General features: G+C 43.5%; 2 protein-coding genes and 1 long non-coding RNA gene across 5 annotated transcripts; 1 reads left to right on the top strand and 2 right to left on the bottom strand.

Annotated features, from left to right (window-relative positions):
• Positions 1–11,458: 11,458 nt before the first annotated feature.
• Positions 11,459–46,565, bottom strand: ift52 (intraflagellar transport 52 homolog (Chlamydomonas)). 2 transcript variants are annotated; one of them, XM_070896368.1, is made up of 14 exons: positions 46,481–46,565; positions 37,445–37,569; positions 35,713–35,800; positions 31,949–32,078; positions 31,778–31,853; positions 29,935–30,006; positions 28,832–28,958; positions 23,079–23,165; positions 20,448–20,516; positions 19,126–19,280; positions 18,048–18,135; positions 17,449–17,557; positions 12,160–12,299; positions 11,459–11,985 (listed from the first exon to the last, which is right to left on the bottom strand). In XM_070896368.1, the coding sequence occupies exons 1-14, from the start codon at positions 46,511–46,513 to the stop codon at positions 11,932–11,934; spliced, it is 1,353 nt and encodes a 450-aa protein (XP_070752469.1). In that variant the 5' UTR covers positions 46,514–46,565; the 3' UTR covers positions 11,459–11,931. The 2 variants fall into 2 exon arrangements, with proteins under 2 accessions (XP_070752469.1, XP_070752470.1); XM_070896369.1 differs by having other exon boundaries at positions 28,832–28,859.
• Positions 46,566–46,596: 31 nt separating this feature from the next.
• LOC139277632 (uncharacterized) lies at positions 46,597–62,579 on the top strand. Of its 2 annotated transcripts, XR_011596123.1 has the most exons (3): positions 46,597–46,707; positions 57,054–57,269; positions 59,914–62,579. It is a non-coding gene; the product is annotated as an uncharacterized lncRNA (long non-coding RNA). The 2 variants fall into 2 exon arrangements; XR_011596122.1 differs by lacking the exon at positions 59,914–62,579 and having other exon boundaries at positions 57,054–58,408.
• Positions 49,408–82,811, bottom strand: LOC139277630 (serine/threonine-protein kinase Sgk2-like). Its single transcript, XM_070896367.1, has 13 exons — positions 82,791–82,811; positions 73,347–73,419; positions 73,171–73,220; positions 73,035–73,092; positions 72,573–72,656; positions 68,575–68,706; positions 60,282–60,394; positions 60,152–60,188; positions 59,979–60,065; positions 58,286–58,381; positions 57,009–57,164; positions 50,730–50,819; positions 49,408–49,611 (listed from the first exon to the last, which is right to left on the bottom strand). Exons 2-13 carry the CDS (start codon positions 73,398–73,400, stop codon positions 49,450–49,452), a joined length of 1,119 nt encoding a protein of 372 aa, XP_070752468.1. The 5' UTR covers positions 73,401–73,419; positions 82,791–82,811; the 3' UTR covers positions 49,408–49,449.
• Between the last annotated feature and the right edge of the window lie 22,379 nt (positions 82,812–105,190).

Below are 105,190 nucleotides of genomic sequence, written 5' to 3'. Positions count from 1 at the left end.
TCACAGGGTTGTAAATCTGTGGAATTCGCTGCCTCAGAGCTGTGGAAGCTGGGACATTGAATAAATTTAAGACAGAAATAGACAGTTTCTTAAACGATAAGGGGATAAGGGGAGTGGGCAGGGAAGTGGAGCGGAGTCCATGATCAGATCAGTCCCTCGAGGGGCCATATGGCCTACTCCTGTTCCTATTTCTGATGTTCTTATGATACTAAATCACTTCCCGGCCCACCCACCCACCCACCAGTACTACAAACAGTACCTGCAACATCTTCCCTACCATCTATATTGAGTCTTAGTTCAAGATTTGCAATAGGCTGTTTTAGTGCTGTTGTTTCATTAATGGATAATTAGAGCACCAAGATCTGTTAATTTGTATATCTTAAATTACTCATACTAATAGCATATAGATTTTAGCTTTAAAAGGTGATTCCCCATGGTACACACTACCATAAAGACAAAAGGTTTCCATAACAAATGAGATGAGTGACTGTCTTAGTAAATGATAGTTTGGTAATGAGGTAATGGTGGGTAAAGACCACAGGTACTACAATAATTCAATCATTCTGCACTTTGGATAATTTAAGGGGAAACCTTAGCTTTATAAAGTCTCCTGTAAATTAGCCTATGTGAAGTACCTGTGTAAAATTCTAAAAAAAGCTCACAAAAGTGAAAGTGAAGTTCATTCAAAGCTCTGATGCCCAAATCCTATCCTGCACCAAGTCTGGCTTGTTCAGCAACCCCAATCCTCATTGACATACATTCACTCCCCATCTCTCAATGGCTCAAATTTAAAATTCTCCCTCTTCCAATCTCTAACCTCCTCCAGCCATTCCTCCAAATTCTTCATCCCTTTGTGACAAAAGGTTATCAATTTGAAACGTTAACTCAGTTTCTCTCTCCACTGCCTGACCTGGTGAGTATTTCCAGCATTTTATGTTTTTATTTCAAATTTCCAACATCCGCAGTATTTCGTTTGTGTTTCACAAATGTATATGGTCTTCACTGGATCTATATAACCTTTTAAAAAGTTGGCCAGATCTGTTTCTCATAACCAGCAAACAGATCATTTGTGATTAAATCACCTAAGAGTTAGATAGAATTATACGCTCCCTTGCCAGTGACTCCATCTCCTCTATGGCCACTGCCTGATACTGAATTAGACTTTTTGTAAGCTCATTCAACTCCTCAGCTGAGTTTCCAAACCCCATATCCTCCATCACAGACTGCCTCCTTCCACCTCCATAACATCACTCACCTTCAACCCTACTCAGCTCTTCTGCTAGGGAAACCCCTCTTACACACTTCCATCTCTTCCAAATTCAGTTACTCCAATGCTTTCTTCACTGGCTCACAGATGTGGCTCAGTTGGTAGCACTCTTGCCTGAGTCAGAAGTTTGTGGGTTTGAGCACAAACATCTAGGCTGACATTCCAGTGCAGTACTGAGGAAATGCTGCAATGTTGGAGGAGTCATCTTTCGGATGAGAAGTTAAACCGAGGACCTGTCTGCTTTCAAGTGGACGTAAAAGATCCCATGGTATTATTTTGAACAGCAGGGGAGTAAAATATCCCATGGCATTATTTTGAACAGCAGGGGACTTATCCCCAGTGTCCTTGTCAATATTTATCACTCAATCATCATTAAAAAATAGATTGTCTGGTCATTATCACATTGCTGTTTGTGGGAACTTGCTGTGCACAAATTGGCTGCCGCATTTCCTACATTACTACAGTGACTGAACTTCAAAAAGCACTCAACTGGCTGCAAAGTGCTTTGGGAAGTCCGGAGATCATGAAAGGCACGAAATAAATGCAAGTTTTTCTTTTATACGCCAGCCACTATAAAACTCAAGTTCATCCAAAACTCTGATGCCCAAAATCATATCCTGCACCATCTGGCTTGCTCAGCAACCCCCACTCCCAAATGCCTCAAATTTAAAATGCTTATTCTTGTCTTTAATGCTGTCCCTCCCTCCAAACTCCATTCCTTTGACTCTTGCCTCTTGGCATCTCCTTCACTCCTTGCTTCATCATTGATGGTAATACCTTCAGCCACCTAGGTCCCATTCTTCCAGATGAGAGAGAGAGAGATGAGGTCATGCATTTGTGCCAATAGTGTCTCTCCACCATACTTTAGTGCCTCAGCGGGGATCCCATCCGCTCCAGATACCTTGTTCTTGAGCTAACGGATGGCCTCATCTACCTCGTGCAGGGCTGAGGTTTTGCTGAGGTGGTGGCGGGTAACATGCTGCAGGATGGAGTCGAGGACACTCGTGTCAAAGGCAGAGTCTCGATTAAGGAGATCTTCAAAGTGCTCCTTCCAGCGGGTCCTGACTGCCTCCCCGTTCTTGGCCAGCAGTGGGGTGGGGCTTTGGGTGCTTGGACATTAGTGTTCTCAATCAGGCCAACATCCACAGCATCAAAGCACTGACCACACTCGATCAGCTCCGTTGGGCGGGCCACATTGTTCGCATGCCCGACAAGACTCCCAAAGCAAGCGCTCTACTCGGAACTCCTATATGGCAGGTGAGCCGCAAGTGGGCAGAGGAAACATTTCAAGGACACCCTCAAAGCCTCCTTGATAAAGTGCAACATCCCAACCGACATCTGGGAGTCTCTGGCCAAAGACCACCTTAAGTGGAGGAAAAGCATCCGGGAGGGCGCAGAGCGCCAAGTCTCGTCGCCAAGAGCATGCAGAAAACCAGCGCAGGCAGCGGAAGGAGCGTGCGGCAAACCAGTCCCACCCAACCTTTCCTTCAACCACTGTCTGTCCCAGCTGTGACAGAGACTGTAATTCCCATATTGGACTGTACAGTCACCTGAGAACTCAGAGTGGAAGCAAGTCTTCATAGGCAGTCCCTCAAAATCAAGGGTGAGGTCCCACGCTCTGGAATTCCCTTCTAAATCACCTTTTCAATTCAAAGTTTTGGTCATCCTCCTAATATCTCTTGCATTTGGGCCAGTATCATTTTTGTTGCCTTTTTGAAATGCCTGGAGATGTTTTACTATGTTAAAGATGCTATAATAAATGCAAATTGTTTTGTTGCTTTTTTGGATTGGTTGGACAGTGTTATTTCCATCTCTTTTTCTCTCCACTTTATGCTCTTCCCCCTTAGCAGCAGGTTTCTCTCGCTCTCCCTATCCACTTAGAAGTCCTTTCCCTCTCCCTCCATGCTGGACTTCTATTTCCTCAACCTTAATTTTTCCTCTCGTCCTCTCACTTCAGCCTCTCCCACTTGCTTCTTTGTTTACCTTTCTCTTTCCGTTGCTTACTTTCTGCAACATTATTGGGACTCAGTCAGTCAATCAGACCAGTTAGAAGCATTGGGACACAGGCAAGCAAGATGCAACAGTATTGGTGGCCACCAATTTGTGGGAAGGGATTCTAAAAAAAAGACATTTGACCCATCTTTGAGGTGCCTGCGTGGTTCTTGAATGGCATGGTTATGCTCCGGGGCCTATCTGAACCTTTTAAAGCATTGCTTAGAATCACTATCAAGATGGTCTGACTGAGCCCCAACAGCCCTATATCTTGCTACAGGACCACATGAGTGACTACTATGAATGAAAATCACTCACCTCCTGGCAGGTAGAAACAAATTTACTAGTGAAGAATGAAAATAGCAACCAGAAAGGGCTTGTCCAGCAAGAGCCCATATAGCCTACACATACTGCAGGCTATTCTACCAGAGGGAAAAACAGATTCTCATTTATAGAGCACCTTTCACAACCATCAGACATCCCAAAGCACTTTACAGCCAATAAAGCATTTTTTGCAGTGTAGTCACTGTTGCAATGTAGGAAATGCCACAGCCAATTTGTGCACAGCAAGCTCCCACAAACAGCACGGAGAATGATCAGATAATCTGTTCAGATACTGACCAATAAAATATTGGCCAGGACGCCAAGGATAACTCCCCTGCTCTTCTTTGAAAGAGTGCCATGGGATCTTTTGCATCCTGCTAAGACAGCAGACATGGACTCAGATTAACATCTCATCCAAAAGACAGCACCTACAACACTCCCTCAGTACTGCACTGGCATGTCAGCCTAAATTTTTGACTCAAATCTCTGAAACACACAACCTTCTGACTCCAGCCCTACTTTAATACTCCAACACACACCACATAACAGCTGATTCTTCTTCTTACTGCCAATTGCCTCATTATAGTATAGCACGTGCCCCCTTTTTAAAGGGGAACAACCAATAAAAACTGTAACTTAACAACTCTTTTTAAGTACCAGCAATTAGGCCAACAGCCAATAAACCTGTAAATTAAAAAACATCTAATGGAAACTTAATAAATCAAATTAAAATGTTGATCCTGGTTGTAATGATTCACTCCAACCAAATTTTAATTTGAACCATTATTGTTAAAAGTTAATTTGTTTAAATTGTCGGTTTTAATGCCCCTTTAATAAGGGAACATTTGATTTTCAGGTACAACCAAAATAGTTGTGATGATGTACTTCAGTCCCCACCAGCCAAGAGAGGCAGGCAGTCGGGCCGAACAACTCTTTTGGGGGGGGGAACAAAATAAACATTAGATCAAGTGCCCCCGATCTGGGGGACACTCCAGACACTTAACTGCCCCTTTTTCTAATAAATGTTTTTTTTTGTGTGGGGTTTTTTTGTGATTTTTTGGGGGCATTAAAACCATATATTACAAGTACCCCCTATAAAAGGGAAGGGGGTCACTAAAAATCCGGCAATTAAAGCAAATTAAACTTTAAAACATATAAAATCAAATTAAAATTTGGTTGCCGGGGGTAACTATGCACTCCAGTCCCTCCGGCGCCCACCTCTTGCGGAAGGCCGCGAGCGTACCGGTGGACACCGCGTGCCCCAGTTCCAAGGACACCCTGGCACGGATGTACGCGCGGAAGAGAGGCAGGCAGTCGGGCCGAACAACCCCCTCAATCGCCCGCTGCCTGGATCGGTTAATGGCCACCTTGGCCAGGCCCAGGAGCAGCTCTAGGAGGAGGTCCTCCGACTTGCCCGCCCCCAGCACCGGGTGCCCAAAGACCAGGAGCGTGGGACTGAAGTGAAACCAAAAATCGAGGAGCAGCCCCTTCCAGTAGTGACAATTAGATGTTGATTGACATTAATAGTTTATACAAATGATCAATCTCGGAACATGAACAAATCAAGTAAATACGTGGGTTTCAGTTAATTGCACAAGGATGCAATAAACAGCAACAGTATAAAAATACAAACAAAATTATCAGATTTAACTTTGATTCAGATAGTATGAGTTCAGCATTAGATCGAGGTTTTATGAATGATGGCTTTGAAACGAATGCCCGGTCTCCGTCCAGTTCTGAGCAGCGAGACAATATCTCGGCTGGATCTGATGACCAGCACCTCCCAAATGTAGAGCGAAGTCTGAACTCCTCAACGTGGGAGTGCGGAGTAACTGGCCATGATGACAATTGCCCGAAAGGTGACGAGCTCTTTGCTAAACCCAAGGCCTCCGCTGTACTGTTTAGAACCCGGTTCCCCACTGTTAATCCAGAAAAGATGAACTGGCTCCAGTGTCCTTTTGATTCAATGGCAGACTCCATTTTACTGAGTCGATCACCTGGCAGTCCTCCTCCTCCGAATGCTGACTTCCTCCTCCACATCCAAGAGCAGCGTCCTTCTCCTTCTGCATCGAGCAGCTTCTCTTTGGATCTAGAGGGGACTGCATCTTCCACCCCGCTCTGGGATGAAGAGACCAAGGCGATTGTGAATTTCCACCAGACTGCAGAAATCCCAAATGATCTTTCCAGCATACTTAAGGTCGCTTCCACTTTGGAGGATGTATTTGAAGCTGCGGTATCGGGCAACACTGAGCTCTCTCTGGATCTGAAGTCTCCCACCCCTGCCCCTCTCGTCCCTCTCCATTAGCACACGGGGAGAGCAGGAACGGACAAGACGCCTGCAAATAAGTCTCCCGGCCCAGCCAGCACAAAGTGTCGGGACACATACGGGATAAACGGACGTTAGATTTGATGCTGGTCGTGCCTTGTAATTGAGTTTTGTGGTGTCAATTTTAGGTGGATAAATAAAGTTGAAGTTTAGTCTGGTGCTTGATTTATCAAAAACTGCTGTCATTGACTTCTCTATCGGGCGATTCATCAATTTATTTTCCCACCTCATCCCAGACAATAATTCTCTTGGTGTGTCTCTTTCGTTCCTTCTTTCTCTTCCCACCCCAGTCTCTCCATCGTCCCTCCCCCCTCCCCCCAGTCTCTCCCTCCCCCCCCTCCCCCAGTCTCTCCCTCCCCCCCCTCCCCCAGTCTCTCCCTCCCCCCCTCCCCCAGTCTCTCCCTCCCCCCCCTCCCCCAGTCTCTCCATCGTCCCTCCTCCCCCCCCCCCAGTCTCTCCATCGTCCCTCCTCCCCCCCCCCTCCCCCAGTCTCTCCATCGTCCCTCCTCCCCCCCCCTCCCCCAGTCTCTCCATCGTCCCTCCCCCAGTCTCTCCATCGTCCCTCCCCCAGTCTCTCCATCGTCCCTCCCCCAGTCTCTCCATCGTCCCTCCCCCAGTCTCTCCATCGTCCTTCCCCCCCTTCCCCCCCTTCCCCCAGTCTCTCCATCGTCCCCCCCCTCCCCCAGTCTCTCCATCGTCCCCCCCCTCCCCCAGTCTCTCCATCGTCCCCCCCCCCCCAGTCTCTCCATCGTCCCCCCCCCCCCCAGTCTCTCCATCGTTCCCCCCCCCCCCAGTCTCTCCATCGTTCCCCCCCCCAGTCGCTCCATCGTTCCTCCCCCCCCCCCCCAGTCTCTCCATCGTTCCCCCCCCAGTCTCTAAATCTCCCCCCCCCCCAGTCTCTCCATCGTCCCCCCCCCAGTCTCTCCATCGTCCCCCCCCCAGTCTCTCCATCGTCCCCCCCCCCAGTCTCTCCATCGTCCCCCCCAAGTCTCTCCATCATTCCCCCCCCCAGTCTCTCCATCGTCTTCCCCCCCCCCCCCAGTCTCTCCATCGTCCGTCCCCCCACAGTCTCTCCATCGTCCCCCCCCCCACAAGTCTCTCCATCGTTCCCCTCCCCCCAGTCTCTCCATCGTTCCCCTCCCCCCAGTCTCTCCATCGTTCCCCTCCCCCCAGTCTCTCCATCGTTCCCCTCCCCCCAGTCTCTCCATCGTCCCTCCCCCCAGTCTCTCATCTTCCCTCCCCCCAGTCTCTCCATCTTCCCCCCCACCCCATCTCTCCATCTTCCCCCCCACCCCGTCTCTCCATCTTCCACCCCACCCCGTCTCTCCATCTTTCCCCCCCCCCCGTCTCTCCATCTTCCCCCCCCCCCCCGTCTCTCCATCTTTCCCCCCTCCGTCTCTCCATCTTCCCCCCCCGTCTCTCCATCTCCACACCCCCCCAGTCTCTCCATCTCCCCCCCTCCGCCAGTCTCTCCATCGTCCCCCCCCAGTCTCTCCATCGTCCCCCCCCAGTCTCTCCATCGTCCCCCCCCAGTCTCTCCATCGTCTCCCCCCCCCAGTCTCTCCATCGTTCCCCCCCAGTCTCTCCATCGTCCCCTCCCCCAGTCTCTCCATCGTCTCTCTCCATCGTCTCTCTCCATCATCCCTCCCCCCCCCCCAGTCTCTCCATCGTCCCCCCCCCAGTCTCTCCATCGTCCCCCCCCAGTCTCTCCATCGTCCCCCCCGTCTCTCCATCTCCCCCCCCCCCGAGTCTCTCCATCTCCCCCCCCCCCAGTCTCTCCATCTTCCCCCCCAGTCTCTCCATCTTCTTCCCCCCCCCAGTCTCTCCATCTTCCTCCCCCCCCAGTCTCTCCATCTTCCCCCCCTCCCCCAGTCTCTCCATCTCCCCTCCCCTCCCCCAGTCTCTCCATCGTCCCCCCCCCAGTCTCTCCATCGTCCCCCCCCCAGTCTCTCCATCGTCTTCCCCCCCAGTCTCTCCATCGTTCCCCCCCCCCCAGTCTCTCCATCGTCCCCCCCCCGTCTCTCCATCGTCCCCTCCCCCAGTCTCTCCATCGTCCCTCCCCCCCCCCTAGTCTCTCCATCGTCCCTCCCCCCCCTAGTCTCTCCATCGTCCCCCCCCCCAGTCTCTCCATCGTCCCTCCCAGTCTCTCCATCGTTTCCCCCCCCGTCTCTCCATCTCCCCCCCCCCAGACTCTCCATCTCCCCCCCCCAGTCTCTCCATCTCCCCCCCCCCCAGTCTCTCCATCTTCTCCCCCCCCCAGTCTCTCCATCTTCCTCCCCCCTCCCCCAGTCTCTCCATCTCCCCCCTCCCCCAGTCTCTCCATCTTCCCCCCGCCCTCCCCCAGTCTCTCCATCTTCTCCCCCCTCCCCCAGTCTCTCCATCTTCCCCCCCCTCCCCCAGTCTCTCCATCTCCCCCCCCCCCACTCCAGTCTCTCCATCTTCTCCCACCCCTCCCCCAGTCTCTCCATCTTCTCCCCCCCCAGTCTCTCCATCTCCTCCCCCCCCCCAGTGTCTCCTTCTTCTGCCCCCCCCCCTAGTCTCTCCTTCCTCCTCCTCTCTCCCCCCCCAGCCTCTCCTTCCTCTCCGCCCCCCCTCCTCTCCAGGTCTCTCCTTCCTCCCTCCCCCCAATCTTTCCTTCCTCCCCGCCCCCCCTTTCTCCCCGCACCCTGTCACACCTTCCTCTGCCCCTTCCCCCCCCCAGTCTCTCCTTCCCCCCCAGTCTCTCCTTCCCCCCCAGTCTCTCCTTCACCCCCCCCCATCTCTCCTTCCTCCCCCACCAGTCTCTCCTTCCTTCCTCCCCCCCCCCCCAGTCTCTCCTTCCTCCCCCCCCCCCACAGTCTCTCCTCCCTCCCCCTCCCCCAGTCTCTCCTTCCTCTCTTCCCCCCACCCCAGTCTCTCCTTCCTCTCTTCCCCCCCAGTCTCTCCTTTCTCTCTTCCACCCACCCAAGTCTCTCCTTCCTCTCTTCCACCCACCCCAGTCTCTCTTTCTCTCTCCCCCCCCCCCAAACAAATCTCTCCCTACTCCCCTCGCCCCCCCAAAAAAAAAATCCCCCATCCCATCCTGTTTTGTTAATGGTTTTAAAAAGTTCAGCCTTTTCATTGCCATTGCTATTCCTGAATCTCACACCCTGGCCCTTTTTCTCGGTCAAGTGTAAATTGCATTTTAAGTTCTAACTTAGCTTCTGTTTGTACTCTTTCGATTCTGTATGTCCACCTCGAGGATTTTCAGTTGATAGTCACATGTGCTTTCATCAGTTGTAACTTCCATGTGTGCATACTGCCTTTACTTCTCTACATGAGCGTGGTGACCAGATTTGTTTGAATTTATTTTCCCCGCCTTGTATCCTATGCCTATAAATCCAGATCTCTCATTACTACTGAAGTCAATTGTAGATTGGAAAGAACTTTTTAAACTTGAAACTTCAAATTTCTTCGTGTGACAGATGCAGGCTACACTATTTACTTTTTACAAGTTGGAGGGGTGAATGGCCTATTCTCGTTTTTGTTCCGAAATAGCAAATGGGGTTAAAACTCCTCTAGTGCCCACTTGTGTGGTCAGGTGTGCTTTTAAATCAATACAACTTGTCTAATCCATGCCCCACTTGACCAGAGCTTAATTTTGATAATGGCTACTGAAAAGTTATCCACTGCCAACACAAATTGAATTTTTATTTCCCCCTATTAGATTGTAAATTGGGCAAGCCAATATCTTAATTTATCAACCTTATTCCAAGATCCCTTTCTGCCATAAGTAAAATGCTCCAAATATAGAGCATAACTAATGTACTAATGAGGATGGAAATCAATTTTACAATCATAGAATCAGACAGCTCAGAAAGAGGCCATTTGGCCCATTCTGCCTTTCAATCAGGCCAACTCCTGCTTTCTCCAATAACCCTGCATTTTTTTTCTCTTGTATATATCCAATTACCTTTTGAAAGATACAATTGGGCCCTTTTTTCTGTGGGTAATAACGGTGAACTGTCAGCGTTTGCATTTATTGCCCTTTTGCAACTGACCACAACTTCAGGATGTAATGCACATGCATCTAAACGTGGAAATCTTGTATTTGTGATCAGTCATTCACTGCTCCGGACACTGGCTGCGCTGAGTGTATGTATAAAACTCTCCTAACCTTCCCGCTGGTTCTTTTGCCAAGTAATAAAAGCTTAGGCTACAATGTTAATTTGGGCATTTTTTTTTTTAGTTGTAGCTTTGATTTTTTTAAAATAGGTTAAGATGCTTAACATTAAATCAAGACCTTCCTTCCATCATAAGGTCTGAACTGGGAGCTGATGACTAGTGTTCAGTTCCATTCGCAATTCCTCAGATAGTGAAGCAGTCCATGTAGCAATACCTGGAGGATATTCAGGCTTGGGCTGTTAAATGGCAAGTAACATTCTTGCCAGGCAATGACCGTCTCCAACTAGTCAACAGCATAAGCATTGCTGAATCCCCCACCAACATCCTGGGGGTCACTATTGACAAGAATCTTAGCTGGACCTGCCAGATAAATACTGTGGCTACAAGAGATCAGATCAGAGTCACCTGCTGACTCCCTAAAGCCTTTCCACTATCTATAAAGGCACAAGTCACGAGTGTGATGTAATACTCTAAACTTGCCTCAAGAAGCTAGACACCATCCAGGCTTGATTGGCACTCCCTCCACCACCAGTGCACCGTGGCTGCAGTGTGTACCATCTACTAGATGCAGCAACTTGCAAACCTGTGATGTTTACCACCTATAAGGACAAGGGCACCAGGTGCTTAGGGACACCATCACCTCCAAGTCACAGACCACCCTGACTTGGAAACCACTGCTATTGTTCATCGTCACTGGGTCAAAATCCTGGAACTCCCTCCCTAACAGCACTAAGGGAGTACCTTCACCACACTGAATGCAGCGGCCAAGATGGCTCACCACCACCTTCTCAAGGGCAATTAGGGATGGGCAATAAATGCTGGCCTTGCCAGCGACTTCCGCATCCCAAGAACGAATACAAAAATATTTTAAGGGAACTGATGGAACAGCTGGCTAATGATTAAAGTTCAGTACCTAGACATCAGTCCTGGTTTTCTCAGCAGCTCAAGAAGCAGCCCAGATTTAACTGCTGGAATATGTTGTTTTAACCGATCTCACCCAGGGTAATTGTAATGGCCACAGTAGGGAAGGGAAAATCGGCAAACTGTCATTGGGCTCTGGGTTTAAGATTGGAATGGGAAAATTGGGCAGGTCTCCTATGTGGCTCAGATAAAGGATGATTCCTCCCATGCTTGAATAACCATTGCATAGGAATAATGATTTGAGGGACTCCAGTTCCTATGGAATTTCAGGATGCTGCCACTTCGAGAAGACAAAATTGGCAAGAAAAATTGCAGCCACTTTTTCACAAAACTTGTATGGAAGTCAGTGTCCTGAAATATTGAGATTACTGAATTTCCAGTGTCCCACATTTTACGTAATTGCAGAAGTTAGCAGAACTCCTGGCCAATTCTGCCCTTGTAGATATCCATATTTAATGCAATCATTTAAATATCTTCAACATATGTGTAATATTAAAAAAACTTTTATTTACAAATTGAAGTACAAACGGGAAACACAACGGGAATAGATAAACAGTAATGCTTAAGTACAAGACAAATTATATGCAATTTGAAAATAAAAATTCTCACCTAGGCACTAGTCACTTATTCTAAATCAAATACTATGCAGAGATGGGCTTTAAGCCGAGACCTAAAGTTAAGTGCAAATTTGTAACTGGAGGTATTTACATGCATGAGATTGTTTTATAATAGGATAAATTCACCATAATCTTAAATGCAACAATACACAGTGTATAAAATGCCTTGAAGTTGTATACAGACAAATAATGATTAACCCTTTCAATACAAAAATATACATTTTTGAATAAGGAATTTAACATTCTGTAAGTTACAAGTTGTCGAAGAACCAAGTGCTGCTGAAATCTCCATCACTAGGAGATGGTGTGCTGAATATCAGTGGTAGTGCAGCTGCTCAATTTCAGTTATTCTGCGAAGTAATTATGCCAGTATCGTGTGTGTCTAGGTCATGTTCCTGTAGAGAAAACACAATGCAATCACTAGAGCACTGCAATGCATTTGACAGGATTTCAATAGGACACAAGGCATATATTTCATTAATGGTTCACAATTTTAAAAGGGCTCTGATAGCAAGACTAAGTTTTTTTTACAGCTTCTTCACTGCAAGTTTTAAATATTTAAATTTTACCTGATTCAGCTTCTTAAATTCCACCACCTGGAAAAAGATGTGCTCTAAAATGTCTTTTGCATCTCGACTATCTTGTCTATTTGATACACCAAGAATGTCACCACACTTTCGAACATAGAATTCGAGATCATCATCAGTACCTGAAAACAACAATCAGTACAGATACAGTGTCGATTTGATTAACATACTGTAAGCTGTTACTGTGCAGTTTTAATATAGCAACATCTCACTTTTACACTCACAGGAGTGAAGAATAGTATATGTTGAAGAGGATAATCTTCCTCGGTGGAAGATAAGCAAGGTCAAATTTGCTCCAAACTATCATGCCTGGCAATGGAAGATCAGAACCCTCAGACAGACTTTGTAACCTAATGGCTGAGTCAAGCAAGTCCTCTATACGCAAGGGCATTGTTCATTAACCAGTTAGCCTGGCTCATTAATGGGAACTGCAGGGGTTAACCTGTTGTTGGGATTCTCCCTACTTGACTGCAGTTAATCTGTAAACAAAAGCCGCAAGGTTTACTTTGTATTTGTTTTTGGGATATGGATAATATTGCCAAATTCATATTTGTTTCCAGAGTCAACCACAAGGGACTTGAGACACATGTAGGCCAAACCAGGTTCACTCCTTAAAAGGACATTAGTAAGCCAGTTATGTTTTTATGACAATCCAGCAGCTTGCATTGTCATTTTGTTTTTCTGGTGGCAGCTCATAAATGAGCAGATTTATGGATTCAATTTCACAACTTGATATTACATAGGATATACTGCACAGAAACAGGCCATTCAGCCCAACCTGTTTAAGCGCCACTCGAGCCACCTCCCGTCTTTCCTCATCTAACTCTATGAGCATAACCCTTCATTCCCTTCTCCCTCATATGCTTAACGAGCCTCCCCTTAAATGCTATGTTGAGTTTGAATTCATAAATTTGGATTCTCTGCTGGTAAACTTAATTACTGTAACTGGTTAAACTCTAGTGGCACTGCTGTAAACCCTTGTGGGGAGGAGGGAGATACCAAAGATGTGGCTGTCATCAATCTTCTGTCTGAACTTGGCTAAGTGGGATGTGCACTCAATAGTGCCTCTAGATTTCTAAGTAACTTGGTTTGGAAACTGCTGATGGCTTTCCAAAATATCTGACCAATAGCTGATATAATCCTGAGAGGATATTATATCTAGACATATTAATTCACACAAAGAGGAATTCAATTTAGATTAGACAACAAAACAATTTCATCCATAAATTTGAACATTGATATAGCTAAATAAAAGAAAATCGAAGTTAATAGCTCAAACAGGCCTGTATTGACAGAATTGTGAAATCATATTACAAACAATAGTTAATCAAGGAAATTCGACACAGTAAAAAGACAAAAAAAAACTTGTCACGCTAGATATTTCATAATCATACAGCACAGAAGGCCATTCGGCCTACAGTGCCTGTGCTAGCTCTTTGAAAGATCTATCTGATTTGTTTCACTCCCCTGTGTATTTTTCCTTTATGCCTTGTATTTGTCCCTCTGGAGGAACAAGGTGTTGGTGATGACAAATTCATGCTTTAGACATTTTGTCAGGAGTAGGGTACCGCTGGAGTTGGCTTTCCCTACCCCCTTCTCTGCTAATCACGCCTCCCCAGAGGTCTGTGTCCCTGCCGATCCTGGCATTGAAGTCGCCGAGGAGGATCAATCTGTCGCCCGCGGGGACGCAGGTCAAGGATTTTGAGAGGTTGGAGTAAAAGCCCTCTTTGGCCTCATTTGTTGCATCGAGTGTTGGGGCGTAAGCACTGATGACTGCGGCGCACTGGTTCCAGGATAGGGTGAGTCGAAGCGTCATGAGGCATTCGTTAGTCCCGCAGGGGAAGTCTTTGAGGCGGTCGACCAGCTCGTTTTTGATGGCGAAGCCGACTCCGTGGAGGCGGCATTCAGCCTCTGGTTTCCCTTTCCAGAAGGTGATGTAACCTCCACCTTGTTCCTTGAGCAGGCCTTCCCCTGCCCGCCGGGTCTCGCTTAGGGCTGCGACGTCGATATCAAAGCGTCTAAGTTCCCGGGCAACTATGGCGGTGCGGCGTTCCGGTCTGTCGCCGTTGGGGTTGTCCATGAGGGTTCTGACATTCCAGGTCCCGAACTTCATGTTAGGGGAGTGGAAGATGTCGGTGCGTGATTTCTTTTAACGCGGGGTGATCGTTGTGCGCCGGCTACCACACGGGCTTAACTGAGCGAGGTCTTGGTCCAGTGGCAAGGGGGTCCAGGACAACTAGAGACCAGGCACTGCTATATGGGCCTAGCCTTTATGTATAGAGGTATATCCAATTCCCCTTTTTAAAAAAAAAAATGGCGTACAATTATATAACAGTTTATCATACTTCTCACAGACCCAAAAGCACCTCAGTGGATTACACTGTGCAGTTAGTTGGGTGGCCATGAAAACCAGAGCAAGATGCCAAATTGAATCCAGGAAGTTCCCCCAAAGAGGAAGGGAGGAGGAAACATTTAAAGAAAAATGAGGACTAGTCACCTCAGACTATTATTGTGCATCTCCAAATAGATGACTGAACAAAAACGTTGCAAAAGGTCACTTGTCCAAAGGAAACAGTACCAAATTCCTTTTAAATTTCCAGACCATATCATGACAGTCAGTTTTACAATTTTGCAATTTTCCTCTATGAATTTTCAAAACTGGACAATAATTACCATTAAAATATATTATACACATACAATTCTCATTTACATAGGATATACGGCACAGAAACAGGCCATTCGGCCCAACCAGTCCATGCCGGTGTTTATGCTCCACATGAGTCTCCTCCGTCTTTCCTCATCTAAATCTATCAGCATAACCCTCTATTTCCTTCTCCCTCATATGCTTATCTAGCCTTCCCTTAAATGCATCGATACTATTTGCCTCAACTATTCCCTATGATAGCAAGTTCCATATTCTCACCACTCTCTGGGTAAAGAAGTTTCTTCTGAATTCCCTATTTGATTTATTGGTGACTATCTTATATTGATGGCCCCAAGTAGAAACATTCTCTCTCTATCCACTCTCTCAAAACCTATCATCATTGTAAAGACCTCAATTAGGTCGCCCCCTCAGCCTTTTTTTCAAGCAAAAAGAGACCCAGCTTGTTCATCTATTCCTGATAGGTATACCCTTGCATTTCTGCTATTATCCTTGTAAATCTTCTCTGCATCCTCTCCAGTGCCTCTCTATCCTTTTTATAATATGGCGACCAGAACGGTTCGCAGTACTCTGTGTGGTCTAACCAAGGTTTGTCACAAGTTTAGCATAACTTCGCCACTTTTCAATTCTATCCCTCTAGAAATAAACCCTAGTGCCTGATTTCCTTTTTTAATGCCCTTGTGTCGTTATTTTTAGTGATTTGTGTTTGTACTCAGAGATCCCTCTGCTCCTTTACCCCACCTAGACCGACATCCTCCCAAGTAATAAGTGACCTCCCTATTCTTCCTACCAAAATGTAATAGAGTACCTCATATTTATCTGTAATGAATTGAATTTGCCAATTATTTGCCCATTCTGCATTTTTATTAATGTAATTTGTTGCAGTCCTTCTCAGTATTAACTATCTCCCACTCCCCCCCACCCCACACACAATTTGGTGTCATCTGCAGATTTAGAAATTGTGTTTTTGATTCCAAAGTCTAAATCGTTAATATAAATTGTGAACAACAGGGGTCCCAGCACTGATCCTTGTGGAACACCACTACCCACCTTCTGCCACTATGAAATTTAAAAATGATAGCACTTTCATTTGTCTAGGATTATCTATTTTCTAAATTAACCCCACTATAACAGACAACATATATGTATCACCAAATATTTCCATTCTTCTGAAAGCACTAATACGGAGGTACAATTCCTCTGGTCCCTCGTCTAAACGGCATGAACCTGAACAGCGAGCACTGGTGGACTATTTGACCATGTAGAACTTCACAATTGAAACTGATCTTGTGCTCGATTGATACGTTCAGTGGTGGGCATGCCTAATTTTGTTGGAACAAAATCCTGAAACTCTGAAGCAAAAATTATTTTTTAAACCCGTCTGCTTGAAGCTCAGTCACCATAGGCAATAGATATAGAAGCAAAAATAATCAACACAGCCCTCAAAACTTTTTACAACTGACCGAGTCCACCAAAAATTTGCCTGAAATAATGTATTTTTTAAACATTTCTCTCTCCTTCCCTTCATTACAAAAGCACTTCATTTTATGTGAAGGACTTTGAACATCCTGAGGTTGTAAAAGGCTCCAGTTAAATGCATGTTCTTCTCATTTCACCCTGGGCATTCTTTGTCATCTTTCTCTTTCTCATTCTTTGTACTCACTCTCTCATTTCTTTATCTTTTATTTTCTCTCTCTCATTGCTCCTATTCGATTTCATTCTCTCCTTCCCCCACCCTTTTTCTGGTTCTCTATCTCCTTTTCCCCACTCTCCCATTTTCTGGTTTGTTCTTATTCTCCCTGTTTCCTCTGCTTCATTCTCTCTCATTCCTGGTTCTCATACTCTTTTCTGGTAGATCTGCTTTATTCTAGTATGCGGTCTCCTTTTCACATGTTCCTTTATGCTCATGGTCTCGCTCTCTCTCTCACCCCCTTTTTGGTTTACTCTCTGTTTTTCTGGTTCACACACTTTCTTTTTTTCCTCCTCACCCAGTCTCTTTACCCCTTTCCCTCCTTCCCTCTCTCCTATTGAAAGTGCAGAAGAAGAGTTAAGCAGGCCAGAAATCTCCTGACCAAGAAAATGGGGGAATGGGAATGCTGCAGCACCCCAGAAAGTCAGTACAAGCGGGTTATTGAACAGTGAAGACCACCACTACAACACAAGAGTGATCTGGCTAGAGCTGGGAAGTATGGTCATAGGGAACGTAGCAAGGTTAGGACCGACAGTTTCTGCAGCCAATTGGATGGATGGTCGGCATCCCCTGCCAGCATAATTCAAGTTCAGCTGGTTTGTTTTTTTTAAAGTGAAGTTACTCAACGTGTAGCAAATTCACAATGAACGTATGTGACAGACTGCCCATCCTTGGCCTTGCAGCAAGGATCACGGAATAGCAGTTAGGAGTAGTAACCTTGTTTGATACTCTCCTCCATTAGTGCAGCACTGGTGGCCTTTTTTTAAATTCAAGAAAACCCCCATCATGGACAATATTTATCTGAAATTTACACAATCAGAAAAAGCGGCAGATGTTCAAAATGTAAAACACGTACTTGAGAACAGTGGCTTAGAAATAAGAATGAATTAGTCAATTACAAAATAAATTATTTGCTCACATTTGTTAGTCAGTTGAGCAAGTCTGACTTTCTCGGATGAAAATGTTTCATCAAGATCAAAGAGGTCCAAGGTCGGTGCTGGTAACTCTCGAAAGGAGGGAGGAAAGACCTGTCGAATAGTAACAATTAATGCATATATGCTCATGTACCGCACCACAGTAGATGTTACCCACACTGATAACATTAGAATGGTGCAATTATGTAACTGGCAATGGTTTGTATTTTTGATGTGCAAATTAGGCCTTGAAATCTCAATATATTGGACCTAACATTACTCTCCCCACATTGTTGCCATTATAGCCTTATGACCACAAGAGTGCTGGATTACTATCAAAGAGGCAATATTGCCACCGGGACACCTGTTGCAACTCTACCATTCTCAGAGTAAATAATTTTCACTTTCTTACCATCCCACCATTTTCACCATCACTTTTGTGACAATAAGACAACCGGGCACAAGTTTCCTTATAATGCTGATTTTTAAAATCAGGGGAATCAGTGAATCACCATATTGAGAACACAGTGTAGCATAACAGAACATCACATTTGATGATGCTATTTCAAATATTCTTTTCCGTAAACTGCAGATTTGTACTTACAGCTGGCTGCAATGTAGGGAGCGGGGTTTCAAACTGAGGTTGTATCAGTTGTAGTGATTCATGTTTCACATTCAGTTGCTCATATGCCCTGGAAACACAACAACAATGAAAACCCAGTAAGATTGCAATGGTGGCTGTAGCAGGACAACAAACATTGCAGACCATATGAAATAAAGTGACCCAGCTATGACAAAAAGTGTTTAATTATTCACACATCACTAGGACCTACATTTCAGCAGTTTGCAAAATAATTTTGTTTCGGTCATGATTTTCAATTACCAAAGCAGGCAAGGCTAGTTAATTCAGATACCAAGGAACTTCAAATAAGTAGAAATACATTTCTTAACAGCATAATTTCAGGAAAGAATCTCACTATTAAGGATGCAATATATATGCCAATTGAGCTGGAAAGGAAATTATATTAATACATTTCAGTTCAAGGCAAATAGTGCTTAACATTTGCAAGCAGACTTATTGCTGTGCAAGTTTTAAGTTTGACATTCAATAATTCCAAACAATTAATTACTTATTTAAAAAAAAAACGTTTCTGTACTTTTTGTTCTTCCCCATGCCACACACTATTTCCTAGCAAAGAGAATGGGCAGACAACTTCATTCTAAGTCTTTGAAATGCTGCTCCAATCGGCTACTTTAAAAGGAGGATAGGCTGTTTCTCCGAGAGCAATCTGGGTTGACATTTCAAATTTCCCCCCCTTGCTCCCTACCTGTACAGTATCAGGAATACATCTTGTGGGGAATTATGGACAGGTCAAGCCATATCCTCCCATTCTGTGGTACAACACATTACTACCCTAATGTGCTGACAAGCTGGACTACCACTCAACTAGTTCAATCCAGTTACCTACCTGGAATAAAGTTGTCTGCCCATTCTCTCTGCTAGGAAATAGTACATGGCATGGGGAAAAACAAAAAGGAAGGAAATGGTTATTTTTTTTAAAATTATACAATTAATCTGTTATTTTAAATTCTACCCCCTCGTTTCTCCTCCTACTTAAAATCCGTATCTCAAATATACATACAATACATTTTGTTTTCAACAAGTTTTATCTGATACTGACGTGATAACTTTTGGAAGAGCCATTGTGTCCAGTTTAAAGACCGACATGTCAAATAGAGTGGTAAAATCTCGTGGGTTTTCATCCCCTTCCTGCAGACATACCCTCAGTCTCTCAGATAGTTTAGCTGTATCTGGAAGCATGGTGTAATCTGAAATCTTATGATTGAGTTTTTTCATCAATAATACAAAAAGAGTAACAACACAGAACAAAATAACTTTGTTTTCATTCAATTAAATAACGCCACATTTATGCTTTAATAAAAAGTAGTTCCTGACATGGGTACACATTCTCTTCTGGCAGCAAATATATTTTAAAGTGACACACACAGATCCCTCCAACCCACCAACCCCCGACAAAATTTTTTTTTCGGTTCCATTTTTGTTTTGTGCCCCCTGGGTGTCACAGTGAACAGCGATGATCAACTAGATTCTGCCTGTGTATAATGTGATTAAGCAAGAATTGATGCTGTACTATATGGCTGTCCCAACAACAACTTACATTCATAGAGCGCATTTAATGTAGCAAACCGTCCCAAGGTGCTTATCAAGAGCGATATCAATAAAAACATTTTTGACAGAGTCATCAAAGGAGATATCAGGGCAGATGACCAAAAGGTTTAAGGAGCATCCTAAAGGGAGAGAGAAGTACAGAGGCGGAGAAGTTTAGAGAGGGAATTCCAGAGATTAGGGTCAAGGCAGCTGAAAGCACGGCCGCCAATGGTGGAGCGATTTAAAATTGGGGTTGCGCAAGAGGCCAGAATTGGAGGAGCGCAGATATCGCAAAGGCTTGTAGGGCTAGAGGAGGTTACAGAGGCCATGCAGGGATTTGAAACCAAGTTTTACATAATTCTAAAACTGAGGCATTGCCAGATCGGGAGGCAATATAGGTCAGTAAGCACTGGGGTGATAGGTGAATGGAGCGAGTTAAGTATCAGGCAGCAGAGTTTTGGATGAGCACAAGTTGACATAGGGTGGAAGATGGGAGGTTGGGCAAGAAGGCATTGGAATAGTCAAGTCTAGAGATAACAAAGGCATGGATGAAAGTTTCAGCAGCAGATAAGCGGAGGCAGGGTCAGAGTCGGGCGATGTTACGGAGGTGGAAGTAGGTGGTCTTGGTGATAGAGCGGACCCATCAACAAGTTTATCCAGTGAAAGGAGCTTCATAAATGAAAGTTTTTTAAAAATTAGTGATTCCTATAGCAATAAGGCTTATGGATTTTCAGGAGAACTATTTTTTCCATACTGTATTGAGTGCATAGTTATCTAGCTTTTTAAAAGAGGAATGCAGCATTTCCCACTATTTTCTCTAAATAACTGGTTTACCTCTGGATCTTCTGCATCGATTTGGTTCAACTGGATTTCATTTGTAGTCAGCCATTGAAAAACAACATCCTGAGACAAAGGGAACAAGAGATGGAGAATCAGCAAAACACGGCATAAAGTTTTTGAAATTATCTAAGGAGTCCAAGCTTGGTCATAGACTTTTTTTCTGAATGCATCTGATCAGGCACTTTCAAAGACTTGTGGATGCTGGCGAATAGATCACTTAAGCCACCAGCATGTAGTGCAGCAGTAAAGAAGGCAGATAGCCACAGGAATACAGCACATATCACAAAAAGTGATTGGAGTTTGTATAAAGTGCCAGTCCAGCCCCATTTGAAGTATTTTATGATGCTGGACATCCTATTATAAGGCAGATATCCAGGCACTGGTGAGAGTGTGTGAAAGGCAACTGAATTGATAACTGGGATTAGATAGCGGAGTTATGAGCAGAGGTTGCAGAAGCTTGGAATGTTTACATTGGAGAAAGTCGTCTCAGGTGATCTTCTAGAAGTATTCAAGATTCTAAAAAGTATAGACAGGATAAACACAAATACGATTAACACAAACACAGATTCTGCAAGGGGACACAGACTTAAACTTAGAATCGGGAGGGTAAAAAGGCAGCTTAACTGCTTTATGCTGTAAGGTGAATTATGGATTGGATCGCCAGGGCTGACTGTATCAGTAAATTCAAGAGAGCTGAATAAGGAATAAAAATAGAAAATGCTGGGAATACTCAGTGGGTCAGGCAGCATCTGTGGAGACAGAAACTGAGTTAATGTTTCAGGTCGATGACCTTCCCTTCAGACGAAAGGTCATCGACCTGAAACATTAACTCTGTTTCTCTCTCCAGATGCTGCCTGACCTGCTGATTATTTCCAGTATTTTCTGTTTTTATTTTATGATTTCCAGCATCCGTAGTATGTTGCTTTTGTAGAGCTGAATAAGGACCTGGTAACAAATCTGATAAGAGGAGATATGACCGATATTGTGAGATCGTCTAGACTGTGGGATCGGCCAGATAGACTGCATTGGTGGCATCAACAACTCGATTATGTCCAGACACGATAACGCATCACTGCTGGGACCGTGGTTTAAAAAAAATATTTAAAATTGGCAAAATACTAGATTTTAATTAGTCCAAGGGGGTAATATAGAGCTATTCCAGACATCCAAGTAGCTTTATGGTAAAATTGTTTATTATAGTATCACTTGAGCTGAAAACCCGCAAGTTCAGGGAGCCAGAAGCTCTCTGGGGAAGTCAATGATCTAAGTTGTTAAAACAAGAAATGAATCAATAACACAGATGCAGAGAGCTATCTTGTGCAAAGCCAGGTGGAGGGAGATAAACTAAAGAAACCATGTACTAAACCAAGTCTAAATAGTAATTCTTTATGCTTACAACTGATAAGCTATGGAACGGATTAACTCTGAAAAGGAACCTTATTCAATACATCATTTAGAAGGAAATAGAAGGTTATTGCTTTTGGAATAAGAAAAAGCACAGATTGTTTTCCAAGTACAGGGCAGTCAAGGGTTATGGGGAACAGGCAGGAAAGTGGAGTTGAGGCCAAGATCAGATTAGCCATGATATTAGTGAACGGAGAGGCTCGAGGGGCCGTATGGCCTACTCCTGCTCCTATTTCATATGTTCGTATCTAAGTATGCTTTGCATGCAGTTGCCTCGCCTGCTAGCTGGGGTAGGAGAATATCACAAGCGTGCTGCCCACAATTTTCCATCCATTGCAATCAATGGGCATCATGGGCAGGGCACCTGCAATTTCTCAGTATGGGTGACCAGCAGTGCGTACTCAGAAAATCAGACCTATAGCTCTTGAAATAGGACTTAGATATTCTTAAATTATCTTTGTAAGGAATGTGAGCCAGTTACTGAATTGTACAGTAACAGGTGCAGCGTCGAGAATCCGGAACCCTCGGGACGGAGGCCATTTCGGATTCCGGGCTTTTCCGGACTATCCTTCATCTTTCTGACGTCACAAATCCGGAAACACCTGAGCCCAGGTGCGGGTGGAAGCCCCGAGGTAAGGGCAGCGGCGGCGAGCAGGGCGAGGTAAGGGCACTGACAGGGCAGGGCAGGGCAAGGCGATCGGCGGCCGGAGAATCTGGATTCCGGACGACCCTGCCACCGATCAGTCTGGAGTCCGGATTCCGGAACTCCGGATTTTCGACGCTGCACCTGTATTATACTCAGTTGGATTCTTGCTAAATTACCATCTTCATCTGCAGAGAAACAAACTACAGGTATCTAGGACACTAAATCGGAGAAGTGATAGGTTTAACAAATAATAGAAATTACAAAGCGAGTAAACATTTTCTCAAACATAAATGTGTAATTAAATTAGGCAAACAACTTGCACGCACAGGTTTTGTTGAAAATAAATCCAAATAAATACATAGTCCACTCATTCCTCATTCTTTATGCAGTTCTGAATATTACTGTGTCAGTTGGTTTCCACTTTTATCCTTTTGCTATATCATTGTTTCTCCAACAACAAGACCCCTGGAGTAAAACTGAACATTTTGAATCAGAGAAGAGAGAGAAACAGTGCGCAAAATAAAGTTAACATTTATCAATTAAATAATTAAAGAATTGATCTCACAAGAACATACCATGATTTTGCCATTTTCTTCTTTGTCGAAGTACTGGTCACTGATCATGTGACAAGATCCCAGCACAGCCAACTTTCCACCCTGGAGCTGTTGACAAATTTCACATTTTTCAATGATCAGGACAATTTGTAGTCTGTCATTATTCTGATATATGATGAGCTCTATCTGCCTCTCTCAATTGCATTAACAAGTATGAATATGTTTTAAGTATTTCGCCTAAAAGAATTTGATGTATCCCCCTGGCAGAAAGGACCACCGGAAAATGCCACACAGTATGCATCAGCTGAAACCTAAACTTCCTCTATAAACGGCAAGAAACGATACGGTGATCAATCCAAGATGGCATTTGTAGGCAAAAGTGACACTTTCCTACTTTCTATTGGTTGCTAATTGGCCTTGTCGGAAAATGAAAACATCTAGCTTTCGTTAATCTATCACTGGCTCTACAATCGGGCAATAGGCAAAGGAGCACCTTGATTTATTTTTAAAGATAGGTTCTTTAAAACAACAGTAAGCTGCTGCTTATCTCTCTGAAAGAGTATATGCAGAGTTCTCAACTCTCCTGAGTCGAAGATTGTGCATATGTTATTATGCAATTAAGGTACTTTGGTGATGAACAACACAAAAAAAATCTATTTTAAAAATTGGTAGAAACTCAAGGTTTTGTTCCGTGAAATTTTTGTTTAATTTTTTTTTAATTATTTAAAAATTAGTAAATTGCCCATGCTGTTGCCCACCCATAGTATGGGACTAATAAAAGTTATTTTGGTTGCAGAGTTGGGAGAGAGACTTCAGAAACTCACTTCGCCGAGTGATCTGGTTGCCAGAGCCTGCACTTATTGGCCCGGATTTTGCGATCAGCGACGAGTGAATGATGCTAGCCCACAGACTTTCTGGAAGTAGCGGTTATTAGAAATCAAAAATAGCTCAGCACCCTCCACAGGAGATCTGAGACCTGTGTGAACAGGCCAAGAAACTGTGTATCTCCTTAACCAATCAGATTGAAGAATCATTAAAGAGATGCACAGAGTCTAAACCACTTAGAATATTTAATTCAATACCAAATTATAGAAATTTACAGCACAGAAGGCGGCCATTCGGCCTATCATGTCCGTGCCGGCCGACAAAGAGCTATCCAGCCTAATCACACTTTCCACTTGGCCTGTAGCCTTGTAGATTATGGCACTTTAGTACATATCCAAGTACTTTTTAAATGCTATAAGGGTTTCTGCCTCTACCACCCCTTCAAGCACCCAGATCCAGACACCCACCATCATCTGGGTGAAAAAAATTCTCCTCAAATACCCTCTAAACTTCCTACCACTTACTTTAAATCTATCCCCTCTGGTTATTGACCCCTCTGCTAAGAAGAATAGGTCCTTCCTAGCCACTCTATCTAGGCCCCTCATAATTTTATGTACCTCAATTAGGTCTCTCCTCAGCCTCCTCTGTTCTAAAGAAAACAACCCCAACCTATCCAATCTTTCCTCATAGCTAAAATTCTCCAGTCCAGGCAACATTCTCATAAATCTCCTCTGTACCCTTTCTAGTGCAATCACATCTTTCCTGTAATGTGGTGACCAGAACTGCATACAGTACTCTAGCTGTGGCCTAACTAGTGTTTTATACAGTTGAAGCATAACCTCCCTGCTCTTATATTCAATACCTCGGCTAAAAAAGGCAAGTAACCCTAATGCCGCCTTAATCACCTTATCTACCTATCCTGCTACCTTCAGGGATCTATGGACATGCACTCCAAGGTCCCTCTGGTCCTCTACACTTCTCAGTTTCTAACCATTTATTGTGTATGATGATGATGATTCCCTTGCCTTGTTAGCCCTTCCCAAATGGATTACCTCACACTTCTCCAGATTGAATTCCATTTGCCACTGTTCTGCCCACCTGACTAGTACATTGATATCTTCCTGCAGTCTACAGCTTTCTTTTTCATTATCTGTCACACGGACAATTTTTGTATCATCTGCAAACTTCTTAATCATACTCCCTAAATTCAAATCCAAATTATTGATATATACCACAAAAAGCAAGGGCCCTAGTAATGAGGCCTGCAGAACCCCACTGGAAACAGTCACAAAAACATCCATCGACCATCATCCTGTACTCTGAACCAATTTTGGATCCAACTTGCCACTTTGCCTTGGATCCCCTAGGCTATTACTTTCGTGACCAGTCTGCCATATGGGACCTTATCAAGAGCCATGTCTTTCTAAATGAAGATTTATCCTGTCCCTCAGAATTTTTTCCAATAAATTTCCCACCACTGAGGTTAGGCTGACTGGCCTGTAATTACTCAGTCTATCCCTTTCTCCCTTTTTAAACAAGATTAGCAGTCCTCCAGCACCATACCAGTAGCCAGAGAGGATTGGATTATGTACAGAAAGCAAAATGGAGAGAAGGAAAGAAAGATGAGATTGAGAGAAAAAGAGATAAAAGATAGAGGGAAAAAGTTTAATTTAAAAAAATCTCCAACAATAATTAAAATCTGAAGGAAAGTGACTCTACACTTGCAAAATTAATTTTCAGTGTCAGAGAGGTTATTTGGTAGTAAGAAGACTTATCATACTGTTAAAAATTCACCTACACTTGAATAGACAAGCCCTATCTTTTTCTGGCATGTTTAGTGGGCAAGTACTGCAACTTAACTCCCTTTCATGTATAGTATAGTATAGTAATATGCAGTTCCTCGGTGAGACATCAAAAAATGAGTTCTTAGGTATTTCCATGAAGGACCTGAACCCGGTCCCGAACTTCATTTTGAAGGTTGGAAGATGCCTGTGCGTGAATTATTTTAATGTGGGGTGGCTGTTGCACACCAGCCACCACACGGGCTAGACAGAGCAAGGTCTTGGTCCAATGGCAAGCAGATCCAAGACGACTGGAGACCAAGCTCCATTGCATGGGCCTATTACACACACATACTCCTATTGTCCCTTGGATTTATAGATTGCAGTGTGGGCCTCACGGCCTAGCTTTTTGCCCATACTGCACCTTCCCTGGTATACTCTGTGCCACTCTCGCTTCTGAGCCCCCACCCTGCCGCTCCTGGGCCCCGACCTCGTCGTAACTCCACTGCTCACCACTTCTGATCGCCTCTCCCCGCCGGTCTCGATCTCCTGGCCTCGCTGCCTCCGATCGCCGGTCCTGACCTCCACTCCACACCGCCTCTGATCGCTGCTCCCCGCCGGTCCCGACCTCCGCTGCCTCCGATCACCACTTCCTGCCAGTCTTGATCTCCTTTCCCCACCAGTCTCGATCTCCTGGCCTCGCCACCTCCGATCCCCGCTCCCCACCGGTCTCGATCTCCTGGCCTCGCCCCTCCACCTCCACCTGGGTCCCCACCCTGCCGCTGGTCTTGTTCCGCTCCAATCGGCTACCTGGACACCGATGACGTTGATCCAGTCGCCCTCCTTGATTCCGTCACACCACCCCCTGTAATGACTAGCTGATGGTGTTCTCTCGTGGGTCGCGTTGGCGCCGCGCGTGGGGTGCTCCTGCTTTTATCCCTGCCTGCCACTGATGGTGTTCTGTCGCAGGTCGGTGAGGTACCGGTGTAGTGCAGCTTCTGGAGGAGCAGGGCAACTCGGACAGCAACTTCCTGATTTCTGCCTTTAACTGTGCATATGCAGTATGATTTAGACCTTAATAACGGTGAACGCTGATAGCCTCACTGTTATTTCTACCGCAAAATCCGGGCCATTATAGTGACATTTGACTTGGCAAAATTGAAAGGTATTTGTTGATTTTGAGGCCATACCAAAAATTGTGACAACAGTAAATTTCGTGGACAGGAAGTGTAAGCCCTACACAGAAATTTAATAATGTATAGCTAAATTATTCTGTAATGTTTTTTAAATAAATTTTCAAGTAGTTGGAGGTGATTCTATGTTCTGGACATTTTAATTATGAATTATCAGTAATGTCTTACATTTTATCCTTGCAAACTATTTTGACAATAAGCAGTTTCTGTAAATTTTTCATTCATTATTAATGTTTTAAATGCTAAAACCGGGAGACAGGCCCAGCTCTAAAGGTTTGGGGCCCTCTACAGGAGTTATTCCTGCAAGCTCTGCTCCTAACTTGGAAATATATTCCCGTTGCTTCATTGTCACTGGGTCAAAATCTTGGAATTCCCTCCCAACAGCACTAGGGGAGTACCTTCACCACATGGCCTGCAGCGGTTGAAGGTGACGGCTCACCACCACCACCTTCGCAAGGGCAATTAGGGATGGGCAATAAATGCCGGTCTTGCCAGTGACACCAAAGAAACACATTTTTCAAATTATGTGGTTCCCCTTCTGACTGCGGTAATCAAAGACCAAAAGAATGGGCTATTATTCTGTGGGCAGGGTTGGTGATCATTCCAGGACATGCTCGTCCCTTGGAAAATTAAGAAATTTATATGCAAGAAGAAGCAGTGTTAGTAATTTGGAAAGAAAAATACCTGCAGTAAAATTATTGAAGAAAGTCATAGTTTGATTTCAGCAGTGTTCTTAGATAGCTACTTCTATCCTATTTGAGGAATTGTCTCCAACGTACACTCTCTGCTATTTCGATTCTGGATTCGTTTATTCCCTATTCCCTGCACTCCATCGTCTACAGCATATTTTCAGTCACTCTGCCTCAGTTTTCTAGAATTCATTTGCAAAACTACTTTGCCATGTGACCTTACTCTTTGCCTTTCAAAGTCTCTTAAAATACATCTCTTCCACCTCGTCTCCCCTTGCTCAAATCTTCCCTTTTTCTGCTCGGTGTCCACCTCTCTGCCTTGTAAAGAGCTTGGAGACATGAGATAAAAGGAGCACTATATGAATGGCAGTTTTTACCATCCTCATTAATCACTGTGGTGTTCGCCAACCAAAACAATACAAGTTACATGAAGGCAGATAGTCTAATAGAAATAAAATTCTGAAAATATTTGGTTTGCTCAGTTTCACAAATTGCAGCAATTTTTTTCAATATATTATAATTGAAGGGAAAGACACTTCCAGCCAATGTGAAACTTGAGATCTGACAAACTTTATACAGACAATTTAAAACTATTTAGAATGAAAATGAAGGCAACCAAAAAAACATGAGTTTTGTTGGAATGATTTTTTTCTCAGATGCATTATAACCACTAATAATAGCAGAGGAAAAATATATTTTCCAGTAATTTCAAGGGACAGGATGCAAGTAGCTCAATAGATATTGCAATAGTGCTAGTTCATTGATTAGCATCACTTCAACACAGTGCCTTTAACCACGGGTTTCCCAGAAATGGGCAGTGTAATTAAAGCTGCAAAACTCTAACATATTACTTCATCTCCCATGGCATTGCACATGAGGAGTTAAGTAGTCTTGAAATAATGGAGTTAGAGTGCGGGGGACAACTGGACCAGGGCATGCAGATAGGATTCAGTCCTCATTCTGAAGTCATATATTGGGTCCTTATTTTTGTACAATACTTTGATTTTATATTATTTATAATTAAATAGCAAAACTGTCACAATTTGGGAAGCAGAGAGTAGAGTTGGTTGGAGCATTGGAGTTTTTCTGGAGTACAGGGAGATGGAAAACTGAGGTGCTACCACTGGCAGGAGAATTTCCATTATAAACGAGACATAGGAATCTCTAATGGAAAAATATTGATACAAAAGTGTGATAAAACCATGACACGTAAGGTCGTATGGACTAAAGTGTGCACTGATGCAAGATTTTTACATATATTATAAATATATTATTTGAAACAGTACCTTGGAATAGTAGAATGCCAGGATTGGCCTGTTGAGGGGAAAGCACACAGAACCTGTCGATAGCACTGCAATGGCTGGCTTCATTACACTCAGTGTAGCGCCAAATGGATAAACAAACGTTAGGGCTCTGCAGCACATAACAATAATGTGGTTACTAAAAGTACACACAGATAGTCATCTTGTCAATTCCAGAAATCCATTAAGTCCTACATTTTCAAACAAGAAAATAATTGCTTGAAAATTCTTAACATTGTAGAGTTCCGTGTGATCACATCTCCATTAGCTGCCACATTGCCCAGCCATATTTAAAATGGCCACCCACCAGTTATCAGTGAGTAGCATAATGCTATAATTTTGTTTTAAATCTGAATAAATGTCCATGATGATATATAAATATACATTTCAATTGCCAAAAATGTACTTTCAAAATATCTCTATCATACTTCACATTTTCTTTCTCTGCACTGGATCTAATACACAACAGGCAATCACCAACTCATATCTTACTTTATGGCACAATACATCAGAGCACTAATCTACTTTGCCACTAAAAAAGGAAATAGCACAGCACAGAGGATACAAGCAAGCGGCAGAATGAATAAAATATCAGTTTTGAAGACAGCTAAATTATTGTCCTGTTGGTTTATTATGTAATACACAGTATTTAATTATATTAGTTTTCTTTTTATTATCGATTCATTAGTAAAGAAAACATCAGAGGGGAAAATTATCTTCCAAATTTCAAATAATTGCTCTTCAGAATTCTTTCCGACTGAATGCATTATTTTGCTTACATAATAGTGAGTGCACTTCACAAGTAATCATTGGCTGTTAAGTGCTTTAGGACAAACTAAGCACATCAAGGTCACTATATTAATGCAAATTCTTCTTCAATTTAGGTACCACTGTGTGCATTCTGTTGGGCTGTAGTTCTGCTTAAAAAAAATTGCAAAGACATTTTAATAATAAAAGCAGTCAATTTATGTTTTCAAACCTTGATAGTGACTATCAAGCAAGAGTACCACATAAGCAGAATAAGCAGTAGGTTACAATTCTATGGGTCAGAAACCAGGCTTCTATTGAATGACTTTTGAAAAACCTACTGCAAGTTGTTGCCATTGTTGTCTTCATCCATCACACCAGGCACAGACTTCCCAGCAGCTCGACTAATTTCTCTGTGTAAAATAAATCATTTTCTATGGTCTCATTTGAAGGAGAAGTACCTTTACTATAACAAACTCTAAAGCAATCCATTCCACTTATAATCAACATACACAAGATCAAATCCCACTTAAGATACATTTTAGGAAACAAAACTTGTGGTCCATAACTAAATCTCCCACTTCTCCTCACCATCCCACACAATTACAACCTTTGGAATTCTGATGCAGGGTTAGATGAAGCTCCGCGTCAAATGTTATAAATTTGTGGCAGTAAATGTTTTTAAAATTTCCCAATAATCCTATATTACTATTGACAAGGGCAAATTACTGAAAATACTTCTTTTTGTGTCTTCTCACTGTTCCCTTTTTGGGGAACAGTGTGAAGTAGTGGAAGGATTCGCAGGCTGATTAACAGTCTGACTGGCCGCGTTAGTGCTTCTCCATGGCCTTAACCATTTTTATACCAGCTCATTAGACCTATAGGGCTGGAGGGTTTTATGGACTCCCACAACCCATACAATGAGGAGAGGGGATGGGTGGGAGGCTGGCCCAGAGGTGGGAAAGGCTCAAAGTAAAACTCTTCCTGATTTAAAAAAATTTAGTTTAACAAACTTGCTCCTTGGGAGTATGGCCATTTGTCAATGTGATCCATTTTTCAGGTTGCAGTAATTTTAATATTGGGACTTTACAGGGAAAATGAAACAGAACAGGCAAGATGTGTGTATTCTCAATGAGGAAACAAGCAATTTTCCAAAACATTGGGGCTGGATTTTAGGGTTTTTCGGCGAAAATGGTAGTGATACGTGAAAATTAGCATTTTCGCTGCACTACCGATTTTAGGCCGAAAGTTTGGGGTTACAAAGGGAGGCGTTGCACAATTATTCGCAGCGCAAAATGCGAGTTTCACCAATTTTAGTGTGAGGTCGTTTGCGCTCTGAGAGATGCCTTGGGAGGGGGGAAAAAATTCCAAAAAACATTACCAAGACCCTTAACTAACTAATCGCTGCAAATAAATGTTAAAAATAAAAATTTTAACTTACATTTTTTGCAGTTTTTCTAACTTACCGCTGCTGGCAGGGCTGCACCGACAGGTTTTACCTGTCGCTGTTCCGGGCGCGGGGTACGGGTCGGGAGAGTGCCGAAACACAGACACTAACACAATCCGCTTTGTTACACGTCCGGCCCAGCTCTCCCAGGCGGTACTTCCCATCGCCACCGCAAAAGGTAGCCGGGCTTTGCGACCGGGTTTATGACGCGGCGGGTCAAGTTGTGGCAAAAACCTGGTCGCAAACCCCTAGAAAATCCAGTCCATTAGATCCAATGGAGAAGTGACATGCCAGTTCTTTGTGTTATCACTCTTGTATCTGAAAGAAATCTGTAGTTGGCAAGAAAGACCAATGATGATTTGAGAGCACTCGCCATGGTGAAAAACATGAGTTGGCCAACGGAGGGTGGTCTCACTACTAGCTCAGTTGCAACTGAGATTAGGAAAATGAATAAAACCGAAATGATTCCCTTTCCCCCTCAAAAGTTACACACAAACACATCAAAAACTTGAATGGAAAAAAAGAGCCAGAAGACATCCTCTGTTCCCAAAAATTGATCAATAGGATAAAATCAGAATGTATTTTCTGTAATTACCAACTGAGTCATTGGAGTATTATCTTGCCCTCCTCCCCAAAATACTTCACATCTTTAGTTAATAAATTATCTCTAATTACTTTTCAAGTAGCATCACACAGGTAGAACGAAAATGATTAGATTAAGCTATACTCAAGGTTACCTGTTTAAAATTCCATTTGATATTAATGCTTCTTTGGGGTGGAAATATTTGTAGTACATATTTCTCACAACAGCATCTTCAAAACAAAGACATTTTAAATTATGATGTAAATCCTTATACAGAAAGATACAACTGACAAAATAGAATTGAAAGACAATTTACAAAGCTCACCATTATTTACCATAATTCCATACTCCTCTAACAAAAAGTTTATATTTGTGTCATATTTAGATTCTCCACCTTCTCCCAGCATCACAAGAATACGCCCTCCACTTTCTAGGTAGTTTTTCAATATTTCAAGCTAAAAGAATGAAAAAAATTACAAAGTTCAATTCTGAATTCATTAAATGCAGAGTATTCTTCAAAATAAAATGTTTGCTCAATTCATAGCCTGAAAATAAGGCCCATAATGATTATATTACAAGTACAGAAGCATACCTATAGTCTGCATTTAAAAGCAGTTGCCAGTTTAAATTGAAAATCTATTATATCTCTTATTAGAATACATGGGCATGAAACTCCTTTTTAACAAAAAACAGTAGAAAGCCTGTTTTACTCCATAATTAACGGCTTATATAGTTCAATAATTAAACAGTTTGCCTACACTTCAAAAATATATCATTGACTCTGAGGTGCTTTGGGATGTCTTAAGGATGTAAAAGAAACTATATTAATTTAGGTTCTTTCTTTACTAACAAATTCATGAAAACATCTAGATTTTAAAAATAAAATTTCTGACCAGACAATTTCATTAGTGGGACGTGCATTACAGAGAAAAGAAAATTGTTCACCAGCTTTTCATTGGAGAAGGAATTTCACTTCAGTGTTTGTTCGGAGGCACTTTGTAAGAAGCCTGCATGTGTTTGTGCTGGAAAGTCTTTAGTGGCCTATCAGATCATTCACATTCTCAATCACTGATATGATACTAAATGTACTGCAGTGCTAATCTTATAGTACTGGTTTACTGGAATCTCAGTAGCATTTCAAATAAACAGCGTAGCAGTGAAAGACTAATTCTGGACCTTGTTCATTGAATTTGTTTGGCAGGGTCCAGAAACAAATCTGTATTTCTTTATTTTAACTTTATGGTGGAGTGCTTCAGCACTTATCCATCCAAATCAACAACAACTTGTACCTGTATTTATATAGCGCCTTTAATGTAGTAAAACATCCCAAGGCGTTTCACAGGAGTGTTCTAAGACAAAACAAGTAAATTTGACACGAGCCACATAGGAAGAAATTACAGCAGATGATCAAAAGCTTGGTCAAAGAGATAGGTTTTAAGGAGGGTCTTAAAGGAGAAAAGAGAAGTAGAGAGGCAGAGAGGTTTAGGGAGGGAATTCCAGAGCTTAGGGCCTAGGCAGCTAGAAGGCACGACCACCAATGGTTGAGCAGTTATAATCAGGGATGCTCAAGAGGGCAGAATTTGAGGAGTGCATATCTCGGGGGGGGGGGTTGTGAGGCTGAAGGAGATAGGGAGGGGCGAGGCCATGGAGGGATTTGTAAACAAGGATGAGAATTTTAAAATCGAGGCACTGCTTAACTGGAAGCGAATGTAGGTCAGCGCACACAGGGGTGATGGGTGAGCGGGGCTTGGTGCGAGTTAGGACATGGGCTGCTGAGTTTTGGATGACCTCAAGTTTATGTTAGGGTAGAATGTGGGAGGCCAGCCAGGAGTGCGTTGGAATACTTAAGTCTAGTAGTAACAATGGCATGGATGAGGGTTTCAGCAGCAGATGAGCTGAGGCAGAGGCGAAGATGGGCAATATTACAGAGGTGGAAATAGGCCGTGGATATGTGGCCGGAAGCTCATTTCATAGTCAAATATGACACCTAGGTTACGAACAGTCTGGTTCAGCCTCAGACAGATGCTAGGGAGAGGGATGGAGTCGGTGGCTAGGGAACGCAGTTTGTGACGGGGATCAAAGACAATGTCTTCTGTCTTTCCAATATTTAATTGGAGAAAATTTCTGCTCATCCAGTACTGGATGTCGGACAAATAGTCTGACAATTTGGAGACCATGGAGGGGTCAAGAGAAGTGGTGGTGAGGTAGAGCTGAGTGTCGTCAGCGTACATCAACTACAAATATAAACAAGTCACAAATTTTCTTGCATAATGTATTATAAACACTTGTTTGGTAATATTTGCACAGCATAATTTCAAGCCCATAATGATTTACACTAACATGGCCTTTCTATAGCACACCCTGTGCACAGAGACATATAGAAGGCCACTTTACAGATTTAATAGAAATTATCTGGTATAATTTGTAGGTAACATACCAGGACATTGAAATATACACAGACATGCATGTATCATTAAAATTACAGCACAGCTCTCAAATCATTATTATTTATGGAAAGAACAAATATTTGTATTTTATTGACCATTGATTTATGCTAGTATTAATTATTTTAAAAAAGCAGTAATAAAAATCATGGTGAACAGGAAAGAAAATATACGCCGTAATTTTTTTTTAATGTTAAACCGTGGAATTTTGAAATCTAAAAGAGCCTACAATGACATTTGTTAAAGTCTTGAAGTGTTTTTCAATTATTGAGTAATTCACTTTTGCTAGATGCATCTACTAAGTCAATCAGAAATATAAACTGACTTGTTTAGAATGCAGAACAAGGAGCACAATCTTAACATTAGAGCCAGAGCTAGGCCATTTAGGAGTGGAATCGGGAAGCATTTTTTTCCCTCATACAGAGGCTCGTGGACATTAGGAACGCTCTCCGCAAAGGTCTGGATACTGAGCCAATTGAAATTTTCAAGACCGAGATCGGTGGATTTGTGTACAGTAAGGCTTTCAAGGGATATGGAAGTAAAGGTAGGTAAAATTAGTTGAGGTACATATCAGCCATGATCTATTGAATGGCAGAACAGGTTCGATGGGTTGAATGGCTTAATCCTGTTTAATTATTTGACATAAAGAAGCATATATTATTGGCCCAGAAATCCCAGTCGGCTGCTTCCCGTGGGCGATTGAGGGAAAAACTTTTAAAAGATGCGCACTTACCTGAAACTGCTGTGTCCATGCGAGTTCCCGGTCCTGAGGCCTCCACTAACTGCACGTTGCAGCGTGTGCACGTCGGACACAGGGCTGGAGCTGCAGTCACATGGCTCTGGGCAGCCAATCAAGGTAAAGTATGTTCTCATTCATAATAATGGGAACTCTGTAAGTTGGAATTCCCATGATTATGAATGAGAAACCCGCCCCCAAACATCCAAAACACTAATAAAAAATAGAAAAAATGCACCACATATTTTTATTAATTTAAGTTAAGGTTATTTATGTATTATTAAAAAAAATATTTTTCCGATTAAATTTTTTTTAAAAATTATGGTTTAAAATAAACTTACCGTAGTGGGGAGGGTTTTTAAACAATAAAATGTAATCATTTTATTTTTAAATGTTTGTATATTTTAAAACTCTTACATCTTTAAGGTAGGCTATGCAATTGCTTTTATCAGGCGCAAGAGTTTTAAGGACATTTGCTGGGCAAGATATGGGTAAATACCGCAATCTTGCCCTTGCAAATATCCTGACTCCCGAGATACAGAAGATCCGTCATGCTCCAGCTTGACAGATCAGAAAAGCCGTTTTCAGCTCATGCACATTGTGCGCTGAAAACCAGCTTTTGCGATGCCTTCCCGGGTCCGTACACACTCCGTATGGACCCGGGAGGCTGGAATTTCTGGGCCATTATGTGAACTGTATCTATCAGGAGTTTTAGCAGAAATATCTGCTTTCCTATATTTTAAGAAATTAAAACTTTAAAAAAATATATAACAGGATTCCATATAGAAATTTGGAGCTTAAATAAACTGGTCATATATTTTGTTACTGTGATCATAAACTGGCAGAAATATCTGCAGAATTAATATGAACACAGCAAACTCCATTTATAGAATGAATGTGTTCTCTTACTTCAGCAGCAGTGAATTTCTCTCTGGGTCCTGCTGTGATCCACAGTTTCACACCTATCAGTTTGTCTTCTGTGATTTCATCTTTAAAACTGTCGAACACAAGAATGTATTCAGTCTGAAATTGTTATCTCAAAAACATATCCAATACAAGTTTATTAAAGCATATGCACTTACTTGTTTGCTAGTCCTTAGCAGTAACACTAATCTTAAGTCTAGATATAGATGCATTCCAAACTAGAGGTCACAGGTTAAACTATTTTCAGTGTCATGACCCACTATCTCTGAAACACACCCATCTTGTTTCAGTTTTAAAGAATCTCTATATCATATATCTTTTTAAATGAATTTATAGCTTTCTAGTATTGGTCGTAGTTTAAAAGATGGGGAAGGAGAGGGATTTATATCCAGCTGTTTAGCTTCCCCAACTTATAACTTCTCAAATAAGTTTTAAAACAATGGATCTTCTCTGACACCTGTAATGATATGAGAAAATGTATCTGTCTTTGAACTTACTATGCTAGATGACGTTTTCTTGCTCTATTATTTATAAGATGCTGCAGCCATGCTATCTGTAAGATGCTGGCCAGCTGTTTTCACTTGGTAAGCCTACCAACTATCTCCTGGCTTATCTGCTCATGCTTGGTCAGATCATTAATTGGATATATGAGACCTGAGCAATGTGTGGATCGTTACTCAAGTCAGCTGGTGCCATGCTATAGATGTCTTTGAAATCTATTTTTGACCAATTGTATCGGTACTTCTTTGCCTTTCCTTTTGTACCAGCCTGACTTCAAAGGGAAGAATCTTCAGTCTCTTCTGAATCGTCAATACTGGCAGTGTTTAGTATTTTCCAACCTCACTGTTCTGCTACATATACTGGGAGCTACTGGATGCTCCACAAGATATCAGTATCATGTAAAACAAATGCTGTCAAATAGCCTCATTAGACAACATTTGGAGTCATGCTGTTATCACACGAGCCACATGTGATGAATTTGGAATTCAGATATGGCAAAGTGTAAATAAAAACAAGCAAGAGTAACTGTCATTGGCATGTGATCTCAATACTCTCTCGCACAGCGTATGCATGTGTGCTTTAACCTTTTTCTGAGTTTGTTGGTAAAATGGCAAGATCAAAATCTGAGTGTGCAAATGTTTTTTGACCGTTGAGTGCTTTACTTCCTTAGCTACTGAATAGTGTCAGATTTTGTTAAATGTGCACGTGAATTACATTTAGCTGTTTTATGTGAATTTATGCAAGGTATTTTCTACTAAAAGTAATGCATGTGACTAAAATAGCGTCATCGTAGCCAAACCCTTGGCTAGTCAGTGATTTCTATGTACAACACTGATGTAAAGATTTTCATCGTGGATGTACACTCCAAAGTTACTGAAGAGAACTGTTAAGATATTAATAGCTTTTAATGTTTTGAAGCAAAACTGCAATTATTGCAATATAGCTAAGTTTATTATTGATTTTATTTCTATTTAATATTACTTCTTAGTAAATCTGATTTACTTTTTTTCAGTTTGAGTCACATGGTTTGTCAGCGTGGTATCTGCCATTAATCTAGAGCCGAGAGTATTCTCAATGTAACCCAATAGAAACGATCTTTTGGTTTTTGCCTACTGATTGGGAAAGTACTTAAATCACAGGAAAAGTGCTTTGACCTAAGGACTTAAATAAGGTGGCCCTGAAATAAAGCAATCATAAGGTAAAAATGCAAACCTGCCTTTGTATCTTCCAGTTGGTCCGAAGTTTCTTCTGCAATGACTTGTACCCGCTACTGGTAGTAAAAAGTTCTTTCTTTGATGCATTAAAAACGATAGTGTTTCGCTGATCCTTCTCCATGTTTTCCTAAAAAAATGACAACTTATTCTATCGATCACATATTTCCACAATATTAAAAATGAAAACAGGAATCTGAATTCAAACTTAACCACACCGCCCCACCCTTACAAAGAAAGGTAAAGTTGGTGAGGGATGATGTAGTTGAGGGGCCAAAGACAGAATCCATTTGAATTAAGGAACAAGAGAGGAGCTATACACTATTGGGTATATAGTATAGGCCACCAAACAGTGGGATGAAGATAGAGGAGCTAATTTGCAGGCTAATTACAGAAAGATGCAAGAACTACAGAGTAGTGATAATGTGGGATGACAATTATCCTAATATAGACTGGGAAAGTAACAGTGTAAAGAACAAAGAGGGGTAGGAAAACTTTCTTGATCAGTGTGTTTCCAGCCCAATGAGAAAGGAATCAGTGCTGGATCTAGTTCTAGGGAATGAAGTGGGGTAAGCAGAGCATGTTTCAGTGGGGGAGCATTTGGGGAACAGTGATCATAATATCAGATTTAGAATGGAAAAGGACAAGCACCAATCAAGTGTAAAAATACTTAACTGGAAGAGGGCTGATTTCAGTGAGTTGAAAAGGGATCTGTCCTAGGTGGATTGGAATCAAAAATTGGTAGGCAAAAGAGAAATTGAACAATGGGAGGCTGTCAAAAAAGGAGATTATTCGGGTACAGAACAAGAACATAAGAAATAGGAATAGAAGTAGGTCATTCGGCCCTTCGAGCCTGCTCCGCCATTCAATAAGATCATGGCTGATCTTCTACCTCAACTCCACTTTCCTGCACTGTCCCCATATCCCTTGATTCCCTTAATATCCAAAAATCTATCGCTCTCTTGTTGGGGAAAAACCCCGAGGTAGAAATAAATCTACTCCGAGACTACGTTAGAGAGTTTGAAAACACACACAGTTTATTAATACAAGGTACCAGGGGAGTTGTATGTAGGCTACAACTCAACTTGGGTTTACAAAAAAATGAGTATTTAAAGTCGTAAACCGCAAAGGTCACATGTCACTGCTTCTACATCTGTCATTGCAAAAAGAGTCTACGCAACAAGTTTTTTTTCGTCTTTGTCCCGCTTACTTCCTCATCTTCAGCCAGCATCTGGTGTGATTGGTTTCTTTCTTGCTCAGCATCTTGTGACCTTTTCGCAATTGCTTATCTCATTCTGTCATAGTACATTTTCTAAAGCACAGCAATTTTGCACTAACGCGATTAACCCTTCATTCTGTTTTGAACATACACAACGACTGAGCCTCCACAGCCCTCTGGGGTTGAGAATACCAAAGATTCACCGCCCTCTGAGTGAAGAAACTTCTCCTCATCTCAGTCCTAAATGGCCGATCCCTTATTCTGTTACTGTGACCCCTGGTTCTGGACTTTCTAACCAGGGGAAGCATCCTCCCTACTTCTGCCCTGTAAGAATTTTGTATGTTTCAATAAGATCACCTCTCATTGGGGGCAATTTTCACCACCATTGGGCACCATTTTTTTGGCACCTGCCAATTTTTTTTGAGTAATCGTATTTTGAAATTTTACACAAAGTTTTGACGCCGGTGCCAACTGTCAGTGCCAGATTTTTGGGTACCAGATATTTTGGCGCTGGTCTGCGTTTAAAAAGGGATTCCGTGCCGTTTCTGGCCATTTATGCTGCTTTCCCCCCCCACAATGATTTTATTTCAAAACGGCGCAGAGTGACTTTAGATACCGTTCTTATAAAAACCCTACCATAACTAAGGAAACCGGCGCTCAGGCCTGCTTCAATCCCGGGCCGAATGGCCTCCCAGCTCCCGGCCCGCTGCAAAATGTAACTTCACTCCTCGCAGGGCAATGCGAATTGGTAACGTAAATATTATCAGCACAGGCTTGGAGCTGGTGCCTGGGGAAATTGTTTGAGTTTCAATTCAAATACCTGGATTGAAGTAAGAACATGTGTGTGTGTGTGTGTGTGCGCACGCGCACGCGGTGGTTCCACAAAAGCTCCCCTGCCTGTGTGAAGAAACCTCTGTTTCTTCCTTAATTCTCCCCATTTTGTGTCGCTGCATCGATTTTGTGTTAGCAGAAGGGATGGGTGATTCTTTGGCGCTGGACCAGTGTTCAGTTTATGTAGGGTCACTCTACGAAATTGCCCCCTCACATCCTGGCATCAGACTTAAACCTATAAACTAAAACATTCTTATTTACTCACTCCTGGTTAACAATAAAGAAATTCTGGCCTCCCTGGTCATTTTTCGGTCAGTTATTCTGGTGAAAGCACAAATGAGCTTTGATTGCCATGCTCAGGGAGTCAGCGTGTGGCTAAGGCCACGCTTCTTTCCCACACTACATGCTTTTATTATTAGCCGCAATATCATAATGAGGGAATCGGAAGTACAATTTGAAAATTTGCAGATGACATCAAATTGGAGGGTGTAGTTAATACACAAGAGGACTGCAGCAAAATACAGGAAGACATTAATAAACTTAGAGAATGGGCATCCAATTGGCAAATGAACTTCAATATAGATAAGTGCCAGGTAATACATTTTGATAGGAAGAATAAGGAGGCCACATACTCCTTGAAATATGTGTCTAAATGGGGTAGAGGAGCAGAGGAATCTGGGGGCACAGATACACAGATCATTAAAAGTAGCAACGCAGGTTAATAAGGCATTAAAAAAAAAACAAAGCACTGGAGCTAATTTCTAGCAGAATAGAATTGAAAAATAGAGAAGCTATGTTAAACTTTTATGGAATCTTGGTTAGAGCACACTTGGGAGTACTGTGAACAGTTATAGTCTCTGTATTATAAAAATGATATATAGGCACAGCAGATGGTGCAAAAAGGATTTACTAGAATTATACCATAACTGGGTGCTTATAAATACCAGGAAAGATTGAACAGGCTGGGGCTCTTCTCTCTAGAAAAGAGAAGACCGAGGGGTGACCTGATGGAGGTCTTCAAGATTATAGGCAGAACTTTGCGACTGGGTTTTCGCCGTGATTTGACCCTCCATGACGAAAACCCAGTCGGGATCCTCGGGCATCTCTCTGTGGCGGCGCTTTCACATACCGTTGGGGAGAGGAGTACCGCCGTGAAACGACGTGCAATGCCGCGGACTGCGTTACCCTCGTACTTTTGGCACTCTCCCGACCCTTACACCACGCTCACAATAACGACAGGGTCAAACCTGTCGGTGCAGCCCTGCCAGCAGCGGTAAGTATGAAGAGTAAATAAGTATCTGCAAAAGGGTAAGTTAAAGTTTTTATTTTTTTAAATTATTTTTCAGCAATTTAGTCAGTACACGCAAGGTTTTTTTTTTAATGTTTATTGCAATTTTTCTTTGTTCTTGTTTACCCCCCTCTCAAGGCCTCTCTCGCAGTGCTACCAGCCCCAGACTAAAGTTGCCAAAACTCGTGGTTTGTGCTGCAAATCCTCATGCAACACCAACTTTACCGATGACGTAAAGGCCGAAAATTAGACCCAAAAACAGTAGCGCAGCGAAAATGATAATTTTGGCGTAAAACTACCGTTTTCGTTGAAAACACAAAATCTAGCCCATTTGATAGCGTAGATGTAGAGATGTTTCCACTTGCGGGAAAGGCCAGAACGTGGGTCCATACATATAAGGTAATAACTAATAAATCCAAAAAAGAATTCAGGAGAAACTTCTTTACCCAGTGAGTAGTTAGAATGTGTAACTCGTTACCATAGGCAGTAGCTGAGTAGCATAGATTCAGTCAAGGGGAATCTAGATAAGCACGAGGGAGAAAGGAATAGAAGGATATGTTAAACGGGTGAGATGGTGAGGTGGGAGGAAGCTTGTGTGGAGCATAAACACCGGCATGGACCTATTGTAACCATGCCTTTGTTATATAAGAACTAGAAGCAGGAGTAGGCAATACGGCTCCTCGAGCCTGCTCCGCCACTTAATACGATCATGACTGATCCGGTCATGGACTCAGGTCCACTTCCCTTCCCGCTCCCATTAACCCCTTATCGTTTAAGAAACTGTCTATCTCTGTCTTAAATTTATTCAATGACCCAGCTTCCACAGTTCTCTGAGGCAGCGAATTCCACAGATTTACAACCCTCAGAGAAGAAATTCCTCCTCATCTCAGTTTTAAATGGGCGGCCCCTTAGTCTAAGATTATGTCCCCTAGTTCTAGTCTCCACTACCAGTGGAAACATCCTCTCTGCATCCACCCTGTCAAGCCCCTTCATAACGTTATACGTTTATCTGATCATTATCACATTGCTGTTTGTGGGAGTTGCTGTATGCAAATTGGCTACCGCGTTTAGCACATTACAACAGTGACTACATGCCAAAAGTACTTCATTGGTCATGAAAGGTGCTTTATAAATACAAGTTGTTGTTGTTTCTATCCTGGTCACTGGGACTCTGAAGCCCCGCCCACTGTTCCTGCACCAAGATGGCTGCGCAGGCGGCATCATCCGGGCCTGTCCCCACGGATGAAGCCATCAGCAAGATGGCGACCATTGACCCCGCTCCCCCGGGCTGGTCCCCGCGGGGTCTGAGGCCTTCACCCCAGGCCCACCTCGAGGTCCAATCCCTCCCCTGTGCCCATAGTCTGGGTTGGGGCCGGTAAGAGCGGAATCAGTGAGTTTCTCAGATGGTGAGCGGGAGAGAATAAAGGGCAGTCCGCCCATCCGGTCCCGAGCCCAGTTTCCAGAGTTTGGCGAAGCGCACTCGAGGGACTTGACTATTCCAACGCATTCTTGACTCACCACATGCTACCCTACATAAACTTGAGGTCATCCGTAAACTTGAGGACAGTCAGCTGCCCATGTCCTAACTGGCATCAAGTCCCGTTCATCCATCCACCCTGTGCTCGCTGACATACATTGGCTCCTGGTTAAGCAACGCCTCAATTTTAAAATGCTCATCCTTGTTTTCAAATCCCTCCATGGCCTTGCCCCTCCCTATCTCTGTAATCTCCCCCAGCCCCAGAACACCGCACCCCCCCCACCCCAAATTCTGCCCTCTTGAGCATCCCGGAATATAATCACGCAGCCATTGGTGGCTGTGCCTTCAGCTGCCAAGACCCCAAATTCTGGAATTCCCGCCCTAAACCTCTCCGCCTCTTTTTCCTCCTTTAAGATGCTCCTTAAAACCTACCTCTTTGACCAAACTTTTGGTCATCTGCCCTAATTTCTTCTTATGTAGCTTGGTGTCAAATTTTTGTTTTATAACACTCCTGTGAAACACTTTTGGAAGCTTTACTACACTAAAGGCACTATATAAATAGAAGTTAGTTTTGTTGGGCCAAATGGATTGTTATTGTGCTGTAAAGACAGACTGGTGAAATGGGCAGACGAAATTTAATGCAGACAAGTGTGAAGTGATACATTTTGGGAGGAAGAATGAGGTGAGGCAATAGAAACTAAATGATACAATTTTAGAGGGTGCAGGGACACAGAGGGGCATGCATACACAAGTCTTAAGGTAGCAGGACAAGTTGGGAAGGCTGTTAAAAAAGCATATGGGATCCTTGGCTTTATTAATAGAGACAATGGCCTGGATTTTATTAATAGAATCAGCTAAGTGTGGAGTTTACTTAAGGTTCAGAGGCATTTGCCCGTGGGAGGCCTCTGACCGTAATTTCCAGCCACAGAGTTGTGGCAAGAAAGTTATGCTAGATCTTTATAAAACACTGGTTACGCCTCAAGCTGGAATATTCTGGGCACCACAGTTTAGAAATTATGTCAAACCTTAGCGAAGGTGCAGAAGAGAATTACTGGAATGGTACCAGGGATGAGACACTTCAGTTATGTGGAGAGACTGGAAAAGCTGGGGTTGTTCTCCTTAGAACAGAAGAAGAGGTTAGGAGGAGATTTGATAGTTGTTCAAAATCATGAATGGTTTTGGTAGAGTAAATAAGGAGAAACTGTTTCCGACTGCAGAAGGGTCAATAACTAGAGGACACAGATTTAAAGGTGATTGGCAAAAGAACCAGAGGCGACATGGGGAACCATGCTTTATACAGCAAGTTGCTGTGATCTGGAATACACTGCTTGAAAGAGTGGTGGAAGCAGATTCATTAGTAGTTTTCAAAAGGGAATTGGGTAAATACTTGAAGGGGAAATTTTTTTACAGGGCTACAGGGAAAAAGCAGAAGAATGGGACTAACTGGATAGCTCCACCAATGAGCTAGCACAGGCACAATGGGCTGAATGGCCTTCCATTGCACTGTATCATTTTATGATTCCATGTAGATATTGGGAAGGGGTGGAATGGGCTTGACTGTGATGCCTATGTGGCCAAATAAACACATGCAGGTGCAGGAATAAAGATTAAAGTGGTGGTGACCATCACATATGGAATCAATCCTTCAGGGGTGGACTAAGAGGAGGGGGAGAAAAGTGATAGTAGAGTTTTCTTTCAAACAAAGTAAAAAAAAGTGTGTTTTCTTCATTCTTCCTTTTGCAGGCTACAATTGCAAGATTGAATAGTTCTGACATTATACTGGAAATGAAACCCACATGATTAATAAAAATCAACATTTTCAGTAATCGCAAAAATTATCAAAGTAATAACAGTCAAAAAATCAGAGGGCAGGGATAAAGATGAGACAGGCAGAGTCCTTGCTCATATAAATCAGTATTCTACAAAACCTAGGGATACAGATAAACATACTTGAAATTTAAACATCTTAAAAGGCCAAAAGACCATGTTGATCAGGACCAAGAGAAAATTCTCTTAATGTAGGCTGACACTCCAATGGAGTATTGCGAGACTGCAGCATTGTTGGAGGTGCCAGCTTTCAGAGTCGTCGTTAAACCGAGGAACTGTTTGTTTGGAACATTTTAATCCTATAAAAAAGATTCTTTAAAAAACATTCTACACATGTGTCATGAAAATAGGCATCTTAATAGTGATGTAGTACTCAATTATTGCCATTAGGTGGTAGTACTATATTGAAATGTTATACTTTTAATGTCTGATTCCAACCACTGTGGGGAGCCGTACAAAAATGCAGTCAGTACTGTACTACTACAATGACTAGCAGTAAATACTGTAATGTGTAATCAAAAGGAATCCAAAGCAAAGAATGAAGTAGAGAATGAAAAATAGAAAGACTAGGGTTTGGAGCTAGCATATAATTTGCTATCAATTTGACAAAAATCATCCGTCACAAATTGTAGAGAAGTTAATGTTAACTTGTCCTTTACTGTAGAGGTGATCTCTACATCCAATGATATTCAGCATGGCTTTGTTGTATAGTAAACCATGAAGAAATGCATCTTTTTAAATGTTAGTGAGCATAAATGACTTTGTGTTAAAAGTCTCAGCTCAGTTTTTCTCCTGCACAATAAACATGGTACTGGGTATTTCCATTCCCAAGCACTGAGAAGCAGGCCTGAATTCCATCCCCATAGCTCTCAAATGATTAAAAGAACTAAGCCCTTCTATAAGCTATTCAATGGTTACAAATCCTTTGGCTGCAAGTGATACACAAAGCTCTGGAAGTTGGAACTGAGTCATCATCATTATTGCACAGGTCAGTAACCTCCAAAAATCTCCATTTGGGATGCAATCAGGGGGAAGAGACACCAATTTTAGAAATGGCCATATCACAATTTCCTGCTTTGGGAAGTAAACTTCAAAACTCATGTTTGCTCTGAACTGAAACTTGCAACTTTATACATTACATGAATGGGCAAGCATGCCACAGGACTAATGTTTACTCTTTTACCATGGTATTTTGCACCAGAGGTTGCCCACCATGCTTTTGTGCCCACTTTAAAAGTTGGTAAATATCACACTGTCAGAATGTATCATTCAGGTTAAAATTAGTAGACTTATTTATTTAGAGTAACAATCACACAGGACTTACAGCAGATACAAGTACAATACTTCACTTACAAAACTGTTTTTAAAAAAAGTCAAAAATCCTTTGAACTGATTACCTGATATACATGAGCCCCATTTCATTGCTTCATATATAAATAGGCAGTCAAAACAGGCAACTAACATGGAATTAGAGCTGGGATTGCCCTCTGAAAAGGGAAATGGGGGCAGGGTAAGATAAGGACACAATGGAACATGTTCTGCCTTGTTCATCCCATGAACACAAGTGAGACAGGGCCACAACACTCCAGTCAAAGGGGGCGCATGTCATATGGAGGTTTAGGGGGAAAATATTGAGCAACAAGCTCTTCGAGCTCCGGGAGGCTATGCTGGTTGAATAGGGTTCTTTATATAGATTGGAAATAGTTGGCTTTTTATAAAGAAGTGAAAGACACACAACATTGCACATGTAGCCAATACATCTAAAAGCAGAACTAGTATCAACTGAGAGAGTTCTTTCCTCCGATTGCTGAAAACCGCAAAACACAAATGGAAGGCAATTAATTGCGGCAATTTTCGTTACTGAGGGATGATCGTCTGTACATATAGATCTACACTTCGGTTTATAAAGAAACGGCCAACCTCGCAATCAAGATCACAAATCGGAGAGATTTTGTTTTAACATTTTTACACCCACAGTGATAACACCAACTGTGTCTGCACGGACAGAAGCTCCTCTTTCAAAACGATAGTGGCGCCTTCTTTTTCCTAGACACAACTTGCATTTACATAGCGCCTTTAACGCCCCGAGACACCTTACGACAAGCCAGTTAAACGTTATTCCCGCCCCCGCGACCGTCAATTTTAGGGAGCATCCTCGCAGTGCGACGTGTAAAGTGACTCAGTTCTGGCGAGTCAGTGATGCTGGAAATGTTCTACAATAATCTCTATGGTTACTATGCAGCAACAGAAACTAGATGCGCAGTGTAGGTGGAGGAGGCTTCAGAAGCGCACGTTCGTGTTCTCTCTCCACCCGGTTAGGTGATAAACTCCCACTCCTTGTGGCAAGGGGCGTCGTGCACCGCCATCACACAAAACAAAACTCGCCTGCAGCCTCTTACCTGCACACTCGCCACCATCTTCCTCGCTTTCATTGGCTGGCGCCGCGCTGCACCCTGGGCCGGTAACCAGGCGCCGCGCTGCACCCTGGGCCGGTAACCAGGCGCCGCGCTGCACGCTGGGCCGGTAACCAGGCGCCGCGCTGCACCCTGGGGCCAGTAACGTAACCAGGCGCCGCGGCCTCCGGTTGCCAAGCAGCAGCCTCGCCAGGGGGACCAAATGTACCAGGGTAAGTAAGTGAGTGATCGCAAACATATCCAAACGAAGTGAAGCGGCGTGTAATTCATCCTTTTACCCCCCCCCCCCCCCCCCCCAGTTATATAACAAAGATATGCAACAGAATAGATTATGCTGCAAACATATTAGCGGGCCTGTTCGCATCTGAAATGGGCTCACCTCTTTTTAAAAAAAAGCATCTACTTGCATTTATCATCAGGCAGTCCCTCGAAATCGACGAAGACTTGCTTCCACCTAAAAGTCGGTTCTCAGGTGACTGTACAGTCTAATACGGGAATTACAGTCTCTGTCACAGGTGGTACAGACGGTGGGTGGGGAGTCTGGTTTGCCGCACGGCTCGTTTCGCTGTCTGCTCTTGTTTTCTGCATACTCTCGGCGACGGGACTCGAGGTACTCAGCGCCCTCCCAGATACTCTTCCTCCACTTCGGGCGGTCTTTGGCCAGGGACTCCCAGGTGTCGGTGGGGATGTTGCACTTTATCAAGGAGGCTTTGAGGGTGTCCTTTAAATGTTTCCTCTGCCCACCTGGGGGCTCGCTTGCCATGTAGGAGTTCCGAGTAGAGCCCAAACTGAACTTAAACTGAACTTAAAGCAACAAAATAGACTACACTGTAAATCAACATGCAGATGGCAAGGTAGATAAGTACATGAGGGTGAAAGGAATAGAAGGATATGTTGATAGGATGAGATGTATTAAGGTGGGAAGTGATTCATGTGGAGCATAAATACTAGCATAGACCAAAAGCAAAAAGATGTATTTATATAACATTTTTCATGACCACCGGCTGTCTCATAGAGCTTTAAAGCCAATTAATTACTATTTGAAATGTAGTCACTGTGGTAATTTAGGAAACGCAGCCCATTTGCGCACATCAAGGTCCCATAAACAGCAATGTGATAATGACGAGATAATCTGTTTTTAGTGATGTTGATTGAGGGACTAAAGTGTCATAAAGTACATCGTATTCTAAGAGTACACAGTAGTATTGTTAATTTTTGATGAAAGTACTATTTCTGGCATCAGAGTCAATACATTTGGAATAAAATAATAAATTAAAATGATCAATTTTATTAGAAGTTTTCAGCCATTCTACAAAAATCAGGTAAATGAGATCCCACAGAAATAGAGCACTAGAACATCTTTTGGTCAACTATATAATCAATAACTGAAGTAATTTAATGTTCGCCATGAATCTGCCATAGTCAACTCGGTTCCAATCTTCTATTGATCTAGGTGTCATCTTGAAGCTAACTTTACCCCAAAGAGGACCTCACTTACCTTCCTATCTTTGCCCAAAGTATGAAAATCACTAGTTGGTCATTAAACAACTGACAAGCAGCTGATGAGGTTGTTACACAAGATTAGGGCTCATGGGATTGGGGTAATATATTAGCATGGATTGAGGATTTATTAACGGACAGAAAACAGAGAGTAGGAATAAACGGATCATTTCCGAGTTGGCAGGTTATAACTAGTGGGGTGTCGCAAGGGTCGGTGCTTGGACCTCAACTATATACAATCTATATCAATGACTTAGATGAGGCGACCGAGTGCAATCTGTCCAAGTTTGCTGACAATACAAAGCTAGGTGGGAAAGTAAGCTGGGAGTAGTACACAAAGAGGCTGCAAAGGGATATAGACAGGTTACGTGAGTGGGCAAAAAGGTGGCAGATGGAGTGTAATGTGGTGAAAAGTGAAATTGTCTACTTTGGTAGGAAAAATAGAAAAGCAGAATATTTTTGAAAAGTTGAGAGACGAATAAATGTTGGTATTCAGAGGGATTTCAGTGTCCTTGTACACGAATCACAGAAAATTAACATGCAAGTAAAGCAAGCAATTCAGAAGGCAATAGTATGTTAGCCTTTATTGCAAGGGAGTGGAATATAAGAGTAAGGAAGTCTTGGTGCAATTATACAAGGCTTTGGTGAGACTACAGCTGGAGTTCTGTGTACAGTTTTGGTCTCCTTACCTATGGAAGCGGTGCAACAAAGGCTCACTAAATTGATTCCTGGGATGAAAACAACTTGTACTTATAAAGCGCCTTTAACATAAAACGTCCCAAGGCACTTCACAGGAGTATTATAAGACAAAAAAAAATTGACACTGAGCCACATAAAGAGAAGTTAGGGCATTTCCTGGAATATACTTGGTAAGATTTTACTGTAAGAGACTACTATTGAAGAAATGATCATCTAAAGTGAGAAGCAAAGTTCTGAGGTGCAGAAACCTCCAGTGGTAGAAGTTGTGCACAGATCAGGCTTGTTTTAGACAGTGGTAGAAGCATGTATTTAAGTATGTGCATGCTTATACTTACAGAAACAGGCACGGTCAGCAGCAAAATATGTTACACAGCTGGGTGGCAGAAAGAGAAAAAGGAGGGAGAGAAGGGCAAGAGGGGTGCACAACATTAAAGCAGAACGGGTGCAGAAGAGTTGGGGACATTGTACCCATATGTGCCTCCATGAGGCTTACTATAATTGGGTACACATTTAGAATTGAAGTGGACAAGGCATGTTCGTACACTAATGGGAGACTGACTGCAAGGACTGCTCCAAAAACGCAAAAATTCTTAAGTATTATATTCCACAGGGAACTGTAAGAAAGTTATTTTTAATTCAAAATAAAAATCAGTTTCCATAGAAGCTTTTGTGCTGATGCCATTTAATTTTAGTGACATTATCTTCCCTCTGGTAGTAAAGTCCATTTAAATTTCTTCGTTCAACTAAATACTTAGTTAACTTTTAAAATTATCATCTGTAGTAGCATAGGAAAATCCCAAAAATGCACTTGTTGCCGTTGGGCTGTTAATGGTGGAGTCAGGAATGCGTCCCACAGAATTAGGGACAATTTCTTGTGTGAATTCAGGATCAAAGTGCTTTAGGTCACCAGGGCCAGCCTGAAAAAAAAATCAAAAAAAAAATTGTGAAGCTAATTTTTCCCAATGCACTTATCCAAATTTAAATTTCAGAAAAGTTGTTAAGTTTACTTCTTTTAACCTTGTATTCTCAGTAAGGCACAACAGTTTTTGGGAAGACAATACTTTGGCACTCTTTATAAATGATGCCAGGTCAGGTATTGTATGGACTCTGCATGGGTAAAGCTCACTACACTATCCTGTTAAGACTGCAAAAAAACACTCAAAACTGCACTTTTGCATGATGATACTTTCTCTCCCTCTCACTCCATAGTCCTCCCATTTTCTCAGCTCTGCTTACAAACTCAGTCAGTGCAGTTTGTTCCTCTTCCTACCTCCTCTTAAATTTTGCTATGCAATTTACATCTTTATACAAAATGTCATACATTTCCAATTTTCCTAGCAAAGAATGATGGACAGATTCTGGTCAGACAGGCTCACTACACACTATCTGATCCTATTCCCAAATCTAATGAATGTGAACAGGGGTTTGGTATGTCACAAAAGCCTTAACTGACTTCTTGATCTCATCAGATCTACTTATCCACCTACTAGATATTTCCCATGGTTGGGCAAGAAGCCTTCTCACTAAGGAATTCTTACTGTTAGAAGTGAGAAGGTATATCCCATTGCATTTGCAAAACTCTTTGTTAGCATAAACAAACACTTGGAAAGTACCTATGGACATATGCCAGTTGGAATGAGTTTAATTCGACCTCCACCAAAAGTTTGAAAAGTAGTAAGTAGTCTCATCCCGTTCCTGGGAGAACCATGCAACAATCTTGCCCACCACAAACACTAAAACATACCCTATTATGAGGGATGAGCTGACTGGAGAGGAAAGACATGGAACACACCCAGACACCAGAACAGCAACCCAACTTCACTTCATGCAGTGCAGATCAGCCCTGATTGCACCTGTCCAACGATCTCCATGGCCAATGTTAAAAGATACCTTGATCCTCTATTGTGCAGCATTACTCAAGATTTTGCAACAATACAAGCAGATTCACTGCAGCATTGTATCCTCCTGTAAAATGCCACACAACAAAATGTACAGCTCTAAAAATATAAAAACTAACAAGAACCAGAAAACTTACCACATTGGGATTGTATGGTGGTGTAATTCTCTTGTGATAGAGATCCTCCCAGGTGATGGATGAAAAGAATATGTGTTTTTTTATATCAAGCTGTGATAGAAGAAAATACAGTTAAGTTATTCAAGCAATAACACTTGTTCGTGCGTCACGCTAAAGCTTGATATGATAATTATGCTTTTTGGATTATAGGCCTTGATACAATTTGGGCTGCTACCCAATGCATGTGCTCATTGTAAAAAGCAGTATCCATAACAGTATGGTTGAGCTTCTTATAAATTGAAACTTAACTTTATGTGTGTAGTGAATGGGCTGCAGCATGCCTTGGGGATAACAATGTACCCATTTATGGGGTGTCCATGAAAAATTTCCAATTTCTCCAAAAGGTGTAGAAACACAACACTGACAGACATTTTAGGCAAGAATTGTTTATTAAGAGAACGCATTGTACACCAAAGCAAGTTAAATGGGCAATTCTTGACTGATGCTTTTTATGCAAGTGCATGCCCTGGCACTCTGTTTCATCACAATGACCTGGAAATACATTGATCTGAGTGAACTTAAGATCAACAGCTATCTCAAGGTTTTTGTGGCAAAAGAAAGCTAATTTCATAGGTGCTATTTTGAGGGTAGAACAAGTACTTAGTGGGTTGCCCCTAGGATTGATATTGGGACTGCTAAGTCTCTAATTTACATCAATGACATGGATTCAGAAATTCCATACAAATTCGTCAGATTTGCAGATACCAAACTAGGGGTAGTGGAAATTCCAATAAGAGTTAAATATATTTAAAATAGGTTGATAAAATTGAATGCGGAAAAATGTAAAATACTGCACACAGGAAGGAAAAATAGTCCACAAACACAGGCCATCAATTATGTTGAAATAGCTAGTGATAAAGTTGAAAGACACTCAAACATATCGAACCGCTGCAGAGCAGCAATCAATAAAGCAAATAGAATGTTGAACTATGTCGCTAAAATAGCAGAGCACAAGTCAAATAAATCATGCTCAAACTGAATAGTACACTGATTAGACTGCACCTTGCATACAGTGTTCGGTTCTGGTCAGTGACACAGGGGAGACATTCGACACTGGAGGTAGTATAGAGAAGAGCCAAAAAGTTGATCCCTAGTGTTAGAGGGTTGAGTTATGAGGAAAGACGGGAGAAACTTGGGGTTTTCAGCCTTGAAGAAGGTGTCTTGACGAGTGACCTAATAGACATATATAACATAGTCAACAATATGGGAGGGATATATTCAGAAAATGACCAAACTAAATTATGACAGGCATTACAGGTTCAAAACTAATAGAAGGCAAATTTAAGACCGAGATGAAGAAGATCTTCTTCACATACAATGATTAATAAATACATGGACTGAGCTTCCAGATAAAATGGTAGAGGTGAGAACCCTGGAATTATTAAAGAAACAATTAGATGCCACAGTGGATAAAAAAGAGTCTCTTTGGATGAACTAAAGTGGATATAAAAAACAGAAAATGCTGGAAATCTCAGCGGGTCAAGCAGCATCTGTGGAGAGGAAACCGAGTTAACATAACACTTTGTCAGACTGGCAAATGTTCGAAAAGAACACATTCTTAAGAAGCATTGAAAGGGGGAGGGGAAGAAAGAACAAAAGGGAAGGTCTGTGATAGGGTGGAAGGCAAGAGAGATTAAAGAGACAAAAGAGATGATGGGCCAAATTGAAATGGTAATGACAGAAGTTAGAAAAAAAGGTTAGTCTAGATAGGGTGTGAATGGCAGAATAATGACCAGCTGCCTTTGGAGACAAAGAGAAAAAAAAACATAAGATCAGGGAGAAGGGAGCCAAAAATGGGCAGAGGTTATGTTCTGAAATTGTTGAATCCAGAAGGCTGTAAAGTGCCTAAAAGAAAGATGAGGTGCTGTTCCGCGAGCTTGGTTGAGCTTCATTGGAACAGTGTAGGAGGCTGAGGGCAGAGATGTCGGAGTGGAACGGGGAATTAAAGTGACAGGTGACCGGAAACTCAGGGTCACGCTTACGGATTGTACGGAGGTGCTCTGCAAAGCAGTCACTCAATCTGCGTTTGGTCGCCCCAATGTAGAGGAGACCACATCATGAGCAGCGACTACAGTATACTAAATTGAAAGAAGTACAAGTAAATCACTGTTTCACCTGGAAGGAGTATTTGGGGCCCTGGATAGTGGGAAGGGAGGAGGTAAAAAGGCAGGTGTTGCATCTCCTGCACTTGCACGGGAAGGTGCCGTGGGAAGGGGAGAGGTTGCTGGGAGTGACTGCGGAATGGACTAGGGTGTCGTGGAGGGAGCAGTCCCTTCAGAATGCTGAGAGGGGAGGGGCAGGGAAGATGTGGTGAGATCACGCTGGAGGTGGCGGAAATGGCGGAGGATGATCCGTTGAATGCGGAGACTGGTGGGGTGAAAGATGAGGGAGGATAAGGGGAACCCTGTCATGGTTCTGAGAGGGAGGGGAAGAGGTGAGAGTAGAGGTGCAGGAAATAGAACAGACACGGTAAAGGGCTATGTTAACCACGGCGGAGTGGAATCCTTGGTTGAGGAAAAAGGAAGACATGACAGAGGCGATAGTGTGAAAGGTGGCGTTGTCAGAGCAGATGCGACGGAGACGGAGAAACTGTGAGAATGGAATGGAGTCCTTACAGGATGCGGAGTGGGAGGAAGTGTAGTCCAGGTAGCTGTGGGAGTCAGTGGGCTTATAGTGGATACTGGTCGATAGCCTCTCCCCAGAAATAGAGACAGAGAAGTCGAGGAAGGAAAGGGAAGACTCAGAGATGGACCATGTGAAAGGAAGAATGGAAATTGGATGCAAAGTGAATGAAATTTTCTAGTTCAGGATGAGAGCAGGAAACGGCACCGATAGAATCATCAATGTACTGGAAAAAGAGGTGAGGGAGGGGGACCCAACCAGGACTGGAACAAAGAATGTTCCACATATCCCATGAAAGGCAGGCATAGCTAGGACCCATGCGGGTTCCCATAGCAACATTTTTAATTTGGAGAAAGTGAGTGGAGTTAAAGAAGAAGTTGTTCAATGTGAGAACAAGTTCAGCCAGGCAGAGGAGGGTGGTGGTGGATGGGGACTGGGCCTCTGCTCGAGGAAGACCATCCTGGTGGAGGATGGAATTGTAGAAGGATTGGATGTCCATGGTGAAAAGGAGACATTTGGGGCCAGGAAAATGGAAACTGTTAAAGTGACAGATGGTGTCGGAGGAGTCGCAGATGTAGGTGGGAAGGGCGTGGACAAGGGGAGACAAAATAGAGTTGAGATAGGAAGAAATAATTTCTGTGGGGCAAGAACAGGCTGAAATGATAGGTCTACCGGGGCTTTTATTTTTTCCAGGTAGAGTGTAAATTCTGAAAATGGGAGAAAGGGTCAGCTGTGCAGGGGGAAGACTCCTGGTCGAAGAAGTGGGCACAGAGGTGGTCAAGTATCACTGTCCTTCCCTTTTGTTCTTTCTCTCCCCCTTTCAGTGCTCTTTAAGATCTGTTCTTTTCGAACATTCGCCAGATCTGATGAAGGGTAACTCTGTTTTTATCTCCACAGATACTGCCTGACCTGCTGAGATTTCCAGCATTTTCTGTTTTTATTTCAGATTCAGAATTTGCTTGTGTAAAGTGGATGGATGGTGTTCCTCATCACAAATTATGTTGTGATCTTGTGATATAGCGCCTCTCATGTCAGAACATCCCAATGCACTTCATAGCCAAATTAATTATTTCGAAGTGTAGTCACTGTAGTTATTGGAGCTAATTTTCACAACAGCAATATCCCATAAACAGCAAATAAAATGAATAATGATTTAATCTGCTTTGGTGGTATAAGTTGCTGGATAAATATTGACCAAGACACCAGGTGAATGCTCTACTTTTTTGAAAAGTGCAATGGGATCTTTTACATCCATTTGAACAGGTAGACAGGCCTTGGTTTAACAACAAATCCAAAAATGGCACTTCCATGCAGCATTCCCTCAGTGCTAAAGTGTCAGCCAAGATTATGTGTTCAGGACCTGAAGCGGGGCTTGAACCCACAGCTTTCTGACTCAGAGTGCTAACAAGGAAACCAAACCGACACTACAATTAGCAGAAATGTTATCACTTGAAATAGGACTGGTCCACATTTTCAACATAGCCCTCATTTAATTCAACTGAAATGCCCTGAAATCCTGGCTGATCTTCTGGTGGGGTAACTGAAGATTGACTGTGCCTATTATGTGGGTCAGTGTCAAATGCCTTCCTGAAGTCCAGATAGATAACATTCTCTGGTTCACCCCAGTCTCCCTTTTCACTTCTACAGAGGCTAGCTATAAAACTTCCTTTCAAATGGTCTGAGGTTTTAAAATTACAAAATAATTTTAAGAATCAACCATATCAAATCTATGGATTCACACCTTCATCGAACTTTGACGTATACCAAATCTCTAATATTTCCGAATGTGAGTTTCTTCCATTTCATGCCCTTCCAAATTATAATTCATTTTATTCCCGATGGTGTCAGCTGTGGCTCAGTGGGCAACACACTCACCTCTGGGTCAGAAGGTTGTGGGTTCAAGTTCCACCCCAGGGACATGAGCACAGAAATCTAGGCTGACACTCCAGTGCAGTGCTGAGGGAGTGCTGCACTGTCAGAGGTGTCGTCTTTTGGATGAGATGTTAAACCAAGGCCCCATCTACTCTCAGGCGGACGTAAAAGATCCCATTGGATTATTTTGAAAAAGAGCAGGGAAGTTATCCCCGATGTCCAGGTCAATATTTATCCCTCAATCAATCTAACAAAAACAGATTATCTGGTCATTATTACATTACTGTTTGTGGGAGCTTGCTGTGCTCAAATTATCTGCCGTATTTCCAACATTACAATAGTGACTACACTTCAAAAGTACTTCATTGGCTGTAAAGCATTTGAGATGTCCAGTGGTCGTGAAAGGCGCTATATAAGTGTAAGTCTTTCTATAGTAGAAGAACGAAGTTTAAGAAAATGTACAGTTTCAGACAGGAGAATACCTTTGGTTCATCTAACCAACTTATTCACTGTATCACCTTGGTGCATTTCTATTAACACTGAATCCAATTGTTGACAAAAATCTGTTTAGTTATTTTTTGAAACCCATTACAGATTTCTTGTTCCACCACCTGTGCCAATAATCTGTTCCACCTACTTATCCAATTTGCCAAACACCTTTCATAATTTTAAAGACTTGTATCAAATCCCCTCTTAATCTTCTCTTTTCAAAAGTGTAGTCAATCTTTCCTCATACATTATTGCCAATGTTCCCTGTAATTTTTTTTGCACCTGAGTGGCCCCACTAAGGGCCATTCAAAGTACCACTCATGCGCATTTTTTACATTGAAAAGTCAGCTGCGCGAGTTCCCTGGAGCGCTGTGCGGTCACACAGCTTACAGGGAACATTGGTCATTGCACCTTCCACAGCAGAATATCCTTTTTTAATAGGGAGACCAAAACTGCATGCAATACTCCAGATGCAGTGTCACCATGACTAAATATAGTTTTAAAATGACATCTCTGCATTTATATATTATGCCCCTTGATATGCATTCCAACATTCTATTTGCTTTAAATAAAACAGCCTGGGAACATTGTGCTGATGGTTTTGGTGGCTTGTCTACTAAAATTCCAAGATTGCTCTCCTCTTATACTTGAAAGATATTCCAATTTGGCACATAATCCACATCAACCTTCCCTTTACCAAATCGCCATCTTACACTTCCCTGTATTAAATTGCATCTGCCATTTCTCCACCCATTATTTGAGCTGATCAATTTGTGCGCATTGATGTTTATCATTTGTCACTGATCATAATTTGGTATCATTTGGACACTTTGGACTCAATTCCTTACTCTAAATCATTTATAAACAACAGCAGCCCCAAGACAGAACCTTGTGGCGCTCCACAGTTAACTGGCTGCCAACCAGATACCTGCTCATGCTTTAATACTTATGTAGACTACCATCAAACACTTGCCACTCTATTTTAATACATTCCATCAATTCAATTACCTTATGTAGTAGCCTATTATGTTGGACAGTGTCACATGCCTTTCTCAAATGCAATAGATGACATTCACTGTCTCTCTCTCCCCGATCTACTAGGTCTGCCATTTTCTCCCAAAAATCCAACAAGTTAGTAGAGCATTATCTCCCACTCCTAAAACTACACTGACTGTCTTGCATTAGCTTTCTTTCTAAACAATGTAAAGCATCATCATAATAGTCCAGTGTTTAGTCATATACAAAATGCACACATACAAAATCTGCTTCAGCTCCTAATCTTCTCTTTTGGTCTTTTTGTAGAAGTCCCATTAGAATATCACGAGCAGCTGTTGATATTCTCATTGGCAAGTGGAGCGGCTTGTGGACAATGTTATCGTACATCTCAGCTACATCCCGACTGTAAAAGGGTGGCTGTCCACATAAAGGAAAGAATCATTAACTCGCTGACCAAATCTGTGAAGGAAATAAGCCTCAAATGTGTCATTTAGACTTGACTCAAGAGCAACTTGCACAAGGGTAAAAATAAATGTAGAAGTTTATTCTAAACTTTTTAGACCCAAATTTGATAACTACTTTCATCACTGAGCTGCTATGTATTGGATAAAGTTTCAAGCTACCAGAACATGACTTAAGGGGTGGAAATTGTCCCTTTCTATAAGGCCCGTGGCCTCTTGAAAGCAGCAGCCACGGGTTGGTGCGGACTGGCTGCCGAGTTGCCGCGGAGGGGCTGCCATTTTGAACATTGCCATCATTTACTTTTGGAATAGTGTACGGGACCGCTCCGCCCGTTTTCCTGCCACTTCGTGCATGTGCCGACCCCTTACCGACCGGCGGTGACCCTTTTGCGAAATTGCTCCACGGGAAATTGCCCCTTTTTGGAATTGCCGCGCGGGAGTGGCATCAGTGTCACTGACAACTTTTGCTGTCGGTACCCTTTCTGTGGCTTGGCGGTGTGGCCGCCATTAAAGGGAGGGTAGCACTGCCGGCGACTCCATGTTTTTTTTTTTGACTGCCAGGTCAGGCCAACAATTATGGCCGCGGGTTCAATCGGGCCGCCAACAGGCAGCCTGTCTTGCGTGCCAGGCTGCTGGCCCTGCTGAAACCCTCCCTGGTGGCCCAGTGTTTGCCACTAAAGTGGCTGCAGAGTTCGCAGTGGCCCTCCCCTTTAACTGAGGGACGTTGAGAAGCGCCAGCGCGATGACGTCATCAGCGGGCAGCATTGGCCAATCCGACCCGCCACCACTTCTGCCCCGATGATGAGGCCAATTCCACCCCGCTGCAAAAAAAAAAGCATGAACTGCTGAATTTCTCCCGATTGGCTGCTCCATGCATTGGGGCGGACGGAATACATCGAAAACGGTGGATGCGACTCGTTTCGGGCGGTGGGCAATTTCAGCCCCGAGAATTCTTACAATTTTTCCTCATTGTTACCATTATCACAATACTAAACAGAGTAGTCAGCAACTTTCAATTTATTCAGTATTTGTTATAGATTTTTGGCTCAGATAGTAGATTGTTGGTGTGTTACTTACCAATCCAAACAACATCTCATAGAGAACTGCCCCAAAGCACCACCAGTCAACAGTCCGATCATATGGTTGCTTTTTTAGCACTTCTGGGGCAAGATACTGCCAAAATAAAATGCATTTAGAATAGGTGCTTGTAAAGTTTTCTGTGATATGAAAAATTCACGCCTTACGAGTATGAAATGAAAGCAGTAACCAATTGAAAGTACATTAATCACTGCACAAGAACAAAACGAAACCAAACAAAAAGTATACCATCAGCATTCGTCAACCACCTAGAAATATGACCAACAGTCAGAAGTTGATCATTACACATGAATACTCATCCATTACACTGCAATATCCTTGCACTCTCAGTGAGACAATTAGGTAGACAATCCTAGGTGTTCATTCTCCATTATTACAAGGATGACCAATACACCAATTGGTGCAATATACTGGTTAATGAAAAACAAGGCAGTAGACAAGATTCAGCCAGTAGTTTTAGAGACAGGCTAGGAAAGAGTCATCATCATATGTGGTCCCTCGAACAAGGATGACTTGCTTCCACGAGTTCACAGATGTTTCAGTGAAAGACCCGATATTCCAGTCCTGAACTTCAATTGAAGGGATGGAAGATGCTTTTGCGTGGATTTTTTTAACGTGTGGTGACCATTGCACACCAGCCACCACATGGGCTTGACAGAGCTAGGCCTTTATCCAGTGGCAAGGGTTAACCAGGACGACTAGAGACCTGCCTTGCTGCACGGACCTAGTGTGGCCCGTGCTGCCCCTGGGCCCTCGGCTTTTCTGGGCCACATACCCTCATTTGTCACACCTCCGTCACAATCTCTCGCCGCTCCTCCACCACGATCTCTTGCCGCTCCCCCGCCGCGATCTCTCGCCACACCTCCACCACAATCGCTCGTTGCACCTCCGCCACAATCTCTCGCCGCTCCTCCACCACGATCTCTCGCCGCTCCTCCACCACGATCTCTCGCCGCACCTCCGCCACGATCTCTCGCCGCACCTCCGCCACGATCTCTCGCCGCACCTCCGCCACGATCTCTCGCCGCACCTCCGCCACGATCTCTCGCCGCACCTCCGTCACGATATCTCGCCGCACCTCCGCCACGATATCTCGCTGCACCTCCGCCACGATCTCTCGCCGCTAATCCGCCCTGACCTTCCCGCTCCTCCGCTGCACCTGGGCCCCGCCGATGCTCCTACCCACTCTCCAAATGGCGACCTGGGTTTTGACGACGTTACCCAGTCGTCCACCTTGAAATCGCCGCACACTTGTTGCAGCTCACGGTGGAAGTTGTAGTGGCATGCTCTTTTATAGCCCGACCTGCGGTGGTGTCCTCTCACAGGTTGGGGTGGCCCCACATAAGAGTAGATTGTCACTTAATAGCTCAAATACACATTAATAGTTTTGAATGTACGTCGTGACTTGCTTTCCCAGATACAATTGCCTTCAACTTGGTTTTTATATACTGAAAGGGTAGGTGTCAGGTGAGAGCCATAAAAAAACCCTATAGAAAGAAATGTGACAAATATTTGATTTAAACTTAAGCTGATGAATACTTTGCAGATTGAACACAGAAACTTTCATTACTTGTAAAAGCTATGCTTTATATGTTCTTTCTTCACAGAGTTGCTTTGACGATTGAACCCTTACTGGCCAAACAAAATATGAACCTACTAGTCACACACATACCTCAGGTGTCCCACAGAAAGTAGAGGTTGTTCCTGTTGATTCTATTACCTCTTTACAAAGACCAAAGTCTGTTAGTACAATATGGCCCTGTAATATAACAAAAGTCAGTCATTAACAGGGTGCTGTGACTATTTTGTGTTATTTAAAAAAACTGGGAAGATTGTTAATAGTACCTGGGAATCCAAGAGAATGTTTTCAGGCTTCAAATCCCTGGAATACAAAGTGAGATCTAACACTCGACTAGAGGCTTGGGAATTTTACAAAACAAAGTTACAGAAAACATCCCTTTACAGCAGAACTCACCGATAAACAATGTTGAGCGAATGTAAATATCCTATAGCACTGGCCACTTCCGATGCATAAAATCTAGCTCTAGGCTCTGGAAAAGTGTGTTCTCGTTGCAAATGAAAGAACAGCTGCAAAATTAAAAACTGCAACTCAGTAGCTGTAACGTGTCAAGACTTGATTCCTGGCAGTCATATAGCATTACATGGAGTTTCCACTGACGGCCCTCTGGATTAAAATGTTGTGGACAAACTGATCAGTGTTAATAGTATATAACATAGAAACATAGAAAATAGGTGCAGGAGTAAGCCATTCGGCCCTTCGAGCCTGCACCTTAGGCAGAAGAATTTCCTTTGAGCGTGGTCTCGTCCCTAGAATATTTTTAACTTTCACCAATATTTCCACAATCTTCCAAATGTTGGAAGAACTGCATTGCTTTAGCCTGCCTCTTACTTTTCCCCTTGCTCTCGAGCCTGATCAGTAGGACCCAGCTACCTAGTAAAGTTACTGTAAAGAGACGCTTAGGATTTCAGTTTATTGTTAAAACTGCAATGTAGCTGTTTTGGTCATGGTGTGGGATGAATAAAATTACAGGTTTAACTTATAACATCAGAAGAGCGTGGAAGATTTCAAACTCCTTTTTCTTTCCTCATGTCCTGCTTTTAGTTGCTGTCCTGGACCATTAAAACAAGACAGATTGAATATTATGGTGTGTATTGAAAAGGTGTTTCATGAATACAACTTTCCTTCTCAATAATTTGCCTTGCTGTGGGTCACATTACATGCGATAGTTATCTTGCTTGATAGTTATATTGTGCTTGCTACCTAGTGCACCATTGCGACTTTCTAAAGGGTTAAAAAAATTTATAACCTTACAGAAACAAAGGTAAAAGAACAATTTGAGAAAAATAAATGATGCCCACCAAACTTTTGTAAGAAATCCCTTAGAACTAACAAATTCGGGAGAATTATTGAGTTTTGTGGTTTCCACTTCAGTAGCATCATCTGTTTTCGACCCTATCTCAGCCCACCTGCTGCTGAAATCCTCATCTACACCTTTATCAGCTACAGCCTCAATTATTCCAATGCTTTCCTGGCCATCTTCCACCCTCCATAAATTTCAGCTCATCGAAAACTCTGCTGCCCATATCCTAGCCTGCACCAAGCTCCACTTGCCTATCACCTCCATCCTCCCTGACCTAAATTAGGTCCAGGTTCCCCAATGCCTCAGAGTTATAATTCTTGTTGTGTTTAAATTCCTCCATTGATTTGCCCCTTTCTATCTCTGTAACCTCCTTTAGTCTTAGACCTTCGACTGGCCTCGTGCATTTCTCTTCCTTATTCTTCCTTCTCTTCCTTAGGATCCATTATTAAAGAAACAGTAGCAGGACATTTGGAAAAGCAAAATTCAATCAGGCAGAGTCAGCATGGCTTTATGAAGGGGAAGTCATGTTTGACAAATTTGCTGGAATTCTTTGAGGATGTAACGAACAGGGTGACTAAAGGGGAACCAGTGGATGAGGTGTATTTGGACTTCCAGAAGGCATTTGACAAGGTGCAACATAAAAGGTTACTGCACAAGATAAAATTTCAGGGGGTTGGGGGTAATATATTAGCATGGATAGAGGATTGGCTAACTAACATAAAACAGAGAGTTGGGATAAATGGTTCATTCTCTGGTTGGCAACCAGTAACTAGTGGGGTGCCGCAGGGATCAGTGCTGGGATCCCAACTATTTACAATCTATATTAACGACTTGGAAGAAGGGACTGAGTGTAATGTAGCCAAGTTTGCTGATGATACAAAGATGGGAGGAAAAGCAATGTGTGAGGAAGACACAAAAAATCTGCAAAAGGACATAGACAGTCTAAGTGAGTGGACAAAAATTTGGCAGATGGAGTATAATGTTGGAAAGTGTGAGGTCATGCACTGTGGCAGAAAAAAAATTAAAGAGCAATGTCATGTATGTAACCTTCATGTAACAACACTGCAATACTGTATATACTTGAGAAATGCACACATTGACCACAGGGGGTGAACTTGTGGGAGACACTCCTCACCTGGTTATCCAGGTATATAAAGGGAGGTCCCAAGCAGGGTCATCACTTCTTGGCACTGTGAATAAAGGTGCAGGTCACAGAGTGACCTTGTCCATAGAATGTTCCTTGTGTGGATTTATGGTATTGTGCAAGGACTTTACAGTGGCGACGAGAAATGGGAATCAACGACCCACGAGAATGGCCACCGGTAGCACAGAGGAACGGTACTGTGTTGGTGAGGACTGGGACAATTTCATTGAGAGGCTTCAGCAGAGCTTTGTCACGAAGGACTGGCTGGGAGATGCAGCGGTCGACAAGCGAAGGGCTCATCTACTGACCAGCTGTGGATCTAAGACTTATGTGTTCATGAAAGACCTGCTAGCACCCAAGAAGCCGACGGACAAAACCTTTGAAGAGCACCTCAAACCGGCGAGCAGCATATACATGGTCCGACACAGATTTTATACCCACCGACGTCGTGAAGGACAGAGCATACCGGACTTCGTTGCGGACCTCCGGCGCTTGGCCAGCCTCTAAGTTCACAGACGCCTGCTTAGGGGAGATGCTAAGGGATTTCTTTATTGAGGGCTTCGGTCATGCTGGGATTTTCAGAAAGTTAATCGAGACCAAGGACTTGACCTTGGAAGCGGCGGCTTTGCTGGCTCAGACTTTTATGGCGGGGGAGGAGGAAACCAAGATAATATACGCGTGCAACTCTGACTCCAACGTGGCGATGGATCAGGGGTCAATATCATAAACACGACTCAGAGCCCAGCAGGCAGGCAAGGGCAGTTCAACACACCTCAGGCAGCAATAGACTCCAGAACAGGTTTTCAACACAGACAATTGCAGGCTGAATGGACATTTACGCCATCCCAGTGGACAATGCGTTCTGGGATGGGGCCATTGACACCCACTAACAGGTGCTCAAGAGCAGTCAAAGGGACAATCAGCGAGGAATGCCTGGTAACAGCTCTTTTGTTCACAACAATGGGAATCTCAGTTCATGCTGGAGGTGTGGGGGCAGACATGCTGCTAGGACTGCAGGTTTCAACAGTTCACCTGCAGAAATTGTAACCTCACTGGCCATTTAGCTAGAATGTGCAGGAAGCTTGTGACCAGGCTAATTTACGAGGTGGATGGACCAGAAGAGGGGTCTGCGAGGCAGGATGACACGTGGGGTAAATCAATGGATGCTGAAGTTCAGCGGATTCATGTGGCAAACATTCACAGCTCATATACCAAAACGCCACCTATGATGATGAAGGTCCTATTAAACAGCATCCTGGTATGCATGGAGCTGGACACAGGGGCCAGCCAGTCACTCATGAGCGTTCAACAATTCGAAAAGCTTTGGCCACTGAATGCCAGCAGACCTAAACTAGAACGCATTGAGACTCAATTATGGACATACACCAAAGAAATCATTCCAATGCTAGGCAGTACAATGTTGACTCTCGCACACAATGGATCAGTGAACCGGCTGCCGCTCTGGATTGTCCCGGGCAATGGTCCCACACTGTTGGGGAGGAGCTGGTTAGCTGAGATGAACTGGAAATGGGGGGATGTGCACGCAGTGTCATCTATGGAGCTAAGTTCATGCTCACAGGTCCTACAGCAATTTGAGTTGCTATTCTAATCTGGCGTCGGGAAGTTCAAAGGTACCAAAATAGTAATTTGCATCATCCCGGACACCAGACCAGTGCACCACAAAGCCAGAGCTGTGCTATATGTGATGCGGGAGAAAATTGAAAGCGAATTGGACCGTTTGCTGAGAGAGGGCATCATCTTGCCTGTTGAATTCAGCGACTGGGCGAGCCCCATTGTTAAAAGCGGATGACTCGGTCAGGATCTGTGGTGACTACAAGGCCACTATCAACCGGGTGTCCCTACAAGACCAATACCCGCTTCCGAGAGCAGAGGATCTTTTTGCCACCCTGGCAGGCGGCAAGCTGTTCACCAAGTTGGACCTCACATCAGCCTACATGACCCAATAACTGGCCGACGAATCCAAACTACTGACCCCAATCACCACGCACAAGGGACTGTTTGTTTACAACAAGTGCCCGTTTGGCATTCGATCAGCGGCCGCAATCTTTCAAAGAAACATGGAAAGCCTGCTCAAATTCATTCCTGGAACGATCGTATTCCAGGACGATATCCTCATCACGGGTCGTGACACCGAGGAACACCTCCACAACCTGGAAGAGGTGCTACGCCGACTGGACCGGGTAGGCCTGCGACTCAAGAAACCAAAGTGTGTGTTTTTGGCTCCCGAAGTCGAGTTTCTGGGCAGGAGGGTTGCTGCAGATGGGATTCGGCCTACCGAATCCAAAACAGAGGCAATTCGACGAGCGTCCAGGCCCTGCAACACATTGGAGTTGCGTTCATTTCGAGAACTCTTGAACTATTTCGGGAACGTTCTGCCGAACTTAAGCACATTGTTGGAGCCGCTACACGTGCTCCTGTGTAAGGGTTGCGATTGGTTTTGGGGGGACTGTCAAGAACGGTCTTTCAATCGAGCGGGTAACTTACTCTGTTCAAATAAGTTGTTGACCCTGTACAACCCATGTAAGAAATTGGTTCTGACATGTGATGCATCGTCCTATGGGGCTGGGTGCGTGTTGCAGCAGTGCAATGCTGAGGGGCAATTCCAACCTGTGGCTTATGCCTCCAGGTCGCTCTGTCAAGCAGAACGTGGATATGGGATGGTTGAGAAGGAAGCACTCGCATGTGTCTATGGGGTGAAAAAATGCACCAGTACCTTTTTGGCAGGAGGTTCGAATTAGAAACGGACCACAAGCCGTTAACATCCCTGTTGTCAGATATAGCAAGGCTGTCAATGCCAATGCGTCAGCCCGCATACAGCGATGGGCTCTCACGCTGGCTGCGTATGACTACACCATCCGGCACCAGCCCGGCACTGAAAATTGCGCTGACGTGCTCAGCAGGCTTCCACTGGCCACCACTGAGGGGGCAGCGGAGCAAAGCGCTGAGATGGTCATGGCCGTTGATGCCTTTGACAGCGCAGGCTCCCGCATCACAGCCCGCCAGATCAAAATCTGGACCAACAGAGATCCCTTCCTATCTTTAAGAAGTGTGTCCTGACTGGGGATTGGGCGCCCGCACACGGAGCATGCCCTGAGGAGGTCAGACCGTTTCACAGGCAGATGGATGAGCTCTCCATCCAAGCTGACTGCCTACAATGGGGCAGCCCAGTAGTCATGCCCCAGAGGGGCAGGGAAGCTTTCATCAGGGAACTCCACAGCGAGCACCCAGGCATCGTGCTGATGAAGGCCATTGTTCGGTCACACATTTGGTGGCCGAGAATTGATTCAGACCTGGAACACTGTGTTCGCAGGTGCACGACGTGTGCCCAGCTGGGTAATGCCCCCAGGGAGGCCCCGCTCAGCCCTGGCCCTGGCCCACTAGGCCATGGTCACGCATTCACGTAGACTACACGGGCCCGTTCATAGGGAAAATGTTTCTCATCCTGGTTGATGCATACTCGAAATGGATCGAGTGCATCATTTTGAATTCGTGCACGACATCCACCACTGTGGAGAGTCTACGTGCGGTCTTTGCGACCCATGGTTTGCCGGACATCCTTGTTAGCGATAATGGCCCATGTTTCACTAGCTACGAATTCCGGGAGTTCATGTCGGGTAATGGCATCAACCATGTCAGGACAGCACGGTTCAAGCCGGCCTCCAATGGCCAGGCGGAACGTGCGATCCAAATCATAAAACAAGGCAAGCTCAGGATTCAAGGTCTCTCCCTTCAATGCCGCCTATCGCGTCTCCTGCTGGCCTATAGGTCCCGACCGCACTCGCTCACAGGGGTCCCGCCCGCGGAGCTACTAATAAAACGTACACTCAAAACTCGGCTGTCCCTTATTCATCCTGTCTTGTCCGACATTGTTGAAGGCAAGCGCCAGTCCCAAAATGAGTACCATGACCGTAATTCAAGAGGGAGATGTATAGAAATTGGTGACCCCGTATTTGTTCTCAATCACACTTTGGGGCCCAAATGGCTTGAAGGTACTGTAATAGACAAAGAGGGGAATAGGGTCATCGTAGTTAAACTTAACAATGGGCAGATAAGCCACAAGCATCTGGACCAAGTAAAAAAAAGGTTCAGCATGGACTCTGAGGAACCTGAGGAATATCATGAGATGGTATTCACACCACCGCCAGTGAACGAGCAACAAGAACATTCAGCAGCATGCACAGTCCCTGCGGTCAGCCCGGACAGGCCGGAATCACCACAGAGGACAGACACGCAGGCCAAGGCTCAACAGCCAGAGCCCCAACTGCGGCATTCCACGAGGGAGCACAGACCACCCGAAAGACTTAACCTGTGATCCCAATAAGACGTTGGGGGGAGGTGATGTCATGTATGTAACCTTCATGTAACAACACTGCAATACTGTGTATACTTGAGAAATGCACACATTGACCACAGGGGGTGAACTTGTAGGAGACACTTCTCACCTGGTCATCCAGGTATATAAAGGGAGGTTCCAAGCAGGGTCATCACTTCTTGGCACTTTGAATAAAGGTGCAGGTCACAGAGTGACCTTGTCCATAGAATGTGCCTCATGTGGATTTGTGGTATTGTGTAAGGACTTTACAAGCAAGTTACTATTTAAATGGAGAAAGATTGCAAAGTGCTACAGTACAGCGGGACCTGGGGATACTTGTGCATGAAACACAAAAGGATAGTATGCAGATACAGCAAGTGATCAGGAAGGCCAATGGAATCTTGGCCTTTATTGCAAAGAAGATGGAGTGTAAAAGCAGGGAAGTCTTGCTATGGCTATACAGGGTATTGGTGAGGCCACACCTGGAATACTGCATGCAATTTTGGTTTCCATATTTACGAAAGGATATACTTGCTTTGGAGGCATTTCAGAGAAGGTTCACTTGGTTGATTCCGGAGATGAGGGGGGTCGACTTATGAGGAAAGGTTGAGTAGGTTGGGCCTCTACTCATTGGAATTCAGAAGAATGAGAGGTGATTTTATGGAAATGTATAAGATTATGAGGGGGCTTGACAAGGTGGATGCAGAGAGGATGTTTCCACTGATGGGGAAGACTAGAACTAGAGGGCATGATCTTAGAATAAGGGGCTGCCCATTTAAAGCAGAGACGAGGATAAGTTTCTTCTCTCATAGGGTTGTAAATCTGTGGAAGCTGGGACATTGAATAAATTTAAGACAGAAATAGACATTTTCTTAAACGATGAGGGCTTAAGGGTTATGGGAAGCAGCAGGGAAGTGGAGCTGAGTCCATGAGCAGATCAGCCATGATCTTATTGAATGGCGGAGCAGACTCGAGGAGCCGTATAGCCTACTCCTGTTCCTGTTTCTTATGTTCTTATATTGTTATGTATGCTTCACCATTAGCAGCCCTACCTTCAGCCTAACTCTGGAATTCCTTACCTAAATACCTCCAGTTCTCTTTAATACTCTCCTTAAAACCTATGGTAAAAGCACAATATAAATTTAAGTTGTTTTTTTTCCAAGATGTAACATACACATCCCATTGACCAGACACAGGTTTGAGGGGGAAGTAAAAACATCTCAGATACCTATTCACCATTCCTTTCCGACTAACTTTCTCTAGGTGTAAGGATTTAGCTTGTTAGCAAGGTGTATAGTCCTAGCAATGACAATTGGACCAGATAAATACACAAGACATCTCTTTTAATCTACCTACCAAGCATGTGGTAGCTGACTTCTTGGACATGAATACACGATGCCTCTTGGAAATCAAGGTGCAGAAGGGTTCCATACAAATGTTACCAGACCCCCATCTTAAGTTATTTGTGAGAAACTACCTCCACAACTTGGCAATGTCCCTGTCTATATAATTGCTACAAAAAATGGAACCACATTGTGTCCTCGTCTCCAGTCCAAAGATATCCTAATATGCAAGCATCTATTTCATGGAGTTCCCTACTTATTTTGTCAGTAGCTCAGGGAAATAGCTGGTCAAAGGCAAATGTGCCATCTGTGAACCGTGCTGCTGGGAGTTTTCTCCAGCACATTCAAGAGGCCATGAATAGAAGCATTGTGCCCATAATGTACAATGCTGTTACAGTATTATGTGAGTTGCAAAGCCATGCAGAGAACAGCACAAATAATATGAGGGCATGGAAATAAAGAGAGAGAAACAAATGCAACAGTTAAATATAAAAGCGAGATATAAAGAATTTACGAAGGGACTGTAATCTTCAGGAAGCCCAGTCCACAGTAGGCCACCCACTCACCTCACCACCATTCACATAGTCCAGGACAAAATAGAGTTTCTCTGTTGTTTGAAAACAGTAGTGGAGCCCAACCAGAAAGGGATGCTTGAGATTTTTCAGGAGCACATTGCGCTCAGCCATAATGTTCTTTTGCTAATTTAAAATAAGTACCATTAGAATCTGAACAAGCAACAATAGAGAATAGATTTAAACATCTTTTAGTGAGTACATGTAAAATCATGCACATTTACTTTCATCAGGTACCATTTCAAATTTTGCATTGATGAGAATTCACACCAAATTTATTCCAGCTTCAGTGCAACTGACTGCTTGCATTTCTAGCCTTAAAAAAACGATGTATTAATTACCAGCCATATTTTCACTTTTACAGTAATTTTATCCTAATGTAAAAGGATAGTTATGGGCCAGTGCTTAGCACTCTCGCCTTGGAGTCAGAAGGTTCCACGCTAGCGACTTAAGCACAAAATCTAGGCAGCACTGAGGGAGGTGCCGACTTTAGGATGAGACGTTAAACCAAGTTTAACGTCTCATCCAAAAGTCGGCACCTCCCTCATTGCCTTCTCAGGTGGATGTAAAGATCCCATGGCACTATTTTGAAGGGAAAATATTTACAGGGCTATGGGGAAAGAGCAGGGTAGTGAGGTTGATTGGAAAGCTCTACTAAAGAGCCAGCACAGACATGAAGGCCCGAATAGCCTCCTTCTGTGCTGTGCCATTTTATGATTCTACGAAAAGGAGGAGAGTTCTTTCTAATGTCCTGGCCAATATTTATCCCTCAACCAACGTCAGTAAAACAGATTATCTGGTCATTATCAGATTGCTGTCTGTGGGATCATGCTGTGTAAAAATTGGCTGCAGCATTTCCTACATTGCAACAGTGACTACACTTCAAAAGTACTTCATTGTCTGTAAAGCACTTTGGGACGATCTGAGGCCATGAAAGGCACTATATAAATGGAAATATTTATTTCCTTTCTTTCTTACTAACTTAGCAAGTTTTGCTTAGTTCAATGACAGGCCACAGCCAGGTGCGTTTCAAAGACAATAAGGTAGATATTACTGTTGGTGATCTTATACAAACATTTAATTCTATAAACTAGATGGGTTAGTGCCTCAATGAGAATAGCGAGGAGTCCTTCCTCTCTGAAGTCCTTAAATATATTGTCGCCTCCTATATCTGTACTTATCTTTCCCACCTATTTGAATCCCTCCAATCAGATTTTTCCCCAGCACAGCACTAATTTGGCCCTAACAAAAGTCACGATGAACTACATTCTCTGTGACTGATCATGGTGGAATATTTCTCGTCATCTTCCTCAACCTCTCTGCAGCCTTTAACATGGTTGAACACACCATTCTCCTGCAATGCCTCTTTGTTATCCAGCTCCCTTGCTTAGACTTTTATCTATCTGATCATCACTAGAGTACCTCCAGCAATTGCTTCTCTTCCCATCCCTGTATCGTGACATCTGGAGTTCCCCAAGGATCTATTGTTGACCTCCTTCCTCTTCCTCATCTACCTGCTACCCTTTAGTAGCATTATCTGCAAATATGGGGTCAGCTTCCACATATATGCTGACAGCATCAGCTCTACCTCACCACCACTTTCTCTTGAACCCTCCACTGCCACTGTGTTGTTAGACTGCTTGTCCAACATTCAGTTTTGGATAAGCTACAATTTCCTCCAGCTAAACATAAGGAAGACAAAAGTCATCATCTTTAGCCTCTGCCACAAATTCTATGCGATCCTGAGCTGTGTTTCTGACTCCATATTCTCTCCATTACAAAGACTGCCTACGACCACCTCTCTAAAATCACACCTACCTCAGCCAATCGTCTGCTAAAACCCTCATCCATGCCTTTATGACCTTCAGACTCAACTATTCCAATGTCTGCTGGTCAGCATCCTATTAGCCACCTATCATAAACTTCGCTCGTCCAGAATTCTATAACCCGTATCATATCTTGCACCAAGTCTCCCTCACCCATCACCCTTGTCCTTGCTGACATAGTTGCCTTCTGTTCCTACCCATGCCTCAAATTTAAGATTCTCATCTTTGTGTTCAAATCCTTTTATGGTCGCATCCTCCTTATCTATATAACCTTGTCTAGTCCTATAAACTGCCTCATTCCCCCACCCACCTTAACTCTCCATTCCTCTGCTCTGACCCTGTTGCAATCCCTCCCTCCCTTCATCCAACCATTGGCGGCAAAGCCATCAGCTACCTAGGCCACACACTCTTGAATTCCTTTGCTAAAGCCCTCTTCACCTCTCTCTGGTCCTTTAAGGCCCTCCTTAAAATCCATCTCTGACCAAACTTCCACCCTTAAATCTCCTAACTTGGCTTGGCATCCATTTTGAAGACATCTCTGTGGAGCGCTTTTGGGTGTTTTTCTACATTAAAAGGTGCTATATAAATACATGTTGTAGAATCAGCATTTGGACTTTGAAACATGTACTAGATTAATCATCTAGTGGATCACTGAAGACTGGATGGCATCGATATACAGTCAGGTCGCATGTCGCTTTAATTCTCCGCTCCACTCTTACTCTGACCTCTCAGTCTTTGGCCTCTTACACTGTTCCAACGAAGCTCAATGTAAGCTCGAGGAACAGCACCTCATCGTTTGATTAGGCACTTTACAGCCTTCTGGACTCAACATCGAGTTCAACAATTTCAGACCATAACTTCTGGCCCCATTTTTTCCACATGGCAGCTGTTGATGTTTCTGCCATTCCCATTTACACCTCATCTTGTTTCTTAACTTGTCCCATTACCATCTCCTTTTACCTTGCACCACCGTCCCTTTCGTCTTCTGAATCTCTCCTGTGTCTTCCTATCACAGACCTTCCCTTTTGTTCTTTCCTCCCCTCCCCCCTTTTCCTGCCCCTGCTTAAAATCTGTCACATCTCTAACTTTTTCCAGTTCTGATGAAAGTTCATCGACCTGAAACGTTAACTCTGTTTCTCTCTCCACAGATGCTGCCCGACCTGCTGAGTATTTCCAGCATTTTCTGTTTTCATATGGAGAGAATAATGATCTCACCATGGTTTACCAGTCACTAAAGATGTTGGTATTACTGCCACCAACGTCCATGACTTGTTTCTGAGCTTGGTCTGTGAACACAACTGCACCAATCCTTAAAACAAAATCATCATCGCGAGGTAAATAGAACTTAACTGTTTGAGCTCCCATTTACAAATAATTAAGAAGTGCTCCACTATCTTGTTCTAAACATTTCATATACAAGCAACTCTTGATTATCCGTACACGGATCCAGCGGGAAACTGTTGTAACGGGATTTAAAATTCTGTTGCTTTCAGGTGAAAAGACAGCTCCAAATAATTTGGAAAAATCGCCTTCCAAACACTGTGCTCATTTGTATTTGCTCATTCTCTCTCTCACACACTCTCTCTCTCACACTCGCACATTCTCTCTCTCTCACTCACTGTAAAAATCACCCTCCTCTGTCCTTACTTTGCTGGTGTGTGTGTGTGTGTGCGTATTGCTGCAGCCGCTGTCTCTCGCGGCCGCCGCTGGCGTTGGGAACGGGGGCAGTGCCGGCACCGGATTCCAGGCACAGAACCTGTACATGCATGCTGGTAATGTTCATCTTTTGTTACTGTTTGTAGCTGATTGTATTGATTCATTAAAGTTTTAACTTATAAATGTAAACTCGCCCTAACGATTGTATTTATTCATTAAAGTTTTAACTTTAAAATGTAGACTCACCCTAACGGAAAAACCGTTTACCCGGAATAGCCCAATCCCCGAGGGACCCGGATAATCGAGAGTTGCCTGTACTGCTAACTGTTTTCATTTATTAAGTATTGTACACAATAAATTCAACTGCCACTCCATTTTGATACTCTATGCTGTGTGAAAATTCCTTCGGGACATGTGTGTTATAGTAATTAAGGGTTTCAGAGTAACATTTAAGTCTGCATTGAAGTGTACTTTCAAGGAGTTAAGCATTGAGGGCAATTTAATACTTGCCTCTTTTCTATTCAGGATCATTTTCTTCTGCAAGACTTTGATGGCATAAAATTTGCCATCCGATTTACGTTTTGCAAGGAGAACCTAAATAAAAGTTTAGAGTTTCAGGTTAAAGTCCCAAATCTGCATATTACACTCAACAGATAGGCTTTAAAAGTTACATATTTTCCAAATCTATATTGTAAGTATAAGTTAATTTTAGGCAAGTTTGAATTAACAAATTTGTAAACATTCAAAGTCAGATGCAAGTTTATATAAACAGTCTTTTTTTTGGTCAACCTGGATTTAGCTGAGCTTAAATAAAAAGTATCTTTGAAAAAGAATGACACTCTATAGGAAGTGGAAACAAAATATAGCAGTTTAGTAAAGCAGGTTCAACATTTATTTTGCAGGAAAAACTCAAATATAAAAGTATAAACAGAATAAGATAAAATCGAACCAGTAGAAAAACAATTCACTCACTTTTCCAAAACTCCCTTTTCCAATAACTTTTAGAAAATCAAAATCCGTTGGTTTGGCACTGCAAACAAATAACCATTTCTAAATGAAATATCTTCAATTACAATAGGTTATTATTCCAATATTAAAATGAACTTACTAGGGATTGGCGGATGGTCCCAGGTTGATATCACTTTGCACTGACATGATCTGCAAGAGAAGATTTGGGTAGCACGTTCAAAGGACTGGGATGTGCTTGTTAAATGGTTATAGTAGTATTTGGAAATTATAGATATCAAAATAGGAGCGCAAGGGTTAAGAGTGTTTGCTACTAACCGGATTGCCCTCATTTTTGCGAAAGTGATCCATTGGAATTTTTGAATGTTTCATTTTCACAGAATTACGAATACTGAAAAGAAAAACAACAGCTGTCTTTTGTTGTTTGAAATCAAATAAGCTGTTAAAACTTTCTCCTGCTTTAAAGTACATTTTTAAAAGAAGCAGCCACTTCAAACTGGTACTGCTTTCACGAAAAAGTAATATTTGGAAATTTTGAAGGAAGAAAGGCTTGCCTTGCTTTTATCAGAGCAGTGTCACTCACAAGGGATGTGAGCTAGGAAATCACATTGTGTTTTTGAGCAAAAAAAATGCACTGAACATTCTTTTCCATGAGGCCAGTCTGATGTATTTTTAGGATATTTTAGTGAGTCGCTCCTTCCTGCAACAATCTCAATGCTATTTCCGCAACTGGTTCTCCTATCCTCCATGAACCAGATGTTGTTACACTGCATTTTTGTTGCCTTGAACCCTTTAAAATCTCAAACCTGGGTCACTCGTGTCCCTACGCAGTGTTCCAAGCCATTGCAGTGTTCTCAACATCCATGCTCAAATTGGGTCAAGATCTGAATTAACAAACTAGATATATTCATAAAAATTAAGTAAGACACATACAGAACAGCACAAGTAATTTGTATAATGACTTCATAAAGCAAGAGTTTTTTAAAATCTACAAACTGTTCCACCAGCAGTGAATATACTGTCTCTCCTACCACGAATCTCTAACACACTCTAGCACTCACTTTCAATTCTGTTTCATCCCAAACCAGCCTAGTTCTCATGCTCTTATGTCTGCATCTCTACGGCCAGAGGCTTAAATGTCCCCATAGCCTCCGAGGTGTCTGGAGCGCATGGCAAATTGCAAGTAGACATAAGACAATGTGTAATGATGTTACAGACGACATAATAGCCCCTCGGATAGTCTACTTTCCAGGTTGAATGAACCACAGTAGGGTATTACTGAAACTTCCCGAACAAGGTTATGCTGAGTTAATTAACACCTAAATATTGTTTGGAAGCTGAAGATAAAAGCCATCGCCTGGAAGCTAGTTCTGCCTTTATCTACCTACAGTAACAGTATCATGGAATGTGTCACAGCATGCCTCCCTTTAAAAAAGGGCTTGCCCCATTCCAGCTGTTTTGATATTGCAGGCCAGCTTTTTGGAGAATGAACGAATGGTGGTTTCTGTCCAGGTTCATCCCGAGCAGCTCTGTAACACAGGGTTCTGTGCTCTTCGGACTGTTCCCAGGGATGCACACTGAGACAAACATCAACTGCTGCTCGAGAATCATCAACTCTGTGAAAGACGCACTTTGGTCTGTCCGAAACTTGCTGGTCTTTCAGTGCAAGGTGTTGTCCATGACCGAGTGTTGCAGACTGGCACATTCCAAGATCCAGGACATCGTGCTGAGGGATGCACTTAAGTTTGGTGCAGCTGCGCAAACCCACAGTGGGGAAAGGCCACAGTTTAAGGCCTTCCCGCCACTGTACACCGAGGGGCTGGAAACAGTGTTAAAAAAAACCTCGGTCTATATGACTTAGAAAATGTTAATGAAAATGTATTTGTAATCTGTTTCTGTAAATAGAGTACCATGTACTGCATTTAATCTGTGTTGTGCTATATGTAATGTGAGTTGTGGATTGTATTGTAATGTATTTTGACATTTTTTGAATAAAGTATATATTTGAAATAAAAACATACAATGTTGCTCTCCCACATTTCCTTTTGGTAACAGGCAGCCAGTCTTCCTGTAAGCTGTCTGACTGTGCTGGCTGGCCATTTCATGCATGCACAGGCAGATTGTCACAGTTTTGCCAGTGACCATTTATGCAATAGTCACGTCATGACAAGTCAACCAAATATTGGTAGTGGGTAAAATTCTAAAGACCTTAATATAGGATATAGTTAACACTCATTTTGAAAGACATGGGTTAATTAAAGACAGCGATTATGTAAAAGACAATCACATCGGACAAATTTTATTGAGTTTTTCAGGAAATAACGGGGAATTTATAAAGTAAGTACAGTGAATGTTCTATACAAGGAGCTTCAAAAGACATTTAATAAGGTGCAATATAGAAGGCTTCTTGGTTCAATTCAGGCATATGGTGCTAATGGGAAGGCACCAGCAAGGATTGGAAATTGGTTGAAGAACAAAAATAGAGTAATATTTTATGGATGTTTATCAGACTGGAGGAATGATGATCCCCAGGTGTCAGTGTTGGATCTATTGCTTTTCTGATTGTATATTATTTGGACCTATGTATGGGACACAATATCAACAGATTCAGACAATAAAAATAGGGAGCATATGGGGAGCAGAAGATAAAGGTACGCGGAGTCAGTGGAAATGTATTAGCATGGCTAGAGAATTGGCTGGCTAACAGAAAGCAGAGAGTTGGGATAAATGGGTCCTTTTCAGGTTGGAAATCGGTGGTTAGTGGTGTGCCACAGGGATCGGTGCTGGGACCACAACTGTTTACAATATACATAGATGACCTGGAAGAGGGGACAGAGTGTAGTATAACAAAATTTGCAGATGACACAAAGATTAGTGGGAAAGCGGGTTGTGTAGAGGACACAGAGAGGCTGCAAAGAAATTTAGATAGGTTAAGCGAATGGGCTAAGGTTTGGCAGATGGAATACAATGTCGGAAAGTGTGAGGTCATCCACCTTGGGGAAAAAAAACAGTAAAAGGGAATATTATTTGAATGGGGAGAAATTACAACATGCTGCAGTGCAGAGGGACCTGGGGGTCCTTGTGCATGAATCCCAAAAAGTTAGTTTGCAGGTGCAACAGGTAATCAGGAAGGCGAATGGAATGTTGGCCTTCATTGCGATAGGGATGGAGTACAAAATCAGGGAAGTCCTTCTGCAACTGTATAGGGTATTGCTGAGGCCGCACCTGGAGTACTGCGTGCAGTTTTGGTCATCTTACTTAAGGAAGGATATACTAACTTTGGAGGGGGTACAGAGATGATTCATTAGGCTGATTCCGAGATGAGGGGGTTACCTTATGATGATAGATTGAGTAGACTGGGTCTTTACTCGTTGGAGTTCAGAAGGATGAGGGGTGATCTTATAGAAACATTTAAAATAATGAAAGGGATAGACAAGATAGAGGCAGAGAGGTTGTTTCCACTGGTCGGGGAGACTAGAACTAGGGGGCACAGCCTCAAAATACGGGGGAGCCAATTTAAAACCGAGTTGAGAAGGAATTTCTTCTCCCAGAGGGTTGTGAATCTGTGGAATTCTCTGCCCAAGGAAACAGTTGAGGCTAGCTCATTGAATGTATTCAAGTCACAGATAGATAGATTTTTAACCAATAAGGGAATTAAGGGTTATGGGGAGCGGGCGGGTAAGTGGAGCTGAGTCCACGGCCAGATCAGCCGTGATCTTGTTAAATGGCGAAGCAGGCTCGAGGGGCTAGATGGCCTACTCCTGCTCCTAATTCTTATGTTCTTGTGTTCTTATTAACTGTGAAGAGAAATATTCAACAACTTCAGAATGAAATAGACAGGTTAATATATTGGGCAGCTAGAGGAGAGATGAAATTTAATGTGGATAAATGTGAGGCAATAGTTTGGGAGGATGAAGGAGGAAATATATACTAAATAATAAAACTTTTAAAGTAGTGTAACATAGAAACTTCGAGAGTTCAGATACACAAATCTTTAAAAGTGGGAGCACAAGTTGAGAAAGATGGTAAAACACGATTCTAGGTTTTATAAATAGGGGTATTGAATACAAGTGCAAAGAGATAATATTAAACCTATATAAATCATTGGTTAGGCCACAGTTAGAATATTGTGATACATTTGTAGAAGAGATTCACTATGATACTAGGGACAAGAGGCATTAATCATGATGAGAGACTAGAGAAACTACGGCTCTCTTAGAACAGAGAAAGTTAAGAGGATTGAGGTATTTAAAATTATGACGAGTTTTGATGAGGTAAATAGGTACATTGAAGCCCATTATACTAGCATTAACCAAATCTTCTTTGCTCATAACCCTGTCCTCGCTGACCTACATTGGCTTCCAATCTCCTAATGTCTCAGATTTAAAATGCTCATCCTCCATGGCTTTGTCCATCCCTATCTCTACAACTTCCTCCAGACCTACAACACTCACCCCAGAACTCTCTGTTCCTCTGACTTCCCGTTCATCTCCAACACCCGCCCTCCCTCCCTTTGTCCCACCATTAGTGACTGTGCCTTCAGTTGCATAGGTCCCACTCTCTGGGTTTCCTTCCCTAAATCCTTCCCTCTCCTCCTTTTAAGACCCTCCTAAAAACCCACTACTTTGACCAAGCTTTTGGTCACCCTTCCTAATCTTTCCTTTTGGCTCAATTTCAGTTTTTTCTCATGCCTCTGAACAATTTGCCAGGTTAAAGTTGCTATATAAATGCAAGTCATTGTAAGAACTATTTCCACTGGCTGATGAATTTGTAATTAGAGGGTATAAATTTAAGATCATCACCAAAAGTAGTAAGGGAGAAGTTATGAGAAATTAATCTATTTATATATGTATTATGCCGCACATTGTGAGAATGCTCTACCACAAACATTGATGGAAGCAGAATCCATAATTGTTTTTAAAAGGGAAGTGGATATGTATTTGAGGAAAAAAACCATTAAAAGAATATGGGGAAAGGACAAAGGAGTAGGACTTTTTCCAAGAGAGTCAGCACAGTTATGAAGGGCCAAATGCAAGATTCTATGACGTCAGTAGAGAAAATAGTAGCATGCATCATGATGTTACCACCAACACACCCAACATATTTACTGGGCACAGAAAGACTGTCAGCAATCAGGAAGATGTAGTTACAAAAAAACAATCAGTCTTACTAGCTGCTTGTTAAGGAAAATGCAGAAGCTTTATTTTAATGTGCCCATCAACCACATGAAACCTGGGCTACAGGAGCTGGTGCCAAAGACATTAAAACAGCCTATGGATACACTCATGCTGCAGCTACGGGTCTTAGATTGGTAGGTGCAGTAACACTTTCAGCCAGGTGTTCTTTGTTTATATTGTTTGGCTCCAATTTGGATTCTCCCTCCCAGGAGAGAACTCTGCCCATATGTTGGCACCTAGGCCCCACTCCGATTATCCACCTGAGCAGTGCTGGGCACATAGCCTGCCTGATCTTTGGAGAGGGAAAGGAGAAGGGAGACTCCATTTTAAATGCTCCAGGGAGTGCTTATTGGAACATCTCACGGAATCCAAAATTAACATGTTTTGGCAATCTTACTTTTATGCCCACTTTTTTAAAATTTTGTATTTGAACAAGTAAGCACCTCTGCTTCTTTTAAAGTTTTACCATTTAGTACTTATTTCCTCTCATTCGTCCTCCCAAAATGTAACATCTTGCATTTATCCTCATTAAATCCAATCTGTCCAATCGACTAGACGTGTCCTCCTGACGGCCTTTTCACAGTTAACTACAATCCTTATTTTTGTGCCATCTGCAATTTTTGCCGGTGTCCCCTTTACCCGAGTCCAGATCATTTGTACATGTTGAAAAGAGCATTGGCCACAACATTGACCCCAGAACACCCCACTGTTTACATCCCTACAGTCTGAAAAACATTCACTAACCACTACTCGTTTCCTGTCCTTTAACCAATTTCCTGTCCATGCTGACACACTCTCTTTAATAGCATGTGCCTTCATTACATCAACTAGCCTGCTATCAAACGCCTTTTGAAAAGCCATTTGCATCTACAGCATTTCCTTTCTCAGTACTGTTATTTCCTGAAAGAATTCTATTTAAATTGGGTTGCAAGTTTTTGGGTCTATTTTTGGTCAGTGGGCTGTTTCCTGAATGACTGGGACCATCTCAACTGAGTGAGTTCTGGGATGAGTTTTCTGCCTTGTGAGCAAAATTTAACTTGAGACCTTCCTTTTAATATAAATTACATTAAGCTCCTACTATGCCCAAAATCCTGGAAACGTGACAACTTGCCAGGCTTGACTTGCCTTGTACCCATAGGCTCTAGTAAAACTGGTCAGTGGGAATCAGAGGGAAAACTCTCCACTGGCTGGAGTCATACCTAGCACAAAGGAAGATGGTTGTGGTGGTTGGAGATCGATCATCACACTCCCGGGACATCGCTGCAGGAGTTCCTCAGGGCAGTGTCCTAGATCCAACCATCTTCAGTTGCTTCATCAATGACCTTCCTTCCATCATGTCAGAAATGGGGATGTTCGTTGATAACTACACAGTATTCAGTTCCATTTGCAACTCCTCAGATAATGGAGCAGTCCATGCCCATATACAGCAAGACCTAGACGACATTCAGGCTTGGGGTGATAAGTGGCAAGTAACATTTGCGCCACACAAGTGCCAGGCAATGACTATCCCCAACAAGCGAGAGTCTAACCACTGCCCCTTAACATTCAATGGCATTACAATCACCGAATCACCTACCATCAACATCCTGGGGTCACCATTGACCAGAAACTTAACTGAACCAGTCACATAAATACTGTGGCAACAAGAGCAGGTCAGAGGCTGGGTATTCTGCAGCGAATGTCTCACCACCTGACTCCCCAGAGCCTTTCCACCATCTACAAGGCACAAGTCAGGAGTGTGATGGAATACTCTCCACTTGCCTGGATAAGTGCAGCTCCAACAACATTCAAAAAGCTCCACACCATCCAGGACAAAGCAGCCCGTTTGATTGGCACCCCATCCACCACCTTCAACATTCACTCCCTCCACCACCGGCGCACCGTGGCTGCAGTGTGTACCATCTACAAGATGCACTGCAGCAACTCGCCAAGGCTTCTTCGGCAGCACCTCCCAAACCCGCGACCTCTACCACCTATAAGGACAAGGGTAGCGGGCGCATGGGAACACCACCAACTCCACGTTCCCCTCCAAGTTTCACACCATCCTGATTTGGACGTATATTGGCCATTCCTTCATCATCGCTGGGTAAAAATCCTGGAACTCCCTCCCTCACAGCACTGTGGGAGTACCATCACCACATGGACTGCAGTGATTCAAGAAGGTGGCTTACCACCATCTTCTCAAGGTCAATTAGGGATGGGCAATAAATGCCGGCCTTGCCAGCGATGCCCACATCCCGTGAACGAATAAATTTTTTTTGAAAAAAGGTGCCATCTCCTTAATTAACACACATTTTTCTAGGTGAGTATTAATTTTAGGACATATTATTGCCTCTAAATGTTACTCTCAACCAATGTTAGGCTGACTGATGTATAGATCTCTGGCATATCCCTTTCTCCTCCACAACATTGCCCGTCTCCTCCCTTGCCTCAGCTCATCGGCTGCTGAAGCTCTCATCCATGCCTTTGTTACCTCTAGACTTGACTATTCCAACGCACTCCTGGCTGGCCTCCCACATTCTACCCCACGTAAACTAGAGGTGATCCAAAACTCAGCTGTTCGTGTCCTAACTTGCACCAAGTCCCGCTCACCCATCACCCATGTGCTCTACATTGGCTCCCGGTTAAGCAATGCCTCGATTTTAAAATTCTCATCCTTATTTTCAAATCCCTCCATGGCTTTGCCCATCCATGGACTCACCCGTCCCTATCTCTGTAATCTCCTCCAGCCCCACAAACTCCTCGCTCTTCTAATTCTGCCCTCTTGAGAATCCCTGATTGCTCAACCATTGGTGGCTGTGCCATCTGTCGCCTAGGCCCTAAGCTCTGGAACTCCCTGCCTAAACCTTTCCGCCTCTCTACCTCACTTTCTTCCTTCAAGACGCTCCTTAAAACATACCTATTTGACCAAACTTTTGGTCACCTGCTCTAATTTGTTACTTATGCGGCTCGGTGTCAATTTTTTTTAATCTCAATACTCCTGTAAAGCACATTTCACTATGTTAAAAGCACTATATAATTATAAGTTGTTGTTGAACTGAGCTGTTACACTGAAACTCTCCAGTCTCCTGGCAGAAACTCAATATCTAAGGAAGTTTGAAAGATTGTGGTTAGAGCCTCTACTATTTCTTCTCTGACTTCCCTCAGACTGCAGCCATCAGGACCAGTGCCTTTTCCGCCTTGAGCTCCTCAAAATTTCACACTACTACTACTTTATCTTATGTATTTGCTTCTTTCGTACCCCTTCATTCCCTCTATCTCACTCTTCCATACAAAAAAAATAAGGATTAGGAGTGCTGATGAAATTCGTGCACGCTCTTTGAATTTACAAGACTGTAGAAAATTGTTCAGTTATTATATTCGGAATGCGTCGCTTTGATGTAGGGGTTTGGTACAACTGAGTGACTTGCTGGGCCATTTCAGAATCAACCACATTGCTGTCACATATAGGCCAGACCAGGTAAGGACAGCAGATTTCCTCCCCTAACAGACATTAGTGAATCAGATGCTACCGTTCCTGTCTGTGACTGTGAATCACCACAATGCGTGCAAAGAATAACTCCAGGAAGTAAGTGCAGTGCTAAATCAAACACTTCACTTCCTTCCTGGAGTGCAAGAGGCAGCAGGCGGGGCGGAAGGTGTGCAGCACTGCCGCGCCAAAAGGCTCCTTCCCTCCCTTAAAGGGAAGGGCCATCGCTGCAGGCTCTGCACTTCGGGGGTGATGCTTAAAGGCGAGGTGGCCAAGGTAAGTTCAAATAAATTTGCGACAGTGGCTCAATTTTTGGCTGTGGCCCGATCCGTACCGCTCCGTAGAGTATCCTGCTGGGACTGGCTGTGAAAGTGAGCGGTCCGAGCTGTAGTGGCTGCAGTGAGGTACGTAATGTCGACCTCAGATAAGTGTCATTGTTTTTTATTGCGATTTATGTTGTGGTGGCGTGAGTTATTTATTGGGAATGTTTTTGGTGTTTTTTTCAGGTTTTTTTCCCCCCCCAAGTCTCTCTTACAGGATGTTTAGCTCGGGATTTTCAGTTGCTCAGCCGACCCAGCGCCCTAAGAGAGAGATGTGTAATGCCTCCCTTAGCGCTCTGCCCCATACTCAGGGCCCAGCTGATGAATTTTGCCGACTGAGGTGCAAACGTTACCGCCCCTCCACCATTACCGCCCCGAAATTGGCAAAACCGAAAATCCAGTCCTAAATATTTTGAGAGTTATATCGATGGAGCATCCGTACTCTCTGAACATTTAAATCAACTCTCGCTACGTCTTCTTAAAAATGCTTAGGAGATCCATATGCACTTTTTAACAACAGATTTGAGAATCCATTGGAGTCATGCTCCTCATTACAGTGTAAAATTCAAGTTGTTTACTTGAAACCCTCCTCCCAGGGCAGTCTCAATAAACTTTCTCCTCCCAGGGTGGTCTTCCCAAAGTCAAGTCAGGACCAGACTCCAGAAACTGCTTCAGAGCAACTGCAAAGTTACAGTATAAACATATTATATAAACACTATATAACATTCAGTTGCAATACAACAGTCAACAAGATGACATGTAACTCAGTTTAAAGACATATAATCTGTTTACTCACTGTGTACATATCAGCAATTGAAAATTGTATATGCGCTCGATCAATCTGTCCTTCTGCTGTTGAATACAACCTGCAAACAGTGCACACAGTCACAAGTAATCAACTTTACTGATTATAAATAACAAAGGCAGCAAGCAAACATTTTCAGTAGAACCCATCTGTGAGAACTCTCACAACTTCACATATCCTCAAACAACTGGGATTAAATCCAGCCTTATTTTCTAAGGTCATCTCTCCCCAGCGGAGTTTAAACCGCTCGAACATTTGCATTTACTTGTACGCTGTACAAGAGGTGACACCGCATAATCGTATTCATGCAAAACGCCGGTGTGACATCAGAGACCCTTTTTTTTGTTTGAGAGGGCTAATCATTCGTTGTAGTCTTGCCAGTTTCTTGCTTAGAATCACAGAAAGATCTCTTTGCCGTACCTATTGGGGTTTAACCCGACTGAGAAGAGGTTGATCACAAATTAATTATTTTAGAAAGAAGACAAAACCATTCAAAAGTGGAGCGAGCAGTTCTGATTTCCGAAGCCAGCCCTACTCGTGCACTGACCAAGATCAACATTTCGAGCACTTGGGCTTTTGCAGTTTTTAAAGGGATAATTAATTTTGGCATTTCATCCGATTGGTTTCAATCTCCGTTGGTCTAATCGCTGTGGGGTTCCCCCTGTCTCCCTTTTACAGTGGTTGCTGGTCCCGATTGTATTGCATGGATCATGGCTTGCAAAAGGAAGTGTTAAAGTATTCATGTGCAAAACACGCCTCCTTGTACGGTACCTTACTGTGCTGGCGACTTAAGAGAACTAGAATCGTTAAGATTGAAAAAATAATGCTCAAATCAGCCAGAATTGTCTTGTTCAACCGAGAAACCCCGAATGATCAAATCTTCAGTGCTCAATACCAAAATAACCAGATATGAAATGATTTTTTCTCCTTAAATTGGCCTGGGCTTTTATCTGTTTTTTGCCTCCCCCAGGAGATCACAAGGCTCCGGTTGGAGTGGAGTGTAGAATGTTTCAGTATAAGAGGTGTCGCAGTTGTGTGGAGCGGGCTAGTTGGGCTGGGTGTTCTTTACCTTTCCGTCATTGTTCATAGGTTTATATGTAACCTTCAGGGCTGCTGACCTGAGGGCTGTGCGGCTCTTTGTCGGCTGGCGCGGACTCGATGGGCTGAAATGGCCTCCTTCTGCGCTGTAAATTTCTATGTTTCTATGTTTCTAAGTCTGGCTTCGACCTCTACCACCGAGAAGGACAAGGGCAGCAGGCACAGAGGAACTCCATCACCTGCAAGTTCCCCTCCAAGTTACACACCATCCAGATTTGGAAATGTATCGCTGTTCCTTCATCGTCGCTGGGTCAAAATCCTGGAACTCCTTCCCTAACAGCACTATGGGTGTACCTTCACCATAGGGACTGCAGCGGTTCAAGAAGACGGCTCACCACCACCTTCTCAAAATCGATTAGGGATGGGCAATAAATGCTGGCCTTGCCAGCAATGCCCACATCCCGTGAAAGAATAATAAAACATTTTAAAGCATTAAAATTACAGGAAAAGTTGATAAATTAGAAGTAAAATATATAGATTTTTTTAAAGTAATTGATCAATTTAAGAGGCATATTATTATGAAATATTCTTCAAAGAAATCCTTCAAACTATTTTCAGAAGTGTTGAAATATTGTCAGTATCTATCTAATTATTAAAATACTTTCAGCCAGTTTTGGGGAAATCACTCAGAGACATGGAGCATACTGCAGTGGAGATTTAATGAAAGAAAAATGAAGACTTGCATTTCTATAGCGCCTTTCACAACCACCAAACATCCCAAGGCACTTTACAACCAATGAAGTACTTTTTGAAGTGTAGTCACTGTTGTGATGTAGGAAATCCAATCCTCTTTCACAGGTGAAATGTTACTCAAAGATATAACTATTGATCTACATTTCAGTTTCTTTCATTATCCACTGCTTGATGGTGACCAATAATAGTGCTTTATGGACAACTAGCTCACAAGTAATCCACTGGCAGGATAGGCGCACCAATGTCAGCGTTCCCTCTCAGGCCAACATCCCCAGCATCGAAGCATTGACCCACTCGATCAGCTCCGATGGATGGGCCACATTGGCCGCATGGCCGATGCTAGACTCCCGAAACAAGCACTCTACTCTGAGCTCCGTCACAGCAAGCGAGTCCCAGGAGGGCAGAGAAAACGCTTCAAGGACACCCTCAAAGCCTCCTTGAAAAAATGTAACATCCTCACCGACTCTTGGGAATCCCCGGTCCAAGACCACTCAAAGTGGTGGAGAAGCATCCGAGAAGGCGCCGAACACTTCGTCGGGAGCAAGCGGAAGCCAAGTGCAAACAGCGGAAGGAGCGCACGACAAACCAAGCACCCCACCCACCCGTCCCTTTAACCACCATCTGCCCCACCTGTGACAGAGACTGCAGATCACGTATTGGTCTCATCAGTCACCTTAGACCTCATCTTAGTGTGGAAGCAAGTCATCCTCGACTCCGGGGGACTGCCCAAGAATAAGAAGAGACCATTGGCTGATTTTGAACTTAAGCGTTTCTTGTATTAACAGAACCGCTATTTTTAAAACAGACTTGTCAGAAGATGTAGTAACTGGATTTCAATATCCAACATTCTCTGTTCTAACACAAATCTTCAGAGCATTGCGAAGAACCAACAAGTTAACAATAATAATAAGTTAAATCAGATATTCAGAATTAAACGAACAATGCTGTCTAAACAAATAAGCAAAAGAAATGGCTGGTATTTTTTTGTCTTATTTAGCTGTTAATTATTCTAAATTTACACGAGATGAACATGAAAGGAAAGTCAAGAGAATCAGTGTTATGTCTATAGTATACTTATGAATGACTCCACAAGGTAATATGTTGTACTTGAACTGTAGTGACCTCGGTTCATTATTCCAAACTCCAGAGTGCTGTGCAAGCATAGTGAGCAGCCTTTTATACAGGGCCCTGCCACCAGGGCAGGAAACCCCGGTCTCCACCAGTTGCACCCTCTAGTGGTGCCAGCATGAATGTACACGGTGTGAACCTTATTGAGAGTAAATCAGGTAAACAAGTCTCCATCTTATACAATCTCACAGTGACTACACATAGAGTACATCCATAGTCAGCATATACAACAATCAGACACTGCTCTGTGCTGTCCAATGAGCTTATTATTTTATACCAGTGGACATCTGGGGAGCATTGCCTTTTTTTGTAGCCCATAAGGAAACACTGGGTTGCCTCAGTGTCATCAACCCAAAGAAAAGAAATCTAACAAAAGTTCCCCCATTTTCGAGGGGCACAACTAATAGGAACATAGCAACAGGACATAGGAACAAGAGTAGGCCATTTAGCCCCTAGAACCTGTTCTGCCATTCAGTGGGATCATGGCTGATCTGTGACTTCACTCCATATGCCCGCCTTTGCCCCATATCCCTTGGGTTAACAAAAAGCTATTACTCTCAGATTTAAAATGAACAATTGATCTTGTTGTGTATCAGTAAAGCATGCACTTCCATGTTCCACCACCAGGGAGCACATCTCCTGAAGTCCCAAGGGATACCAGCATCCCTTGGGAGCACCGTATATAAGCCAGCCCCAAAGGCCTGTTACCGACTCTGGAGTGTCTTAATAAAGACTGAGGTCACTGTTACTTTAACCTCCCTGTGTGCAGTATCATCTGTGTTAGGAACACAACAACTGGCGACGAGTACACGAATCCAACGCAAAGTTGCAGCAAACTGTGGGCATCCTGGAGAAGTTCTCGGAGGGTGAGGACTGGGAAGCCTATGTCGAATGGTTAAACCAGTACTTTGTAGCCAACGAGCTGGATGGAGAAGGAAGCGCTGCAAAAAGGAGAGCGGCCCACCTCACAGTCTGCGGGGCACCGACCTACAGTCTCATGAAGAATCTTCTGTCTCCAGTGAAACCCACAGATACGTCGTATGAGGAGCTGTGTACACTGGTTCGGGAGCATCTTAACCCGAGGGAGAGCATGCTGATGGCGAGGTATCTACACGTACCAGTGATCTGAAGGTCAGGAAGTGGCGAGCTATGTCGCCGAGCTAAGGCGACTTGCAGGACAATGTGAGTTTGATGGCTACCGAGAGCAAATGCTCAGAGACTTTTTTGTACTGGGCATTGGCCACAAGACAATCCTACAAAAACTTTTGACTGTAGAGACACCGACCCTCAGTAAGGCTATTGCGATAGCATAGGCGTTTATGTCCACCAGTGATAACACCAAACAAATCTCTCAGCACACAAGTGCTAGCAATGTTCATAAATTAACTGGAGCAGAAATATACAGGGCAGAAACCATGAGTCTGCAACTGCCAGCAGGCCTCAGATGACCCAGATGACTCAGAGTCCGCAACAAAGGATGAATGCAAGGCAATTCACACCTTGTTGGCATGTGGAGGCTTTCATTCAGCCTATTCATGCCACTTCAAAGGGTATGTTTGCAAGAGCTGTGGAACAATGGGGCACCTCCAACGAGCTTGCAGACGAGCTGCAAGCTCTCCAAAACCTGCTAACCACCACGTGGCAGAGGAAGATGGGTCCATGGTGATTCAAAGCAATTTCGAGCCTCAGAGAGAGGAGGCAGATGCTGTAGTACACATTTTCGATGAAATGTCCACTTATAATGCTAAACGTAAAATTGAATGGCTTACCCATAGCCATGGAACTGGGTACTGGCGTTAGCCAATCCATCATGAGTAAAAAGATGTTTGAGAGACTGTAGTGCAACAAGGCACTCAGACCAGCCCTGAGCCCCATTCACACGAAACTGAGAACGTACACCAAAGAGCTTATCACTGTCCTGGGCAGCGCCATGGTCAACGTCACCTACGAGGGCACGGTCCATGAACTGCCACTCTGGATTGTCCTGGGCGATGGCCCCACACTGCTTGGAAGGAGCTGGCTGCGCAAAATCCGCTTAAACTGGAATGACATCCGAGCGCTATCACATGTCAATGAGGCCTCATGTACCCAGGTTCTTAACAAATTTCCTTCCCTTTTTGAGCCTTGGAAACTTTTCCGGGGTGAAGGTGCGGATCCACTTGGTCCCAGAGCCACGACCCATTCACCACAAGGCACGAGTGGTACCTCACATGATGAGGGAGAGAGTGAAAATCGAGCTGGACAGGCTGCAATGCGAGGGCATCATCTCCCCAGTGAAATTCAGTGAGTGGGCCAGCCCGATTATTCCAGTACTCAAAAGTGATGGCACGGTCAGGATTTGCGGCGATTATAAAGTAACTATTAATCGTTTCTTGCCACAGGACCAATACCCGCTATCTAAGACAGATGACCTATTTGCGACACTGGCAGGAGGCAAGATGTTCACCAAGCTTGACCTGACTTCAGCCTACATGACGCAGGAGCTGGAGGAGTCTTTGAAGGGCCTCACCTGCATCAACACGCACAAGGAACTGTTCGTCTACAACTGATGCCCGTTTGGAATTCGGTCGGCTGCAGCGATCTTCCAGAGAAACATGGAGAGCCTACTCAAGTCGGTACCACGCACGGTGGTTTTTCAGGACGACATATTGGTCACGGGTCGGGACACCGTCGAGCACCTACAAAACCTGGAAGAGGTCCTCCAGCGACTGGATCGCATAGGACTGCGGCTGAAGAGGTCGAAATGCGTCTTCATGGCAACAGAAGTGGAGTTTTTGGGGAGAAAGATCGCGGCGGACGGCATTCGGCCCACAGACGCCAAGACAGAGGCTATCAGGAATGCGCCCAAGCCACAGAACGTCACGGAGCTGCGGTCGTTCCTGGGACTCCTCAACTATTTTGGTAACTTCCTACCGGGGCTATGCACCCTCTTACAGCCCCTACATGTGTTATTACGTAAAGGTGAGAACTGAGTATGGGGAAAAAAACAAGTAATTGCTTTTGAGAAAGCCAGAAACATTTTATGCTCCGACAAGCTGCTTGTATTGTATAACCCGTGTAAAAGACTCGTGCTAGCATGTGATGTGTCGTCATATGGAGTCGGGTGTGTATTACAACAAGCTAACATTGTGGGGAGGTTGCAACCTGTCGCCTATGCTTCCAGGAGCTTGTCTAAGGCCAAGAGGGCCTACAGCATGATTGAGAAAGAGGCATTAGTGTGAGTGTTCAGGGTAAAAAAAATGCATCAGTACCTTTTTGGCCTCAAATTTGAGCTGGAAACCGATCACAAGCCCCTCATATCCCTGTTTGCCGAAAGCAAGGAGATAAATACTAATGCCTCAGCCCGCATACAAAGGTGGGCACTCGCGCTATCAGCGTATAACTATACCATCCGCCACAGGCCAGGCACCGAGAACTGTGCAGAGGCTCTCAGTCGGCTACCATTGCCCACCACGGGTGTGGAAATAGCGCAGCCTGCAAACTTGTTGATGGTGGCGCAGCCCGCAGACTTGTTGATGGTCATGGAAGCGTTTGAAAATGATAAATCACCTGTCACGGCCCGCCAGATTAGGACTTGGACCAGCTAAGATCCTCTGCTGTCCCGAGTAAAAAACTGTGTACTGCATGGGAGCTGGGCCAGCATCCCCGTTGAAATGCAAGAGCCAATCAAGCCGTTCCAACGGCGAAAGGACGAGCTGTCCATTCAGGCAGACTGCCTGTTGTGGGGTAACCGTGTAGTGCTACCCAAAAAGGGCAGGGAGACGTTCATCTCCGATCTCCACAGCACACACCCGGGTATAGTAATGATGAAAGCGATAGCCAGATCGCACGTGTGGAGGCCCGGTATCGACTCTGACTTAGAGTCCTGTGTCTGGCAATGCAGCATATGTGCTCAGTTGAGCAACACGCCCAGAGAGGCACCACTAAGTTTGTGGTCCTGGCCCTCCAGACCATGGTCGAGGATCCATGTCGACTATGCGGGCCCGTTTCTCGGTAAAATGTTCCTGGTGTGGTGGATGCTTTTTCAAAATGGATTGAATGTGAAATAATGTCGGGAAGCACCGCCACCGCCACCATTAAAAGCCTGAGGGCCGTGTTTGTCACCCACGGCCTGCCTGACACACTGGTCAGTGACAACGGGCCATGTTTCACCAGTGCCAAATTTAAAGAATTCATGACCCGCAATGAGATCAAACATGTCACCTTGGCCCCATTTAAACCAGCCTCCAATGGGCAGGCAGAGCGGGCAGTAGAAACAATCAAATAGAGCCCCAAACGAGTCACAGAAGGCTCACTCCAAACCGGCCTGTCCCGAGTACTGCTCAGCTACCACACGAGACCCCACTCGCTCACAGGGGTGCCTTCGGCTGAGCTACTCATGAAAAGGACACTTAAAACCAGACTCTCGCTGTTCACCCCAACCTGCATGATCAGGTAGAGAGCAGGCGGCAGCAACAAAATGTAAACGATGATCGCGCCACTGTGTCACGGGAAATTAATCTGAATGATCCTGTGTATGTGCTAAACTATGGACATGGTCCCAAGTGGATCGCGGGCACGGTGATAGCTAAAGAAGGGAGTAGAGTGTTTGTAGTCAAACTAGACAATGGACAAATTTGCAGAAAGCACCTGATCCAAACGAGGCTGTGGTTCACAGACTGCCCTGAACAACCCACAGCAGACATCACCTATTTTGAGCCCACAACACACATCCAAAGGATCAACGTCACCACGCCAGACCAGGAAATCGAACCCATCACGCCCAACAGCCCAGCAAGGCCAGGCTCACCCAGCAGCCCTGCAGAGCCAACAACACGCCAGCCCAGCGAGGGCACAGCCAACATACCAGAACAGACATTTGTACCGAGGCGGTCCACCAGGGAAAGAAAGGCTCCCGACTGCCTCACCTTGTAAATAGTTTTCATTTTGACATTGATCCCAGCATCCCTTGGGATCACAGTATATAAGCCGGCCCCTAAGGCTGTTACCGACTCTGGAGTGTCTTAATAAAGACTGAGGTCACTGTTACTTTAACCTCCCTGTGTGCAGTCTCATCTGTGTTAGGAACACAACAGATCGAGCATCAACTGCCGTTTGCAGACCAGAGTTTCAGACTTCTGCCACCCTTTGCATGTAGAAGTGGTTCCTAAATTCATTCCTGACCAATCGGGCTCAATCTTTTAGGGTATGTCCCCAAGCCCTAGAATCCCCAACCAGCAGACATAGTTTCTCTCTATCTACCCTGTCAGTTCCCCTTAATGTCTTAAAAACTTTGATCAAATCACCTAACCTTCTAAATTCCAGGGAATATAACCTTAGTTTGTGTAATCTCCCCTCGTAATTGAGAAACAGAATGGTTACAGCACGGAAGAATGCCATTCGGTCCATCAAGCCCATGCCTTGAATTCCAGGTATTGTTCTGGTAAATCTTAGCTGCACTCCCTCCAAGGCCAATATATCTTTCCCAATAAAATCCAAATCATAAAAAGACAAAGGAAACTTATGAACTTAAATAACAATGTTATCTTGAGGCATTGCACATGGGGAATTAAGACTACTTGTAGTCTTCAGGTGGAGCAGCGTTAGAGGGCAGGGGATCATTGGACCAGGGTGCCCCAGACTAAAATCAGTCCAATTTAAAGTCATATATTGTGCCTTTACTTTATATATATATTCCATTATAAGTTCTAGGTGCACATTTCTAATGGGAACTGCTTATTTAAAGTTGTCAGGCTGTAATTACACCCTCTAACCAATGGAGGCACTGCAGTTGGAGTGAACAGCTAGTTGCCCTAACCATCTCATTACAATTTCAGTGGATTAGTGGAGATAAAAATGGGCGTTTCATTCTTGAAGGGTCTGGTTCACTGGAAAACAATTAACACAGTACCGTCCGGAAATTAGACCTGAAACTTTCCTACTCTGTTTGTCTCTGTAATAAACCATTTATCAACTGAACTAAAGAGGAGCTCATTATTTTGCCAAGGGATGTGCAGAGATCCTAACCCAGCAGTTAAATTATAAATGTTAAGGGTGTGCTGGCACATTTGCTAAAGATGTAAATTAATTGTAGGTAGGTTTAAAAAAGTGTACAGAGTCCAATGAATTCCCCAGACACATCCTACACCTGGTTTGACAGTGTCAAATGGAGGCAGTGTGAAACTCTCTACTTGAGAAATCTCTGCTTTTCTCCCGAGTCAGGTCAGGCTCTGAATCTGGATTAACATTACTCACCACAACATTAGCATGGTGTGAACCAGACACTGCTTTATTCTGACACGAAAGGTTTAGTGTAAATCCACCCATATAGAAAAGCAACTTTTCATTATCATGTACTTAAATGAAGCTCATTCTTAAATATGGAACTGATCCCATAATGAAGAACATGCGTTAAAACAGAGAAACATACACATATCTACACAAGTGTAATTTGAATGAACTTTGATAGATATTTGTCAGACCATAGCCGTGCTTGTCCTTAAAGCAGTAAAAGTTCAATTTATCTAACAATGGGCTGGATTTTCAGCTTTGCGCCTCGGAAGGTAAGTTTGGGAATCTGGGCCCTGCGTCATGGGGTGCAGCGCGAAGGGAGGCATTGTACACCTCTCGTGGCACTGGATGGGAAACTCCCGAGCTAAAGAGCTGTCCCGGGAGCGCTCTGACAGACGCCGGCAGTGGGAACCTGAAAAAAAAACATTGGCCACGCCACCACAACACAAATTGCAAAAAAAATTTAAAGAAAAAACAATCGCACTTACCTTAGGAGTCCATTACTGACCTCTTTGCCGACAGGATGGTTGCACTGCCCTGATTTCCCAGGCGGTCAGTTCGAGGTGCGCTTCGGGGCGTACGGGTCAGGCAGAAGTTCAAACTCGCGCCGGTGTCGCAACCAGGTATGTTGCATACCGGGCGCAGCTCTTCCGGGCGGTGCTGCTCCGCTCCGCCGCAAAACCGGACCCGAGGATCACTGTGGGGCGCTGGAGACTGATCGCCCGCCCAGAACACCTCACCGCCGCCATTGCCGCCGCCATTGCTGCCGCTGCGGGGCGAAAAATGGAGGGCAGAAGACCCGAAAATCCAGCCCAATGAGTTTCTGCTTTCCCAGTAGACTCTTCAATTAGTGTCTCTCTCTGAAAATACTGCTAGATACATATAACATGGACCATTTCATTTAGAGCATCTACAAGATGCACTGCAGCAACTCGCTAAGGCTTCTTCGGCAGCACCTACCAAACCCATGACCTCTGCCACCTTGAGGAGCACCATCACCTCCAAGTTCCCCTCCAAGTTACACACCGTTCTAACTTGGAAATATATCGCTGTTCCTTCATTGTCGCTGGGTCAAAATCTTGGAACTCCCTCCCTACCAGCACTGTGGGAGTTCCTTCACCACAAGGGCTGCAGCGGTTCAAGAAGGCGGCTCACCACTACCTTCTTGAGGGCAATTAGGGATGGGCAATAAATGCCGGCCTTGCCAGCGACACCCACATCCCAAAACAAATTAAAAAAACAGATATGCTAACTTGTGTGCAATATTGGGGATCAGGCCAGAGGCACTCGGACTCAATGATGCTGTCAGCAGTGTAATCAACAACCAATTTTGCCATCAGAGGCAAGCCTGAGTTGATGCTGTTTATCTCCACGTTATACACTAAAAACAATGGGTCAGAATTTGCGGTCACTATGACAGCGTACTCTCAGAGTACACTAAGCATGCGCTAAATCCCAGAGTTGCAATTTGTCAAGTTCCAACTAGACAGATCAGCCGCTGCGACTGTCAAATTTTCATTACTGGTAAGAAGTTGGGTTAATTGCCCACCAACTATGCATCAATTATGCTGGAAATGTTATGGCTGGTGCAAACAGGTGCAGGAGCCTGTTTGCACAGAGTGAGGGGAGGGGGAGATGAGAAAAATGTATCAATAATTAAAAACGAACACGTAAAAGCGCTGTGTATCAACCTACCAGGCAGCTGTAAAAACTCAGTTTGAGGGATGAGATGTTCTAATCTTTTTTTAAAACCTTGTGAACTTTCAATAAATAACTGTACTTACTCCAAAGTATTCTGTGTGCTTTTTAAAGCCAGGTGCTGTGCTTGTCAAATAAATATTCACACCGTTTAATTTACAAGTTGATTGATGTCGGGCATCAGAGATTTATGTTTCCTGATTGAGTACTGAAAGGAGCAATGCCCCACGTGATCCCAGTTACGCTTATGCACAAGGGTGTGCCCCTGGGATCCGTGGGCCGCTGTGCTGCATTGCGGAGCAAGTTTTCTTTTGGGGACTCGCATCAGGTGAGTGCGGATTTCGATCCGAGATCGTCAGGTGTACAGCGTAGCTACGCCGACGACCACAATATCAGGGGCATAATTTTTCCTGTAATACAGGAGAGTAGTTCCATATCTCGACGCGACATTTAGCCGGTTCAGTGTAGGCAGTTACAGCTCCCAGATGCTAGCTGAACATACCAGTGAGCAGCTATACACAAAGTCATCAAGTAAGTGAAAATCCAATCAATTGCGTGCACCTGCAGTTTAGCTCCGCAAACACTGCTGTACAGTGGTCAACAAGCCTCATCCATCAGGGGACAACAACTTGCATTTATATAGCGCCTTTAACATAGTAAAATGTCCCAAGGCACTTCACAGGAGTGTTATCAGACTAAATTTGACACCGAGCGGTCTGTAACTTGACGTTGGATTTCAGATTGGAGGTGATTGAGCACTCAAAGTATATGATTTTAAAAACAGGTACCTTCAGTGGGAGAATCTCGGGACACTGGGAATCCTCTGGTCTCTGACAAGTAATAATCATCTGCTGTTAGTCCCGGTGGTGCCAGGTGAAGAATGTGAGTGATCTGCAGGTGAAACAGACAGACTGACAAGGACGGGAACCTATTTACTAAACACAAAACAGGAAAAAACACTGTTCCTGCTCGCCTGCCATGAAAAAGTCACACCTGTAACCTTCACCAGTCCTATATTCACCTCTCCTAAAGCAGCATGTAGAAATCCACACTTAACTATTCTAGTAATTTTACACCACCAGTTATTTCGGGAGAATCTCACCATCAGGACTCGTTGAAAGAATTATGATCAATATTAACCTAATTTTATGGCATTTTAAAAGAATGTTTTCTGTCAGCGAGGGGAGATGACACAATTACAGGTACTAGTTTGAAGGATTATTGCAGTGGATAGTGTGAGTTGAATCATTGGGAGTAGAGATAGTCATTACCTTGAGAGTACTTCAGAATCAATTGTAGAGAGACGATTTTACCAAATGTATGGCCCCAGAGAGAAAATTGTGGGGACCATGTCCCTGACTTCCTGATACTTGCTCCTGGTGGGTGAGGCTCTCCACTGGATGCGCTTTCAGAAAAATCAACCTTCTTAAGTTTGCTTGCCTTCCTCTCACTTTTGTGCTTAAGTAACTTCTTCAAGCTAATACCTTTAATTATGTTATCCACATTCCCTCGTTAAACAAAAACATTGCATTCTCCAAAAAAAATAATTAGACAGCACAGCATTAAATTGAACCTAACTGTTCAATTCTTAAAAATGGACATCTTGCTGGGGCTCCTTCTCTAATAACTTTTAAATAACCATGTTATCTTTGCAATTAGGACAATTCAGCATTTTGAAGGTGGTTTTCACACTAGTGAACATGCTCTTAAAGAAACATCTTCTCCAAGCTGCACTATGTTATGTCCAATGTTCCCTCTAATTTTTTTTGACGCGTGGTCCCTTTAACTGGCTGCGTTAAACTGGCCCATTCCGATTTTCGCTCATGCGCGGTTTCTTCTGTTGCAGGACCGGTTTGCAGCCTGTGCGGGACCGCCAGACTGTGGCGGGAACCTTGGTCACGCTTGTTATAATTTTTACAACAGTATATATATTTCACAGTGCCATGCACTTCCATATACTGTAAATATACCACATCATATAAGGTGAGCAGCAATTAACAAAACACTAATACAGGGGCATAGTGCAGCACCTGTGGCAAACATAGAAGTTTTGTTTGTATTTTGTTTTGGGAGACTCAAGAAATCCTGCATTTCAAGTCTTAAGTTCCAGCATGAGACAGGAAGCGTAGCCCATTCCTCGTCAGCTCAGGAATGAAATGACCTATTTTGTGAATTTCACATTCTGACCGTCGAGACAAGCTGATACTGGTACTGTCTGGATATGACCCGATTTCCTGAGCATCTTTGCTGTTACTGATTCTGCGATCTCAGGCTTTATTTTTATTCGTTCACGGGATGTGGGCATCGCCGGCAAGGCCAGCATTTATTGCCCGTCCATAATTGCCCTTGAGAAGGTGGTGGTGAGCCACTAGTTTAGGGGGCAGCTCAGAGTCAACCACATTGCTGTGGGTCTGGAGTCACATATAGGCCAGACCGGGTAAGGACGGCAGATTTCCTTCCCTATAGGTGAATCAGATGGGTTTTTACGACAATCCGGTAGTTTTATGGTCACCATTGACACTAGATTTTTATTGCAGGCTTATTTAATTAACTGAATTTAAATTCCCCAGCTGCTGTGGTGGGATTTGAACTCACGTCTCCGGATCATTAGTCCAGGCCTCTAGATCACGAGAACAGTGACATAACCATTATGCTACCATACCATAAAGCAATTATATTCAGCTGATCCCTGCAAAAATATTTTTTTATTTCAAAAGCATGGACAATAAACATTACCATTATACTGATTGGAGTGGCCATATTTTCTATCGGGATAAGTTATAGAGCTAATTGCTTTTGCCTCACCCGTTTGCTGCTCATAGATGAAAAACACACCTAGCCCCATCCAGAAACTTGTTCAAGGAAGTCTTTCACCAGCTCACATGAACAGGCACAATATCCTTTCCCTGTGGTAATTATATATTGTCCTTATGTTTCTAATGCTGCCCTTATGATGCTTTGAGAGTGCTAATAAATAGGTAGCAAGTTATACTGCAAGCTCTGCCCCTTTCTTAAACTGGGGAAAAGTAGAACACTGTGCACGCACAAAGCTTTGTTATGTGGCATCCACAGACTGACAAATTTTCAATGCCATTACGAACATTAACACTCAGGAACTTTGTAAACTTAACTTAAGTTTAAGAAAGATTTCTTCACCTTGGCTGCGGTTACACTTTCAGACCTTGTTTCTCAAAACGAACTGCTGACGCAACCAACAGCTGATCAGGTAAAAAAAATTATGCACCTTGTGACAGGTGCCACCCAGACACATTGATAGGAAAGACTTTCAAACAATTTCTCTTTGCACTAGCTAAGCATCAACAAAATATGCTGCCCGTACGAGTTTGAACACAACCAATCTGCTCCTGCAAAGGTTTCTGCTTGTTCCTGCCTGTTTGTGAAGACATTATCAATCTCATATGACCTGTCTGTGTATTATTGTCTTATCACTGACTTTTACTATAACCGAGTTCAACATAATCAGAATGTGTTGGTATTCCCAGGCCACGGCCAGCTACACCTGGATAATAATCACTCAAACTGGCTTCTGTTATAACAGGAACAGGAGTAGGCCGTTTAGCCCCTTGAGCCTGTTCCATCATTCAATGAGATCAAGGCTGATCTGTAACCAAACTCCATATACCTGCCTTTGCCCCACATCCCTTAATATCTTTGATTAAAAGAAATCTATTTCAAATTAACAATTGACCCAGCATCAATTGCTGTTTGTGGAAGATAATTCCAAACTTTTACCACCCTTTGTGTGTAGAAGTGTTTCTAATTTCACTCCTGAAACATCTGGCTCTAATTTTTAGACTGTGCCCCCAGTCCTCGACTCCCCAACCAGCGGAAATAGTTACTCTCTATCTATCCTATCCGTTCCCCTTAATAGCTTAAAAACTCTGATCAAATCACCCCTTAATCTTCTAAATTTCATGGAATAAAACCCTAGTTTGTGCAATCTCTCCCCATAATTTAACCCTTGGAGTCCAGGTTTGATCCTAGTAATGCTACGCTGCACTCCCTCCTGGGCCAATATATCCTTCCTAAGGTGTGATGTCCAGAACTGAACACAATACTCCAGGTGTGGTCCAACCAGGGCTTTGTATAACTGTAACATGACTTCTACTCCCTTGTGTTCTAGTCCTATAGATATAAAGGCCAGCATTCCATTAGCCTTTTTGATTATTTTCTGTAACTGTCCCTGGCATTTTAATGAACTATGAACCTGGACCCCCCAAGGCTCTTTGGACCTCCACTGCTTCTAGCTCTTCACTATTTAGAAAGTATTCTGATCTATCCGGTTTAGGTCCCAATTGGATGACTTCACACTTGCCGATATTGAAATCCGTTTGTCACAGTTTTGCCCATTCAATGAATCTATTAATACCTCTTTGTAATTTTATGCTTTCATCTACATTGCTTACAATTACGCCAATCTTTGTGTTATCAGCAAACTTGCATATGTGGCTCTCTATCCGAGCATCTAAGTCGTTAATAAATGCAGTGAATATTTGAGGCCCCAACACAGATCCCTGCGGGACACCACTAGTCATATTCTGCCAATTTACACTTTTCATAATGAGTATTAGAATAAGAGATTTGTAGGAAACTATTAATAATAATGTTTAAACTTTTGTATTGAAGCTTTTGAACTTATATTCAATAAAATATGAAATGGAATTAATTTTATGAGTGCAGTAAATATCAGGAAAGGCACCAGCCTTGTTAAGTGCACATCAATGGAAATGTTTTAAAATGTTCTGAGTTACTTAATTGAAATCATATTTTTTAGTTTCCAAGTCAAGTCCTTAATTTAAAGAAAGAAAGACTTGCATTTATATAGCGCCTTTTATGACCACTGGACGTCTCAAAGCGCTTTACAGCCAGTGAAGTTCTTTTGGAGTGTAGTCACTGTTGTAATGTGGGAAACGCGGCAGCCAATTTGCGCACAAGCAAGCTCCCACAAACAGCAATGTGATAATGACCAGATAATCTGTTTTTGTTCTTGATTGAGGGATAAATATTGGCCAGGACACATAACAGTAGTTAGTGATAAACCAATGGCTCAGGAGTATTAATTGCAAAAATAAAACAATATCTAATAGTTGATGTCCCACAACAGTTTATCCCATTTAAAAATTGTTCATAAAATGTGGGCAACATTGATAAGGTTGCATTGATTGCCCACCTGGGGTTGCCTGAGAAGGTAATGGTGAGCCTTCTCGAAATCCTGCAATCCTGCTGGCAATGTTACTCCCAAAACAGTGTTGGGTTGGGAATGCCCAGGATTTTGACCCAAGATTAATGAAGGAATGTCGCTCTATATCCAAGTCAGCCTGCCGTGTGACTTGCTAAACACCTTAGAGCTGATGGTGTTCCATCATATTGCAGTTCTTGTGAAGCCACTCCAGGCTTCCTGCAAGCAAATGTGTTGATTGAATATAACGTTACTCCATTATCATCATAGGCAGTCCCTCGAAATCGAGGAAGACTTGCTTCCACGCTAAAAGTGAGTTCTCAGGTGACTGAACAGTCCAATACGGGAATTACAGTCTCTGTCACAGGTGGGACAGACAGTGGTTGAAGGAAAGGGTGGGTGGGGAGTCTGGTTTGCCGCACAGGCCTTCCGCTGCCTGCGCTTGTTTTCTCATGCTCTTGGCGACGAGACTCGAGCTGCTCAGCGCCCTCCCGGATGCTCTTCCTCCACTTAAGGCGGTCTTTGGCCAGGGACTCCCAGGTGTCGGTGGGGATGTTGCACTTTATCAAGTAGGCTTTGAGGGTGTCCTTGAAATGTTTCCTCTGCCCACCTGGGGCTCACTTGCCATGTAGGAGTTCTGAATAGAGTGCTTGCTTTGGGAGTCTTGTGTCGGGCATGCAGACAATGTGGCCCACCTAACGGAGCTGGTCAAATGTGGTCAGTGCTTCGATGATGGGGATGTTGACCTGAAGGCTACTCCACTGAGGCTATGGCACATTATTTCACTAATCTAAATGAGAGTACACATTTATGCCACATCACTTGTTCTCCATCACTCACACCGTGGCACTTGTGCCAAGTAACTGTGATCAATGTTCCCCCTAATTTGTTTTGTGGTGCTTGGTCCCTTTAACGGACTGTGCGACCCATTCAAATATTTTGCGTGAAATCACCTATTGAAAAACCAGTCCCGGGCTGGGCGGGACCTCCAGGCTGCTGTGTGGCTGTGCGGCTTAGCGGGAACCTTACCTGTGATATGTGGTTGCTTTATCCTAAAGTAAAGAACTTGCATTTATATGGTGACTTATTCCAGTTCTGAGAGATGTCCCCAATCACTTCATAAACAATGAATCATCGTGAAATGCAATCACAGCTATTTATTTCAGCAAGCAGTATAATGTCCCACAAATAGCAATGAGTGGTCAGTTAGTCTGTTTTTGTTGAGATATCAATGTTGCCCAAGGAGCCAGGGGAACTCCCTGTTCTTTGAATAATATCATGAACCCTTTAATGTTCATCTAAACTCGCAAAACAGGCACACAAGGCTTTAATTAAAAGGCTCGTATGCAAGTCTGCCAGGGATCACTTTTAACAGCGGCGGGGTGGGACGTGGCAGGAGAGGAGATGGTTCGTGATACACTTTGCTCAATATTCCTTTCCCATTGTACAAAATAAAATCTGTGTCGTGTCTAATGACTGACCTTTAACACGCGGGATGAGCAGGAGCTCCATACAATTGCAGAACGAATGTGGCACTTTAAGGGTTAATTCCGTACAGGAATATCTTGCGAAATGCGATGGCTGGTGTCTGGAGTGTGCTGCAGTTACAACTCAGGCTCTGTGTTGGTGGAATCCGCCCTTCATTCTCTGCCAGACGAAGAAACACCCAGCAGTACTTCTGTGAACAAGAATGCAGACACTGAGTATCTGTAGGTGCAGGAGTGGCACAGGGACATACGCACTGACAACTCGCCAGGCTGTGAGAGGAGCCAACCAACGCCTTGTCGGGCTCACATCTCCAACAGCAACAGCACCTCTATAAATGTAAGGCTCTTGTTTTATCAGCTGGGGTTATTTGGTGCTCTTTTTGAAAAAGAAAAGATTCCTTTGCAACTATCCTGTTCATTTTTTCTCCTATTCTTTGTCGCCATACAGAAAATCTTTGATCTCTCTCGGCTTTTACACAGCGAATGACAAAAAAACAAACCGCAAAGGGAGTGAGATAAATTTGCCTCTAGAAGTCAATCCATCACATAGAACTTAAAGGAGGGGCTTCTTTTCCCCCAGACATTTCAAAGATCAGATGCAAAGCTGGTTAAAATATAATTCCAGGTTACTCATGTAAGACCCAGGCATTTAAACATAATTTCGTTCTTCCAGCAAATAATTTATAGGTGCTAATGTTTAGATCAAAAGTAAAAGCATTCTTCAGTTTCTTTCCTCTGAGACCAGAGACTTGAGCATATTATCTCGGCTGGCACTCCCGGTGCCAACTGAGGGAATGCTGAACGTCGGAGACGCCATCTTTCAGTTGAGACATTAAACTGAGGTTATCTCGTGCAGATGTAAAAGATCCCACAGCACTATTTCGAAGAAGAGCAGGGGAGTTATCCCAGGTGTTCTGGCCAATATTTATCCTAAAAAAGTACTTAATTGGATACAAAGCACTTTAGGACATCCTATGTAAATGCAAGTCTTTCTTTCTTCTGTTTACTTATAGTTAAATAAAAGTGTTAAAATTAAGTAGTAAAGTTATAGTTAGATAGTATTATGGTATTAGAACCGGAACTTAACAACATAATAAGTACCTTTTTAACGAATGGTTTATGTTCCCGCAATGCCACTCAAGCTCTCCGGCCCTGAAAGAGCACAATTTAAACTGCGGAGTCTCATTCCCGCAGGTAGTAAATTGTTGTTCGCATTTTTGTTCTTATTTTTCTTTTCTGTCCCTTTTCTCTCTCTCGCTCTTTCATTTCCTCTCTTTATTTATTTTTCTGTACCTGATTTGACTCTAATTCATCCTATTTCCATCTCCATCGTTCCGCTGTTTCTTTCTCTATCCTTAAATTTCATTGGTAACGGAGATAGACTGGTGGTCCTGTCATTCTCCAAGGTCTCTGGTGTCTTGTTGCCCTTGCCTCGCCATTATCAGTGCGCACTTCCAGCAACTTATAAGGCAAACTTTTTCCAAGCTGATGGGTGAGGGAAAAAGTCTAACTAAACAGGCATGCAGTGAGATGCCCTACTCCAGCAAATTCAGGCCCATTAATTAATGCCTCTATGGGGATCGCCGCTGACCTCGAGGAAAGCTGCCCACAGAGATCTCGCGTTCTCTGCGGTGAAAACATTAGCTTTCCCGATGTTAACTTGATTGTAGAGCTGTCAAAAGGGGATCCCAGTGATCAACAGCAGTGATGTCATCAAGCTGGCTAAGCAGCCAATCACATTGAAGAATTCTCACAGTCGGCAAATAAGGAAATAAAAAGCAGCTTTTATTCACTTTTAAAAAGTTTAATAGAGAGCAAAATAAAGATTGGGACATACACAAGGTAGAAGCTGAAATATCGTAAACAAACTTAAAAAAATATATATCTTTTTTATTATTTTAAAACTCTAGTAATTTTTATCAGATTGGAGAAATCTGACATTCCACAAATATAAAATTCGTTTTTCAGGGTCAGAACGGTTGTTCAGCAGTCAGTACACCTGTAACACATCATTGAACAAGGTTTAACTTGTAATGGGGATTTTAACAGGAGGAGAAAAGGGAAAGTGTTGGTCAGTTCAAGTGATTTCACTGATTTCTCTGGGGAGCTCCACAGCGCCACCTGTGGCGGAGCATCATCATCATCATCATAGGCAGTCCCTCGGAATCGAGGAAGACTTGCTTCCATTCTAAAAGTGAGTTCTTAGGTAAACAGTCCAATACGGGAATTACAGTCTCTGTCACAGGTGAGGCAGACAGTGGTTGAAGGAAAGGGAGGGTGGGACTAGTTTGCCACACGCTCCTTCCGCTGCCTGCGTTTGATTTCTGCATGCCCTCGGCGACGAGACTCGAGGTGCTCAGCGCCCTCCCGGATGCACTTCCTTCACTTAGGGTGGTCTTTGGCCAGGGACTGCCAGGTGTAGGTGGGGATGTTGCACTTTATCAGGGAGGCTTTGAGGGTGTCCTTGAAATGTTTCCTCTGCCCACCTGAGACTCGCTTGCTGTGTCGGAGTTCCGAGTAGAGCGCTTGCTTTGGGAGTCTGGTGTCATGCATGCAAACAATGTGGCCCACCCAACGGAGTTGGTTGAGTGTGGTCAGTGCTTTGATGCTGGGAATGTTGGCCTGGTTGAGGACGCTAACATTGGTGCGTCTGTCCTCCCAGGGGATTTGCAGGATCTTGCGGAGACAGCGCTGGTGGTATTTCTCCAGCAGAGAATGACTGAGCGCAACTCCAGGATTTCTGTGTTTATCTGCACGTGCACTAAATCATGAAGTTACGGTTAGTTTCCAAGGGGTAATGACGACAAACGCTGACAGTTTCGTCATCATTATCACCGTTAAATCCGGGCCATTAGACTTAACTTTCTGTGGCGAGTTTAATGGGCAATTAATGTGCAAATGAAGCAACTTACGGGGAAGTTAAGGGCGAGATGCTATTTTCGCGAGGCTAATGGCGGAGCAGCATAAATTGTTCAGTAACTTGTACAAAAGTAAAATACTGCGGATGCTGGAAATCTGAAACAGGCCAGGCAGCACCTGTGGAGAGAGAAACAGAGTTAACGTTCAGGTCGATGAGGCTGATGCTGCCTGACTTGCTGAGTGTTTTCAGCATTTTCTGTTTTTAACATAATACATAAGAACATAAGAAATAGGAGGAGTAGGCCATACGGCCCTTCGAGCTGCAGAGGAACCGTTACAAGGACACGCTCAAAGCCTCCTTGATAAAGTGCAACATCCCCACTGACACCCAGGAGTCCCTGGCCAAAGACCGCCCTAAGTGGAGGAAGTGCATCTGGGAGGGCGCTGAGCACCTCGAGTCTCAACGCCGAGAGCATGCAGAAATCAAGCGCAGGCAGCGGAAAGAGCGTGCGGCAAACCAGTCCCACCCTTCCCTTTACCTCAACGACTATCTGTCCCACCTGTGACGGGGGCTGTAACTCTCGTATTGCGCTGTTCAGCCACCTAAGAACTCATTTTTAGAGTGCAAGCAAGTCTCCCTCGATTTCGAGGGACTGCCTATGATGATGATGATGATGGCTGATCCGATCATGGACTCAGCTCCACTTCCCTTCCCGAAGTTAGTTCAGTAACTTCTGTCCATTTGCAATTCACGGGGTATTTCTTCCTCGCAACAAGTTGCTGATTGATTTGCACATCAATAACGGCGTGCATCGTTCACACGCCGTTTTCCCCCGCAAATTCCGGCACAAGATTTTAGCTTGGGAGCAACGCGGGTTAATTTGCAATGCTGTGCAAACCGATCTGGGAAGTTCTGCTGAGTCCAAGTGGTAAAGCTGGCCTCTGGCGCTCTCCGGTGGTCGCTCCGTGGAGCTACGCCGACTACTCGTTAAATAACTTAGCTCTTGCAGTTAAACTCGCTGCCACGTCGACTTCGCGACGCAGAAACCACATTCCAAGGAGCTCAAACTCAGCAAAATGTAACGGTATCGCTTTCCTGTACTTCATCGAAAATAGTCTCGCGGCTTTGTCTGCTTTCAAGGCAGGCAAAAGTAGGCGGATTTGGGAGAAAGTCTGTTTATATTTCAGTGCATGTAACTGACCGAAATGCTAATCGAGAGAAACAATGCTTAAGAAAATACCTTTAGGCCACGATTTTTAAACGACGGAACAAGTTGAGCAAAGAAAGATAGATCTATTTGTCTTTTTATATATATGGCGTCTTGCAAGACGCGGGTGGGTGAAATATCTGTCTAATTTGACCCAATATTCCTAAGGTTGTGAAGCAATGATTCTGAAGATTTGTGTAATATATCAATTATAGGCAACTAAACCAAATTGTTACTTTAAAACTTGAGCGCGAAACCATACAGGAGGAATGTTAAAAGTTCAACATCCACCCGTCCTACTTAAAATGTATTTATTCCCAATATTTACTCTGGAGGCGGGGAGAGGAGATCAGGCTGCTGGAAGCATTGTAGCAGAAATGTGTTGAAAGATAAAGCTGTCTGAATGCTGCTTTTTGGCACTGCACCCAGTCCTCTCTTTTAGGAAGTATTAAATCTGTGTCCTCTGGTTCTTGATCCCTCCACCAACTGCTCCCATTGGCGGAAGGATGGAGAACCAGAGGGCACAGGTTTAAGGCGATTGGCAGAAGAACCAAAGGCGACATGAGGAAAAACTTATTTTTCCGCAGCAAGTGGTTAGGATCTGGAATGCACGGCCTGAAAGGGTGGCGGAGGCAGACTCAATCACTGCTGTCAAAATGGAGTTGGATAAGTACTTGAAGGAAAAAAAAAATTGCAGGGCTACGGGGAAAGGGTGGGGGAGTGGGACTGGCTGAGGTACTCTTGCAAAGA

The sequence above is a fragment of the Pristiophorus japonicus genome, chromosome 12 (genome assembly GCF_044704955.1).
Source record: "Pristiophorus japonicus isolate sPriJap1 chromosome 12, sPriJap1.hap1, whole genome shotgun sequence".
Taxonomy (NCBI): Eukaryota; Metazoa; Chordata; class Chondrichthyes; family Pristiophoridae; genus Pristiophorus; species Pristiophorus japonicus.
Note: the sequence above shows the minus strand (reverse complement) of the source record. Positions and strands in the feature narration are given on the sequence as shown.

What these genes read in the sequence shown, in the direction of transcription:
- ift52 (XM_070896368.1), bottom strand. Translation starts at nt 46,513, where the DNA reads ATGAAAGCGAGGAAGATGGTGGCGAGTGTGCAG. An exon ending in TGGCATTCTACTATTCCAAG is followed by an intron (nt 23,166 to 28,831) that starts GTACTGTTTCAA and finishes ATTTGTCAACAG; the next exon opens with CTCCAGGGTGGAAAGTTGGC. An exon ending in TCCCTACATTGCAGCCAGCT is followed by an intron (nt 17,558 to 18,047) that starts GTAAGTACAAAT and finishes ACTATTCGACAG; the next exon opens with GTCTTTCCTCCCTCCTTTCG.
- LOC139277630 (XM_070896367.1), bottom strand. Translation starts at nt 73,400, where the DNA reads ATGAAACATTCAAAAATTCCAATGGATCACTTTCGCAAAAATGAGGGC. An exon ending in GAAAAGGGAGTTTTGGAAAA is followed by an intron (nt 72,657 to 73,034) that starts GTGAGTGAATTG and finishes ACTTTTATTTAG; the next exon opens with GTTCTCCTTGCAAAACGTAA. An exon ending in TGATCCTGAATAGAAAAGAG is followed by an intron (nt 68,707 to 72,572) that starts GCAAGTATTAAA and finishes ATTTTAAATTAG; the next exon opens with CAAAAGAACATTATGGCTGA.